This window comes from Meriones unguiculatus, chromosome 3, assembly GCF_030254825.1.
Source record: "Meriones unguiculatus strain TT.TT164.6M chromosome 3, Bangor_MerUng_6.1, whole genome shotgun sequence".
Taxonomy (NCBI): domain Eukaryota; kingdom Metazoa; phylum Chordata; class Mammalia; order Rodentia; family Muridae; genus Meriones; species Meriones unguiculatus.
The window spans coordinates 34,552,565-34,696,743 of record NC_083351.1 but is presented as its reverse complement, the minus strand read 5'-3'; the positions used below and the strand labels follow the sequence as shown (position 1 = coordinate 34,696,743).

The 144,179-nt window shown below is 41.6% G+C and overlaps 1 protein-coding gene across 15 annotated transcripts; it reads left to right on the top strand.

Moving 5' to 3' along the window:
- Positions 1 to 31,513: 31,513 nt before the first annotated feature.
- Rnf38 (ring finger protein 38) lies at positions 31,514 to 136,507 on the top strand. Of its 15 annotated transcripts, none has more exons than XM_060379844.1 (13): positions 31,514 to 31,835; positions 77,448 to 77,518; positions 103,379 to 103,441; positions 110,987 to 111,180; positions 113,983 to 114,196; positions 118,968 to 119,135; positions 120,193 to 120,363; positions 121,626 to 121,787; positions 122,546 to 122,652; positions 124,727 to 124,811; positions 127,001 to 127,122; positions 130,982 to 131,081; positions 133,099 to 136,507. In XM_060379844.1, exons 1-13 carry the CDS (start codon positions 31,589 to 31,591, stop codon positions 133,159 to 133,161), a joined length of 1,767 nt encoding a protein of 588 aa, XP_060235827.1. In that variant the 5' UTR covers positions 31,514 to 31,588; the 3' UTR covers positions 133,162 to 136,507. The 15 variants fall into 15 exon arrangements, with proteins under 15 accessions (XP_060235827.1, XP_021501649.2, XP_060235828.1 ...); XM_021645974.2 differs by having other exon boundaries at positions 103,379 to 103,528; XM_060379845.1 differs by having other exon boundaries at positions 31,515 to 31,835; positions 103,379 to 103,426.
- Positions 136,508 to 144,179: the final 7,672 nt, after the last annotated feature.

Below are 144,179 nucleotides of genomic sequence, written 5' to 3'. Positions count from 1 at the left end.
CTGAGACCCAAGTCCATCTTAAACCACTGAGCAATCACTCCAAATCCAAAGGAAATTATCGATCATTCTTTGTTATCCTCCTTTCAGTTTAGGCTGGTGGGAATGGTTCGGTGGGTAGGGGTAGGAGGGCCACTTGCCACCAAGCCTGGTGACTTGAGTTTGATTCTCAGGACACATGCTAGAAGGATAGAAAGTTAGATGGAAAGTTGCCCTCTGGCCTTCACATACGTGCACATATACCCACATACACATTCACATACAAAATAAATTAAAATGTAAAAGAAAATTTTCAAAAATCAAAGCTCAATGTGCTTTTTACATATTTTTAAATTTTTATTTGCATCGGTGTTTTGCCTGTATATATATGGCTGTGTACTATGTGTGTGCCTGGTACCCGAGGAAGTCAGAAGAAGGCATTGGATCTCCTAGAACTGGAGTTACAGAGGTTGTGAGCCACCATGTAGGTACTGGGAATAGAATATGGGTCCTCTAGAAGAATAATGAGTGCTCTTAACTGCTCAGCCATTTCTCCAGCCCATATATATATATACACACACACATATATAAATATATACATATATATTTTATGTATATATAAAAATACACATATACATATATATATATTTTATATTAACATTTATTTAGGGGCTGGAGAGATGGCTCAATGGTTAAGAGCACTGCCTGCTCTTCCAGAGGTCCTGAGTTCTTTTATTTTTTAATTAATTTTTTAATTTTTTATATTAGTTAGAGTTTATTTACTTTGTATCCCAGCTGTAGCCCCCTCCCTCATTCCCTTCTGATCCCATCCTCCCTCCCTCATCTCCTTCCTGCCCCTCTCCAAGTCCATTGATAAGGGAGGTCCTCCTCCCCTTCCATCTGACCCTAGCTTATCAGGTCTCTTCACGACTGGCTGCAATGTCCTCCTCTGTGGCCTAGCAAGGCTGCTCCTCCATGGGAGGGTGGGGGAGGTCAAAGAGCCAGCCACTAAGTTCATGTCAGAAACAGTCCCTGAGGTCCTGAGTTCAATTCCCAGCAACCGCATGTTGGCTCACAACTATCTATACTGGCATCTGATGCCCTCTTCTGGTGTACAGGTGTACATGCAGATAGAGCACTCAAATAAATCTTTAAAAAATAGTATTTATTTATTTATCTATTTATTTATTCTTTATACAGCATTCTGCTGGCACACCAGAAGAGGGCACCAGATCTCATTATAGATGGTTATGAACCACCATGGGGCCCGGGTTTCACCCCTAACACCTCATAAACAAGGTATTGTGAGATGCACTTGTAATTCCAGCACTTTGGAGCACTTAGGAGGCAGAGACAGAAGGATTTGGAATTTAAGGTCATACACGGTAATTTGAGGCAGCCTGGTCTACCTGAGACCCTACCTTAAAATTTCCAAGGTGGAGGGCCGGAGGCACAAGCACCATAGTGAACAGCTCTCCCCGTCCCACAACTACAGCTCTAGGAGACTCAACACCCTCTTCTGGCCTCTGTGCACACTTGCATGCCAAAAAGTATGTGTCTTGAGTGCCTGCACACACACATGCACACACCTTCCCACATGTATACAGACATGTAAAAAAAATTTTTTTAATTAAAAAAAAAATCCTGTATCTTAAAAGCTTATTCTAGCCCTGCATGCCCATAATTCTATCATTTAGGAAGCTGAAGCAAGGAGGATGGCCATGAGAGTCTAGACCAGCCTGGGCTACAAGGCAAAACTGTTTGAGACTCGTGATCGTAGCACATGCCTTTAATCCCAGAGGCAGAGGCAGGCAAATTTTTGAGTTTGAGGCCAGCCTGGCCTATAGAGGACATTCCAGGATATCTAGGACTACAGAAAAACCTGGTCTCAAAACAACAACAAACAAACAACTTCATCTGAAATAAACAAAACAAATGTCTAGAGTAAGCTAACAAGCTCAGGAGTGCAGGCTTTTGTTCCCCCAGGACCATGCTGTAGTCACTGCTCAGGTCCTAGTCTGAGCAGTCTTTCTTCATTCCATCGGCAGGAATGAAGAAAGTGGGAAGCACATAGGGGAGGTCAGAAGCCTGTGCTACAGAGCTGGCACTGGTCAGCTGAGCTGCACTGCGTCCTCGGGCATACCATCTGTCTATCTTTCTGGATTCTGGTGTCCACAGACAGCAGATTAGGCAGCTGAACTAGACGGAGGCTCTAAAGAGCCTTCCCGGTTGCTAGAGTCCTTTTTCCGAGTTGCTTTAATTGTAGTGAACATGATTTTGAGGCTCCCCCCCCTTTTTTTGTGCTCAGAGGACGACAGCCTTATTACTTATTGTAGTTTGCCAGCTACTGCAGGTGCTTACAGTCGGAGGAGGAGGGGATGTTAGTATTTTGGAACACAACCTGCTCCTGGGTTACCCTGCAATTTATGATGTCATCATGTGTCGCCATCGAGATGGCCACACCTGAAAGGCGTGGTTACCTTGCCCCTTAAAGGGCTAACCCCAACACGTGGTCTCTCTCTTACACTCTCTCTCACTCTTACACTCTCTCTCTCTCTCTATCTCTCGGTGCCCCATCCCCCTTTCCCTTTCTCTCTCCCCACCATGTCCTGTTTCCCACTCCCTCCATACCCTCCTAATAAACTTCTTGCAGAGAATATCTGTTGACCAGCCTCATGCTTTTTAACAGGGGGAGCTGGAGGAGGGAGAGGAGGAGGAAGAAGGAGGAGGTTTGTTTTGTTTGTTTGTTTTTGCTTCTGTAATTAGAAAACAAGATCAGGCAAGTCTTCCAAGATGAGGTGCTCCATGGCGAGAAGGCAGCTCCGAATAAAGTTGTGGGCTTGAAATCATTGTAGAAAGTTATACATTGTTGAGGTGGTTCTATGGTCATGACCCTTCTCTTCCGACTAGAGCAAGTGAAGAAAACTGCCAGAAAAGCCACACTTAAATACAGAACTTACAGCAAAGCTGAATGTGGGGATGTCGGAATGTTGCAGGTCCAGAGGCCACTAACAATCTATCTGAGGCTGTCCCTAACCTCATTTCCATTTTGAGAATGGGTCTCTGTGCAGCTCTGGCTGTTCTGGAACTTGCTATTTAAGCCAGGCTGGTCTCAGACGTACAGAAACCTGCCTATCTCTACCTCCCAGAGCTGAAATTGAAGGTATGTGCCACCACACCCAACTCCAGCCCAGTTAATAGCCATTCCTTGGCCACCTCTGGCTGATCTAACATCCTTGTGACTAGCAGGTGACACTTTTTGGAATGTATTAACTCAACAGACCAGGAGCTCCCAACAACCAAAATGCTAAGAATGTTCTCAGAGAGCAGAGGACCTGCTGGCTTCACTATAAGCCCTTCCAGATGTCTCTGTCAATGTCCTGAGAAGTGCCTTCATTTGACTTTCTTTGTTCTGGTGCTGTTAAACTTCACAGGCCTGTTAGCATGCTGGAACACAAAATTTGGGGTAGCCTGAATCTGTGTTCTCAGGCCCTGGTTGCTCATGTTGGCTCTAAAATAAACTATTTTGCATCCTCTTTGAGGTGAGACTTGTGTTTTTGCTTCAGCAAAAGTAAATTGTTTGAAAGCCATCTGAAACCTTCAGTGCATCAACATGGAGGATCTCCACAGATGGGAAGAGGGAAAAGAAGAGACAGGAAGAAGACAGACTGGAGAACCCCCCCACACACACACACACACACTTTATCCCTCAACAAAAAAGTTTGGTTTATGGAAGGGGGGTTATCTCACTGTTTTTGTTCCCTGTCTTAATTTAAAGTTAAAATACATTTTGTAGGGATGGGCAGAGTAGCACATACCTGTAATCCCAGTACTCAGGTCAGGAGGATAGCCACAAGTTGGCGGCCAGCCTGGTTTTGTGTAGGGAGCATTTTTTCATCTAGCAGACAATGGGTGAAGGCCTTTTTCTAACCTTTTCAATATAGTTAAAACTATTTTACAGTTTTCCTTAGGTAGCTTTGCTTTGTTATGAATAAATGTAGCTATTTAAATTATTCAAATACAATGCTAATTATTGTACTTTTTTTTTTTTTTGAGACAGGATTTCTCTGTGTAACCTTGGCTGTCCTGGACTCCGTTTGTAGACCAGGCTGACCTGGAACTCACAGTGATCCACTTGCCTCTGCCTCCCAAGTGCTGGGCTTAAATGTACCGCCCCACCATACTCGGTGGCTGCACATTTCTGTTAATTGATTTATTTATTCAAAAACACTTCTGTGCCCCTGCTATGTGTTAGGAACCATATTAGGTAATGTTGAGAATTTACTGATGAACAAGACATGTCTTACAACTTCCAAATATTCAAAGGCTATTTTAGGAGACAGACAGGTGAATATGAATAGACAGACCCTTGACACTTTTAAATCACTATTCATTGTCTCAGCTGTTCACAAACAGCCTCAAAGATCCATGACATGAACTTAATTGTAATGAGAACAATTACAATGATATGGTGGGCTGTTTGGAGGATTAACTGAGATAATGCATTTTTAAGCACCTAGCATGCATTTGAAACAAGATCTATGTAAGAATCTTTTGTAGAAGGGAATCACTGGCTTGGAGAGGCCAACATAGGGGAATTATGAGAAAAACACATTCCGCCCTCCAAATTTCAGAGAGGAAGAGAACTTCTTGTACCCAGTATAGATGTGAAAGTGATTTTAAATACCTGAAGTTACTGGGTACGAACTATAAAACAGAAATCACTGTACAAATCCTTTGGTGGAACAATTTTTAAACTGTGTGTGTGTGTGTGTGTGTGAGAGAGAGAGAGAGAGAGAGAGAACTAGTAGTAAATGAACCCAGAGCAAGAGGGGTGAAATCTTTAACATGCTTTGTGCATGTTAGGCAAATCCCACACCACTGAACTACACCCCTGGCTCCTGAAGCACTTTTTCATTAATTATTAATTAATTTAGTCACTTCTTGGCCTTTCGGCTAAAATCAACAGTCTGTATTTCTTAATTATTGAGCTTGTGTATTCCTGGCTGATCTCCAGTATGCTAACGTAGCCAACGAGAACCTTGAACTTCTGCTCATCTTGCCTCAGTTTCCAGAGTGCTGGGAACACAGGCACACACCACATACAGTTGACCTAGTGCTACAGATGAAATGCAGGGTCTATGCTTGCTGGGTAAGTATGTCCCAAACTGCCTCAGGGGCTTTGGAGTTATTAGACCTCTCAGTGTGAGTGAAAGCATGTCTCCCTCCATCTCCATCCACAGGACACACTGCTTTCCCTTCTGCACAAACACAGTTGCTCATACAAACACTTGCACAGCTTTGAATCAGTTAGAACACAGACTTATGACACATCTTTAAGTATCCATTGGCATAAAACACAGCTCTCACCTTAAAAGGAAGAAAGAGATAGCTTATTCTGGAGCCTAATATGAGTTAGCATGACCTGGGGAACATAGATTCAGGTTGCTTCAAATAACATGTTCCAACATGGAAAGAATTATATGTGTTTATAGTTAGAGAACAAAAGACATACATCAAGGCATTTTAAAACCACACTAGTGGAGGGCTGATGAGATGGCTCAGTGGGCAGAGTCCCTTGCTGCCAAGCTTGACAACCCGAGTTTGATCCCCAGGTCCTCTGACCTCCACATACATGTCCACCTACATAAACACATATGCAGAAAATAAATATAAATACAATATAGTAGAAGCATATTGGTGAAAACGTCAGGGAGTCAGGTAACAGCAAGGCAGGGGAATCTCTACAGGAGGTTTCAGACATATCCGATGACGTTCTTTGTTCTTCAGTTTGGTGGAAGCTAGTGGTCTGTCACCATTTGGACATGTGTCTCTTGGCCTCTTGGTCTCCTGGCTCACCCCTGACCTCTGAGCCCTCCTCTTTCTTCTTTTATTCCTTCACTCCTCCTCATGGTGTGGTTCAGCTGGCTGCCCGTGTTTGGTCTGGACCCTTCTGGATGCCTCTGACTGAATTCTCCCTCACATCTGCAGTAAACCTTCTCCTCAACCACACCTGAGATCATGTGCTCATTTTTTCCTTCATCCACAACCACAAAGTTCTAATCAGTCAGCATAGTGAAATCTTTAACCTAGTTGTTGCTTTTTTTTTCTGAGAACTTGACTTCACATATGTACTATTATTGTTATTAAGTTTTTATTATCATATACTAATCATATATTTGCTTCATTATAAAAATGTCATGTTTTTCCTTTTTTCCAAATAGTCCCCTGCCTTTTTGATGCTGAGTGTGTGTGTTTGTGTGTGTCTGTGTGTGTATGTGTGTTCTAATGAGTTTAATGAGGATTACTTGTGGGAGCATGGACACCTTGTCAGTGGCCACACCACTGAAGAAAACGTTTCTCCTTCCCCCAAAAGCACCATCTGCCTATAGAATCTCAAGGTGTGGGGTCTTGTGAACCAAATCCTCCTCTTCCCCTTTTCTCTTCTTTCCCTTTTCCCTCTTCCCTTCCTCTTCTTTCTTTTCTCCCTTCCTTTTTCCTCCTCCTGTCTCCTTCTCTTTTTTCCCTTTTCCTCCTCCTCCCCATCCTTTATAGCGCTTCTCTCCCTCTTCTACCTTTTAAGGCAGTTCCATACAAGTGTGTCTAGCTGAAATTTTATTACGAAGCCAAAGGTGACTTTGAACCCAAAACCTCCTGCCTCCACCTCCCAAATGTTGGAATTACAAACATGCACCACCGCACCTGGCTAGTTGTCCACTCTAATGACATTTTTAGGAAATTATTTTTCGTTTGTTGTTTTTCTTCCCTGGCCTCCTCTCAATGGTTGTTGTCTGGCAGCCTCTGACTTTCTCTCTGATCCCTCGTTCTTTTATCACATGTTTACCTGCTCAGAATGCCTTAAAGAGGTGAGTGTAACCAGTGTCTCTGTGACAAGAAAACATCTACATCACAAAAGGCTTTAAAAGTTCAGGACCGTGGACAGCACCCCCTTTCGGTGCTCTCCTGGTGTTAGCCACGCCCATACCACAAACAGTGCACCGGAACTATAAATGTGGGTGAGAGACCCGGCACAAATTCAGTATGATGAGTGTTATCCTGGCAGAATAAACAAATCTCTGTGGGAGAACTGAAGACCTTCAGAGAGACTGAGTCCTAACATGTCTGGGGGAAGCTGCATGCAGAAGATGACATTACCCAGGAAGTAACTGCAACTCTCCAGGCATTTGCAACAAGAATCCCAAGTTTCATTTTACATCATTCATCTTTTTTTTTAAATAACAAGCAATATTTTTCTTGAAGTATGACAAGAAAAATATTTGGATTGTTTGCAGAAAACTTAAACAAATAACGAAAATAAAGTTGAATATTGTTTCTTTAATGCAAAAAAAAAAAATGTTTAGATGTGGCTGAACGTGTGGTTCAGGGATAGAGCACCAGCTTAGCACATGCAAAACTTTGGTTAGATCCCAGAACCACACACTAAAAAGGGGAGAGTGGCCAGGCGGTAGTGGGGCATGGCTTTAATCTCAGCACTCACCATACAGGTGGATCTGTGTGAGTTCGAGGTCAGGCTAGTCAACAGAGTGAGATCTAGGACAGACAGCCAGGGATCCACACAGAGACCTTGCCTTGAAAAACAAAACAAAAAGAAGGGGGGGGTGTTAGATATGGCTAACCAAAAGCTGATATAATGATGTGGGGACACCAAAGTTACTAGAAACCCAAGGCCCTTGGGTCATGAGTGGCCTTCACTTTGACAGGCATTTCCTACACAAACTGACAACTAAAACTTCAGCCATTGTGTCTGGGAGATGGCTCCGAAGGTCATGGAGCTATGAGAACCTGAGCTCTAATCCCCTGCACCTGCGCTTAGAAATCCAGGCATGGAGCTGGAGGAATGGTTCAGTGGCTAAGTGTGCACTTCTTTCTCAGAGGATGCAGGTTCAGTTCCCAGAACCCACATTCGATGGCTTACGACTGCCTACAACTCCAGATCCAGGGGATCTGATGCCCTCTTCTAGCTTCTCAGAGCACCTACACACACGTGAACATAGTCAGTCAGTCTCACACATACAGAGAGAGTCACAAATAAAAATAAAATCTTTTTCAAAGACAGGCATAGCAATATGTACCTGTGACCCCAGCATTACAGGTGGAAACAGATTGATTTCTAGAAACTTGGTCGCCAACTAGCCTAGCAAAAAGGATCAAGCTTCAGTTAGATAAATGAGAAACACTCTTATTCTCAAGGGTGAGAGCACACACACGCACTGTTTAAAATTTCAGCCATCACTTTTCTGAGTAGGTGGTCTTACCACCGCTCTGTGAAACCTAAGGCTCATCTCTCTTTGTGTATCCCAGAGTCTATCATAGGGAACAAGTAATAACTGGACACACAGGTCATGATGTGTTAGGAAAGATGTAAGGTCTCTGATGCTTTGTTGAAGATTCTCTTCATACTCTAGTTCCCCAAATTTCCTCTAAGGAGCCATTGTTCCTTCCAGAATCATCTCGAGTAATTTAGGGTTTTTTTCAGTACATGCCAGGCATGTCCCTTACTACTGATCTACTACCCAGGCCTGAATCTGCCTTTACCTGGAAACCTCAGCTGTGCAGAGAGACTCCTTTTAAGCTCTGTCATTGGTCAAAGATGTTTGCCTTTTAAAGAAAATGACCTTCGTCGTTTCAGCCATTCCTTGTAAGAGATGACTCATGACTTTCTTCGTTTATTGATTTGATTATTTATTTATTAAGCAGGGTCTGGCTATTGTAACCCAGGTTGGCCACAGCAATCCCCTTGCCTTGGCATCCAAAGTGATGGGAAGGCCAAGCCTCTTACCCCTACCCAAACAGCACTACCAACTAGGGACCAAGTATGTAGACGCATGAGAATGTGGGGGCATCTCCTTCAGTCAACCATGCTGGCTGTGCAGACTACCAGGAACAGGCTTACATTCTCTACTCCACAGGCCAGTCTGAGCCTTCCATAAAAGTGTGCTCTGGAATTCAAGATCTCAAATCTCAACTAGGCGCGTCACCCATTTTCGTTGTCTGTCTTGTGCCTTTGTTTGTTTGTTTGTTTGTTTGTTTGTTTTTTGACAGGGTTTCTCCATGTGGCGTTGGCTGTCCTGGACTATCTTTGTAGACCAGACTGGCTTCGAACTCACAGACACTCACCTGCCTCTGACTCCCAGAGTGCTCGGCTTACAGGCATGTACCACCATGCCCTGCTTTGCCTTTAGATATCATGGGTAGATAGATATCTTTCTATGTAACCACAGGTCTAAGACATATACTTTATGTTTGTTTGTTTGAGACAGGGTTCCTCTATGTAGACTTGTCTGTCCTGGACTCACTTTGTAGACCAGGCTGGCCTCCAACTCTGCCTCTGCCTCCCAAAGTGATGGGATTATAGGCATGCGCGACTGTGCCTGGTGACATACATGTTTTCGTTTGTTTGTTTTTTGTTTGCTTTTGGACAAGGTCACTAGCTTAGGCTGGCCTTAAACTTACTACATAACCAAGGAGGAGGACTTGAACTTGAATTATTATTTTTTCTTTTGTTTGTTTTTTGAAATACAGTATCTCTACAAAGCTCTACCTGCCTCTGCCTCCCAAGGGCTGGGATGAAAAGTATGCACCACCATGCCAGGACAAACTTGTGATCCTTGGGTGTCGCTTCCAGCGTGCTAGGCTTATAACCTCATGCCACCAGGCTCATTTTATGGGTGCAGGGGATCCTTAAACCCAGATCTTCATGCATGCTTGTGGAGTACTCTACCAACCAAGCTGTATCCCCAACCTAACACCCAGGACACTTATTCCTTCCTAGAGGGATCTTTTCTGTCTCTAACCAGGAGCCTTCAGGAGAGCCACTATCTGGGCTCATTTTGCCTATGCTTGAACCTTAGGTAAGCGGAGTTGTCCAGTTTGTATTCTTTGGTGTCTGGCTTCTCCCCTCACTAACGCCTAAGAGACTCATCTGTGTTGTATGTAGTCACTGTTCTTTTTCATTGTTGTGCTTCCTGTCAGAGATTTAATATCATTTCAATGCCAGACCAGTACAGGGCCAATGCTGAGGCCCATGGCTCTAGAGTTAGACACCAAAAGGCTGGAATTCCATCTTCGAAACCACCTGACCGGGATTGCAACTCAAATGTCCACTATCAAGTTGTCTTTAAATTCAACTAGACATTTAACCCCACTCAAACATCATCAGCCTCAGTTGGCAATTGTATTAATTCAGAAGAGTCCAAGGTGAGGAGTGGCGTCTCAGATAATGGGGCCTTCCTGTGGTGACCCAGTAACTAGGCTTCTTGAAGCCCCTAATCAACCGTGAATGGGCAAGGAGGTAGAAGCAGCAGGTATGACAGTAATGTTAACTGGAGATGGCTTGTCCCATATAGGAATTAAAATCTTCTGCCTCTGCCTCGTGGTCACACCTTTCAGGAGGCTCTCAGGAGATCAACCCTGTTCTGTGAATCACTTCAGAGCTAGGGAATGAGGCTCAGCGGTAGAACACTATCTGTGTGAGTCAGGGTTCTCTAAAGGAGCAGAGCTGATAGAACAAATATATACTAACAGGATTGACTAGAGTGGCTCACAGGCTGTCTAGTTCCAGCTAGGTCTAAAATGGCTGCCATCTTTAATGGCTGCCATCTTTCAAAGGAAAGGCCAAGAATATGGTAGTTGTTCAGTCCTCAAGGCCAAATGTCTCAGCTGGTCTTCAATCTATGTTGGAATCCCAAAGAAGTTAAGTTCTAATACCGGCTGCAGGATATATGAACATGCCAGCAAAACTAAGGGCAAGCCCCCCCCCCAAAAAAAAAGAAAGAAAGAAAGAGAGAGAAAGCATCCTTGTTTCGTGTCCTTTTATAGGCTGCCACCAAAAGGTGCAACCCAGGTACAGTGTGGGTCTTCCCACCTCCATCCTGGGAGGCAGAGGCAAGCGGATCACTGTGAGTTGAGGCCAGCCTGTTCTACAAAGTGAGTCCAGGACCGCCAAGACTGCACAGAGAAACTCTGTCTGGAACCCCGCCTAAAAAAAAGAAAGAAAGAAAGAAAGAAAGAAAGAAAGAAAGAAAGAAAGAAAGAAAGAAAGAAAAGAAAAGAAAAAAGAAAATTCCTCAATTCCTCATGCACAGGCCTGCCCAATTGTTAGTTTTAGTTGACCTAAGATGTAGTCAGCTTAACAGCCAAAATTAGCCTTCGCACTGGCTTAGCAACTTCAAAGCCCTGGGTTCAATATTCAGCACCATCAATCAAAGAACAAACAAATAAGAGTGATTACATTTAGGGAAGCTAAAGCCACAGCTTCCTTTAGGTGCCTGTACACCCCATGCATCCTGGGGCCCCTGAGCAGTCAGGAGTTATTTTTAGCCTGTGTTTTGAATACTTATTCCTCAGCTGGTGGCACTGTTTTAGGAGGTTGTGGGAACTTTCAGAGGTGGGACCTCACTGACAAAAGTAGGTCATTATGGGAAAGCTTTTGAAAATGATGGCCCAAGCCAAGGTTCAAACCTCAGGATCTACTTCCTGGACCTCTGTGACGTGAACAGCATAAGCCACAGACTCCTGCCACCATGACCTGAGCCGTTCCACCATGCTTTCCCCGTCACAAGGCCCTCAGAGCATGGGGGCCAAAAGAAGTCAGGCATCATGGTTTCAGTGACACAAATAGTAATTGGCCTTCTGCCTGATTCTGTAGCTGACATCACTAGGCTTCTAGGAGAGAAGTAGGATGTTAACCCACGTTTGTCATAAGACAAGGAGAAAGGGCAGGACTGGCAAGATGGCTCAGCAGAGGAAGGTAACTGTTGCTGTGCCTGATGGCTTAGGTTTCATCATGGTGGAAAGACAGAACCAACTCCCCAAAGTTGCCCTCTAACTTTGTTAGGGTCCGTGACTCTCGGAAGAAAGACCCCAGACTCGGATGCTTTGCAAAAGCAAAGAGCATTTATTCTGCAGAGAATTCCAGCATGCTGAGGTCACCACCTTCACAAAATGGCAGCAACCCAGAAGTGGCTCGCAGGCCCTATTTATGCAGTCGGGGAATTCCAGGAATGATTAGTGACCTTTACTTTGATTGGTGGGCAGCTAGCCAAGGGGCACGGCCAATGAGGATTGGTCAGGAGCTTAAGGACTTTCCAAAGCAATTGTGAAGTGACTATAGTTGACCCAAGCCTGGTATTGGGGCCCATGCCGATTGACTGCCCATCACACGTTCCTAGAAACTGAAACTGAAACCCGAGCCTAGTCAGGTAAGGTAAAAACTGAAGCCTGTCATCAAGTCAGACTGCAATTAAGCCCTCTCAACTTCCACATGCATGTCTTAATACTCAAGTGCCCACCCCCTGCCCTTGAAAGCAAATGTTATTAAAAACAGGAAAAAATGAGACTGGGGAAACTCTTGACCTGTGCCCTCTTCAGTGGATACACTAACCTTTATAGACTAGTTAAACGAGGAGATTACTTTCTTCTTGAGCCAAAAGTAGTATTTAGTACCTAAAGACAAAGACATTAAGATGCAAAATCAGTATCAATATGCAAATCAGTGACAAATAACAACGTTGAAGGATTATATTAAAATTAAAACCAAACTATACAAACAAAATATGTGGTTGTGTGTTACCTTTGGTAAATGCTTTTTAAAAAAAATTTTTTTTTCTGTTTTTTTGAGACAAAGAGTTTTATTATGTAGCACTGGCTGCTCTGATCTGCAACCTCCTGTGTAGACCAGCCTGGCCTTGAACTTAGAGCGATCCACCTGCTTCTGCCTCAGGAGTACTGGAACTAAAGACAGGTACCATCATGCCTGGCACATTTGACGAAATGTAATCTCTCTCTCTAAATCCCTGCTAGCTGTTCTGTAAATTTGGAATAATGAAAGTTCCTATCTCACTGGGATCATTACAAAGATTAAATAAGACACTGTCTATAAAAGATCTTACCACTGAGTATACTATATTGCCTTCACTGCAGACCTGGTCTAGAGACAGAAGGGGGCTTGCAGAAGCCACAGCTGGTGGCAAAACCGTGCTGGCTTCCTGAAGCTAATCTCAGTGTCGTTTCCATGACCGTGTGGCCTCATCCGGCAAGGTGATTCACCCAGTTAATGTTCAGGAATTTGGAATTCTCAGTCTCACACTAACCAAGACTTTTGTTCCAGAGTGGGGGAAAAATCGGGGAAGGCCTATTTGTCCCTGAGGCTTCCTCAGCCAGCCTTCAGAAGGCAGTGTCACCCTGCCCAGTGTTAAAAGAGGAAACCATGTTTTTTCTCAAGGACATTCAAGAAAGTGAAAACTGCATTCCCAGGTCCTCCTAGAAGGCTCTGAATCCCACTTCCCACCCCCACAGCCACTGTAGGGGGGTAGTGGTGGTGGTGGTGTAAACAGCAATAGGATCAGAACTTAATGAAGGAACAAATCTCACCAGGAGTTGAATACACCATTGTTAAAAAACGGAAAATTAAGACACCATGGACAAAGGCCCTAAATCAGAGGCTTCCCCCAGTGTTCTCTGAATCCATTTCTCAAGCTGTTAGAAACACCCTCAAAATAAACCTACCATCTTGTGAGGACAGGAGGAAGGTTACTCTGCTTCTCCCACCATCTGCAGGACCAGCTTAGCTCCATCTTCCTTGAGACGCACACCCCCACTGCCACCCCCAGCCTGTTCTTCATTACATATCAGAGTGGGGTTGATTGTAGTTTGTTTCTCTGACTTAGGGAGATTCAGTCACCATGAGCATCTTAAGTGTAGCAAGGAGATCCTTTTGAGATGGTAGTTTGCTTTTAGGCATTTTATTCTTTCAGTTGTACATTTCCTAATAAATTTGGACAGTGTGCTTCATTGGCCCTTTTCCGTGTTCCAGTACAGAGTTCAGATTAGGTTAATTTAAATCACCATCTAAGAGGGGCAGGGGTGGGGGCGGGGGACTCCGTTTGTTGGAGTCCATGGGGGTGGGCTCACCCTGTAGCTGTGTGTGTAGGACTCAGTGCGTAGTGGCCTAAGAGGGCAGTTTGTGGTTCAGGTTAGGGCTTAGTCTCTGCGGGAAACAGATCTCAGCCTGAGGCAGAGACTGGATTTGTTTGTGATGCATGCTAGGATTTAATCAGGAATTGGGGTCAAGGAAGGATAGGGTTCTATCCCAGCAAGGAAAGCACAGAAAGAGTGGCTAGGCATTCAGAGAGTGCTCTTGGTAGGGGGTCTTTCCGAATACAGAATTGAGCAGATGGGGACCATGGAACCAAGAAGGGGTCGAAGCAGAGTTGGCAAGCCCTACTACAATGGCTAAAATGAAAAAAACTGATGGTGCCAAGGGTCTGAGGCTGCAAACAGTGGACCTTTCTTACAAGTGGACAGCTGCCTGACCAGATACAGATAATTAAATATCTGCATACCCTCTGACTCAGCACTTCCTGCCTGGTAAGGATCAAACAACTGCTACACACCACTACTTGGGTAGGTTACGTGGAAACAAGACAGTGAAGAGGAGACACTTTTATGACACCCCAAACAGGTGAACATTAGTCTCTGGTGATAGGAATCAGAATAGAAGAGTAGTAAGGGCTGGAGAGGGTAGAAAAGAACCATCCAGAGAGATGGCACAGCTATATTTTGAGCTGGGTGTTGGTTACATGGGTAAGACATTTAAAAATCCACTGGAGTGAGAGCTGGCAGCGGTGGCTCACACCTGTAATCTCAACAGGAGGACCGTTTTAAGTTTGAGGCCAGCCTGAGAAACATATGAACCCAGGCCAGTCTGGGCTCCGCAGTGACGCCTTGCCTCATAACAACAGGAATGCGGAGACGGTTTGATGCCGAGCCTGATGACCTGAGTGCAATCCCCGGGACCCACCTGTTAGAGGAGATAATCAACCCCTGAAAGTTGTCCCCTGACTTCCACACAAATGTGGTGGCACATGCTTGTACACACACACACACACACACACACACACACAGCAAATAAATGTAATAATGAAAACAATAACATTCATTGAGCCAAATTTATTATTGTGTGCTTTTTATTTTTTGAGACAGGGTTTTTTTTTTTTTTACAAGAAAGTTATATTTTAATGGAAAAAAAACAGCGGAGGGTAAACAATATAGAACGTGTGCTAAATAGATACAGTTATAAAATGTTATCATAAAAAGTACATTTTCGACCTTTATTTTGGTTCAGTTAAAGATAGTTTGGTAAGTTAATTCCATAGCCATGACTTCCTGCCATGGATTGTTGATCCTGAAGCTGGGTCTAGGGGACAGTGGGTTTGTGAAGACATGCCCCTTGAAGTAACACACAGGTGACACAATGTAAAAAGCCACAGACTCAGAGAAGCCCTGAGCTTGATTGTAAGCACTTGGCATTAGCATCCAACTCAGTAGGAATAACTGGTGTGTAATATCAGTCAGAAGGTGGGTTCCAAATTATTCACTGGTAATTATAAACCACTGAAGCTTTTAATAATACTCTTTCAACTTATTTGAATTTATAATGCATGCACTTGGTTGAAAACAAATTAAATCTTATAAAAGAGGATACAGCGAGAAGTCCATTTTCTTCCCATCCTTGCCTGCAAACAACAATCCCCCAGACTTCCTCTCTAGAGGCAAGCACTGCCATCAGCCTCTTAAATATCTTTCCAGAGGTAGTCTATACATATTCATGAATGATTTCCTTGAAGAAAATCAGAGCAGACTCAAGGTCTGCCTATAATGTTGCTTGAATACCAAATGCTTTCATGGTAAAAATAATACATACTCTTTGGAAAAAAAAAAGGTATAAAAGCCCTCATCGGCCACCATCCACCTCTCAGTTTCAGTGTTTACCACTGTTAACGGTTTCACAGGCAGCCTTCCTGACAACCTCGTGTACATGCAAACATGCATGTGCTAAATAAACATGGTAATACAGTTCTACTATGAATAGTAAGTTTGCCATCAGATTTTTTTCCATCCGCAATATAACAGAGCTATTTTCCCATCAATTATATATAACTCTTCTTACCCTTTCACAGCTACATAGCAATAACCGCTTTTCAGTGGGAGGGAGGAAACGGATAAAGACATGGCAGGACTGCACTTGGGAGTGCTCCACGGAAAGCATCATCTGTCGCGAGTCCCAGAAGAAAAGTTGAGAGCCACTGATGAAATCCACCTGGGTCTCAGTTTCTCGTCTGCAAAATGGAGACAGTGACAGCCCTCCCTGTCTGGTGAGACTGTCATGAAGATGACAGAGAGGTGGGGGAATGGATGAGCAAGTACTTGGAAACCTGGCAAGTACTATTGCCAGTGTGAGCAATCGCTGCCTGGTGGGGAGGGGCAGAAATTCCAGGGTTTGCAGTGTGACAAGCAGCACTGGGGAGGGCTTCTCCTGCCCTCCTTTGCCAAATGAGCCATTTGCTTTTGCATAATAATTGTGACCCTTTGCTGACTTGTCAGGCATTCCTTTTTCATTTCTGTTTTGTTTGCTTGTGTTGAACTACCGGTTTTACTATTTAGACAGCCCAGGTTGGCCTGGAGCTCCTCATTCTTCCGTCTCTGCTTTCTGAAACTTGGACTTCAGTTTCTTTGTTCAATCTCTCTCTCTCTTTCTCCCCACTCCCCCTACTTTAAGCACACACACACACACACACACACACACACACACACACACAAAACCCTCTGACTTGACAACTCTACAAAATTAAGATACCTTCATGGTTATCTTATTCGCTGGTGGGGTTGACCCAGCTGATAATGGACAGTCTCATTTCTGAACCACCTTCAAACCCGTGCTAGCTTTGTTTGTTTGCCGTGATTCATTGTGTGGCTGTGCTGTGACTTGGGGCAGGGGAAGAGTACACGCTGGAGAGAGAGTGCCCACTCCACCAGCACGAAGCCGCACAAAGCATCTGCTGACAAACTGAGTCTTTGAGCCTGACATACTGCTGTCCGTTCCAGGACCCTTCAAGGCTTTCCAGCACCAAATAAGGGCAAAGGTAGGTATGATGGCATATGCCTGTAATCCCAGCAATCAGGCGATAGAGGCAGAAAAATCAGAAGTTCACGGCCATCAGCTGCAGAGTGAGTTTGAAGTCACCCTGCCTCGAAAATATCCACCTCCCAAAAGAAAATAAATAAATAGTTCCATCCAACAGGAGTAGGGAAGGCCTGCAGCTGAATAGTGTCCTTAGCAGAAGGCCTCTGGGAATCAAAGGGAGAAAGCCACGGCATCCCAAAGTAACTAGAGTTAAGTACCCATAAGCAAAGGAACGCCGGAGGTCGCACCACCAGAACTTGTAAGAAGCACAGAAGACTCTCACTCCAGGTTTCAGAGAGTTTGGATTTCTGGACCTTGGGCCTTAGTTTTAAGCACCCAGTTTGTGGTATTTTGTTTTGACGGCCCTAGAAACTAACACTAAGGCTCAGCGGTTAAACCGGGCCGAAAGATCTTAGCCCAAGATGCGTAAGAGGCCTTCTTTCTTTGTCTCATTTCTATTTCTTTAATAGGTTGCTGGTATTGGCCATTTGCTTGTTCAACGCACAGGCAATCACACCCATGACATTCTCCCCACCCCCTCGTGGCAGGTGGAGCACCAACAGTCTTTTTATTTCCCTACATGCTCTGCTCAGGGCCAGCCAGGTCCCCTGCCCCCTGCCTCTTTCTGGCTCTGGGCCAGCCCAGCTCCTCTGGGGAGACAGTAGATTGAAGCCCCCTTCTGGGTTGCCAAGGCGACAGTGCCGACTGAGTGCCCTCGAGCCAAGCAGCTGTGGCTGTAGGGAAGGAAGGGGCCAGGGGAAGCTAAGTTCAGGGAGGAGGATGGGGGAGGATCCTAGAAGAACCCTAAAACGTGGCGCTGATAAGAAGTCCAAAAGGAGACAGGCCCCAGTCTCACCACATCCAGTGCTAGAAGACGAAGTACCTGCTCGGGAGATGCTTTAAGGAGCACAGCTCTCTCGGGCTGTTCATATCCAAACCCTGGCGGAACCTATGCTCTGACGCACAAAAGATCAAGGGATGACGAGATTCAAGCCAGTGAAGACTGATGTCCTGCTCCGTGAAAGTCCCATAAAATGCAGTGAGCTGCACAGCGGACGGAGAGGAAAAAAAGTGCATATTTCTCATTTATACTAAGCTTAAGCAATGCCTGCTTTCCCCCTACCCCACCCCTGCCATCCAGTGTGTGTGTGTGTGTGTGTGTGTGTGTGTGTGTGTGTGTGTGTGTGTGTGATGGGACTGGGTTACAGAGAAAAGGGAGAGAGAAGACTCTCCTGCTAGAATTGCCCCTCAGGCAGCAGATGGTTCTGCTTGCCTACCAATCATTACCTCAGGAATGGACTTTTACAATCTGAGGCTGCAACGCTCTAAGGCAATTCTTTTCAGTCCACTGGGTTAGATAGGGCCTCAGGGAGGGAAGGGACTCATTCCTAAGTCAATCAGTTTGTCCCAGTTGCCCGGGCCACAGGTCAGCACAAGGGTGGTATATACACAATCTTAGTCACAAGAGAGTAGTGCTAGACTTTGCTCAGACCTCTGAGAGGGATTCATGGTTTCTTCTGGAGGCCAGCAGCAGCTGTCACAATCTTGCTATCACACAGAGTCTAACATGGTAGAAGAAGAGGACGACATTCACCCCTTGACTAGCCAATTGTACTAGACAATAAACTTCCCACTAAAAAGACACATCGGAGAGCTGGCAAGGTGGCTCAGATGGTAAAGGGCCCTGCTGCCATGGCTTACCATTGAAGTCAGAGCCTTAGAACTTATGTGGTGGAGAGAACCGATACCTACGAGTTGACCTCTGATGTAGCATGCATGCGTGTGCACACACACAAGCACACACACGAATCATTTTGAAGATATTTTTAAGGGGCTGGAGAGATGGCTCAGCGACCCATGGCTCCTGTTAGAAGATACAACCATATTGTGCACCTTCTGTCTTAACTCTAACTCAAGATATTTGACACTCTCTTCTGGCCTCCTCTCATCCAGTCACATAGACACTCACACACATAGGCAGAAACAATACTTTTAAGGTCACTAAGACACATAAAAAATTAGAAAAAGAAAAAAAAAAGCTGGGCGTGCTGGCACATGCCTGTAATCCCAGCACTCAGGGAGGAAGGAAGCAGCTGGATCTCCATGAGTTTGAGGCCAGCCTGGTCTACAAAGCTAGTCCAGGACAGCCAAGGCTACACAGAGAAACCTTGTCTCAATAATAATAATAATAATAATAATAATAAAATAAATTAGAAGAAGATATATAGGAAAAGTTTAGCTGGGTATGGAGGCACACACCTGCAACCCAGTGCTTGGAAAGCTAAGTTGGGAGAATTTCAAATTCAAGGCCAGCTTGGGCTACATAAGGCAATCCTGTCTCAAAATATCAAAAAGAAAGACATAAAGCCTTCTAAATCTTTAACTCTCTAGCAAGATTAACCAGTTCTCTTGAGGCTTATTTAAAATGTGCATTCACATTCATTTAAAATGAACATTCACAGATAGCAGGCTTACTAGTACTTACTGATCCTTTAAGTTGAGAGAAAATTTTATCCCCAAACTTGTTTATAATGGTTGTAATTATTACTGAAATTCTGTTATTTAAATAAATATTAATTAAACTTCAAAAATACAAACACAAGAGGAACCAGTTTCTGGGTCTATGAAAACTATATTGCTTTTTTGAAGGCCTTGGTGAAAATTTTTCAAATTTTGCTTTGAGTTAGATTAAGTTAACTACATCATTCAAAATTAAACAGTAATCATAGAAAACAGCAAAACTGGAACAAAAAGCTGGTCCTAGTGACACAAGTGTGTTATCCAACTTCTTGGGAGGCTGAAATGGGAACATCAAAAATTCAAGGGCAGGGGCCAGAGAGATGGCTCACAGATGGGAGCCCTGTCTCCTCTTCCAAAGGACCAGGGTTCAATTCCCAGTACCCACATGGCATCTCACAACTGTCTGTGACTCCAGTTCAAAGGGATCTGAAGACTTCACACTAATGCACAAAAAATAAGTTCAAGGGCAGTCTGGGCTACAGTGTGAGTTTAAAGCCAGTCTGGGAAATTTAGTGGAACCCACTTTCAAGTCAGCTGCTGGAGAATCAGCTGGGAGGTAAAGTTCTTGTATGTGTGAGGCCCTGGATTCAATCCCCAGGGCAAAGAAGGAAAGAAAGGAAGGAAGGAAGGAAGGAAGGAAGGAAGAAAGAAAGAAAAAAAAGAAAGAAAGAAAGAAGGGAGGAAAGGAAAGGGGATGAAGGAAAGAAGGGAGGAGAAAGGAAGAAAAGAAGAGAGAAAGAGAGAAAGAGAAAAAAACCAAGTAAAAGGCCTGTGGTCCCAGGTACTCTCCACACCGAGGCGAGAGGAACACCTGATACCAGGTGTTGAAGACCAGCCTGCTTAACACAATGAGATCCTGTCTCAACACATGGGTGATTTTATATTTAGTGTTGGGTTTCTAGAGTCCTCATCTTCCCTAAAGGAACCAGGGTTGGCCAGGAACAGTGGTGTTTGACTGTTGTACCAGCATTGGGGAAGTGGAGCTAGGAAGGTCAAGGGCAACCTTGTTACTTGGTGAGTTTCAGATCAGCATGGAATATAAGAGAACCTGCCTCAAACAAACAAACAAACCAAAAACCAAAATAACAACAACAACCAAAAACCAAACAAACAAAGCACAACAATGGAAAAAGAAACAATGTGCAGGGCTGTGGTGATGGTGCACTTCTTTAATCCCAGCACTCCCAACAAGGCAAGCAGATCTCTGGACTGATGGCCAGCCTGGTCTTCAGAGTTGAGTTACAGCACAGCCAGGGCTATACAAGGAAACCCTGTCTTGAAAAACTAAAAACAACACAGCACAAAAAGAAAAAAAAAAAAGAATAAAAGGGCTGGAGAGATGGCTCAGAGGTTAAGAGCACTGGCTGCTCTTCCAAAGGTCTTGAGTTCAATTCCCAGCAACCACATGGTGGCTCACAACCATCTACAACGAGATCTGGTGCGCAGACAGAATGATGTATAAAGAATAAATAAAATCTAAGAAAGAAAGAAAGAAAGAAAGAAAGAAAGAAAGAAAGAAAGAAAGAAAGAGAGAAAGAAACGATGCTGAAAGTAATTAGTGGAAGATGCACTAAGTGGAAAACAAAATACCACAAATTCTCTAGTAAGAAGCCTTGCTGCAGCAGGGCATGGTGACACATTGTAATCCCAGCCCTCAGGAAGGCAGAGGCAGGTGGATCTCTGAGTTGGAGGTCAGCCTGGTCTACAAAATGAGTCCAAGATAGCCCAGGCTACACAGAGAAACCTTGTCTCAAAAAAACCAAAACCAACCAACCAAACAAACAAAGAAAAAAACAATTTTGCAGCGTCTGCCTGGGACATTTGCTCTTGGGGGAAGTCAGGTATACAGGAAGTCTACCTAGTTCCTACAGAGTTGGCTCAGTGGTTAAGAGCATTTGTTGCTCTTTCAGAGGACCTGAGTTCAATCCCAGCACCCACATAGCAGCTCACAAACATCTGTAATGCCAGTCCTGAGGGATCTGGTGCCCTCTTCTGACCTGTGTAGTAACTAGGTATGCATGCGTTCCATACATAGAAGAAGGCAAATACTTACACAGATAAAATAAGAAGGCTACCTACCCTGGTACATTACATTGCTGTAAGACAGCTAAAGCCATTGGGCTACACTGCTAACTAATACCTGGCTGTTTCAGCCAGCCTGGGGAAAGTTCTGAAATTTTATTTTTTATGTCATGTTATGTTATGCCATGTTATGTTATGTTATGTTATGTTATGTTATGTTATGTTATGCCATGTTATGTTATGTTATGTTATGTTATGTTATGTTATGTTATGTTATGTTATTTATTCATTTATTTGAGACACGGTCTCACTATGTAACCAGGCTGGCCTGGGACTCACAGAGCCAGCCTGTGCCTGCCTCTGCCTCTTGAGTGCTGGGGCTGATTAGAGGAGTGCACCACCATGCACACACTGAAAGGCTGTCTTGAGCCCAGAGAAGCGTTCAGATGAATCCAGCCCCAGCTCTTCTCCAGAGCTAGGTCTACAGCAAGAGTCATGAGAAACAAGAATTTGTTTAAGCCTCTAAATGTTAGAGGGGTTTGCGGTGTGACCCATAACCCATCTTTTGTGGATGGAAGGGGATAGTTACAAGAAAAGGAAGTGTCCTCTCTTGTCAAAGCCTAGGAAGAGTTCATGGAAGAAGAGACCTGAGAAAAAAGCCATTGTGCTTAGCAATTGAGAAGTCACCATCGCCTTTCACTAGGGCAGAAAGGAAATTGGAAATGTTTGTAGAGAAAGTGAATGGTCGGAAATTCACACAAGAGTAGATTGGTCATTTTTTCTTTCTTTTGAAATAGTTTAACATTTCCAGCTGATCCTTCCCTTATTCAATTATCTCCCTGGAGATTGTGAAATGGTGATTTATTATCAATTCTATTACATGTATTAGCTGACCCTCTTTTGTGTAGAAGGGTTTCCCCTCATCAAGCAGGAAGAATCTAATTTCTTCCTCAATGGTAGGTTAAATGCTTCATCCTGTCTCTCTAATGACCCAGTTACTGGCAAAGAAGTTGGTATCACAGTATTTCATTTAAAAAATTTTGAGACAGTCTCATTATGTACCTTTGGCTATCCTAGAACTTGCTATGAAGACCAGGCTAGCTTCATACTCATAACCAGTCACCTGCCTCTGCTTCCTGAGTACTGGGATTAAAGATTAGAATACCTGGAGAGATGGCTCAGAGGTTAAGAGCACTGGCTGTTCTTCCAAAGGTCCTGAGTTCAGTTTCCAGCAACCACATGGTGGCTCATAACCATCTACAATAAGATATGATGTTCCCTTCTGGCATGCAGGTGTATATGCAATCAGAACACTACACATAATAAATAAATCTTAAACAAACAAACAAAAGATTAAGATACCACACTCAGTGTTATCATAGTATTTTTGATGCTGGCAAATGAGGGTTCCCCCCCTTTTTAAGTCTCTGTCTCCTTTTTTCTGTCTGTCTGTCTGTCTCTCTCTCTCTGAGTCTCATTATGACTCATATAGCTCATTTATTCAATGTATTACAATCAATTATAGATCAAATTTGTCTGTAAAAGAAGCAATGAATATGGAATTAAGGATGTGACAAAAGGTAGAAGCAGGAAGGAGAGGTTAAGGTTATCTTTGCCTGCATATTGAAAGTTTGAGTTCAGCCTGAGCTGCCTGAGACCTTTCTCAAAACAAACAAACAAATAACTAAATAAAAACACAAAACCACACCTACCAGTAAATATCATGAAGATATTCCTGAAAGTGTTTTGGGTATTTCTCTCTCTTGACAGGGTTTTGCCTTATACCCCTGGCCTACATGGAATTCACTATGTAGAGCAAGCCAGCCTTGAATTCGGGGTGTTCTTCCTGCTTCTGCATCCTGAGGACTGGAATTACAGGCCGGTGTTATCAAATCTGTTTTGCAGCACTGGCTTGGGTTGTAGAGAGTTGGAGACAGTTTGGGTGTCCACTATGAAACCAGTCCTTGAGCTGAGTAGAGTACAATGCAGTAAGTCCTAGCAGCAGAACAGAGCTTACTTATTTGTTTATTATTGAGATAAAGTCTCACAGAACTCTCACTGACCTTGAAGTGTCTCTTGTAGGCAAGGCTGGCCTTGAACTCCAGATCTTCCTGCCTCTACCTCTCCAGTATTGAGGTTATAAATACGTGCCACCATGACTGGCTAACAGAGCAGATTTTGCTGTTACTGTGCTACAGTAACTCTTCCTCCCTTAAGAAAACATGTGGGGTGGGGGCTGGAGAGGTGGCTCAGTGGTTAAGAGCACTGTCTGCTCTTCCAAATGGACCGGGGTTCAATTCCCAGCACCCACATGGCAGCTCACAACTGTCTGTAATGGCAATGCCAAGGGATCTGACACCTTCACACTAAAGCACATAAAAGAAAAAAGAAAAAAAAAGAAAACATGTGGGGAGCTGGAAAAATAGCTCAGTGGTTAAGAGAGCCGCCCTCTCTCCCAGAAGTCCTGAGTTCAATTCCCAGCACCCACATGGAGACTCACAACTGTTTATAACTGTTGTCCTGCAGGTTCCAATACCCTCCTCTGGTGTGCAGATGTACATATGGAGAAAACACTTATATATAAAATAAAAAGAAAGAAAGAGTCAAGGAAGAGTCGGGGCGGGGGGGTTGCTGCACTCCTCAGTAGAGGTAGGTGGATCTCTGAGTTCGAGACCTACAGAGTGAGTTCCAGGACAGTCAGAGTTACCCAGAGAAATCCTGTCTTGAAAAGCAAAGCAAAGCAAATGAAACAAAACAAAACAAAACAAAATAGAAAGAGAGAGAAGAGAATGCAAGCATGTGAGGCTATCCAAATGTCTCATTGTATAAAGGTGCTTGACATCATGCTGGATGACCTGTGTTCAACTTCTGGGACTGATATGAGCCTACTCCCACAAAGTGTCCACTCATATACTATGGCACATACAGGCATGCACACACTACACTAAATAAGTAAATAACAAACATGCTTTAGTGAGGAAGAGAAAATAAGGGGGAAAACTATACAACTCTATTTACCTAAGTAAAAAATACAGGTACTTAAAACAATCATATATGTGTTAAATGAACAACTAAAAACCGGAAGTGTACTGGAAGGGAAGAAAAGAAAAGAGACTGGAGTAGGCTTGTGTGTGGTGGTGGTGGTGAGGTTGGAGAAGCCAAGTGCTGGGTAGGACAGTAAGAGCAGCACTTGGGAAGTGGAGGCAGGAAGACCGTGGTCATCGTTAGCTACATAGTGAGTTTGAGTTCCAGGCCAGCCTGGACTAGAGGAGACCCTGCCAAAAGGGATGGGGTGGAAGTATGATGAGTAAAAGAGAAATAATGGCAAATAAAACAAGAGCTGACTTTGAAGTAAGAAATATGATAAGCCAACTTCCTATATTTAAGTAAAAATAAGTAAATGACTAGATAAATAAATGGACACAGTCTATCTGGGAAGTAAAACCATTAAAAAAATTTTTTGAGGCAAGCCGGGTGTGAGAGTGCTCATCGTTAATCTCACCACTTGGGATGTGGAGGCAGGGGGATCAGAAGTTTGACAGCCAAACTGAACTACACAAGACCTTGTTATTAAAAAAAAAAAAATTGGGGAGCAATCATACTTAAGGAGGGAGTCTAAACTGGGTGCGTTGCTCATGCCTGTAACCCCAGCATTCAGGGAGGCAGAAGCAGGAGGACCTCTGTGAGTTCCAGGCCAGCCAAGGATACACAGAGAAACCCCGTCTCAAACAAAACAAACAAAAAGAAAACAGCAATAACAAAGGACGGAGTCTAGTCTAAAGAAACCAGACTCAGGATATGGCTCAGTTGTAAAACACTTGTTTAGCACATAAGAGGGCAGGATTTAATCTCCAATACCATTCAAAAAGAAAAAGAAAACAAATAAAACAAACAAACAAACAAAAAAATCCAAGAGGCTCACAAACATCAGTTTCAGGACAGTAAGAAAAATGGTCACAGTTCTCAAGTAAATCAGAGAAACCTCAAGAGAGAGGGAGAGAGGGAGAGGGAGAAAGAGAGAAAGAGAGAGAGAGAGTGAGAGAGAGAGAGAAGGCTCCGCATGGTGGCTCACGCCTTTAATTCCTGTGCTAGGGAGGTAGAGGCAGGCAGATCTCTGTGAGTTGGAGACCAGCCTGGTCTACATTGATTCCAGGACAGCCAAGGCTACACAAAACTCAGTCTGGAAGAAAAAAAATAGAAACACCATAAGAAACTTCTGTGCACACACAAGTGTGCAATGTGCTGATGAACAAGTGTCACTTGGTATTGGTAGTCAAACTTGTCATTTCCTTGCCAGGTGTGGTGGCATTCTGTATCTGTAATTCTCAAACATAGAGGTAGAGGCAGAAGGATCAACAGTTCAAGGCCAGCTTGGTATATAAGACCCCTGCTTTAAAAAAAAAATCAACTAGGAAAAATCCTAAGCCTCTAAACAAAAACAGTGATGACAGCAACAGTAACAGCAAATCTCATCTCCTGCTTCAGCCTTTTCTTTCTGTTCTTCATTAGTCTTTGCTGTTCTTGCGATGTTGCCATGTGCAGTAGTAATTTCCATTGACCTCAGTTTACTCTGAGTTCTTCGGTTAGTAAACTAAAAAAAAGCACTATTCTGCAATACTTTTGTGATTATCTTGCTCTTTTTTTTCTTAACTTTACATTTTCTTAACTTTACATATGATTATAGGTCTGTTATTGTTGTATAGTTTCGCAATGAAATAGGTCCTTCAGGGTTTGGGGCAAGCACATAGCGGAACCATCCCTTGGCATAATCGGCTCTCCCTCTGGAACTGTTAGCCAAAAATAAACTCTTTCTCTTACAAACTACCTTTGGTAATGGCTTAACACAGTAACAAAAAAGAAACTAATACACTCTGACCCAAAAAAGAAAAAAAAAGGTAAAAAGATAACCAGAAATTCTATATTTCCAAGTGATGCAATTCTATTCTCTGCAGCATACTCAAAATAACTGGAAAGAGGGACTCTAACAAACAAATAATTCAACATTTGCAGAGGGGTTATTCACAATACTCAAAGGTGTATGCAGCCTAAGTGTCCATAGACAGATGACTGGATGACCAAAATGTGGTGAGTACATATAAGAGAATATTTTATTATATATAGTGTTCTACATGCATGTCTGCCTCCACACCAGAAGAGGGCACCATAGATGGTTGTGAGTCACCATGTGGGTGCTAGGAATTGAACTCAGGACCTCTGGAAGAGCAGCCAGTGCTCTTAACCTCTGAGCCTTTTTTTTTTTTTTTTTTAGACAGGGTTTTCTGTGTAGCCCTGGATGTTTTGGAACTCTGCAGAACATGCTGGCCCGTATAAGAGAATATTACTCAGTTTTTAAAAAGAAGGAGACTGATTTGGGCTACCTCCAGGATGAATCTTGAAAACACGGAATTAAATAAAATGATTTAGACAGACAAGACAAACATTTGAGATTCAGCTTGCATCGGGATCCTAGAATACCTAAATTCAGAGTATTGCCTCGCACAAGCCAGATCCTAGGTTCTATTTCAAAGATCACACTAAAAGAAAAAGAAAAGCATTATGATCTCACAGAGACAGAGACAGAAAAGTGAAGGCTGGGAGAAGTAGTTAACTGGGTTCTTATTCAGTGAGTGGACAGTTTTTATGTAGATAAAGGAAATGAGGCTGGGTCAAGGTATAGGTTGCATGCCATTGCCCAGCTACTAATGCCACTTGAAACCACAACTGCATACTTGAGGAGGGCGAAAGTGTTAAATTTTAGGCTACATATATTTTATCACAATGAAAAAAATATGAAGAAGAAAATGTGAAATGGGTAGTTGTGTTACTTTCTCTCCTTTATAAACTGTTAGTTTCCAATCCAAGAACACTAGCGATTTTAGAGTGGTGGTTCTAGCTCAACTACCCCAGTTCTTTTGCCTTAAGAGGGTAAAGTGACTTAAAGCACAGTCACTGTTCGCTGCTCCTTCTGGTCTCTGCACTATATTCCCATCTGTCAGGATGCTGTACCCATCACTTTGTTGCTCAAGTCAAAAAATATTATTTTTAGCCAGGAAGTGGCTGTGCACGCCTTTAGTCCCAGCATTTGGGAGGCAGAGTCAGGTAGATCTCTGTGAGTTTGAGGGCAGCGTGGTCTACACACTGAGTTCCTGGCCAGCCAGGGCTACACAGAGAAACCCTATCTCAAAAGTGAACAAACAAACAAACAAACAAACAAACAAATAATTGTTAAGCCAGGCATGGTGGCACATGCCTGTAATCACAGCACTCTGGGAGGCAGAGGTAGGGATATTAATATGAGTTTAAGGCCAGCCTGTTCTACAAAGTAAATCCAGGACAGCCAAGGCTACACAGAGAGACCCTGTCTCAAAACAAAACAAAACAAAACAAAACCAAAAACGTTATTCTTGACTCTCTTCTACCTCAATATTTATGCCCTGTTTTTTTTTTTTTCAGTTATTTTTATTTTACTTTATTCAGTGGGTTTTTGCTTACATGTATGTTTGTGTACCACAAATGTACTGGTGCCTGTGGAGGTGACAGGACGGTGTCAGGTCCCCTGGGATTGAAGTTGCAGATGACTGTGAGCTGCCATGTCGGTGCTATAAATTGAACCCAGGTCCTCTGAGAGAGCAGAAAGTGCCACGTGAGATGGCACAGCAGATAAAGACACCTGCCACCAACTGTAATAACACGAGTTAGATCCTTGAGATTCCATGTGTAGGAGAGAACTGACCCTAGCAAGTCATCCTATACCCACCACACACACACAAATAAAAGAAAGAACAGTGTTCATACCCACTGAGCTCCAGCTGCCCCATTGATCCCCCACTTCATGGCTCTCTATTCTTACCATCTGTGCCTCCATTTAGATTTTTCTTGCCCTTTGACTAAGAACATTGTAGCTTGTTTTCTTGTCTGTCTTGTTTCTTTCTGAGCCACCTTCTATACAGCAGGCAGAGTGTTTCCAAAGCATGTCCTAATAATGGTGTTTCCTCAGTGACTCCAACAAGCCCCTTCACTTATTTCATAAGTAAGCTCTTTACTTTTTTGTTTTTGTTTTGTTTTTGAGACAGGGTTTTCCTATGTAGCCCTGGCTGTCCTGGAATTCACTCTGTAGACCAGGCTGGCCTCAAACTCAGAGATGCACCTTTCTCTGCCTCCTGAGTGCTGGGATTAAAAGTGTGCACTACCAATCCTGGCCATAATTAAGCTCAAATGTTTCCTCAATATGGCATTCAAGACTTCATAATCTGGTATTATCTTTTAAACACATTAATTATACATATTAATGGGGTTCAGCATGATATTGTCATGTATGCATACAAATTAGCACCAATTAAATTCAATCACCTTTCCAATGTCCAGTAATCACTATTCTGTTTGCTTGTTGATTTCAGATCTCTCTCTCTCTCTCTCTCTCTCTCTCTCCATATATGTGCATGAAGTACAAGTTCTCTTTATGTAGCTCAGGCTGGCTTCAAATCTTCACTCCTGCCTCTGCCTTACCAGTGCTAGAATTTTAGGCATGTGTAACCATGTTTATCTCATTTTTTATTAAAAAATTATTATTCATGTATTTGTGTGTGTGAGTGTGTGTGCTGGTACTTGCATGCCACAGAGACTTTGTGGAAGTCAGAAGACAACTTTCAAGAGTCACTTCTTTCCTTCCTCCATGTGGGATGGGACTTTGGTTGTCTGGCTGGGCCACAAGCATCTTTACATGCTGAGCCATCTCGACAGCCTATCAGGTCTGCTTTGTAAAACTTTTCATATGTGGGGGGAACATGTAGCACTTGCCTGAACATCATGTCTTCTAGCTCCACTTATTTAGCTGTAAATGACGAGCTTTCATTGTTCTTTACAGCTGAATAACACTCTGCTCTGTATACATCCATCACATTTCAACTCCCCAGTTTGGTCTCTTTACGATCTCCTCTGATCTATGTCAGTTATGTTACACCCCATCACACCCACATCTCTCTCAATAATCCAGTGGAGGACGGAAGATGTAAGTGGCTGGTGCTTTTGTTTACGTCTTAGGGTTTCAGGGTCCATGGTGATATGGGGCTTTGCTGGTCCTTTCCCTTATTTCTTCTTGGTCTCAAGGCAGTCTTTGATGGGCTGGTTGGGCTGAATAGATTAAACTGTTAGTGGGCTCCTTTTCTTACAGGGCTGTCACTTAGGGCATTTGTTCTAACTTGGAGTTCTAAAAGCTGAAACTCGGGTGTGAATCCTGGGGAAACTGGCTGGCACATGTTTGTAATCACAGCAGAGGCAGAGGCAGGTGAATCTCTGTGAGTTCGAGGCCAGCCTGGTCTACAGAGTGAGCTCCAGGACAGACAAAGATACATGGAGAGACCTTGTCCTGAAAAACAAAACAACAAAACAACAAAAGAGCCTAAACTATGGTCAAGACTGCTGAGACTCATGAAAGAGGCCTCTGAACAGTGGTTTGCACATGTTCTTCAGTGGGCATTAGGGTGGAGGCCCCAGCCTGAACATACAGTACCTGACTCCTGTGGCAAGAAATTCATGGGTGAAATTCAGGAAAATTCAGGTCCTTAGGTCAAAGATAATCTCATTGTGTACAGCTTTCCCCAGCCTCTCCTTCTTGGTGAAAGATCCCTAAGGGTCTTTTTTTTTTTTTTTTTTTTTTTTTTTTTTGAGACTGGTTCTTTGTAGCTCAGAAATTTGTCCACAAATTTCTCATGTGACCAAGAGTGACCTCCTCTGATCCTGTTTTCATCCTTAACTTCTAAGACTCTCTTACCTCTAAGGAGATAGCAAGCTCTTTGAAGATCTGAACAATATCTTCATTATCATCGTATCTCCATTTCTGAGCATTGCTAATGACCTGACAGATGAAAGACAATGCATCATCTAGCATCAACATGGAGTTGGAAATGTCTGTCGCCAAAGACGGCCCTGTTTGCCCTCCCCTCCTTGCTTTGCAGGGAAAGGCTGAGGATAATTTTTACTAAAACATCGTAGCCAGCAGTTTAGCTGCACCCTTACCCACATGCCTGTGCTTAGAGGCACTCAGCACATGGCTGAGTTTGTTTTGCTATTCCACCGATAACGAGAGCCAGAAAAAAGATGGGAAGGAACTGGGTTCAGCCGCTAACACCACGTTTGAGAAAAAGAGGGCGGGGTGGGGCCGGAGAGGAAGTCCTGAATCCGCACAAATCGTCCCCAAATAATAGGAAAGCCTTCAGCACAGCCCCAACTGTTTCCTCACTTCACAGCCTCTCCCTCTTCTGAGATTAGGCCCAGCTGCCCGAACAGCTTCCTGTCAGTGCTTTACCAACAGGGTGTTTAAAGTGCGAAAGAGGAAGAGAAAGTAGGGGGTAGGGGCGAGGGCCGGGGCCGAGCCCGACCGGCTTCTGCTGAAAATTCAAGATGGGTCTCCAGGACTCAGGGAAGGGAGCTAGCTAGTCGCCGACTCTTCGGTCTGCGCTTCCGCGGTGCTCTGGCGCTCCGCGGAGACCGAGCCGCCAGCAGCCAGCCTCCGACGCGAAGGGAGAGTTTCTTGCCTAAGTGTCTCGAAGGCACAAACTTTGAGGAAACGTGCCGGGAGGGAGGACCGACGTGCCGCGGGGCTGCAGCGGGAGGCGGGCCGGCGCGGCGCAGGCCGTGGAACGCCGGGCGGGCCGAGGCTACCCCGGGCACCCGCGGCGGCGCTAAGAGCGCCCGAGGCGGCGGAGCGGCGAGCCCTGCGCGGCGGGCGGCCCGGCCCCTGGGGCCTGCGGCCGCGCCCCGGGGCGGGCCGGGGGCGGAGCGGCGCGGGGTGGGGGGCGCGGGCGCCGAGGGCTTCGGGCCTCCCCGCGTGGGAGGCCGCGGCTGCGAGGTTCCCCCGGACGCCGCCCGGGAGCCGCGGCCCCGAGCCCGGCGCTTATTGGCGGCGCGGCGTCCCCGCCCCCCGGCGCCCCGCCCCCTCCGCCGCCGCCGCGGCCCGGCTCCGCCTCCTGGCCCGCCGGGAGCCGCCTCCGTCGCCGCCACAGCTTCGGTCGCCGCGGGCCCGGGCCCAGCTAGCGCCCGCCGCGCCGGAGTCGAGTCGCGGCCCGAGCCGCTGCCCGCGGCCCCGCCATGAGCGGAAGCGCCGCCGCCGCGGTCGCCGCCGCCTCGGCCGCCGCCGCGCACTTCCAGCCTCGGCCGTCGTCTCCCAGGCCCGGCCCCGCCGAGCTCGGGCCCCCGCGCCGCCCGCGCCCCCCGCCGCCCCCGCCGCCGCCCCGGCCCGAGCCCGCCGCGGCCGGCCGCCTCAGCCCTCCTGGCCACGGGCCTCTTCGGACGGGGGCGCAGGGTGGCGGCGCCTGCGGCAGAGCGCCCGGAGCAGGTACGGGGTCCCCGGCGGCGCGGGGCGGGGCGGGCTGTGCGGGGAGGCGGGGGGAAGGGTCAGCCCGGGGCCAGGGGTCCCGCGGAGAGGGAGGAGCCTTGTCCGCCACAGCTTTGTCCAGCCCGGGAGCCCCCGGGAGCCCCGCACTCCGCCGGGCAGAGCGCCTCACAAAGCGTTTTCGCACCCGCCGGGCTGCCCCTTCCTGCGGGGTGGGCAGGGCAGGACCTCGTGAGGAATCCGCTCTGCCGGGGAGGAAACTGAGGCTTACCGGGGGAAGTGACTTGCCCAAGGTCACAAAGCCAGCTAGAGTCGTGCCTTGGCCGGGAACCAGGGCCACCCTGGAGCTGGCGCGGGCCGCCGGCCGAGGGGGCTGGGAGGAAGCGGAGTCCCCAGCCCCCGAGAACTAGAGTGGTCGGGAGAAGGGGGCCGGGGCCTGCGCCCTGGCACACCCACCAGGGTAGCCAGCCCATTCTGGGCTCTCACGAGGGGTGGGAAGGAGAAACAGGAGCTGTGTTGGGAGCTTAGTGCCCTGGGGAGCCGATTTGGGGAGCCGGAGGGAGAAAGACTCCTGCCGGGGGTGGGGAGAGGGAGTATGTGCTCCGAGAGGATTTTTATTGAGGTGGTGGAGCTTTGGAAACTTGTCTCAGGGACCGTTTGGTCTTCTCCAGGTCATCTTTCTTACCACTGCATAGGCTAAGCCAGCCCAGCGGGAATGAAAGGGAAGGAGGTCTGTTCCTACAGGATCTTTTCCAGGAAATTGCCCGAGTTTTGTTCATGTCCCAAACAGAGAACAGAAATACACACCCGGCCCTGGTAAAAGCATGCATGCCTCAGAAGGCCGTAAGAGGTTTTGGTAGATGATCTGTACGCACAACACTGGAGGATTCCCAGAGGAAGAGTAGCGAGCTGTCCCAGGCCTGAAGGGGGAAGGAAGTTGGGAGGGTTGGGACAAGTCATTCTCTTGCTAGCTGTACAATGCAGGAAAAATCTGTTCTTACTTGGAGTGATTAGGTGAGTTGCTTTTACTTTGGGTGCGTCTTAGAAAAGGAGAGGGATGTCAGTTGAAGAGAAGAGTGAGAAAGCAATGGATGGGTAACAGGCAGTGAAGAAAGACGAGTAGAAGCTGTGGAATGGGGAAAAAGGAGAGTGTGGATAGTCATTGTGCGGGAAGGGAGATAAAGGGATTGCTGAAGGGGGAGGGAGAAGGGCAGCTAGTTTAGAGAGAAAAGACTGGGATGCTTCAAAAAGGAAACTAAACATGATCCGTTCTCTTCAAGCTGAACGCTGCCTGCACTGTAGAGTTTACCTATTGGTCTGACATAATTTCATGTTCTTTGAGTAAGGACAGTTGTAATATTTTATAGACACACGGTGGCCTTAGCATCCTCCTTCATTCTCACTCCTAAGGATACAGGCCCCAACGTGCCTACATTATTGTCTTGGCAGTAAGGCTTGGCAAAAGAGAGAAGACAAAAACTAATTAGCAAATGAATTAATTAAGGCCTTTTGTCCAGATTGACTGTCCTGCCCTGTTACCTGAGTTTTCCATCTTGGATGCTGTTGGAAGGGTGCTTTGTGGTTGTGATCCCAGCACTAGGGAGACAGGTAGAGGAAATCAAGAGTTTCAGGCCAGCTCCTCATAGCAAGTTGGAAGCCTAATCAACTTAGGAACATCCTAAGATTTTGTTTTTGCTCTGTGTGTGTGTGTGTGTGTTTGTTTGTGTGTTTAAAGGTTTATTTTATGTGTATGAGTGTTATGTCTGCAGGTATGTATGTATATCACGTGTACAGTGCCCATAGAGGCCAGAACAGAGTGTCAGGGATTTTGGAACAGGCTGTTGTGAGCTTTCATGTGGGTGCTGGTATCTGAGCCTGGGCCCTCTGCAAGAGCAGCCAGTTATCTAAATTGCTGAGCCATTTTTCCTGCCTCGAAGTCCTATTTTGAAATGTAATAAGAAGGTAGAGTGCTTGTTTAGCATACTTCAGGCCTTGGGCTCAACTTCTAATAGAGCAAATAAACCTTGACTGTCAGAAACACATTTAGCAGCTATATCCACATATATACATACATGTATAAGAAAATTTATTTATCAAAGACTTGTAATCAGACAAATGCAGATTTAACAGCAGTACATGCCACTTCAGACCTATCAGCCAGGTACAACATGAATGCTCTGGTGAGCATTAGTAAGATTGTAGGGAAATAAACTTTTGTTGCTTTGTTGTGCTGGGGTAGAACCCAGGGCCTCCTCCCTGATTGAGTACTCTGTCATAGAACTATATCTCTAGCCCTTGGGGAGGCATATTTTTTAAAAGACTGGGTCTCACTGTGTAGTCCTGGCTGGTCTGGAGCTTGCTGTGTAGACTTAGTTGGCTTTGAACTCAGGGAGATGCCCCTTCCCTGCTTTTTGACTGCTGGGATTAATGAACTGTACTTTTATGTACTGTTAGTGAGACTGATTAGTGGGTGCCAGCCACCCTGGAGAGCAGTAGCATAACAAGTAATCTAGTTGAAAATGGGTTGACATACTCATCTACCTAAAATGTGTAGAGACAATAACCAATACGGGAGAGGTACAAGAATCCTGTTCCAGCTCATGTGTTGTACTAGAAGGGCTGTGCATAAATTTTTAGGAAGACCCTTGCAAAGTCTGAGGAGATGGCTCACTAGGTAAAGTGTTTGCTATGAAAGCACAGAGACTCAACTTTGGATTGTAAAAGTTAACTGTGGCAGTGTTTGCGCGCAGCCCTGGTGTTGTGGAGTTTGAGTGTGTATGTATTATGTGGAGAGAGATGCACCCTGTTTAATGGCTAGCCAGTCTAGCTGTGGAGTCAATGAGAGACACTGTCTCAAAAAATAAGGTGGGCAGTAGTAGAGGAAGATGCTTGAACTGTCTCCAGCTTTCACATGAACATGCATAGGCAGCAGTACCTGCAAACACATGTGCATTTATTCAACATTGACCACACACACACACACCCAGGGCCCCACACAATTGAATATTACAGTACTGTTAGAAAATAAAAGCAGTAATGGTGTCACGTACCTGTAATTCTAGTAATTTGGAGGCAGAACGAGTTCAAGGCTGGCATGGTTACTTAAGAACTTGTCTCAACTCTCCACACATAAACTATAGCTAATTCATTAAAAAATGTATGCATGTCAGAAACCTGACATGGATTGGGGGGAGCAAATCCCAGAAGAATGTTTACAGAAAATTTCCACTTATATATTTTAAAAACTCAGAACTATTTGTGGTTATATACATACATAGTAATGTAAATACATACATGGGAACCATAAAAATTCACAAGTAGAGCTTATCTTTGGGTCGAAAAGAGGAAGCATGGGATAAGACTGGTATGCAAAGAGCTTTAATTGTTACTTAATGTCACTTAAGTTTAAATCAGGTAATTGCAAAATAAGATTTGTTAATGTTGGATATGGGGTATAGAGGTTAAGTATATTATTCTAAATATATTTCAGATGTCTGAAGTATTTCTCATATGTGTCTCATTTTCTTGTTAATAGAGCGCAAAGTTTTGCCCCATAATACTTGCTCTATAACTATAGCATCTAGTTATAGATGTGCATTGGCTATTCCGTACTCAGGCTGGTGCTTTTTTACCCTTTCTGAACTGTAACCTAGTTTGTTCTGAGTAGCTTAAAGAAAAATACGTTGTTACTATTTTTAAGGTAAAAAAAATTATCAATATGGATATTTGCCTGCATGTGTGACTGTGTACCACAGCATGTCTGGTGCCTGAGGTTGGAAGAGGGTGTTAGGGTCCCTTGAAATTGCAGTTACGGGTATAAGCAGCTGTGTGAGCGGTGGGAGGGGTGGCCAGTGCTCAACTGCTGACCTGTTTCTCTAGCCATGGATCATTTTCATTTTGGAATTGCTGATGGATGTGGAGAATTTTCTAGGTTTTCTAAATTTTCAATATCAGTTTGAGCTTTGTCAAAAGTGATATGAAAATGCTTCTGCACATTCTGATTTGCTAGGGAGAGGATGGGCCCACACACCTGGTTCTGATGCTCACTGGCAATTGAGGACTTGTTTGAGATTTGCCAAAGCCCAGCCTCCAGGCTGTTCCTCAGGCTGTGCTTTTCTCCTGTTCCTTGACTGGTATGATGTGAACCACATGATGCTTATCACTTTGAGACCAGGTTGTTTCAGCAGGCCAGCCTTCCTCTCCAGCTTTGTGCCTCAAGCTTCTCGGTGCAGGCGTAGGCCACCAAAATACTTACTCGTTTGTGGAGCGTAAAGGAGTGACAGGGGAGTAGCTGGGGAAATGGTTTATGCATGAAGTACTTGCTGAGCATGGGTGAAGACCAGAGTTCAGATCCTTTGCTGCAGGTAAATGACGCCAGCCACCTATAATCCCAGTGCTTGGGAGCTAGAGACAGAATTTCCCCAGTTAAGCTGGCTGGCTATATTAGTTAAATTGGCAAGCTTTAGGTTCAAGTGAGAGACCCAAGGTGGAGAATCACATAAGAAGACACGGTGCCAGCCTCTGCCTGGTATATGACATTCACACCTGGACACACCTGCATTCCCAACATGTGAACATGGGTATGTGGAAATAAAAATATACATACACAAATACTCACTAAAAAAAAATGCTAAGGGTAGGATTGTATGCCTTTATCCATGGCCTTTCCCCCCCCCCCACAGGGTTTCTCTGTGCAATAGCCCTGGCTGTCCTGGACTCACTGTAGATTTGGCTGGCCTTGAACTCACAGAGATCTGCTTGCCCCTGCCTTCTTCGTGCTGAGATTAAAGGTGACCTTGAATTTCTAATCCCTTTGCTTAGACCTGAGTGGTGAGAATGCTGGAATTATAGGCCAGCACCACCAAATGCATTTTTTTGCAGTTAGAGTTCGGTGCATGTTAGCAAGTACTTTACTGAGTAAGTTATGTCTCCATTACTCTTTCTAGTTTTCTGTGACAGGGTCTAACGTAGCTCAGGATGGCGTGCAGTTTTCTGTTGCTGAGAGTGGTCCTGGGCTCCAGGTTTTTCCTGCTTCAAATCCCCAGTGCTGGGATTTTAGGCGTGCATACCTGGTTGCCCATGCCACTTAAATCCTGGATGCCAGCCCCTCTTCTAGGCAGGTGGCTAAGGGGCTCACTCAACAGGACTTTTTAGCAGAATTTACAGACTTCTTTCTATCTCATTGTCAACTGTGTCATTTTGTAGTTGGGAGAAGAACAAAATGGGGTCTAACAGGAAGGAAGCCCTAAAAGGTAAATGTGTAGGAGTGTGGGAGGACCTGGGGTTCATCTCAGACCTGCCCTCGCTGATAAGCATGCGCTCTACCACTGGGCTACACTCCGAGCTCTCATGCCCCCATTTCCTTTTCACATTTATATACCTTGTGTGGTGGGTAGATGCAGGTGCAGTGGTCGGAGGACAGCATCCAGGAGTCCCATTTTCTCCCTCATGACGGAGGTTCCAGGGACTGAACTGAGGTCAGCAGGCTTGACCACAAGTACCTTTACCTGGTGAGCCGGCTCTCAGGTCTCCTCATGCCTTTCTAAGAGAAAAGTGGTTTATCCCTCTGCAGATAATGGAAATTGGTGTGTAGTGTTTTGGCTTATTATCTGTATTTGAGCCTCAGCTATTTGAATCTGTGACAGAAGTTCAATGTGTTAGGAAATGACTGCTTATCTCTTGAGTTGGGAGAGTTTTTTTCTCCCAGATTTACTAGTTTTCATTAGATGTTAGACTTTTAGGTTTGATTCACTTTAGAATTTTATATTGAAGGTTATTTTCTGATGACAAAATTTGTGAAATGCCTGTTTTTGTTGAAGTGCTTTTTGATAACCTATTTTAGAATTACATTTAGCCATTATAGCATAGCTCCAGGGCATTTAAGTTTTTTTCTTTTTTTAAGTTTTTTCTAATAAATAACAAATTTATTTATTTTAAGCAGGACTGTTATATATATATATATATGACCTCCAGAACAGACCACCTATTTTAGGTAGCAAGGGATGTGAAAACCCTTTGACAGGATGAGCACCTAGGGGCTAGCAAAATGGTTCAGTGGATAAAGATGAAGTTATTTGCCACCAAGATGAACTGACTTTGATCCCTTAGACCCACATGGTGGAAGGAGAAAAACTGAGGCCTCCAAGTTCTCTTCTGGCTTCTACATGTAAAAACAAACAAACAAATACATATATTTTCTTTTTTTTTTATAGTTATGAGTGTTGAGGCTGTCATCTAAATATAAATAAATGGTAAGTGTGCATTCCACCACTGACAGTCCCAGCTCTTCACCTGAACTTACCATTAGAAGGATTTTAGTTGTGGCTTTTTAACACTACATTAATCTGAATCAAAGAATTGTGATATGCTTTATTATGAGACAGGAGAAACACAGAATAAGCAAGAAAATAGCTTTTGGAAAACAAATCTGTAAGAAAGGCAGAGGTATTGGTAAATGGAGGTGAGAAACTGGCTGTGTACCGTATTTGTTCTTATGTTCTTACAGTGGTCACTTTGGGGAGGTATATTATTTTTCTATCTTGTTTTCTACTTACTAGCCTGGCATTCATGAATATCTGAGACCTGAGGCTTTTTAGCCAATTTATTTTAAAATTTATTTACCCATTTGTATTTTCCATTAAGTAGTTGTTTATACTTCCTGCTGTTTCATTCTTTTTCTTGGAGAGGGGAGGAGGAGCATGTACCAAAGATACACTGGACTTCATGGTGCTTTTGCAGAGGATGACTACAGTTCCCAGAACAGTTGTTATGGTCAAGTGAAGTGCGTTCTTTTGTCCTTTTTATTATTTTAAAGTGTGATTGAGTTCCACTGTGTGTTGATGTCTGCAAGGGATTTTTGAAGAAATTATATGTAAATAGAAATGTTTAACAAAAATAAAATGGCCTCATGTCCACACAAGGATAGACACCTCCTAGCTAACTGTAGACTCCATCCAGAGTGATTTCACTGTTTTCTTTCTGGTTTTTCTTACCTGAAGATCAGGGCTGTGTCTTGGGTAGGATGGAGACTGAGGTGATGCTGGGCAGGTGGAGGACAATGGAGCTTCCCTGTGTTCTGTGCATGTCAAGTCAAAAGAAGCTATTTCTGCAATTTTGCTTCTGTGGTAAAATATGTGTAGAAATAAAGGAGTGAGAATGTGTGTCTCTCCCTGAATGTAACAGTTTGATTTTGTTGAGGCAAATGGAGAAAAGTAGTAAGAGGCAGAAAGGCATCCAGGAGAGAAAGAGTAGCCAGGTGGTAGGGTATATTCCTGGAGTTGAAGAGAAGGGGCCTGTCTCATTCTGCATTAGCACCTTTTAGTGCTGCTTGCTAAAACTAAGGTTGGGAAAGTGAAAGTGAAGCAAGTTTCATTTTATACTTGCCTTCACAAATATTGAGGAGTTGAATGCTTGTGATTAAATAATAAGTATTTTGTTCCTTTGGCTTTGGGGTTATCTTGCTTAAAATAATAACTAGGAGCTGGGCAAGGTGGCACATGCCTTTAATCCCAGCAGTTGGAGAGGCATTGGCAGGGGGATCTGCTGTAAGTTCAAGGCCAGCCTGGTCCACAGAGTCCAGGGCACCCTAGGCTACACAGAGAAACTCTGTCTCATAACCCTCCCCACAAAAAAAAAAGCCCAACCAACCAAACAAAAACACTAGGTTTGTGTCTCTCCTAAGTTTTCATTACTGCATGAGTGCGTATGTGAGCGTCTCCCTGTAGTGAGAGTACAGCCCTGCTGATCACTGATTCTCTGAAGTGATAGCCTTCATTGTCAGTCCCTGCTGAGTTCTGAGATGAGCCAGAAGGGTGCACTTCAGGGCAGTGTTGCTTGCTTTTCCCCCTTGCTTCTTTCTGCTCACGGCCTTCTGGGCTGAATGATTGTGCTTGTCAGGATGGGATCTGCCTCTCTCCATATTCCCATACAGGGAGTACAGAGGCCGAGCAGGATTCTTGATGGTCACCCACAAGAAAACCCCCAAAGGCTGAGTGAGTATGGCTGAGACAGGATTGCTGGCAGTTTGAGGCCAGCCTGGTTTACATAGTATTACCAGGTGAGCTGGAACTACCTAGTAAGACTTTGTCTTAAAAAGAAATAGAGAAAGGGGGCTGGAGAAAGGAAAATCCCTCCAAAACCAAGACCACCATCGTAGATCCTGCTCCTCTTCTTTGCTGCTGCTCATCCTTTTTCCCTGTGAGCCTGAAAAGCACACCCTTCCCGAAATCATACAAAGAGGCTTTGTGCTTTGCGGATGTTCTAAGAGGCGGGATCACTGTAATTATGATTCCCTAAGCACAAGCAAGTAATGGGGGCAGGCAGGGTAAAATCCAAGTTCTTGTTGGTAGGGAAAATTCAGGGGGGGATTAAAAATTATCTGGAGACAGCATCCAAAAGTGGATAATGGAGCATTGTAATGCTGACAAGAGTGTGTTTAAGTGAATATATTTCAGAGTTTTAAATCTGCTTTCTGCTAGGTAGTTGAAGCTTTAAAAATCCCAAGACTAGACCAGGAACATTTTTTCTAATCCGAAATTATAATTGAAAAGTACTTCAGAAGAAGGTGTGTAGCTATCTGCTTGTTTACCTTTATGTTTGCATTGCTAGAATTACTGATTTTGTTCTAGAAAGCCAAATGCATATTTTGCTTATTATTTTTATTTATATGTGTATATGAATGTATTTATACTTTTGAATATGCCCATGGAAGCTAGAAGAGAATGTCAGATCCCTTGGAGTTGGAGTTAATGGGTGATTGTGGGCTACTGGGGAGCAGAACTTGGGTTCTCTGCAAGAGCAGCAAGTTCCCTTAACCACGGAGCCATCTCTGGAGCCCCTGTCATGGAGTTTGTTTGCTTTGTTGGAAACAGGCTCTCACTGTGTTACCCAGACACAGTCATCCTGACGCAGCCCCTTATGTTTTAGGATTACAGCTTTCTGTTAACCAGCCTGGCTTTCAGGTTTTCCTTCCTTCCTTCCTTCCTTCCTTCCTTCCTTCCTTCCTTCCTTCCTTCCTTCCTCTTTCTTCCTTTTTTTTCCTTTCTAGCAGAGAAGTTGATCTTATATTGCTACTACTAGGAAAAAAATACTCTGGGATATATGTTAAGTTGTTTTAAATTAATTAATCAAGTATTTACTTTTTTTTTTTTTAATAGAGACTTATGTTGCCCAGGCTTGCTTCAAACTTGCTATGTAGCTAAGAATGACTTTGAACTTAGGATCTTTCTGCCTCCACATCTTTAATGCTGAGATCATATAAGTATGTTAGTGTGCTTAGGGCTTCATATATGCTAGTTAAGCACTTTACTAACAGGCTTAGCTATGTTCCTTTGCCCATTTATTTGTTTTTAAGCGGTTATTTATGTTGTGTATTTGTGTGCACACAAATCTGGACATCAGATGACAATTTGCAGGAGTTGGTCCTTTCCATCATATGGGTCCAGGGATTAACTCAGGTCATCCGGATTGGGGGCAAATGCTTTTTACCCATAGAGCTGTCTCACCTGCCCCCAGGTATAAACTCTTAATAGCCACCACTCAATTTCATGATATGCTTCTAAGCTTTGCTGTTAGTTTTTTAGTGAAAATTGTTTTTCTCTTTCTTTCTTTCTTTCTTTCTTTCTTTCTTTCTTTCTTTCTTTCTTTCTTTCTTCTTCTCTCCCTCTCTCTCTCTCTCTTTCCTACCTATGTACATTTCCTTTATTTATTTATTTACTTAGTCTCTGAAACAGGTTTCTTTGTATAGCTCTGACTGTCCTCATGATATAGACCAGCCTGGCCTTGAACTCACAGAGATTTGCTTGCTTCTGTCTCCTGAGTGCTGGGATTAATGGTGTGTACCACTACTGCCAGGCTAAAAAAAATTTAAAAATTTCTTTATGTGTGTGGTTGCTTTTTCTGCATCTATGTCTGTGCTATACATGTGTGCAGGATTCTAGAAGAAGGCACTGGATCCCCTTGGAACTTGAGTTGCTGTTGGCAATGGAACTCTGCTTCTCTGACAGTACAGTTAATGCTGCTACTGCTGAGCCGTCTCTCCACCAGACTCAGCCCTGCCAATATTATTTGTTTTTTTGAGACAGGATTTCACTATGTAGCCCTGGCTGTTTTGGACTCACAATGTAGGCCAGGCTGGCCTTGAACTCACAGAGCCTCCCTTAGCCTCCTGAGTGCTGGGATTAAAGCCTGGCCAGATATTTTTGTGTGTATCTGCCTACCTGTGTGCCTGTGTGCACTTGAGCACACACATGTAAAAGAAGTAGAAACTAGAAGAGTGTTTTGGATCCCTGGAGCTGGAATTAGAGGTGGCCATGAGCTGCCACCTGGGAATCTGGAACAGTACGTGCCCTCAACTACCAAGCTACCAAGCCATTTCTCCAGCCTCATTCATTCTTCTCTTTCTTTCTTTCTTTCTTTCTTTCTTTCTTTCTTTCTTTCTTTCTTTCTTTCTTTCTTTTTTGAGGGGGCGAGGTTCTTTTCTTTTCTTTTTTGGTAGGGTCTCACTCTGTAGCCCAGGCTAACCTAACTCTGAATCCTTTTAGGCCTCCTAAGTAAGGCTTATAGGCAAGTACTATCATATCCAGCCTGGTTTTTCTCAGTATGTAAGTGGTCACTGTATTACTTCTCACTAGTATTTCAAATAGATTGCTCTTAAGAAGAGAAAGAAATGCACTAAATAACTGTTTATAGACATGAACTCAGTTGGTGGAATGCCTGCCTAGCATGTGTGAAGCCTGGGTTTTGTTCTCACCACCCTATAAACTAGGTATGGTGACACACCCTATAAACCCAGCACTTAGGAAAGGGAGGCAGGAGAAGTTCAAGGTCGTCCTTGACTGTGGAGTTAAGGCTAGCTTGGGCTACATGGGACTCTGCTACCTAAAACAAAACAAAACAAACAACCTCAAAACAAGCAGTAAAAGCCGCATGGTAGACCATAGTATTTTTAGGGTAAGGATAAAGGGTTCTGTCCATAATTTATATTGACATATGTTCTATGTAGGTTGATAACATGTCCCTAATGGAAATGCACAGCTGTGAGCTGTCCCATCTTCTGGGAGTCAGGTTCACAGTTGGACTTTGACTCTTGTTTTTAGCATGATTTTATCCTTGTTTAAAAAAGTCAGACTTAAACTTATCTCCACACAAATACTGCTGGAAACTCCCATCATAAAGAGCCTGTCCAGCCTGGGTGTTGATAGTACACACCTTTAATCCCAGCATTCAGGAGGCAGAGGCATTTGGATCTCTGAGTTCAAGGCTAGCCTGGTCTGCAGATCTAGGTCTAGCCAGGGCTACAAATAGAAACCCTGTCTTGGAAAAGCCAAACCAAACAAACAAAAACCATAATCACCCCAGCAGCAACAACAAAAAACAGATTCTGTTCAGGTTCTATATTTGCAGCTCAGTTGGTAGAGTACTTCCTCAGCGTGCGTGAGGCTATAGGTTCAATCCTCAGTAAAACCCTGTCCAAATAATCCTTTGAAAAGTTGGCATTGGCATACTCATAGTTTCTCTTTCTCATGAGGTGATGCCCTGTGCTACCATGGCACTCTCGACAGTAAGGGGGCCATCATCAACCTTTAACTTCTAGAGCTATCAACTAAAATAGCACGAAAAATTTTAAAAAGGCAGTATTACTCTTTTCACAGACATGAAGTTCTTGTTGTATAAGTCTTTGACTTCCTTTGTTAGAGTTACCCTTAGATACTTTATGTTATTTGTGGCTATTGTGAAGGGTGAGGTTTCCCTAATTTCTGTTTTAGTCTGTTTGTCATATGTATGCATGAGGGCTACTGATTTTTTAAAATTATTAATCTTGTATTCAGCCACTTTGCTGAAGGTGTTTATCAGCTGCAGGAGTTCTCTGGTGGCATTTTGGAACTCACTTATATATTCTATCATATCTGCGAATATCAATCTTTTAACTTCTTCCTTTCCGATTTGTGTCCCTTTGATCTCCTTTAGTTGTCTTACTGTTCTAGCTAAAACTTTTAGTACCATATTGAAGAGATGGAGAGAGTGGGCAGCCTTGTCTTGTCCATGATTTTAGTGGTATTGCTTTAAGTTTCTCTCCATTTAGTTTGATGGTAGGTATCGGCGAACCTCAAGTCTTTGAAGAAAGAAATTGAAAAAGATACCAGAAGATGGAAAGATCTCCCATGCTCATGGATTGGTAGATTAACATAGTAAAAGTGGCCATCTTACTAAAGGCAATCTATAGATTCAATGCTATCCCCATCGAAATACCAACACAGTTTTTCACAGACCTTGAAAGAACAATTTTAAACTTCATATGGAAAATAAAAAACCCAGAATAGCAAAAACAATCCTATACAATAATAGAACTTCCGGAGTTATCTCCATACCTGACCTCAAACTACACTACAGAGCAATAGTAATAAAAATTTCATGGTACTGGCATAGAAATAGGTTGGTCAATGGAATCCAATTGAAGACCCAGAAATAAACCCACATGCCTATGTGCACCTGATTTTTGACAAAGAAGCAAAAACCATGCAGTGGAAAAAAGCATCTTCAGTAAATGGTGCTGGTCAAACTGGATGTCTAAATGTAAAAAAAAAAAAAAAATGCAAAATAGATCCATATTTATCATCTTGCACAAAACTAAAGTCCAAGTGGATCAAAGACCTCAACATAAAACCAGATAGAGTAAATTTGCTAGAGGAGAAAGTGGGTAAGAGCCTTGAACTCATTGGTACAGGAGACAACTTCTTGAACAGAATAGCAACAGCTCAGGCTCTAAGATCTGATCTGTTGGTGGCCCTCTTGAAACTGAAAATCTGTACAGCAAAAGACACTGTCATCAGAACAAAATGACAACCTACAGACTGGGAAAAGATCTTCACCAACCCCTGACATCCAACAGATATCCAAAATATATGAATAACTCAAGAAAAATATAGAGCTAAACAGAATTCTCAACAGAGGACTCTGGAATGGTGCAGAAGCACTTAAAGAAATATTCAGCATCCTTAGTCTTAAGGGAAATACAAACCAAAACAACTCGGGGTGGGGGGTTATAGCTGGAGAGATAGCTCAGAGGTTAAGAGCACTGGCTGCTCTTCATCAGTTCAATTCCCAGCAATCACATGATGGCTTACAGCCATCTATAATGAAATCTGGTACTCTCTTCTGGCATGCAGGTGTACATGCAAATACAACATTGTATACATAATAAGTAAATAAATCTTTTAAAACAACAACAAAAAAGAACTCTGATATTCCATCTTACACCTGTCAGAATGGCCAAGATCAAAAACTCAAGTGACACCTTTTTGCCAAGATGGTGCTGAAAGCTTCTGCCCCTCCCAAAGCTGAAGCCAAAGTGAAGGCCTTGAAAGCTAAGAAGGCAGTATTGAAAGGTGTCCACAGCCATAAAAAGAAGATCTGCATGTCACCCACCTTCCAGCAACCTAAGACCCTCCAGGTCTGGAGGCAGCCCAAATACCCTCAAAGGAGTGCACCCAGAAGAGAAACAAGCTTGACCACTATGCCATCATCAAATTTCCCCTGACCACCTAGTCAGCCATGAAGAAAATAGAGGACATCACACTTGTTCATTGTGGATGTCAAGGCTAACAAGCACCAGATCAAACAGGCTGTGAAGAAACTCTGTGACATTGATGAGGCCAAAGTTAATATCATGATACAGTCTGAGAGAGAGAGGAAGACGTATATTCCGTTGGCCCCTGATTATCATGCTCTGGATGTTGCCAACAAGACTAGGATCATCTAAACTGAGTCCAGTTGGTTAATTCTAAATATATACTTTTTCCACCATAAAAAACAAAAAAACCAAAAACCTCAAGTGACAACACATGCTGGAGAGAATATGGAGAAAGGGAACACCCTTCATTGCTGGTGGGAGTACAAACTTGTACGACTTACTTTGGAAATCAATCTGGCACTTTCTCAGAAAACTGGGAATAGTTCTACCTCAAGACCCAGCTACACCTCTCCTGGGCATATACCTGATTGAAGCTCCACCATACAAAAAGGACATTTGCTGAACCATGTTCATAGCAGCTTTCTTCGTAATAGCCAGAGCTAGAAACAACCTAGATGTCCCTCAACCAAAGGATAAAGGAACTGTGATACAGTTACATAATGGAATTAGCCATTAAAAACAAGGAAATCATGAAATTTATAGGCCAATGGATGGAACTAGAAAAGATCATCCTGAGTGAGGTATCCCAGAAGCAGAAAGACACACGTGGTATACCCTCACTTACAGCCAGATTATAGCACAGGATAGACATACTGCAATGCACAGACCCCAAGGAGTTAAGTCCAGTGGGCATCTTTGGCTTCATGTTGGCCCACTACTAGTTAGGGGAATAGGGAATATCTCTGACATGAACTATGTTGCCTGCTTTTTGATCACTTCCTCCTGAAGGGACTTCTCTGCCAGGCCACAGAGGAGGAAGAGAAGCACAATCCTCATGTGAATAGATGAGCTGGGGTGTCTGGGTTGGGGGGCTCCTCTATTCTGAAGATAGGGGAGAAAGGATGTGAGAGGGAGGGTGGGTCTGGGAGGAGAGGAGGGAGGAGACTATGACTAAGGTATAAAGTGAATTTAAAAAATGAAGATTAAAGAAAAGCCTACATTAATTTGATTGCTAAATTTTGTGAGACTGAAAATTACATTAGTGGGCTGGAGAGATGGCTCAGAGGTTAAGAACACTGGCTTCTTTCCCAAAAGTCCTGAGTTCAATTCCCAGCAACCATATGGTGCCTTACAACCATCTATAATGAGATCTGGTGCCCTCTAATGGCATACAGGTGTACATGCAGGCAGAACACTATATACATAAAAAATATTTTAAAAAAAGAAAATTACTTTAGGAGGTGCTAGAGAGATGGCACAGTAGTTAAGCACTTACTGCTCTTGCAGAGGACCAGGCTTCATTTCCAGAGGATCTAGTGTTTTCTGACCTCCACAGGCAACAGGCACAATCATGGTGCAAATATGTGCAGGTAAAACATTCACACAGAAAATTTAAAGAATGCATAGGTAACTAACTATACTTATTAGTTTTCTTTACAGGAACTGTGTAGTGTGTGTGTGTCTGTTGTATCTATGAATCTGTGTATATACCTATGCTGCAGCATGTAGTGGAGGTCAGAGGAAAACTTACAGCAGTTGAGTCTCTTTCTACCACGGGAATTTTGGGGTTCAAACTAAGATTGCCAGGCCTGGTTGCAGGTTCCTTTATCAGTAATCCATTTTACTGTCTCTACTTTTTTTAATCAGTTTTTTTTTTTAAATCTTGCTGTTTTATTTTTTGAGACAGGGTTTTTCTGTGTAGCTTGGCTGTCCTGAACTCTCTTTGTTGACCAGCATGGCCTCAGACTCACAGAGATCCTCCTGCCTCTGCCTCCCTGGTGTTGGTATTAAAGGCGTGTGCCACCCCACCTGTTGGCTGTAAGGTTTTCTAGAGTGGTAGTTCATGCTTATAATTCTAACATGTGGGTGGTTGAGGCAGGAGTAGTTCAAGGCCAGACTGGGCTATGTTTAGCATTTCATAAAACCAAAATAATAGTTCCTCTTTTAGTCAAGTATGTTGATCAGAGTGATTTTTATTTTAACTTAAATCGTCTACTGGATAAGTATTATCAGGACTGTTTCATTTGTAAATATATTGTTTTTGAAAAATTAACTCTTGACTATTTCACTATTGTTTGGTAGCCACTAAAAGTAATGATTTGATAAACATGTCTACAGTACACTAGGCAGAGTTAGGGTTTCAGAGATGATGCAGGCACACGATGGCGCTTTATTGATGGAGTCTGACAAGGGGCTAGCATAAGAACAAACATATTTTAGAGATTCTTAGCCCTTAACAGAGGACAGAGAATAAAAATTAACCAGTAGTGTGATATGACTGGCTATGGTGGTGCACCCTGGTGGTTCTAGACTCGGGTGGAAGGCAGGACGAGTAGTCGGCCATCTTGTATTCTAGGGACCCTTGTTTAGAAAAGAAACAGAAATAGGTACGGTATGATGACCCTGATTAATCTTCTTAAAACACACCCTCCAGTCACCAGAGATGGCTCAGTGGGTGAAGCCCTTGCCATACAAGCGTAGCACCAGAGTTTGGATTCACCTGCACTCTTGCCAGTTAGTGTGGCAACCCCCCTGTAATTCATGTGCTCAGAAAGAAGATGTGGGATTCTCAGAGCAAGATCCTTAGCTAGAGTAGGCTAGCCTTAACAGTGAGTTCTGGATTCAGCTGAGAGACCCTGGCTCAGTGAGTATTAAGGTTGAAAGAATTGAGGAAGCTGCTCTGATGTCAGCCTTGGGCCTCCACGCTTATGTGCAAGCAGCACATGCTCCTGGACACATGTACCATGCACATGTGAATGCACATACATGCAGACATGCACAGCACATTGCTTATGCAAGAGGGAAGTGTGTGTGTGTGTGTGTGTGTGTGTGTACTTTTTTTTTAAGCTTGGGGCTGTAGAGATGGCCCAGTGGTTAAGAACACGGGCTGTCCTTCCAGAAGAGCCAGGCTTTATTCCTAGCACTCACATGGCAGCTCACACCTGTAACTCCAGTTCCAGGAGCTCTGATGCCCTCTTGTGGCCTCCTCAGGTATCAGGTGTGAACGTAGAGCTCAGGCATACATGCAAACAAAACACCCATACATATAAAATAAAATAAAATAAATAAAAGTTTGGGCCAGTGAGGGGTCTTATCAGGTGGAGGCACCTGCCTCCAAGCCTGACAGCCTGAGTTCAGCCCTTGGGAACCACATGGTAGAAGGAGAGAACCAACTTCTGCAAGTTGTTCTGGCCTCAACACAAGCAGTTTGCTACCTGTTCCCCCCAGTAAGTAAAACTAGGATTTTTTTGGAAAAACAAAAATGGCTTTTTTTGGTCTAGTATTTAATGTCAGATCTTCTTCTAATCTATTCTTGCTTCAGTTTGACGTGCATATTCTCTTTCAACTGATTTCCCCAATCTTTTTATACTTCACACATATAGGCCAGAGGTGAACCTTAGGCATCTTGTCTTAGGCACCATCCACGTTGATTTTTGAAACAAGATTTCACATTGGCCTGGGGCTTGCTGTTTGGCCAGGCTGGCTGCATCAGCCTTGCCAGCTCTTGGATTATAAAGCAGCTCTTCTGGCTCCTGCTTGTTAGAATCACAGACATGAGCTGCTATGCCCTTCTTATTTTTTTGAATTTCTGGATGACATTGGCCAGTTGAAGTGTGCTTATTTTGTGAGGCTCTATTGTAAGTAATGCACGTGGATTAATTAATCCTCAGCGTAGTCCTCTAAGGTATATGCTACTGCCATACTTACTGTGCAGATAAGTCAACTAGGGCGGAGAGGGCAGATAACTTAGTGGTAGATACACACAGCTCTTTGTGATGTTATCTGTGGAGCTGGGGTGGAGCTGGGTGGTAGAGTATTTGCTTGGTATGCACAAGGCCTTGGGTTAAATCCTCAGCAGTGTCCCTTACAAAGGTGTCTTCTGGGATAGAACTGAGGCGGCTCTAGACTCTGTTCTTCACTGCATTTCACTAAGAGTTGGAGAGCCTTCCTTCCTTCCTCCCTCCCTCCCTTCCTCCCTCCCTCCCTTCCTCCCTCCCTCCCTTTCTTCTTTCTTTCTTCTTCAAGACAAGATTTCTCTGTTTAGACTCTGTTTGGCTGTCCTGGAGTCACTTGTAGACTGACTGGTCTGGAACTTGGAACTCGGAGATCTGCTTGCCTCTGCCTCCCTGAGTTCTGGGACTACAGGCATGCGCCACTGTTCCCAGCTTTAGAGACCCTTTCTCAACTCAGCAGTGAGTTTTGGTAACAAAACACTGAACATGAATATAAGTAAGGTATTTTATGTTTTGAGTCAGGGATCCTTTAGTTTCTGACTCCCCAGTGGATTACAGGTGTGCACCACCAAACCCAGCAAGAATAGGAAGTCTTTGTTCTGTCCTGAAAAATACATATATTTTTAAAGTTCTAGCTGGGCAGTGGTTCATGCCTATAATCCCAGCACTCTGGGAGGTAGATGCAGGTGGATTTCTGTGAGTTTGAGGTCATCCTAGTCTACAAATTAAGTCCAAAACAGCCAAGGCCACACAGAGATACCCTGTCTTGGGGAAAAAAAAATAGTTCTAAATTACACATGTTAGATGATTTTTCATTTCTTCTTCCCCTCCCCCTTCTCCTCTTCCTCTATTCATTCTTTTAGTTATGGTCTGCTGCCAGGAATTCTTGATCTTTGTAATGTACAAGTGTGAGCCCAACTTCATTATTTAGCATTTCATTTTAGAAGTGGGAATTATGTTTGTGTCCTGGAGTAAAGTCAAATTGAGTTAAACATATTAAGATTGTTTTGTTTGTTTTTTCAAGATAGGGTTTCTCTGTGTAGCCTTGGCTGTTCTAGAACTCACTATGTAGACCAGGCTGGCCTCAGAATTCACAGAAATCTGCTTCTTGAGTGCTGGGATTAAAGATGTGTGACACCAGGCCCGGCCTTGATTCTAGAATCTTAACCAAGTGCTTTTTTGGCTGCTTAAGCAAAATGTGACTGTTTGTAGGACCTTCCAAATCTTTTTATGTGATTACAGTACTCCAGTGTCTTCTCTCCAAATCAGGGTAAGAACAGATATTTGGGTTTGGGGATTTTAGCCTTAATTTCCAGACTGGTGAAATGGCTCAGTGGGTAAAAGTGCTTGGCATGCAAGATTCCTGGAACTCATAGAAATACCTGGACCTGGTAGTGTATACCTATGACCCCATCACTTCTTTGGCGAGATAAGAGGTGGAGGTAGAATCATCTGAGGCCTGCAGGTCACCTAGCCGAGAGTGTACTGCAGGGCAACAGGAAGGAGAGGCCTTGCCTCAGAACAGGGTGGCGGGTGAGACTTTGGCTTCTCTACCACCTTAATTTCTGACTAATTCTGATTGCTATAGTAGAATCATATTCCTTTATTCAGCAGCATAAGACTATGAACATCCAAGCATTAGTTAGAGAGCTGGAAATTGTGTTGATGTTTGAGACTGGATTGTTTGAGGAAGATACCCAGCATAGTGATTTCCAAATGAACTGTCTCAAAATTGCTTGCAATGTTCGTTGATTCTCTGTCAGTAGTTAGGTCATGAGTGGGAATCTCACATAATAAGTCTCCTTTTAACTAGTTAATGTGTGTCCGAATAAGCTCCTGGACAGTGGTAGGTCATTCTAGGAAACTGTTTAGAAAATGGTCTATGGAAAAGTAGAATTTAAAGGTCCAATTTAGGTGTAATACTTACTGACTTTTAGAAAAATGGCCTGCTTTTGAGTTATGAATTACCAACTCAAATTTTTTTTACCCTAGTTTGCTTGTGGATACGTAGGAAAAATGAATTCTGTCTTTCAAAATTGCTGAATAACATTGAATTAATTCATAGAAGCAAGGCCTTTCTCTATAGTTATAGGTTGAGTGAGGACTGATTAATGCAGACAGTTGCAGAGAATCATCTGAGAATACAGACTTACACTGGTTTGAGTTTCTTAATAATTCTAGTCTCAGAATATATCTAAAGCAGTGGTTCTCAACCTGTGGGATGCAATACCCTTTGGGTGTGGGTGTGGGTGTGGGTGTGGGTGTGGGTGGGTCACCGACCCTTTCACAGAGGTTTCCAATAGACTATCAGAAAACATAGATATTTATGTTAGGATTCACAACAGTAGCAAAATTACAGTTACGAAGTAGGACTGGAATAATTTTATGATTAAGAGCCCCCACAACCTGAGAAACTGTATTAAAGGGTCACAGCTGTAGGAATGTTGAAAGCCACTGAATTAGTGTGTGCTGTTTGCAGGAAGAGGGTGTTAATTTTGTTGATAACGTGAGCTAAGAGATTGTGTGACCTTTATTACCCGTGGTTTCTTTAAAACTGCATGCATTGTTGGGAGCAGTTAGGAGTTATTATGGTCATGTAACAATATCTTTAAGATTTAGATAAAAGATGCTGTTAACAAACATAGGCACACTCCAAACCCAAGGCCAGCATGACAACAAGTCAAACATCATATTTAAAAGCATGTAGCTGGGCAGACTCATCCTGAGTCTTCTGGCCTGGGACTGGTCACAGGCCAGCACCTTTGCTTCATTTAAAAGAAAAAGTGAACACCGGGCATGGTTTCAGATGCCTATTGGAGGTTAGTGTGGGCTATTTGAGCTGTTATCTCAAACCAGCAAATAAAAAACGAGGTGGAGACTGATACTCCAACCAAGGACCTTTCACGGAGATAACCTAGAACCCTTGCAAAGATGTCACCCTGCAGCTCAGTTTCCAAGTAGGTTCCCTAGTAATGGAAACAAGGACTGCCTTTTCTTTTTTCCTATTTTTAAAGATTTATTTATTATATATAAGTATGTTGCCTGCATGCAGGCCTACACAGCAGAAGACGGCACCAGAGCTCATAGATGGTTATGAACTAGTATGTGGTTGCTAGGAATTGAACTCAGGACCTTTGGAAGAACAGCCAGTGCTCTTAACCTCTGAGCCTTCTCTCCAGCCCTTAACAGGAATTTGTCATCATATCTTTTGAATTACGCTGTTAGAGAAAGATTTTTTTTTTCCCTTTTGAGACAGGGTTTCTTTGTGTAGCCTTGGCTGTACTAGACTTACTTTGTAGACCTGGCTAGCTTTGAACTCACAGAGACTGCCTGCCTCCACCTCCCAGATTGCTGGGATTACAGACATGTGCCATTGCACTCCACTGGTTTTTTTATAAATGAACTAATTTTAAAACTGAATCTATTTAGCCAGGCTGGCCTAAGACTTGAGATCCTCCTGCACTCCCAGCATCTGGTGGGGCTAGGATTTTAGGTGTGGACTCTACTCCTGGCTCTAAATTGACCTAACCTGAATTTTTTGTGAGGTTTTATTAATTTTTTTTTTCATAGAGTTTTCTTAGGTTGTCTAGTTAGGCAACTTTCTTTTTTCTTTTTAAAGATTTATTTATTTTATTATGTATACGATGTTCTTTCTGCATGTACACCTGCATATCAGAAGATGGCATCAGATCTCATTATAGATGGTTGTGAGCCACCATGTGGTTGCTGGGAATTGAGCTCAGGACCTTTGGAAAAGAAGCCAGTGCTCTTAACCTCTGAGCCATCTCTCCAGCCCCCAGGCAATTTTCTTATTGACACTGTGAATTTATACTCCTTTTCAGTATTTTCCTTTGCAAGAGTATCTCTCCAGTCCAGCCTTGACAGTTCTCAGACAGGCGTGGTGATGCATGCCTTTAGTCCCAGCAAAGGGAGAGGCAGGTGGGTGTCTGAGTTCAAGGCCTCCATAGTGAGTTGTTCTGTTACATTTTTTTTTCTTTCCTATTGCTATTAATATATAACTGTAGTGTCTTGAGGGTGTTAATTGCTGGATTGACTGTGGCTGAAGCCTGATGAGTTAAAAGACAATTTTTTATTTATAGAGCCTTTTTTCTCAGGTTTGTGTCACATGGTTTCAATTCACTCACTTCATTGTTCTGTCTGTTGAGCTATTTACATGCTGAAGTTTGATAGTGGGGTGCGGTGGTGCACAGTTGTAATCCTAGCACTCTGGGAGACAGAGGCAGGCTCAGGCGGATCTCTATGAGTTCCAGGATAGCCTGGTCTACAAAGTGAGTCCAGGACAGCCACGGCTACACAGAGAAACCCTGTCTTGGGGGAAAAAAACAAAAACGAAAAGGACCAACCAGCCAAGGTTACATAGTTAAGTCCTTTTGCAAATAAGTAGAAAGAAAGAAGTTAAAAAGGAGTCTGTTTTTGTGGTGGGCATGTGGCTCAGTGGTAGAGTGCTTGCCTGGGGTGCATGAGGCGCTATATCAATATCAGCACCCAAGACCAAATAAGAGATCCTCAAATAAAACTAACCAAACAGCAAAAAAAATCTGCTCCCGAATTTCTATATTTCTGTTTATTTTATCAACTTTATTTTTAAATATTTATTTATTTAATTTATGCATGTGAATGCTTTGTCTTCATGCACACCAGAAGGGGGAATTGGATTCCATTACAGGTAGTTGTGAGCTATCACGTAGTTGCTGGGAATTGAACTCAGGACCTGTAGAAGAGCAGTCAGTGAGTGCTTTTAGCTGCTGAGCCATCTCTCCAACCCCCACTTCATCAACTTCTATTCTCATCTTTATTGAATTCTTTCACTATGCCTTCTTAAAAGTTTATTAAGAGATCAGGCTCGACAACACACACTGTTAATTTTGGCGCGAGGGAGGCAGAAGCAGTAGAACTCTATGAGTTCAAGGCCAGCCTCGTCTACATAATTTCAGGCCAGCCAAGGCTACAAGTGAGACCCTGTCTTTAAAAAGAAAAAAAGTTTATCGAGGCTGGAAAGATAGTAGGTGTGTCAGGTACTTTTCTATTGCTATGATAAAACACCAGGGCAGGTGGCTTAGAGACAAAGTTTATTGGGGCTTAGAGTTCCAGAGGGGTGAAAGGCCATGATGGCGGAGTACAGGCATGGCTGCTCGAACTGGAAGCTGAAAGCTTATATTCTGAACCACAGGCCGGAGCGGGCTCAGTATTTAGTAGGTACGAAGTGTGTGTCTTTGTTTTCTGTGGTTCTCCTGTCTGGGGGCCTGTCTCCCACCAACCCTGGGAACCATTTCAGGGAGCTAGTTCAACTTTCAATTTCAGAAAACAGACTGTGTACCCTGTGGGGAGTGTGTAAGGGGCTCCAAGGATAGGTGTACGTAACTGGTTGGAACTAGACACTACAAGGTGCTTGATTAGCTGTCCCAGAACTCAGCCTATGGAGCAGGCTGGCCAGCTGGGCGGCAGTGGTCTTAACAATGACTTTAAAGCCAGCCAAGGTTACACTCCTAGCATATGAATGGAAACACAGTACCCAGTTATATAGACCAGGGAGGGAAGAGCTAGCAGGGACTGTGTCAAAGGACATATATCAAATGTGGCTAAGAAACACTCTCCAGATGAAGTCAGGCAGAGAGCAGGAGGCCCTGCTGGGGAGAGGGAGTCCTGCACTTTTGCCAAGCCCAGAATAGCAATCTGGACTGGGAGAACTGCAACCTCAAACAGCAGGGTCCTTCCAACATCTCCCTCTGTTTTATTTTATAATGGAGAGGTGTCATCATGAGCTTTAATCTGTTATCTGTTTTAGAGGGATCTAGAGTTTGGTAATGTACCATGGCCTGACTGGTGATGATTCTAGCAATGGTGGTAATCTCTTGCTGGAGAAACTGTATGAGGCCAGGAGCAAGCATCAAAATAAAACATAATGTAATTAGAAGGCTAAGAATGGATAGGAGCTAGAGAAACAAGGATATTGAACCAACTTAACTGTTCAGTGGGTTGAAATGGAAATAGTATGTAAAGAATTTTTGAGGGTATTAGCATTGGTTTCAAGAGCATTTGATACATTTACATAAAAGTAACATTCTTTCCCAATACCATGCAAATCCCCGTGAAGAGCAGTTTTAAGTCTATTGTTCTTTTGTTTTGGAGCATAATCCCATCAAGAGAGTTCATCTCTCTGTCTCTGGAGAAATTCAGGGCTGTGTTCTGCAGATTCAATCGCCTGGTTGGGTTTGTTTCAGAAGTCTCTGGTCAGGTGTGTCAGGATGATGGCTGCTGTCGTGGTTCAGTTATCTTTGTAGTAGTTTTCTGTTCCTGGTAGAGGTAGATCTGTGAAATAATAACAAGAGGGAGGGACACCCTGGCAGGGGGTGTTTCTGAAGTAGGTTGTTTTCCCTTTACACTATAGGGAGAAAGGAGGTGGTGTACAAGTTAAGCTGTTCACAGTTTGATTGACAAGATATCAGTGATCCCTTCATTTGGGCCTAGGAGAGACAGAGAGAGAGAAAGAGAAAGAGGTGTTGGAATGGGTAACGAAGGAGAAGGAAGTCAGCATTGTGTTGAGTGTCATCATTCTTCTTTGGCATCGGCATCCCAGGGTGGCACTGCAGTGAACAGGAGGCAAGTGTTACAGAAATCTCAATCCTGGTCCAGCATCCTTTATTATTTATTCTACCTGCTTAAAGTGTCTGAGGAATGAAACACCATGTTAGTTATGTGACCTCTGTAAGAAGAATCTGTGTGTCTTGGTAACCTTTTTGACCTTGACAGCATAAGACAGGGATGCGCTAGAATCAAGTCCTTTATGTTAATCCTGCTTTCATGAAGGAAGTTTATAGATTGTTAACTAGTAGGGTGTTTTTGACCTTATTTGTTTTTCCTGTAAAGCAATATTATGATGAGTTAGCATGGGCTTAGCTTCTGGTACAAGCTGTGGAGAGATATTGAGGCATTGTTACGGGCAGTCATAGAATGGCAAAGGAAAAGGCTTGGCATGTGACTTAGAAAAATTAGGAGGTTTGAAGGCAACTGAGTCATTTTGGGGGCAATTTTCTTTGCAGTGTCTAGTTTTTCCACACTTAAAACATTTTGAATTATGCTGTGTTGTAGTTGTAAAGGCTTAGGCCAGGGGAGAGGCCTGATAAGAAGCAGTCCCAATATCATGGGTACAATCTATTTATCATAATGTTTATGTTTTAGTCTCTGGCATGCTTGCCTGTGTCCTGGGCAATCTTATCTTTCCCAGATAAGATTGTTTAGGAGTGTTGCTTTTGCAGCAGGGTCTGTTATCTTTCTCTCTAAATTGGTTTGTATCCTTAGTATAAACCCTCAAATAGCAGGATCCTTCCAACATTTTTTTTTAATTTAACGACTATAATGATGTTGAGGCTCTTGCATGCATTATTGGTTCACTTAGATGAAGGCTTTCTAAGTTTTTGTTATTGTCAGGAGCAGACTTAAAAGTGTAGTATTCTTTATTCCACATAATTTCAAGACAGTATTTTAGTGCCTCTGTATTTCTCTCCTGTCTTTTTTCTTTGTAAATACCATTTGGAGTTTTTATTTATTTTGTTTTTTTCATGTTACATATGTTATTTTGAAGGTGATTTAAAAAAAAAAAAGCCTCATGCCATTATGTAGCCAGATTTACAAGTATTTGGACTCAAATGTATTAACTTTTTCATTCCCTCCCTCCCCCAGTATATTCCTGGCTGTCTTGGAACTGGTTCTTTATTCAGATCAGGCTGGCCTGGGGATTCTGATATCTACCTGCTTCTGCCTCCCAAATGCTGGGATTAAAGATGTACTCCACTTCCTTCCTTCCTTCCTTCCTTCCTTCCTTCCTTCCTTCTTTTTTCTTTCTTTTTTTTTTTTTCAAGACAGGGTTTCACTGTGTAACTTTGGTTGTCCTGGACTTGCTTTGTAGACAGGCTGGCCTCAAATTCACAGAGATCCCTCTGCCTCTGCCTCCCATGTGCTGGGATTACAGGCCTGTGCTGCCGATCCCGATTTTCCACTTCCTTTTCTTAAGATATGCTCATTGCAAATTAGTCAGTTTGGTAAGTACTGCACTTCCCTGGAGCTGGTTTCCACAGAGTTTGAATTATAGGTTACTCGGAGAGATGATCTGTATGACACATTATCCAATACAAACACGATCCCTAAAATGTGACTAAAATGACTAAGATTTGTATTTCAGCCAGGTGTGATGGAGCCTGACTTGAATCCCAGCCCCGAGGAGCCAGAGGCAGGTGGATCTCTGAGTTTGAGACCAGCCTGCTCTCTCCTTGAGTTCAAGGACAGCCAGGAGTACACAGCAAGACCCTATCTCAAACAAACAAAAATGATTTATGTTTCAGTGATATAATCGAAGGCTTCATTTTCCCATAACTTGTCTGGTATTACAAGATAACATTTTGTGTATGGTTACCCTTCGAAGAACAGACCAAAAAAGGCTGTTTGCAGAGCATGACTTTATGTGTTTCTTGGTGACAGGGGGTGGGGGTGGGGGTGGGGCATGGTTGTGTAATTTGGAAGAACCACCCAATCCCAGAGCACTAGTACATCTGGCTTTGCTCTGACAGAAGGTAAATAAACCAGGGCTGGGCTGGGGTGCAGCTGGGGAAAGTGCTTTTGCCTAGCCCAACTAGGGCTGGAGCATAGGGTTTGAAGCTTGGTAGAGCCGGATTGAAATTGTTCACCTCCATCGTGGCTAAAGATGGGGGAAAAGTTGGCTAAGTCAGAAACAAGCTTCCCTGAAGCCGCTCTTTCATCAGTGACTTACCATCTGAGGGACACCAGGCCACTTCTCACTGAGTCTTTAACAGCTTTTATTTTCTCCTGTATTCCAGTCTCTTAGCTTCTGCAACCTGACAATCATTTTTTTTCCCTTTGTTCTTTGAGGCAGTATATTGCTCTGTAATCTAGGTTGGCATCAAACTCAAGATACTTTTTCATATTTATTTGTGAGTTTATATTAGTGTATTTATTTATGTATCTAATTGTATCTATCTATTGTTTTTTTGGTTTTGTTTTGTTTTTAGAGACAGGGTTTCTCTGTATACCCTTGTCTGGCTAGGTGGCACTCTGTAGATCAAGCTAACCTCAAACTCAAAGAGATCTGCCGTCCTCTGCCTCCAGAGTGCTAGGATTAAAGGTGTACACCACCTTTAATCGGTTGAAATCCATTTTATTTGTGGTCTTTTCTAATATTGGCCCTAGCTCTCAAGTAATGACACAGAGATTTATTAGATTTATTCAACAAGCTTTAAGCTCTATAATAGGGCAGATATTCATGTATTCCAACCCAATTTTGCTAGTCTGGCCACCTCCCAGCCATATGCCCTTCTATTTGCCATCTTAATCTTGCCTTGGCCTTTTTCAACTCTCTGTCCTCATGGTGAACTTCTCCTCCTGGCCACTTCCTCTCTCCCCTCTTCCTTCTCTCTTGTCTATTCTCTCTGTTCATGAGATACCCCTCTAATCCCAGACTGGAACGGACGTCCCGCCTGCTCTCTCTTCTGCCTAGTTATTGGCTAATTCCTTTTCTTTATTAACCAGTCAGATAATTGGGAACATTGTTTACACAACATTGAGATGGAGGTTCTTTACAGAAAAGACAGTGCCCACGCCCATCCCCGCAACTGCAGGCAGATCTCAGGGAATAGAAATCAGCATATGAATATACAGTGTACAAGACCATCCCCCAGCACTGCCTAGCTTAGGTAAACTTTTTGATGGTCTCTTTCCCCCATCACTTCCTCATTCTTAGGACTTGGGCCAGTGCCTTAATGTCTTTTCCATGTTCTTTTTCTAGATAATAGCATTTGTTTTCTGGGATATAAATACCAGCAATATGCTGAGAATTCTTAAATTTTATTTTACAAGAAGTTTATACTTTATATGTCCCAAACTATTATTATCCAGGCAGACTACCTATTTCCTAGTGCTTTTCACAGAAAATGGCACTCAGTTGCTTAAGCTGGGAATCATTTTGGCAACTGCAGTTTTCTTTTTCTTTTTTTCTTTTGAGGCAAAGTTTCTCTTATTATCCTGAACTTTGTAGATGAGGCTGGCCATGAACTCACAGAGATCCGCCTGCCTCTGCCTCCGCCTCCTTGAGTGCTGGGATTAAAGGCGTGAGCCACCATGCCCTGATTATAGGTTTCTTCTATACCTCTCCCCACCACACCATTCTTTTTTTCCTTCGGTTTTTCAAGGCAGAGAATCTTTGTGTGGCCCTGGCTGTTCTAGAACTAGCTCTGTAGACCAGGTTGTCTTCAGATTTATGGAGAGCCTTCTGCCTCTGCTGGGATTTAAGTCCTGTGCCACCACCACCTGACCTCCAGATCCTGTTCTTTCCACTTCATATGCATTTCAGAAGCCAGCAAGTGAATAAAGGTGCTTGCCCTGATGACTTATGCTGATACCTAAAACCCACGTGGTAAAAGGAGAAAACTGTCAACAAGTTGTCCTCAGACCTCTACATGTGGCACACAAAAAAATATAAAAACTGCCGCTTTGGTGCTGTAAGTCCTGAAATTCCAATGCAAGGAATGCCAAGGCAGGAACATGCTAGAATCCAGGTTAACCAGGACCCTTAGAGACACAAAGGTGTCTTGTATCCTTTCGAGTCTTCCCAGTTTTCATTTCTTCCCAGTGAAGGCTTCCCCAACCCCCAACTACTATAGTAGCCTTTTAACTGGTCCTTACATCGCTCTCTGGCCTCTATCCTTTCTCTCTGTAGATAGGCAGAAAGAGCTTTTAAAAGAATGGATCACATGCCTACTTAAATGTCAGGGACTCCCCATTGCTCTTGAACTTACCCAGTGTTTTTCTGTTCTTACTTTCTTGATTTGAGACTTTAGCTCTTGCTCATACTTGAGCTCTTTCTTACCAGTCCTTCAAAGAGTCCATCTCTTCCTGCCCCTTCCCTTAATTCATTTCCCCTCCCTCTTGTGCTTCCTAGTCCTCATCATTTTTCTCTTTTTGGAGGAGCAGGACCTGGGAAAGAAAAGCATACTCTTAAACAAAGAGCCATTTCCCCAGGCCCTGATTTTATTAACATTTGCACCTGTTGGGTGATACTATGGTTTTGGTTTATCAGCATAAATACAAATCCTGGTTTTCCTTTCCTGTTTTCCTGATAAAATACCTTGATGAAGCAACTTAAGGGAGAAAAGTTTATTAGGCTTACAATTCCAGGTTACAGCCCATCACCATGAGGAACTCAAGGCAGCAGAAACTTAAGAAACTGGTCCCTTCACACCTGTAGCCAAAAGCAGCTCAGAATGGATTAATGCACACATGCTTGCTTTCAGCTCATTTTCCTCACAACCTGCAAGATTCTCTGCCTTAGGGCACGGTCAGTGAACACATTTAAGGTAATCCCCCATACATACTTCCACAGATCAATCTGTTTACCCAGCCCTGCTGGTGTCAAGTTGAAAAAACAACATATAGTATGCAAAAAAACATATTCTAGTATGCAATCTTGAAAATCTGATATGTAGTGGGGAGATTGTAGTGCACACCTTTAGTGCTAGCATTTGGGAGGCAGAGGTAGGTGGATCTCTGTGAGTTTGAGGCCAGCCCCATCTACAACGAGAGTACAGGACAGCCAGGGCTCTGTAACAGAGAAACCCTGTCACATAAAACAAAACCAAACAAACAAGCAAAGAAAAAGAAAAAGAAATGTTTAATAGCTGGTGCGATGGCTCCATAAAGGCTGATGATGCAAACCTCAGTTTCACACCCAGAGCCATGTAAAGGTGGAAGGAGAGAAGTAATTCTGCAAAGTTATCCTCAGAGCCCTGGCTATCTTAGACTTGATTTGATTTATAGACACCAGGCTGGCCTGGAACTCAGGGATCTGTCTACCTCTGGCTCCTGAGTGCTGGGATCAAAGGCATGTGCCACCACCACCTGGCTGTCCTCTGACTTCTACATGTGCACTGTGACATGAGTGTCCACACATACATATCACACACACACAATAATAATGAATGAAATAAAGCAAAACAGAAAAAAGCATTGAAGTATCTGAAGTAATATATTTTTGTATTACTGATATATAAAATACGTAGATTTCAAGAGTTTTAAATTCATGAAAAATTATCCTTTTTTTTTTTCAAGACAGGGTTTTGTCTGGGTAGCCTTGGCTTTCTTGGACCATCTTTGTAGAGCAGGCTGACCTTGAACTCGCAGAGATCCACCTGCCTCTGCCTCTCCAAGTGCTGGGATTAGACAGAGCCACCATGCCCGGCTTAATTTATAATATTGTTAAATCATGATACTTGTTATGGAGATTTGCATATATGGTGAGCACATCTGTCACCTAGGGCTGAACATTTTATCTGCATCTCCACCCACTCCTTTAACCGTACTCAGTTATTTGGATCAAATCCAGATATCATGTAACTCATCTAGAAGTATCTCAGTTTGGGTCTCCAAGAGCATATACATGGCGATTATACCACCACCCTGAAAACATTCATATTTCAAATACATGCCCACTAGCATGGCTGCAAAAAAACAGACTAGTGCCAGTGGACGGGAGGGAAATCTAAACATTTAGGCTTCCTGTGGTGAGTGAAGTGATGCAGCTAGTTTGCAGTGGAGTTGAGCAATTCCTCAAGAGGTTAAGCAGTTATAGTATGACCCATTAATTACACTCCTAGGTTCATATACAAGAAGATTTGAAAGTGCAGTTTTATGTAAAAACAAATGTTGCAGGATCATTCATTTTTCATAATAGCCCAGATGTGGGGACAACCAAAATGCCTATTAGTGACTGGACACACAAGATGTAGTATGTGTACCTCATGGATTATTATTTATAAAACAAAACAAGGTTTTTGATAATGCCACAGCATGGATGAATTTTGGAACTTGTGAAATGGAGGAAACTAGACACAAAACCCCATCTTTCTTGTGTGCTTTCCTTATATAAAATGTCCTCAAATGGCAAATCCACTGTGTCAGAACAGCTGCCTCTTCACCCAGAGCTGCTGGAGAGGGTGAAGGGGTTGGGTGACCGCTAATGGTGTGCAGTGTTTCTTATTGGCGTGATGAAAATACTCTGAAATTAGCTGTGAGCAGTGTGTAGCTATGAATGTACTGGAACTCACTTTGCAGAGCAGGCTGACCTCGAACTCACAGAGATCTGCCTTCCTCTGACTCCCGAGTGCTGGAATTAAAGACCCTGAGCCACCATTGTCCGGCTAAGGACTATTTGTGTTTCATTTGGGAAGTTTATGTTTATTAATTGCTGATATTATTTGTTACTTTGAACCAAAGTTTTTGAATTTTTTGTGTATTAATTCCCCATTGGAATCGGGATAAAATTTTTCTCAGTCTATAGTTTATTCTTGATTATTTTCTTTGCTGTGTAGAAGCTGTTTAATTTACTGCAATTTTCATTTGTCAATTCCTGCTATTATTTCCTGAGTTGTATTGGAGTTGTTTTCCGAAAATCATTGCCATGCCTCTGTCGTGAAAAGTTTTCCTGTCTTTGATCATTTTGAATTGATTTTTATGCAGAGTAAGAGATAGGAGTCTAATTTTAGTTTTCTTCGTACCTAGTTTTCCCAGCACTGTTTGTTGAAGAGACTTTTTTTTTTCCAGTGTATGTTTTTATCCCCTTTGTTGAGAATTCAGGTAGCTACAGTTGTGTGGATTTGTTTCTACTCCATTAGACTGTGTGTCACTTTCTGTACCTGTACCATGCTGTGCTTGTTACTGTAGTTTTGGGATAGAATTCTAAATAAGATATTATGTTTCTTCCAGCATTGTTCTGCTTAGGATTGTTTGGCCCTTTGAAGTCATGTGTGTTAACATATGAATTTAAAGCTAAAAATCTTTGTCATGAAACAGACCTAGATAAACAATTTTCTTGCTAAAGAAATACTTTGGAGTTGGACATACCTGTTATTTCATCTTTTGGGAGGCTAATGCAGGGGATCTTGAATTTGAGAACGGTGTGCGCTGTGTCGCAATAACCTGTCTCAACCAAAACAAAACACAGGGATGATTGTGTACACCTGTAATCTCAGCATTTGGGGAAGAAGGAGGATCAAGTTTAAAGCCAACCACCCAGCACCCCTACACAAAACAAACAAGCAACAGCAAAAGGGCAAACGCAGTCCCCAGTTAACTGTCCCCCATACCTCCTAAGTTGGGGATTATTTGGTACCAGACTAAAACTTTTTCATTTTGAAACTTGGAAAAGCAAAGTGATAGTTATTAAGTCAGTGGCATTGTCACTAGTTTATAATCCGTTTGTTTTGTTTTTTGTTGTTGTTGTTTTGTTTTGTGACAGGGTTTCTCTGTGTAGCCCTGGCTGTTTTGGAACTTGCTTTGTAGACCCAGCTGACCTCAGAGATCTGCCTGCCTCTGCCTCCTGAGTCCTGGGATTAAAGGCAAGTACCACTACCATCAGGCTTCCTTTTCTTGACTTTAAACATTTTTCCTAACTTTATGTGTTTAAAGATTGTGTGAGTTTAGCCTGTTGAATGTCTCACTTGGGACGGAACCACATACTATTATTCACTCTTCTACTGACTTCAGCTTGTCACTGTCACTACTATGGGATTTTTGAGGGAAATTAAAAATTTCATTATTGGCGCTGGAGAGATGGTGAAGAACACTGGCTACTCTTCCAGAGAACCTGTGTTCAATTCCCATGCATCCACTGGTAGCTCACAACTATCTGTAGCTCCATTTCCAGGGGCTCTGGCATCCTCATACAAATATACATGCAGGCAAAACACTAATGCACATAAAAATAAATATTCTAATTTTTGGTGAAGCTACAAATGAAAGTTAGTTTTGTGCCTGCCCTCCATACTGGTTTTGGGCAGCCATAACCTGTAGCAACATACTGTAACTTAAAGTCTTTTGACTGTGTGTTTTTGTTTGTTTGTTGTTTTGTAAACAGGACACAGTAAAGAGAAGTTATTGACTGATACAGATTTTCATTTGGGAAAATTAAAATGCTCTGAAAATAGCAACTGTTCACATACATTATGAATACAATTAGTAACCCTGTATTATGCATTTTCCGTGATTAAAATGGTAAAGTTGAACCAGAACCAAGCTTATAATCCCAGCAAAGGGAGGCAGAGGCAGGTGGATCGCTGTGAGTTTGAGGCCATCCTGACCTACAAAGCGAGTCTAGGACAGCCAGGGCTACACAGAGGTAAAATTAATGTTATATGGTGTCACAATTTAAAAACAGGGACGTGACAGGAGGATCTCTATGAGTCAACCTGGTCTATATAGAGAGCTTCAGGAGCCAGCGAGCCATCACAAAAAAATAAAAAATAAAAAAATAAAAATTATTACCTGATCGCTTTGGGTTTATTTTTTTATTTGGATTTCTGTTTTTTGTTTTTTTAATGATATCTACTTTCAAAATCAAGCTTAATGATTTTCTGAATTTGTTATGTTATAGTGGATTTCCTTTTATCTTTAATTTTATTGATCTGAGTCTCTAATTTTATTAATCTTTGTCTTTTGATATGTCTAAGGGTTTGTCAATCATACTTTTCAAAGAACTTTTTGTTTCATTGATTCTTTGTGTTATCTTTGTTCCCATTTAATTAATTTCTGCTCTGATCTATTTCTTTTCATCTACTGATTTGGGGTTTGGCTTCATCTTTTTTGAGGGCTCTAAGATGAATCATTATTTATTTGTGCTCTCTCTGGCATTTTTGTTTATGTTTTGTTTTGTTTTGTGAGGCAGGGTTTCTCTGTGTAGTCCTGGCTGTCCTGGAACTCACTTTATAGACCAGACTGGCCTTGAACTCACAGAAATCTGACTCTCTTTGCTGGGATTAAAGACATGTGCTACCTCTCTGGCTTCTTAAGGTAGGCATTTAGAACTAACAGGACTACTTTCATTATATCCCATAGGTTTTGGTCTTCTGAGTTTCTATTTTCATTTGTTTCTGGGAGATTTTAAAATTTCCTTCTTGATTTCTTCAAGGACCTATTTATTATTCAGGAATGTGTTGTTTAATCTCCATGAGTTTGTGTATTTTCTAGGGTTTCTATTGTTGATTTGTAGTCCATTGTGGTGAGATAGACTACTAGGTATTGTTTACTGTATTTGTTGAGTCTTGCTTTGTTTCAGAATATGTGACCTGTCTTGGAGAAAGTTCCATGGGCTGCTGAGAATAATGTGTATTCTGCATAGTTTGGATGGAATGGTCTATAGATGTCTGTTATGCCCACCTGATCTATAGTGTCATTTAATTTGCATGTTTCTGTTTATTTTTTGTTAGGGAGGTCCGTCAGTTGGTTGAGCATTAAAGTCACACTACTGTTGGTCAAGACTTAATCTGGGGGAACTGGAGAGATGGCTTAGAGCTTAAGAACACTCACTGTTCTTCCAAACGTCCTGAGTTTAATTCCCAGCAAACACATGGTGGCTCATAACCATCTATAGTAAGATCTGGTGTGCCAGCAGAATGTTGTATAAATAATAAATAAATCTTTTTTAAAAAGACAGTTAAAAAAGACTTAATTAGGCTTTACATCTAATATTATTTGTTATGAGCTTGAATGCACCTGTGCAGGGGGAGCAACTGTTAGAGTCATAATGTCCTCTGTGTTCCCTTAATTAGTGGGACCTGACCATCCTTTTCTCCCTAGTTGTGATGTAAAGTCTGTTTTCCCTTACTGGAACAGTTAAATACCTAGTTGTTTCCTAGGTCCATTTACTTGGAACTTTTCCCATTCTTATAACCTAAGGTGACAGCTGGCTTTTCCAGTAACATCTGTTTCTTGGAGGCATCAAATAAATGGTTCCTATTTTTTTGATCCAATGTGCTAGTGTTTGCCCCACCCCCCTTTTTCAAAGATTTATTTTTACTTTTAATTGTGTGTAGGTTTGTGTGCATGCTTGCAGGTGCTTGAGGAGACCAGTGGTGTAGGATCCCCTGTCTTTAGGTTGGGAAAGTGAGACCATTAATGCTCAGTCCTTGTTGAAAAGTGTGCATTAATTTCTGCCATTTGTTGATTTGGTAATGTTTGTTAGTTTTTTCTTTTTTTCTCTCTTGCTTAACTATTATCCTGTTGTGGTTTATTTTTTTTTTCTGTGGACTTGTGGATAGTTTTTTGTTGTTGTTGTTCAGTTCAAAAGATTGTTGTTAAGTATTTTCTGATTATGCATTCCTTTAGTATATTTTTATCATGGAAAGTTTTTATTTTTCGTTCAGTTACAACAGACAGCTTTGCTGGGTATAATGGTCTGGGTGGGCAGTTGAGTCACTGCCCAGGCCCTCCTTCTTTTAAAGTTTCAGTTGAATACTCTGCTGTTATCCTGTTAGTTCTTTGTATACTGCACATGGTGTCTCTTGCTCTGTCAGGATGCCGTCTTTGTGTATTTAGTGTTCTAATTGTAACAAGGGACAATTCCTTTCTGCTCTGTCTCTTGGTGTCCTAAACAAATCATATCTGATTGGCATCTCTTTTTCCAAGTTTGAGAAATTTTCTGTTGATTTTTTTGTTTGTTTGTTTGTTTGTTTTTGTTTTTCAGACAGGGTTTCTCTGTGTAGCCTTGGCTGTCCTGGAACTCACTCTGTAGACTAGGGATGGCCCGGAGCTAAGAGATCCGCCTGCCTCTGCCTCTTGAGTGCTGGGATTAGAGGTGTGGTTACCACTGCCTGGCCAGTCCTTACTTTGACATTTATTTTCATTTTGCATGTATTATTTTGGTGGGGACACCACAGTGCTTGTCTGGAGGTGAGAGGACAACTTGTGGTCTGTTCTTTCCTACGGTGGGGCTGGGGCTGGAACTTGGGTCGTCAGGCTTGGAGGCACATAACCCACCCTATGAGCCATAGTTTGAGATGATGCTAACATTTCAGGTTAGTGAAAAGGACCAATAGCATTTTGGGGGGAAGGGTGGAATTTTTTTGGGATTCAGATTTTACTTATGCTTTTGCTTTTAAACTCCCCTCCCCCCCAATCTAAAAAGTAGCTGTAGTATTTCTAAAGCCAGGGTGAACTTGATGTTTTAATCTGGGATATATAGATAACAGTGGCTTGAGCAAGAATCTCTAAACTAGAGGTTCTGTAAGTTCCCAGTGGCTGTTTGCTGAAGGGTTGTATTACAAAGTAGCCTGCTTACGGTCTCTTGTCAGCCCTTTCTTGCTCACTGAAGAGCTAGTGAGTCAGCAGTCTCCTCAGCCTTCTGTTAGCACTAGTCCCTAGGCGTTCCTCTCTCTCACCTTCTTTGGTGGGCTGGCTCATCTTGACCATGGCTGTTGTCTTCTGCAGCATCCCTTCTCTCTGCTGTTTTATTGTGTCTTCTTATTTGTATGTCAAGCCTGCAGTGACACATTGACAGTCTCGTTTGCAGATGTTTTATTTGGCCATTAAGTATTTTGAAAATGTTCATGGTAGTTGCTAATAATAAAATACAATTTCTATTAAAATTTTCATGTATCTTGGGAAAATGACCTGACTGTAATGGTGTCAGTGGCCAGGGAGACAGGGACACATGCTTGCTTGGCTTCATCAGTGTGTTTCACTTATTTGATGACGAGAGTATGTTTGTCTGTGTACATTTTGGTGCATACCTGTGTCCTCTGGGTCATAGCCAATAGGTTCTGATCTACGATCCTTTCTCTCCACTTACTCTTCTTGAACACCTGTCTCATTAGTCACAGAAACCAGGTGAGGAGTCTGTTGCTTTTAATAGAGACAGACTGGTGCCAGAGTATGACCCTGAATGCTGGATTCTCCTGCCTTAGTCTCCTTAGTGTTGGGATTACAAGTGCGTGGCACTGTGGGGCTAGTTGCTTTTATAGGATTTTTTTCTTTCAGTTTAGTGAAAGAATTTTAGTCTGACTTTCAGTGTTGAGTTCCTTCTGTCATTCTTTTTGTTGTTTTCTGGTTTATCTGTCTTGAAATAGTTTTGTAGCAGTATATGCTGATTAAGACAATTTGCATGTAGTGATCCCTAATTGTTTTTTGAGTCTTAATATGTCTTCAGAACTAAGTCGTTGTTGTATTTTGTGTGTAAATGATAGAGACAGAATTGCTTTGTTTTCCTTTTCTTTGTGAACATTTACGTCATTGGTGTTTCCTCACACTTGGGGCTCTTTTACCATTGCTCTCACATCTTCCAGGAGGTTTGTGCTGTGTCACCCATCACCCCTTGTTGTTATCATTCACTAAAGCACGGATATTTTTCTTGTCCTGTGCCTTCCTGGTCATCAGGGGTTATACCACCAGGCTCATCTTTGTCCTCCAAACACCCACCCAACTGTACTGCTGTTCACTCTTTTGCCTGTGGATAGTCCATTAATAGTCTACTCTCTCGCAGCTTGAAATCTGCTTGGATTTAACAAACATATTAAGTAAAAACAGCCAAAACTTAAATTACAGCATTAGCAGGCCTCCTTAGAAGGCCATATTTGAAATGGCTAATCGGGGGTTAGGCTGTTCTGGGTGTAGACACTCCTTTCTTCTAGCCGTACTCCCTTAGCCTTCTTTGATTAGGGTGAAGTGACTAATGGGGAATTCGGGTTAGGCACTAACCAGGGCCTCTCAGTCGCTGTCCTTGGGAGTCAGCTGCTTGTAGCCTATCCTCTAAGTGCCAGGTTTTTCTAGGAACTTGTGTGTGAGTGTTGTTTCCAAACGTGACTGACATTAGATGGTGAATTGGCTCACTTCTGCAGTGAGATGTTAGGACATCATTCTTACAGTGCATTTAACTTTCATTTCAAATATGGTATTTAATAAAGTTGGCAGTTTGTTCACTATCTATATGATGGGTTTTTAGGGTCATAGTCTGTCCACTTGCCTGCCTGCCTGCCTTTCTTCCTTCCTTCTTGATTTCTTGATTTCTCTCTTTTTTCCTTTCTTTCATTTCTTTTTAGATAGGCTCTTGCTATGTAGCCCTGGCTGGTTCAAACTTGATGTATAAACCAGGCCAGTCTCAAACTCCTACCTCTGGACAGGTCTCTGTGAGTTCTTGTCTATATATATAGCAAGTTCCAGCCCAACCAGGGCTACTTAGTGATGCCTTGTCCCACAACATTTTCAGTAGTTAAGAAAGCCACCGTGCCACCACACCTGGCCTTTTGGCCAAGTTTCTAGTTCTAGATATAGGTAGTTGTTATGGATGAAGAAGTATGTGGTGAAATAACATGAGATGAGACATAGTTTGGAAATTAATCTGAGGTGAGGTAATTGGTACTGAAAAAAATTGATAGAGTAATTTAGTAACCTTGAACAGGCAAAATGCCTTAAATGAAATGATTTATTGTACATTTTACATATCAGCTGATTTTCATGGAAATCTTGGCTGTGTTAGTTGATAGATAGTTGAGGTCACAATAGATGTCTTCCAGGCTGGGCAAAGATTTTATAACCTCAGCAGTGCCTGACAGATGCTTTTTCTACCGAGCCTTCCCATGTCCCTCTGCAGTCAGGTCCTTGGGGTAATAGATGGGTGTCCATCACAGAACTATATCTCTAGCTGTCAGGTCCTTGGGGTAATAGATGGGTGTCCATCACAGAACTATATCTCTAGCTCTCTTTGTTCTTTTCTTCTACTACTTTTTCCCTCCTCTAGCCACTATGGCATTGGCTGACAGAAACAAAACTCTCTGCTATGGGGTTTTCAAGGCAGTCAGACCATGAGGTACTGAAGGGGGGAAAATCCTCAATAGGAAGGTTAAATTGCTATCTTAGGTTGCATATGTGTAATTATATAATTAGTATTTAAGGTTGTATAATTTCACCTTCACTATATAAGTAATAATCTTTGTCATCTCTCTTTGTCTCTGTTTTTCTGGCTGTGGCTGTGGCTGTGGCTGCACCATGGCTTGGGTGTGGAGGACAACCTTGAGAATCCTCACCTTCCCTCTTGTTTGAGGCAGGGTCTTTCTGTTGCTTTAGCACTTGCTGCACACACCAGGCCAGCTGGCATCAAGCTTCCATGATAGTCTCCTGTCATCAGGCCGGGATCTCCTCCATCCTTCTTTGGTAATTACACAAGTCTAGCATATACTTACAGAAAATGAAAATAATTCAAAAGCTTGTTGATGTTCCATATTATTTTCAAGGGATACTTACTTCGAATAGTTTGTATTTTTCCCCCCGAGACAGGGTTTGTCTCTGTAGCCCTGGGTGTCCACTCTGTATACCAGGCTGGCCTCAAACTCAGAGATCCACTTGTTTCTGCTGGGGTTAAAGGCATCTGCCCCCACCACCTAGCTTGTATTTTTAATTTTAAGTTTTGTTTTGTTTTGTTTTTTCCTGAGACAGGGTCTCTCTGTGTAGTCTTGGCTGTCTGGAACTTGCTGTCTAGACTGGGCTGGCCTCAAACTTACAGAGATCCTCCTGTCTCCGTATCCCAGGTGCTAGGATTAAAAGGACACCCAGCTTGATTGTTTTTATAAATAAGAAGTTAGTATATTTATTGTTTTGAAGTTTGCTTTTTATTTTTTTAACTTGTATATTTTGATGGCTCTTCCACATCAGTAGCTTTCAGGAGAGCTGTAAATAGTACATAGGAAGGAGCAGAATTATACTCAACCTCTCCTCCTCCTCTTCTTCCCCTCAACCCCCCCCCCCCCCCCATTTAATTTCAGCTCCTCAGGGGGAAAAAAATCCCCAGTAAAAAACCTGTGTCTGTTTGTTACCGGAGGGGCTTGTCTCAAGGGGAAAGGCCAAGTGTGACAAACAAGCCACATATGTGGCTTTGCATGTGTACATGGTGTGAGCACTGGCACCCCCCCCCCCAGTAACAGTTCTACCGTTTCTGTGCTAGACATTGCTAAATTCTTAACTCATGCAAACTCTGCGACAGTCTGTGCTACAGGAACATACCTTTTGTAGGTGTGTCATACTGCTTGTGTTGCCATGCCTGTGTTACTAAACTCTCAGAGGGGCTCTGTGACTTCCATAGAAGCTGATCATGTTACTCTCATTTTCCAGTGATAGGCAAAAGATTTGTAGAGTGACTTTCCTGTGATTACACAGTCTGCAAACTGCTAACCCGCATTTTGATAGGGTTGTACTCCAGGAAAAACTGAAAATACCCTTCTGTATTTTACTGGGATTATAAAATGATTCTGTCACTTTGGGAAACTGTTAGTTCCTTATAAGATTCCATAGAGGTGCCATATGACCTTGTTTTACTGTGGCAACATGTTTTGAGGACAGCTGTGTTCCTCTCATTTGTAAACTCTATTTTATTTGGGGTGTTTAGACCTCTACCTCCCTTCCACCAGCCCTTTAACCCTAAGACAGACAGAAGAGAAGGTTATCAGGGAGAGGGGTCACAGATCTCTTTACTTTTCCCAGCTGTTTAAGGGGCAATACCAATCTCCATCCAGCAAACAGTCTCCTCTGTCTATCCCATCCAAGCCATTGGCCACGAAGCATCTCTCCCATATCTCTCCAAACTGCTGCCCTTCCTCTTTCTGGCTCCTATATTTATGTCCCTCAGAGTTGTAGACTTCGCCCCTCTCCCTGCTGCACAAGGCAGGCCATTACCAGCAGGCAAAGACCACACCCCACTGGAGGCAATTATCAGTGGTGGACAAACTAGCCCAAAGTAAAATCCCATACGTGGGATTAAAACAAAAACATATTTACATAACATAACTGAGCTTTTAAAGAAACCAAAACTTCCACTACAGAACTGTATCAACTGGGTACTACCAGTAGGTCAAGAAAGATGAGTGTTCAGAATTGACCACCGAGTTTTGCATTCACAGTCTTTTTGAACATGACAGATAATGTCCACTCTGTGTTTCTTTTTCCTTTTTTTTTTTTTTTTTAAAGAGACAAAGTTTCTCTGTGTAACAGCTCTGGCTGTCCTAGAACTAGCTTTGTAGGCCAGGTTGGCCTCAAACTCACACACCCTAACCCTGCCTCTTCCTCCTGAGGGCTGGGATTACAGGCCACTGTGCCCAGCTTGTTTTTGTGTTCCTACTGTGGTCCTATGGATAGAAAGTCCCAGCTGACATTGACACTGGCTCTGTGACTTCTCTGTTTTACTCTCATTGTTTCAGCTTTGACCTCTTTGTGTTATCTAAGTTTTGCAAAATTATGTACCATACCTTGATTTTTGTTCTTCTGCTCTCTCTTCCCTGGGTTTTATACACTTTTTTAAAGTCCTGGGGTGGGGGGGTTGTCAAACCAGCCTTCATGACTGGTGGGCAAGTACTTTAGTATTGAGCTGCAGCCCCAGTCTCCTTCACACACCTGCTTACTCTTTACAAAATACTACCTGCCTTTTCCCTTGCTAAACTTCTGATCCAGATTGTTCCTGTGGTCCCAGCATCTCCTGTTTGCTAAAATGGGATTTTCTGTATTTGTACCTTTGGCTCCTTTGGTAATTATGTGAAACATATAGGCTCCTCTCTAAGAAAATATTCTTTTTAAAATCATTTAGGACCTGGGAAGATTGCCCAGAGGGTTATGAATGTTTTCTCTGTAGGCATGAGGACCTGTGTTTGAATCCCTAGCACCTGCATAAAGAGTCAAGCATGGAGGCCCAACACTTGGTGGGGGTGGGGGGTAAGAGACAAATGGCTCCTGAGATTTTTGTGGCCAGCCAGAGTAGCAGAAAATGAGAGTTTTGGTTCAGCAGGAGACCCACACTTACGGCAGTCATGTGAGCAGTGATAGAGTAAGATGCCTGGTATCCTGCTGTGGCCTCTACATGGGCACATGCGCCTGTATATTTGTGTGTATTCACCAAATACAAACAAAGTAAAGAAATCAGTGTGTGTGTGTGTGGTGTTTGGAGGTCAGAGAGGTTTATTGTTCTCTACCAACCTTATTTTTGAGACAGAATCTTTCATTGATCTGGGGCTCAGCATTTCTGCTACAATAGCCAGGCAGCCTCCCAGGGTCCATCTGTTTTTGTTTCCCCAGTGCTAGGGTTACAGATAATAGCTTTTTGTGGATGATGGGGATCTGAACTTGGATTTTCATGTTTGTACAGCAAGCACTTTACCCACTGAGCCTTCTCCCAGCCTTCATAGAATTTTCACTTGTTCACAGTGAATTAGGGTTTTTTTGTTTTGTTTTGTTTTTTGTAGTGTGTAAGGTTTGTCCGGGTTTGCATGTAACTGTCTGCTTGCTTGTTTCATTGCTGTGGATCCAACCCACAGCTTCACACATGCTAAGCAAATGCTTTAGCACTTAGCTGTAGCCTCAGCCCTGATTTCATTTCATTTTTAGGAGATAGGGTCCTACTAACTTGCCCAAGGTGGCCACATACTCCTGGGCACAAATGACCGTCTCACACCAGTGTCTGAAGTAGCTAGGCCTAAAGGAATGCATTTGGCTTGTTTGTTTATTCGTGTTTGATTGAGCTGTGTAGCCCAGGCTGGCCTTTACCTTTCTATCAGTGTGTGTTTGCTATTGCAGGCATGGCTACATATGTAGTTAGGAGGGCAATCTTAGGGGTCAGCCCTGAGATTGGGCCTGTTGTTCCTCTGTATAAACCACCAGGCTGGCTGGCTCATGAGCTTCTGGGATTCTCCTGTCTCTGCATCCCATCACCCTATAGGACTGCTGAGAATAAGATGCTGGTGTTTCATATCTGCTGTATGTGGGTACTGGGGATTTTAACTCAGCTCCTATGCTTGCCTACTAAACCGCTTCCCCAGCTCTGACCTTTACGTTTCGAGATACTTCTGTCTTAACCTCATAACTACTGAATTATTTCAGATGTTGCCTCCAGTCTAGTGTCATTTATTTTAATCCTCTCTTTTAGAAGAGCTTTTCTGAGTCAGTTGTTTGGAGTGTTCATTCTCACCAGGGCTGGGGAAGCTGGGGCATTACGGCCTCAGCCACAGTCATGAGACTGGGCTTTTCCACAAGGAGCTCCAGCTATGTTTGATCTTCCTGTCAGAGGACTGCTCATAACGTGTCAGTTCTTACAGTTCTTTTTGCCAGTCCAACAGTCTCTAGTAAGCACCGAGTTATAGCAATATGACTTAATAGTATACTTTTATTTACATTTATTGGTGTGGGTGCATGAGAGTGTTGGTATGTGTGGGGTCGGAGGACAGCTTGCAGGGTTTTCTTTTCTTTTCCATTTTGTGGTTGCCTGACTTAAGATTGTCAAGCAGCAAGTAGTTTTACTCTGCACCATCTCATCAGCCCAATTTTACTTATTTTTATTCTTAGTCTTAAAAGTGGGATAGTTTTCTTATTTTTATTTTTGAGACAGGGTATCATTTTGGTTAGCCTGGAGCTCAATGTATAGGTCAGGCTGGTCTTGAACTCACAGAGGTCCACCTGCTTCTGCCTCACAAGTGCTGGGAATAAAGGTGTGTGTCATCATACACAATTGTCTTTTTATTCCAGTGCTATCTTTTAAATGTATAATAAATGCCATAAAAATGAATTGGGAGATTATTATACTATGTAGATTAGGAAGCTCTTGTGCATTTGAGAAGTTAACAGGTCAATCTGTTAAGGTATCTTTTTTTCTTTTTTTTTTTTTCCGAAACAGGAATTTTTTGTGTAGCCTTGGCTATCCTGGACTCACTTTGTCCTCGAATTCACAGTGATCCGCCTGCCTCTGCCTCCCTGAGTGCTAGAACTAAAAGTATCTGCCACCACGTCCAGCTTAAGGTATTTTTCTTTATCCTTTATAGTTTAAAAGTATTTTTAAAAATAATTTTGTCTTGTGTTATTTTGCATGTGTGGGGGTTTGGGTGTGTATATGGAAGTGAGAAGACAAGCTCTTGTTTTTGAGACAGAGTCCCTTCACCTGTAAGCCAGGCTTGCTGACCTACAAGCTTCTGGAGATTCTTTTCTCTCTGCCTCCCATCTCCCCAAAGGGCACAGTGGGATTGCAGACGCCTTTGCTACTGTGTCAGGCTTCTGGTTTGTGTGTATGCCCCGGGGAGTCAAACGTGTACAGCACACACTTCACCACCAAATGCCCTAGCCTGCTGTCTTCATTTGACTTCCCTCTCACAGTTTGAATTTGTAGAAACATTACCTTTATTTTTAATAAAGGAACAAAAAGACTATGTGATGGGTCTAGGGCTAGTCTAGCTAGGAAAATGTAGTTCAATGGTAGAATGCTTGCCTGCATGCATTAGGCCCTTGGTTCAGTCCCCAGCACTGGGAAAATTATCAAACCAGGATCTTCCACAGGGAGGATTAGGAGAGACAAGCCTAATTACAAGGTGGCTCAGAGTTGTGGCTCCCTAGAAAGTAGTTACTGTATTTCTCATCCTGATACAGTTTTTACCTGGGTAAATTTCTTTCAAAAACATAGTTACCAAGTATAGTTGGCATGCTTTCTTGATCGCTAAGCTTTTCTGAAAGTCGTATTCTCAAATGTTAGGAGAAAGGCTTTTAAAGGCTTTTATTATTCTCTAGTCCAGAGTCATGTGTGTTAACTTTTACTTTTTCTTTTGAGACAGGGCCCACAAGTAGCTCAGGCTGGCCTTGAACTCCTGATCTTGCCCCCACCTCCCAAGTGCTAGGATTACAGGCATGCACCACCATGTCCAGTTTATATGTGCCAACTTTTCATTTATGGCTTTATGTTTATATCAACTTTTCAGAAGACTGGGACAGGGTGTGTGCTACAGATATGGCTCAGTGCTGGAGCACTTGGCCTAGAATGCATGAGGCCCCAGCAATAAAAGCACACTCTCCCTAACACCCCACATTCACACACACAGGTTTTGTTTTTGTTTTGTTTAGTTTTTTCCTGCTGATTTAGAATTCTGTGTTTAGACTAGATTGGCCTCCTCATACTTGTAATCTTCTTGTCACTACTATTTTTTTTTCTTGGAGATTACATATTAAAAACAACAACAGAAATGATAATTTTCCCCTAAAATTTGCTTGCTTGCTTCCTTCCTTCCTTCCTTTTCCTTTTCCTTTTTTTCTTCCTTTCTTTGACAGAGTCTCACTATGTAGCCTTTGCTATCCAGGAACTATTTATGCTGGCCTCAAATTCATAGGGATCCGTTTGCCTCTGCCTCCCAAATGTTGGGATTAAAGGCATTGCCACCACATCTGGCTTCATTTTTTAAATATTATAAAGAGCTTTTAATTACTGTTTTGTGTATGATGTGAAGTAGTAACCAAAAACTTTAGGAAAAAACCCAGGTAATTAGGACTTGCACAGTGGTATATTCCTATAGCCAACGCACTCTGGGGCAGAGAGGATGAGTGCAAGTTAAAGGTGAGCCTTGGTACCATAGAGAGACAGTCACAGATAAGCCCACAGTAATCTGTGCTAGTTATGTTCATGTTTAAATTAACAAAAATATTTGATAGTTTTGTTTGGTTTTCTTTTTTTGTTTTGTTTTGAGACAGGGTCTCATCATATAACTTCTTTGGTCTAGAACTCTGTAGACCAGACTGGCCTCAAATGCACAGAGATCCGTCTGCCTCCGCCTGCCATTTGCTAGGATTAAAGGTGTGTGACACCATGCTTAACAATACTTGATATTTTATTTGACGTAGATTTTTGTTTTGTTTTGTTTTGTTGAGACAGGGTTTCTCTGTGTAACCTTGGCTGTCCTGGGCTTGCTTTGTAGACCAGGCTAGCCTCGAACTCACAGAGATTCACCTGCTTCTGCCTCTGAATGCTGGGATTGCAGGTGTGTGCCACCACATCTGGCTTTGACATAGATTTTAAAAAGAAACTTTTACTGTCCTTTGTCCATTGTCTTTAAACTCTTGATCTTTCTTCTTTGCCTCCATAGTGCATATGCCATCAGTGCCTGGGTAAATTGTATTTATGTGTTGTAGGGTCAGCCTGACAGTATATGTACACTGAACAGAAATGTAAGACTTGGCCTTCCTGGAGGATGCTTTTAGGGCTTACTTGGAAAGTAGCCCACTTGCTGTGCTTCAGTGTGATGAGTCAGATTTGAATAACCAGGCTTCAGTTTCAGATATGCGTTTCCACTATTTGCAAATCAGTGTCTGTGCTTTTCTTCTCTGAAGAAACTCCAGATTGGGCCTACAGATTGTCTGACAGCCTGAGCTTGGTCCCTAGATAGAAGGATAGATAGGAGAAAGCAGAGCCAATTCCTTCAAGTTGTTGTCTGACCTCCATGCACTCATGTGCATGCACATGGAACTTTTGAAAATCCACAAATAATGTTGTTGTGCTACTTTACAAGCTTGTTTGAGGATTAGATGGGATAATGGACCTAAGTCTCTTTAATTGCTAAAGCAGTTTAATGTAAGGGATTACTGCTGCTTAACTCTCCTTCCTTTTTCTCGTAGGTAGTGTTGGTGCTTCTTTTCAGTGCCAGTCCATCCATCACGACCACATTTGTCATGATGACAGTGACAAGGTGAGGTCCTTGTTGATGTCTGCCACCGTGAAAATGCATGCCACCCTTACTGTACTGCTGGATTTACCTCTAACTCTGGACCTAGAGCCCCTGGGGGAGACTTGAGGGTCTAATGCTGAGTCGCAGAGTACGGAGGGTCTCACTGGTGTGTATCAGGTTATTGGACTGCTCTAGAGAACCTAAAGCTTAATGCTCAGAAGTGACCTGGTCTCCTACCCAGTCCTCCAGGTCCCCATTATATCTCTGTCCTGCTTCTTTCTCTGCACAGTCTGGACACGAGGCTTATTTAATACGTGAACATGTGCTCCCTGAACAGTTAGCAGTCTATGTGCTTCTAGTTGGAAATATCCCAGACAGTCCATACTTGTTTCTCTTATAGTTGATATTGTGTTGTCATCATTTCCCTCTTTTTATATGTGATGGTGTTTGATGGTGTGTGTGTGTGTGTGTACGTACACAGGCATCTGTGTGCCGCCGTGAATGTTGTGTGAAGGTCGGAGGAAACCTGGGTGTTGGTCTTCACTGTGCACCTTATTTGAAGCAGGATTTCTTGTTGGCCACTGTGTGTGCCCCATGGTCATCTCAGCTTCCCATCTTGCTGTAAGAAAGCTTAGGTTGGAGACACATGTCTCAGTCCCAGCTTTTTGAACTCTGGCTCTCACACTTCAGCACAAGTGCTTTAGCCACGGAGGTATCTCCTCGACCCTCACATTGTTTTCTTGATCAGGGTCTAATGCCTGGAACTTGCAGGAGTCTCCTCATCCTCTCAAGCACATGAACCATGTGTGCCCTCTGCATCTGCTTTCATTTTGTGATTTATCTTTGTTTTATTATTATTATTTATTATTATTTACTTTGTTTCCAAAGCCTAAACTAAACCTTGGTCATTTTTTGTGTTTCTGTGAAGTGCGTAGATTGTTTCTCAGAGTGGAATGAGCAGATTTTCTTTACTATGCACTTATAACTTATTCTGTTGATTTGAGCCAGAAAATAGTATTTATTTGGTAGCTATGTTTCTAGGCATTTAGGGAATATATCAGGATACAAGAAGGATAGAAATCCCTGTTTTTCATGAATTTACTGTATAACTGGGGAAAACAGACAATAAAAAATAAATGTCAATTACATACTAGATAAAAGAAAATATAGGGCTAAATGTGATAGCACAGCTTTTAATCCCAGTACTTGATATGTAGAGGCAGGCCGGTGCATCTCTGTGAATTTGAGACTAGCCTGTTTTACATAGCAAGTTTCAGGCCAGCCAGGGCTACATAGTGGGATCTTGTCTCAATTAAAAAAGGAGTTGATCATGGTAAATAGGATGATGTCCACCAATAGGTGGATGATACAAGTGGCAGCTTTATGATTTTATTTTAGTATTTTAATTTATTGTTATGGGGGGGGTCCTCATTTGCCAAACCATGTGTGTGAAGGTCAGAATGCAATTTTATGGAGTTGTTCTATCCTTCTACCTTTACATGAGTTCCAGGGATCAGGCCTATGTGGCAAGTGCCATTATCTGCTCTGCTATCGTACTTACTCTTCTCTGCCTTCATCTTATCTCATTCCATCTCATTTCTCTGGTCTCATCTTCCATGTTTGAGACAAGGACTCAATTACCCCAGTGCTGTGTGACAAAACTTTTTCTGATATGAAACACACACGTTTACTCATTCCAGTTGGGAACCCATGGCAGACAAAAGTACAGATACCAACAAGATTCAACTTGGCATACCAGTGAGTATTTTGGGGTAACTTACAGGACTGTGGCTGAGGGGTTACGTATAAGAGCAGAAATGACACAAAGACAGCTGCATCACCAAAGACCAGTCTAGCATGGATGACACTTAGAAAGCTGGGAATCTGGAACAGGCCACAGCAGGCAGTTCATAAGGATGGATGGAGTCCTTCTAGGTCCCTCAGGTTGCAGCTGGTCTGGTGTCTGCTTCTCCCAGGCAGCTAGTCTAGTCTCAGAGTCCTCTGCAGCTCAGCTTCCTTCCACCTATGGGGCACTCTGACAGGGATGTGTTAGCAGACCCCACATTCTCCTTCAGCCAGATTAGGCACAAACCACACTCAAACAGAGATCCTTTCTTAAGCTGGGAAGAAAAGTTAACTTGGCAGAAAAACAGCAGCAAATAACCTTGTAGGTATAACTTTTTTTAAGAATTTTTATTTATTATATATATAATGTTTTGCCTGCATGCTAGAAGAAGGCACCAGATCTCATTTTAGATGGTTTAAGCCACCATGTGATTGCTGGGAATTGAACTCAGGACCTTTGGAGAGTACCCATTGTTCTTAACCTCTGAGCTATCTCTCCAGCCCCCTGCAGGTATAACTTTTAAGAAGAGAAAAAGGGGAGGTCTGTGTTAGAATGGGCTAGGATGCAGTGGTGAGCATGTGGCGTCTGAGCATGTTAATTAGGAGAACCAAAGGGGGCTTTTGGGGGTGGAGTGCAGTTTCTAAGACAAGGTTTCTCTGTGTGTAGCCCTGGCTGTCCTTGAACTCACAGATATCCACCTGGCCTGCATATTTATACACAGACTTGTATCTATTACAGTTTTTAAGGGAAGATTGTTAATGGTATGATTCTTTGACTTTTTCAAACATCCTCACCGTTATTTTATCCTCTTCTCTTTCTTTTGTATTTATCTCCCTCTCCCTTCCCTCATTAGGCCTCTCTCCGTTTTTCCCATCTCTGACCAGATAGATCACTTATATCTTGCTGTTCCCCTCTCTGTTGCTCCCATATTCTTCTCAGGCAGTTGTCCCTTTTTTACTTTTCTAGTTTCTGCATTTACTCCAGGATGTGTACCCAAATCTGATGATTTGGAGCTAGGCGCTCCAGATGAAACAGAACATTCAGTTTGTCTTTCTGCCTTTGAATTGCCTCATCTATATGAGCTTTTCTAGTTCATCCATTTACCTGCAGAGTTCATGATTTCCCTTTTCTTTACAGCAGAGTAGTAGCCCATAGTGTTTATGTACACATTTTTATCACCTATTCGTCGGTAGAAGGACTTCAGGTTGTTTCCATTTCCTAGTTATTGTGAACAGATCAGCAGTGAACATGGCTGAGCAAGTATCTGTGGAGCCAAATGGCAAGTCCTGTGGGCATGTGCCAAGGAGTGGTGTAGCTGGTATAGTCATGTAGCAAATTTATTTTTAATTTTATGAGAATTCTCTATCCTGATTCCAGTTTATGTGAGTGAGGGTTCCCTTTTTCACGCATACCCTTTAGTATTTGTTGTCAGTTGTTGATCTTTGCCATTCAGACTCTAGAATGATGAAATCTCTTATTTTCATTTGCATTTTACTAATTGCTGATGATGGTGAAATTTTTTTTTGAGATATTTCTTAGTTTTTTTTTCTTTTGAGAACCAATGTTCTCAAAGGTACTTAATATAATACGTAAATGTAGCTATTCTTTTGTTTATTCAAAACAGTACAATGTGTGAACTCATTAAATAAACTGGTTCATATAGTCAATCTTAGCTACTAATACCTTTAATATTTTTATTTCCTCTTTCCTTCCTCTTGTTCTCCTTCCTCTCCCTACCTCTAAAAAAAAAAAAAAAGAAAAGAAAAGAAATCAGGTTAAATGAACTCATTATGTGTTTGGGAATGGCAGTGAACCCATCTGTCTCCCAAGCACCTTGATCCCCCCCCCCGTTGTATGTTTAGGTTTTTTACTATGATTTATGACTGTTGGTTGCCAAATATAACAGGACTTTCTTGGTCTCAAATTATGATACTGATACCTTTTATTAATTACTAAAGCTTGGCCTTAGCTTAGCTTGTTCCCCAAATAGCTCTTAACCCCTTTATATTAATCTATGTTATGCCACATGGCTTGTTACCTTTCCTCAGTCTTTCAGTCTTAGCACCCTGTTTCTTCCTTCCTGTCTGGCCGGTGAATCTTAGCATTGCTTTCTTTTCTGGAATTCCTATCTGTGCCTCCCTTACTTGCCTTTGCTATAGGCAGTTCAGGTCTTTATTAAACTAATAAGGAGGTGTTGAAGGAAGTGTTTACAAAATATGATGCAGCAAAAGAATAACAATACCAAAGATTGACCTATATTCAGCTCTCTCCTGGCATAAAAATCAGCATTTGAATATACGGTCTTTACACAGTGTACAAAAAGATCACCGCAGCAGTGCCTTTTCTGGTTCTGCCCCTTCTATTTTTAAAAACCCTGCTACTTGTCTAACACGCCAGGAAAACAGGATCTGTGTAACCGAGTGTGGTTTGGCAGAAACCAGAGGTGGGATTGGTCAGGATTTAGTGCATGTATTCGTGTTTATAGTAAGTTCTTGAGTTAGAACAGTAATAGTAGATTTGTTGGCTGCAGGGTTTAGCATTTACTTACTGTCCCTTCTCCTGGGAACCAAGGACATGTCTCCAGAACACGGTCTAAGAATTATGGCCCTGCCTTGCTCTCATCCCTCATTCACAAGACCGTACAAATCTCTCCACAAAGCACTAACATAGAACTGTTATCTAGATTCTGCTTGCCTCATGCTTTACACTTAAAGCTTAGAGTTGCACCGTACTTTTCTTCACTCTTCTCTGTCTTGTTTACCTGCCTCTCTGGGAGCATCCCCTCGTCTCACCAGTACAAATTCTACATAGTTTGAGCACCACTTGCTGAGTCCAGCACAGCTTGCTTTACAAACCTGACTGGGGGTGACCAGAGAACGAAGAACAGACAGACACAAAGACACTGGTGGGCAGTGTGTGAGCAGGAGAGATACCAACTATCCAACAACCAGACACTTTAGTGCTTTTGTTAAATACAACACAGAGGAAGGGTCTGGTTATTCTCAGTAGGAGGTCACTGCAGGGAGCAGTCTTAGGTTGCAGTCATGTAGACTCAGAGGAAGCTGCAGCTGATGGTTTTTAACATGCTGGTGGATTATTCCTAAATACAGGCATTTGGACCACAGGAAAGCTTTGCCAGCCCTTGAGTCTCACCTGGGGAAGGCTTTGCCATTCCCATGGTTCTGAGTCCTTGATGTGGCTGTCAGCCATACACATTCATGCAGTTTTATCTGCATTCACTTAGAGCTTCGACCCCTCCTTGCACAGTCACTCAGGGTTCCCTCTGCTTTCTACATCATCTTGGCAGATAACATTTTTTGTTGCTAATTAGCACAGCCTCAGAAATGTCTTTAATGTGGCTTGGCTTTTAAGGTACACATGGCCAAAACAGCCTAATAGTGAGAAAACTTATTTGGGTTAGATGGTATCTAAAGTTCATACTAAATGTAAAGTTCTAAAAGGAAGCAACTGATGGTACCTAGACTGTGAGGCTACTAATAGACTGAAGAATACTAGTTAAGGAACACCAATTATAACACTTAAAGAAAACTGTTTTAGGGGCAGCTTCTTAGGGATGTGTGTTGGTCATGTATCTTGAAGTCACTTGATTATACCTTAACAAAGAACTTTTCATTAGCTTAAAATAAAAAAATCAATTTGAAAACTTCAAGCAGTGTTTATCCATTTAAAAAAGCAGTTAGATGTAGGGTAGATCCTTTGTCTGAAATGATTAGGAATGGAAATGTTTCAGATTTTAGAGTGTTTTCACAGATTTCCTCCTTGAGCATAGTTAATCTGAAATTAGAAACACTTTAAACTTTGTTTACCTTTTATTTTCTTTAGAGTGTGTATGCTCCAGGCATCTTTGCTAAGTAAGCAAATTTTCTGCCAGCTCTTAAACTTTTTGAGTACATCAAAAAGTTTCTGGTTAGGCGTGGGGAGATGGTTCAGTGGGTGAAAGTATTTTCTACAGAAGCCTGAGAACCTGATTTGGGATTCCCAGACCCCTGTAAAATGGCTGGTGTAGTAGTACGTGTCTGTGATCCTTCCACAGGAGAATCCCAGCATGTTCATGGGGAAATTGCCCAAGACCGCCTGAAATAAAGCGGCAGGAAAGAGAGACCCTGCCGCAAAACAAACTGGAATATGAGAACTGAGTCCCAGAAGTTTTTCTCAGGCCTGCACATCGGTGCATGAATGATTTGGAGTATGAATGATTGTTGGTGTGAGTGTTCACACCCCAACCCCAATCACTCACACCAGCACTCAATCATTCATACTCCAAATCATTCATTTACCCTATCATTCACACATACCCAATCTCATACACACAAACACACACAATCATACACTGAATCACTCATCCATATATTCTAATTACTCACACAATACACAATCACTCACACCAACCCAATCACACACCGGAGTCATTCTAAATATAACTCTCCCCAAATTTTCTGATTTTATAGTGCTTTAGATTTTTAGTTTAGAACAGCTAAATAGAAATTGTAGAAATAAAATGTATATTTTTAAGTCAAAAGAGGAAAGCAGAAAAGGCCAGAAAGCCTCACTTGTTATGAAACTTTCAGTAAGGTTTAAGAAATACAGGACATGAGTGAAGGTGTTCGAGTAAAATAATATAGAGAGCTGCTTCTGTCACAGGTGTTTGTTACGTGATAAATGTGGTTAAAGAACAAAATTTCAACCGTGTTTAATACGAGAAACAGATATACAACAGAATGGCACACAACTGAAAGTTAAAGATGAGCAAGGAGTCAGATGTGTGTGATCTCAGTACTCAGGAGGCTGAGGTATGAAGATGGGAACTGAGGAGGAGCCTGTGCTGCAGGAGACTGTGGCTCAGAAAAATAACACAAGGAGAGCAGAAGTGCTTTCTTGTTTTGTTTGTTTGTTTTTGGACAGAGTCTCGTGTAACCTAGATTGGTGGTCATGTGATCAGTTTCTGAGCCTTCTGCCTAAACCTGATCTCAAATGCAAGAATTAAAGGTGTGTCTCATCCTACCCACATAGAGGTAACCTTTTTAGTAGAATTCATATAATAAATTATTAATCTGTACAAAAAAGTCAAGGCATAATGTGTAGTTAATATAGGATCATGAACCAAAATGTATTTTATACCATGGTACATACTTTTTTGTTCATGGTTAGTGGTTCATAACTAACTCCCCAAGGCATGTCATAGAAAATTCTAATTTTGTTTCTGCCTTGGAGATGGCCGTAAAGGAATTCTTTGACCTACTTTATATGATATAAGTGGCAAGGGCCTTCATTCTCCAAGTCCGTGAGGAAGAGGGTACTAAAGAATTTGGAGAAAGTTTTCAATTAGCAGTAGTCTTTCTTTAGATAAACCTCACTGGTATGGTATTGCCAAGGAAGGAATACTGGGGATTCTGGCACCCAGGTCTAGACCCAATAATATTAATATATGGTTTTTTGTAGAATTCACCCAGAGAGGGCAGGGAAGCTCTGTGCTCCCTCTGTCAGCCTCATCCTGTCATCTGCTATTCTTTGTAATTCGAATCAAAACAAAGCACATGTTTCTCTGAGTTCTGTAGTCTAGTCAGGTAAATTTATCAAACCTGGGAGAGGATTGTGGGCAACTAGTGTATAGCTGGTTGTTCAGAAGCACAGGTCACAGATTGAGGCTTGTGCTAGCATCTAAAGTGCGAGGGGAGCCGAGCATGGTGGTGTAATTAATTCCTGTGCGCAGGAGGCAGATGCAGGTGGATCTCTGAGTTGGAGGCCAGTCTGAGTTCCAAGCTAGCCAGGGCTGCATAATCAACTGTTTCAAAACAAAACAACCCCTCAAATGCCAGACAACAAGATATGTAGGAAGGGTTCCAGGTTGGGGATTGAGCTCTAAGCCTGTGGGATCTGACACTGTCTCCAGGTATACAGACAGAACTGAGGTGAAGGACTCCAGCTGTTGGCTGCTGCTGCAGCATTGCTTATTTGTTGGTAGGAAAAAAAAATCCTTACCTTTTCTGTGTTGATTTTTGTGTTATTGAGATGAGAGAACAAACGTTTTTCCCCTCTTACTCAATCCCCAATATTTAAGATAAAGGCGATAAAAGCGTAAGAAGATAATGACAACACCGCAGTATGCAGGTGTGCTGATGCTGTAGAAGGGCTGTGACTCCAGGCTAGTGTGCTGGCAGGCAGCTATGTAGTCTTTGTGAGATACATCGTCTAAAAGGCTTTTAATAATTTCTTTTTAATCTCTTAACGTTTTATGGCTAGGAATCCAGAATGGCTAAATGGTCTTCTCAGGGTCTCACAAGGTCAAACTCAGTGCTGTATTCTCATTAAGAATCCTAATGAAGGAAGATCTGCTTCCTCCAGGTTTGTTGAAGTTGTTTGTAAAATTCATTTCCCTGTAGCTGTGTGCCTGAGGATCTGAGCTCTTACATGTCTCCAGCCACCAGTAAGTTCCAGGGGCTTCCTATATGCTGCCATGTGATCCTTCCATTGGTAGTTCACAAGATGGCTCCCTGCTTTAAGACCAGAAGGAGACACTCTCTAGTCAGCGCAACTGGAGTATTATGTAATAAAACATAATTGCAGAAGTGACATTACTCCATCTTTGCCATGTTCTAGCTTGGGTATATCTGTAGTAGAAGGGGGGAAATAGAAGGGAGGTAAAGAGAATTTGAATAATATAATTAGCAAGCTGATTTATTAGTACCCATAATGTTTAACATACATATATATGGTGTTTAGTATCTTTTTAAATTACATTTTTCCCTTCTGTGTGTGTATGTGTTTGTGTATGTGTATGTACATACACAGGTCAGAGGACAACTTGGAGGTTCCCTCCTTCACTTTGTGCCCAAGAATCAACCTCAGGTTGTCAGACTTGGTGGCCATCCTTTACCCACTGAGTCATCTTGCTGGACTGCTTTTTAGGACTTTCAGAAAACTGTACAACCGTCTTCACCTTTCTAATTTTAGAACATCCTGAAACTCTACCCCAGACCCCTCCCCAACCAAAAAAAAGTCAAACAAATCCCACCCATACTTAGTAGCAATCACTTGTCACTTATTTCCTCAGTTCCTAACAACCATTTATCTTTCTGTGTACAACCCACAAGACTTGAGCATCAGTGCCTTGGTGACCCTTTGTAGGGAAATGTTTTATTTTCTGGGGTCCTATGGATAGAACCCAGGATTTTGTGCATACTAGGCAAGCACTCTACCTGAGCTATACCCCCATTCCCTTTCAGTATTACAGGGATTTTATATAGTATGTAACCTTTGTGTCTGGCCTCTGACTTGTGTGATCACTTCAGAGTTTATACTGTAGCATAAATGAGTACTTTATATACTGTTTAATGGATGACTAGTGTTTGATTGCATGGATATAACGCATTTTATCTGTTCATCAGTTGGTAGACATTAGGATTGTTTCAGTTTTGTAGTTATTATTAATAATGATGTGGTGAACATTTGCATGTATTTGTTTTTTGGTCACGTGATAGATTTTGTTTAACATTTTCAGGAACTAACAGTTCTCTAAAGGGCCATACCCTTTATATTCCCATCAGCAGTGTATGTTGGCTCACATCTTCCACTTCCTTACATTGTGCTCTTCTTTGTTTGTTTGTTCTTGAGTCAGGAGCTCTCTGTGTAGCCCTGACTGTCTTTGAGCTCGTAGATAGAGGTCCACCTGCTTCTGCCTCCCACGTGCTGGCATTAAAAGCATGCACCACTACTGCCCCACTTAGATTGTGCTTTAGGCTCTAGCCATACTAGCGATTGTGAGAGTAGCATCTGAGTATAATTTTATTGTATTGCCAATGACAAATTATACTGAATGCTTTTCTGCTTTTTCTGTCACTGGGATAGAATATTTTGCTCAAAACAAGGGAGCATTCTCTTTTATTATTAAAAAAGGGAGCACTTGTGGCTGGAGAAATGGCTCAGTGATTAAGAGCACTGATGGCTCTTCCAGAGGATCTGGGTTCAAGTCCCAGCACCCACATGGCAGCTTACAACTGTCTGTAACTCCAAGCTCTGACACCCACAGACATACATGCAGGCAAAACACCAGTGCACATAAAAATAATTAATTTTTTAAAAGGAGCATTTATTTTGTTTCACAGTTGGAGGTATAGTATATATCTTGGTACAGAGGTCACAGCTGCAGGAGCATAAAATAGCTGGTCATATTGCACCCACAGTCAAGAAACAAAGAGGGATGAATATACCTGTTCAACTAATTTTTCGCTCTTCTACAGTCTAGGACCTCAGCTCAGGGAATGGTGCCACTCACAGTGGACTGGTCTTTCCCCTTCCATTAATCTAATCAAAATGAGTCCCCATGAGTAGGCCCAGGAGTTCATCTCTCCCAAGTGATTCTAAATCTTACCCAGCTGGTCATTTCCGATAGAGATGTGTTACACATGTGAAGATCAGAAATCAGTTTTCAGCAGTCAGTTCTCTCCTTTCTTCATGTGAGTCCCTAGAATCAAACCCAGCTTGTCAGATTTGGCTGCTTAATGTTCTCTTAATTTTGTATCATCTTTCCTGGTCCACCTGGAATTTACATGGAATTTATTTGATATTTGGCACTATGCAACTGGGCGGTTTTTGTTTTTAACGGGGATTCTTTCCTCATTTTATTATAAAATAGCTGAAGTAATTGGAAGTATAATATATTGATAAATATCTTAAGATTATTGTTGACATTTATTGGCCTTCAAACTATCATTTGTTACATGATAAGCTATTATTTTATTTATAAGACACTGTTGGGACAAGAAAGCAAGGGGAAATGTCTTTTTAGGGTTTCTATGACTATAATAAAACACTATAAACAAAAACAATTTGTGGAGGAAAGGATTTTTTAAGAGTTAATTCAGTGTTTATTTGTGTATCTAACAAGCTCCAGGGATTAAGAATTGTTTCTGATATCTTCTACGAATTTCTCATTTTTTTTTTTTTTAATCAATTCTTGCATACATACATCCTGACTGCAGCCTCCCCTGAGAGGATTTACCCGTACAGTCTGCAGTCCACCATTCAAGTCGGGGCAGGAACTCAAGACTGGAGACAGGAACTGAGGCAGAAGCAGAGTGTAATTGCTTTCTGGCTTGCTCCTTATAGCTGGTTCAGCCTGCTTTCCTATAGCACCCGAGATCAGCATAGGGGTGGTGGTGCCTATAGACCAGCATAGGGGTGGTGGTGGCACCCGCAGGGAGCTGGGCCTCCCACATTATTCCTAAAGCAAGGGCAGTGCACAACAGGCTCACCTAGAGGTCAGTCTGCTGCTGCATTTTCTCAATTGAGGTTGCTTCTTCAAAATGATTCTGTCCATAAAACTATCCAGAACACTTGAATTTTTTATCAAAATAAACTCAATTGTTAAAAAACAAAAAACACTAGCTAGAACAGGGGAGTAAATTTTTGTAGCAGTTTTTTTTTTTTTTTAATTTATTCCATTAAAAAGTTGTGCTATTTTAAGCATTTTTATTTAAGGTTTTTATTTGTGATTAGAATTGTGCTTAGGCAGCAAATTTCCCAAGATGAAGCTTGGAAAGGTCTGTAGAATGTGGCATAGACAGGGAGCAGCAGGCTTCAGAAATGCATGCACAAATGTCCATGCAGAAGCTACTGTCAGTTCATTGAGTAGGTCACATTTCGTGTGTATGATGCTAGCATTCTCCCTAGCAGTGTGTGTCGGTTGGGATCATTCAGATGCACAAGGTAGGACTCCCTAGAGAGACTTGTTTTTCACACAGTGCAGAGTGACAAGGTGTTGGTGTGGCCCGGTCAGCCGAGAGCATGGGGTATGCACAAATTTGTTAAGGGTCTTCTCGGACTCCTTTTCAGTAATCACCTCTTTTGCACGGTTGTCCCTGAAATGAAAGAGCTATGTGTCCTTTCTTCTCTGTTCCTTAAGTTTTTCCTTAGACCACCTTTTTATTTTTCTTTTGAAGCATGTTTATAGGTAAAGTTATTTCACATCTTGTTTTACTTTGATTACATTTTTCCTTAATGTCTTGTTGCTGCTGGCTAGTTTTATCAGTCTCTCTCCTTGGGTATTTCTCAAACTCTGTTCGTGTCCTGAGGATTGTCTTCCCAGCAGGTCCTTTAATTTAACCTGGGGTATTTTGGTTGCCAGCTTTTACACAAGTTGCTATTCACATTGGTCCCATAAATCCTTTTAGCCTAAGTATGGGTCTAGTTCCTAGGTTACTGCAGTTCACATAAGCTATAGTAAAGCTTCCAGGACTTAACAGATGGGCATTATTATATATATATAAAAAAAACCTTATAATTTGCATATAAAGTGTGGCTGTTCTCAAGGTAGATAGGCCTAAGTTCAGCTTCTTCATGCTCTATCTAGTGCTGGCCTTGCTGCTCAGGCCCTGCAGTTACACCTCCCCCCCACACACACAAAGGAGCACCCTTAAATAAACACTGCTGTTTTTCTACTGCAGGTTGGACTCTAAACTATTTGTATTTATTCTTAGGTGCAGTAAAAAAGTTGGCACAATCTTTCTCATCTTCACTGCGATAAGGTTTTTTGTTTGTTTGTTTGTTTGTTTATTATTATGCCAATGTCTGTGGTCCTGTCTCTGTAGTCTCTCCCTTACACAATGGGAACAGCTACCTGACCGCTGGGGAAAAGCCCAGTAGTTGGACTTGGATGGGCCTTTGCTGCCTCCTTCTGGTTTTTAGCTTTTGTAATTGAAAGTTGCTGCTAATAAGTTTTCCTGTGGACAGGTGTTAAAACATTTCTGGGCAAAACTGCCTGTTTTGCAATGGATCCAGTCATGGCCTGTTTGTGGATGCACTAGACTGTTCTGTTCAGCCATTTCCAGCTTTCATCTTAGCAGGTTCTTTCACCTGATTTTCGTGGAAAAATACTTTTAGATAGAAGAGTGAGCAAAACAAGCTTTATAAAAAAGTTTTGAATTATTTTGGTGGTGGTGGGTCCTATCTGCAACCTCTCCCCCATCCCCCTCTTCTCTTTTTTCCCCTTTCCTTAATTTTTATGCTCTATTTCTCCTTAGGAGCTTGCCTATTGAGAAAAAGGAATTAAACTTCAGTGAGATATTTACTTATCAATTAAACTATTAACTACATGTGGCATATAGTTCTTTGATCTCTTGACAGAGTCCATTAAGACTCAGCATAGGCGTTAGGACGTTTACTGTGTGGGTGGAAGAATCCTGCAAATACATACCTTCCAGGTAGAGTGGTTACTATGATGTTAGAATCCAAAGGAAAGGGTACCAGCTCAGGAATCAAGGCTTTTTGACAGTGTTAAACATTAGAATTCAGAGACGCCCAGTAAGAATGCCTTATCTTGGATATCTACTTGGGTATTTTTCCCCATATGAATGTTTCTTCAGTATTAGAACAAATGTTTGTTTGTTTGTTTGTTTGTTTTGTTGTTGTTATTGATTTCATAGAGATCTACCTCTCTTTGCCTCCTAAATGCTGTGATTAAAAATGAGTGACACCAAGCCTGGGTAGACAAGTGATTCTTCAAGTGTATTTCCTAATCATGTTTTTAATGTCTTAAAATAGGAAATAACCTTTTCTATCTTTGAACCTTTTTGCATCCAGCATACCTCCAACATGGGCTGTGATGAACATGTAGAAATAGGATCAGCCTTGAAGGAGCTTCCAGTTCAATGAAGGGAAAACATTTAATAAATATTGCATTATTTTATGGTAGTAGTCAAAAAGATAAAAAATACAGTCTGTAGCCACAGTCTTCTTTTTTTATATAACAGTCCTTTAGATAACCATTAGCTTGATAACCTGTAGTATGTAGTAAAGCAAATTAATCTGAAAAACAAGATTTTACATTTAGCATTTGACAGCATTAAGTAGCACTTCTCTGGGTTGTAATTGTTGTTTATGTACTGGGTTTGAATATATACTTCTACTAATGCTTTCCAGATCCACATGGTCTGGATATAGTTTTTCAAAAGCAGATCGTGAGATGTGTGTGTGTGTGTCCTAATATTACAGTTATTTTCTTCTTAGTTAGAAATAAAGGTTAAGAATCTAAAAAAAAAAAAAATTCCACATACAAGTTGGCAGTAGGTGAGTTTTTGCAGATGTTTAAAGAAGTTATAACATTGGCACTACAGTCCTTTATTCATTTCTAGAGTGGGGGAGACAGCATAATATGGACAGACAGACGATGTGACATGGGAAGGGCTGTTTGAGGGTGGGGGGACAGGACAACAATGGGACAGACAGACACTGAGACACAGAGAGACTGATAATTTCTAAGGCTAACAAAATATTTGTAATCAAACCTGATGTGGGCATTAAAAAATAGAAAATTATAGCTGTGCATAAGGACCAAAGTAAAAGACCTAAAGAATATAAGCAGACCAAAACCTTCAGTATTTTAAAAGGACAATAATAAGACCAGAATGGATTATTAGCAATATAGGGTTGGTTTAAGATCGAGCCAATGTAATTTATACATTAACCAAAAAAAAAAAAAAAAAAATCATATGATAGGCAAAGAAAATTCTGACAAAATTTAAATTACAATTTAAATGTACTTTCAGCAACTTAGAAATAGAAGTGACTCCTTTAGTTATTAAACCCTGGAAACATTACACTTGATGTCCACAGCTGTCTAATGGAGATTTGATAGAAAAACAAGGCCTTCCCTCTGACTGGGGTGTACTTACCAGCTGTTACAGAAAGATGCTAAGGTGGATATATGTTGGCAAGAAAAAAAATGAGCAGTTTTTATTATTTTCAGCTGAGTGTACAGAATTTAACCAAGATTGTATTTTTTAAAAAGCCTCAATGGTTGATATTAACTATTACAATTAATAACTGATTTAGAGAAAACAACTGGAATAAATCCAAGAACTGAACTGGAAGATAATTACAGAATATTGACACGATTGAAAACACTTCTGAGCAGAGAGATGGCCTCACCTTGCTCAGGTGTTGGATATTTGGCATTATCAAGCTATCACTGCTTCATCTCTAGATTCAGTGAAATCCTAATTAAAATTCGACTTTTTCTTTTTATTTCCCTGTTTTGTTTTTTGTTTTTTCTTTAGAATTACTAAAATCATTGAAATTCAAAGGGCAAAGTGCTTTTGGGTGGAAAAGATGACATTCTTTAATAGATAAACAGTCAGAACAGACTTCTGAGCCCAGAAATACAATCCACAAGGGTGATAAAGAATGCTTTTCTTTTTGAGACTGTCTTGTTACATAACCCAGGCTGGATTAGAATTCCTAATCTCTTAGCCTCTCTTAGCTGGGATCAGAGGCATATAATACTACACCTGGCTGAAGAAAGCGGTCATCATCCTACCAAATCACATTCTAGGTCATGAGTATATCTGAACAAGGTAAGAAAATACTGATCTCTTAGAAAGTTGCTTGATGATAAAGGTGCAAAGGAAGAGGTAGTTAGGTGTGTGTGTGTGTGTGTGTGTGTGCGCGTGTGTGTGTGTGTGTGTTGTTGATCCAACTCAAGGCTCTGAGCATGATACATGCTGTATCACTGAGCTGCATCTCCAGCCAGGAAGTTTTAAAATAGTAAAACAGATGAATACCAAACCATTAGCTATAGTTGAAACTTAAAGGTGGAGAAAATGAATGGTGTGTTAGTAATGTCCCAATAAAGATAGACAAACATGGTGGCAGAAGAGAAATTGTTAATCAAATCCTTGAGAAAATGAGACTAGATTCAGAATTGGAGTGTTACGATTTATCTTACTTTGGAATCAAATCTAAAATCCTTCATGATTCCGACCTAGATAAGGTTTTTGGTTCCTGGTGTTACTCCTTTGTATTAGAATGGTAGGGCACCTGATACATTGAAGTCACTTCAGTGTCCCTTATTTTATGGGCAGTGATTTGATACTTTTTTTTTTCTTTTTGTTTTTAGAGACAGGGTTTCTCTGTGTAGCCTTAGCTGTCCTGGACTCACTTTGTAGACCAGGCTGGCCTCAAACTCACAGAGATTCACCTGCCTCCCTTAGTGCTGGGACTGCAGGCCATGAGCCACCATGGCCTGACCCGATTTGATACATTTTTAGAAAGAAATTTTAGTGTCTTATATACTTGAAAAAAGTTCTATATTCATTCACAATTTCCACATGGCAAGAAAACCAGTTGTAAAGAACAGCCATGGAGTCAGTTCTCTAAAAGCTCTTGCCACAACGGCTTTTCCTTAGATCTTGCACATGCAGATTTAAAATGTTGTTAGTTCACTCGAGTGAACTTAACTATGTATGTTCCAAATGCCATGGAGCTAGCTCATACCTTCTGGGCTGTGCAGATGAAGAAGGCAGAAAGCAGAGTTGAATAACTACTCAGATATAACGTCAGCCGCACCATATTGGGTTGTTTGGGTTCCCTCGAGTTTAAAAGCATGCCCTCTTACTGTGTTTTATCATTATCAGAGTTGGGGTCAAAAACCTTTAGAAGCCAGGTGTAGTGGTGCCTGCCATCAATTGCCTTTAATCTGAGCACTCAGGAGGCAGAGGCAGCTGTATCTCCGAGTTTGAGGCCAGCCTGGAAGTGTGAGTTAGACAGCCAGGGCTACACAGAGAAACCCCGCCTCAAAAAAAATTTTTTTTCTCTTACAGCTTACAATGTTGTCTCCAAAATGGTTGCTCTAGCAAAATGTCAGAGGACTTGGGAGAATAATTGGCTGCATAATGGGCTTGTAGAGCTGGAGTGAGGGAATACTTCACAGGGGCTTTCTATCCCGTTCCCGTTTCCCTTTGTGCTAGAATTTTCATTTAGCAGTTGCTAAGCAGCTGAACTGTGGGCCTTTGCAGTTAGTGTCATAATAAGAGCACTGGTGCTCAGTCTGTTTGACAAATGTACATAATTACCATATGGTGTTACTCATAAACAGAATGCATGTGGTTCAAAAAGATCCTGAAACATTTTAGTGTTGCTTATCTTACAAGACCAAGGCCACTTAAAGGTGGGGCTTGATTGCTTTCCCTTCTCTGCACCCTCTCCTACTCTCCCCTGCTCTGGGTTTGTAGACCGGGCGGACCGGACCTCAAGCTCCCAGAAGCCCTCTTTCTCAGCCTTCGCTGTGTGTGAGCCCACCATACCCTGCTCATTAATCCTTTTTGTAGTTTCGCTTTACTACTTTTTAAGTATAAACTAAATGTATTTTTATTTGCTTAAGAAGCCCACCGTTCTCTAGTTTTCAATGGCATTTAACAATCTTTTTCCTTGTATTTATTGACCCAATATAGGGTTTGTCCTCTCTGTTGGATCTTGAACGCAATCGTGAGCCAAGAGGTTTCAGCATTCCAACTTCTTTCTTATCTGAGCAAGGTCAGATAATCTGAGACTGGTCTGGAGGGTCGGACAAGTTAGATACAAGCCAGCTTGTTCCGTTGTGAGACCCAGTGTTTACATCAATAAAAGTTCCTACTTCTTCGGTCATGTAAATACACATTATATTGTGAGGTTTGCTGCTCTCCTGCTGAGTTGGGGAGTTATAGCAAGAGCGGACGGTGCCGCAGCATTAGGCACTGCCTGCGCTGGAAGGCGCGGCAAACTCCGCACTGTCTTGGGCCAAGCTGAGCTGGGCGGGGCTGCGCAGAGGTGCTGCGCACTGGCTCTGTTGCCGGAACCGGCCCGAGCGGCCTGCACGCGTGCAGCCCCGCCTCCGCGGGCGGAAACAAAGGGGGCTCTGCGCGGGGGAAGAGGCGGAGCTCCCCAGGTCCTGCGCTTGGCTGGCTAGGTGTGTGCGGACGAGGGGAGGGCCCGGCGTCCGGAACCCGGAGGCGGGAGGCCCAGCTCCAGGGGTGTCGCCTGTGCGCGCAGCGCCGGCCACTGCGTCGGCGCGGCCCGTGCGGGTCGGCGAGCGCCGAGGCGGGTTGTGGCGGGCGGGTGCCCTCTCGTGCGGTTGGCGGGCGGGCCTCCGGAGGTCCGGGCGGTTGGGACGCCGGGCGGAAGGGATGAGGCCTCCGAGGTGCTAGCCGGCTCCTTCTGCGCTGGGCGTGCAGCTGTGTTTCCTGGAGAGGTCCCTGTGATGGTGCCAGGAGGAAGGAAGCGCCGTGACAGCGCCTCAGTCGGAACCCGGGTTCCGGGGGCGAGGAGGCCCGGGAACAGCGGCCCTGGCGAGCTGGCCGCCGGCGGGGCGAGCGGTCACTCCAGGAGGCGGCGGGAGCAGCCCCGCAGGGCGGAGCCTCCCCTCGCAGGTACTGGCTGCCGCGGGAGGGCGGTACTGGCCGCGGGAGGCTGGGAGCGGGCGGCAGCGCTTGTTTCCCTGCACCCGGCGCTCTTTGTTCCCGCGGCGGCGGTGCCTGGTCCGCCCTTGCCTGGCTGAGACGCAGGTGGAATGATGTCACCTGGGAGAACTCCGAACCCGGTCAGAGGGGCCTCTCGCGCTCTTCTGCCTCCGCGGGTTTCAGGACGGGCTCCGTTTTGTTCTCAGTGGATGGAAGTTCTTCCTTTCAGGGCTGAAGAATGAGAGAGGTTGGTTTTTGAAACGGGAGTTTTTCTAGTTACCAGAGGCCAAAAGAGAAACTAAGTTTGTTTGTATTTTTGTTTGTTTGTTTTTTCCTGTGTGTGATCTGGCGTGGACAGAGCCCGGTCTTTGTGTTGCAGACATGGTGTGTGGTATTCAGTAAGAGTTGAACATACTAATTCTTCTACCATAGTGTTCTGAATACTTAAGTATAGCCTTTGCCAGCATCATATGAATTGCGCTTTCTTTCTTCATAAGCTGTGGACATTGAAATGTATTCGGCGCTCATACACGGTATTTTGTTAGAAATCTTAGGTCTGCCGAATACTGCCTGCATGCAGATAGTATTGTAACATTCACTTACCGCACTTTCTTTAAATAGCAAAAAGTTTTGTAACTAGACCTTTTAAGAATTCCGATTACATTTGAATCACAGTCTAACAAAGTAATATTTTGTTCATTTTGGGGAACACTTTAACGGAGAAATCCACCTCATCAGAAAAATAACAAGATCAAACTGTGTCAGATCTGGCACGGAAATGTGGAACGCTTAGACCAGGATTACAATTTTGAGTGGGAACTGTATCACTGAATTGTGGATTGCGGTAGTACCTTCTGGTTTTTAAATGTACTAGTATAATAATACATCTTTCCTTTTGAGAACCTGCTCATCCTAAGCCTGCTCATTATAAGGCTCTACTTTAAAATCGATTCCGATATTTTTTCTCTTATCTTGAAAGAACTGGAGGACTTGGAGGCTGCTGTTAGGTTCTGCACCCAGCAGGTCTTGTTGCCCTCACTTCCTCTAGGTTATTAAACAATTGTATTTAAATACTCTTGATTTTTCCACCAGTGGAGTCTTATTACATTATTCCAAAATGTAGTTGTTTGTGTTTCTACACTTGAAGTTTATGCCCATCTTATCTTGATTTAGAAAACATTAATTTTTTAAATTATAAATATGTATGGACAGCTTGCCCTAGTTGGTTCTGTGCCTTGCCTGGTGGGCTGTGGAGGTGGGTAAGGTCCCAGAGTTTATGGCCAGTGCCTTCACCCGCCGAGCCGTTCACCAGACCTTTCCTATGCTAAAATGGCAAATGTTGACCTGGGTAGGTGTAAAGACTTTTCTTTATTAGAGCAGTCAAATCTTTGACAAAGATAGGAATGGCACTTGAAGGGATCTATCTGCAAGCCTCATAATGGAGAGCATAGATCTTCTGTCTCCCTTTACATATTTGGATAAGGCTTTTAGTTAACTTGTGTTAACATTGCCAGGTTGGCTGTGCTTATATTTTTACTTGGGTTAATGTGGGTAAGAAATGTTCAAAATAAAAAAATCTCCGGAATGGTTAAGTACTTGCACAAGACCGTTGTTCAGGTTGTTATCTTAGTTTGTTCCATCTGTTTTGTATTTTGTGCTGCCTTTGGTTTGGTTTGGAATACTGTTTGTAATCTCTTATGGGAAGGTAATATTGGTCTTGATTGTTGCATGGTGTCTGGGGCTGCTTACACGTGTTCTGATTGTTTTTCAATTAAGTGCATATATGATTATAGTTTTAACTTTGGTTCTACTTTGCTTCATTAATAGTTTGCTTTTGTTTTTATCTCCAGGGAACACAAGCATTGCATGTGTTCATTTCTACTATATAGTTCTGGTTCTGTTCCATCTATCAGTAGATATTAAATACCTGTTATAACATTGTCTAAAGAAAATAAATGATTGAATTCTTTGTAGTAACGTCAAGAGAAATTTAAACAGATGAAATACAGGGGTGATAAATACAGTCTCATTTCCTCCCAGCTTAGTTGTATGTATCTCACTTCTCTCTTCCTTACCATTGTGTTATGGCACTGTGGGTTGGGGAAAGGAAAGGGAGCAGCTTAGGGTTATTTTTACCAACCTTGGTTTCGAAAAGACATAGATCCACTTAGTTTGTCTTAACTCAAGAATGGGAGTAAGTTTTACTTAACACATGAGTTGCAGTGCTGAACAATAGTGATCACCCTCCCTAACATAGATTATACCAGGTTTTTTGTTTATTTTTTTACCCAATTAGTGCCTAGTGACTTTTCAAAAATGGTACACATAAACACATCCAGAGCTCAGAGGACAACCTTAGGCATTCAGCACTGCTTGTCTTGCTTAGTCAGCTTTCTAATGCAGTCCAGGACCACTTGCCCAGGAATGGTCTCTTGCACACTGCGGCATACACCAGGCTCACTGGCTGATGGGTCATGGATTCTCCTCCCCATGCTGCTCACTTCACCACAGCAGCACTGGGATCGCAGATGCACACTTTTCTGCCTGTTGTGTGGTTCTAAGGATCAGACCGCAAGTTCTCGTGCTTGTGAGAGAAGCAAATTACCACCTGGAGCCACCTGTCCAGCACCTCGAGTTTTTATTAGCCTGTTTCATTCTTAGCAAATTCATAATAAATTTGTGACATAATCTGGAAAAGCTGACTGTCCTATCATTTGATTAGCTTGGGAGAATATTCTCTCAATGAGTAGAGTATATACTGTGACGAGCACGTCTAGATAATAGTGACAGAGTGCTAAACACAGTATATGTGTTTTGTAAACTAAACTTTATCTCAAATTTATGATGTTCCACATACTTAAACCATAATTTTGTTTTGTTTTAAACCTGTTTGTTTAGACAAGGTCTACAGACCAGACTGCTTTCATTTACTATGTAGCTGAGGCTGACTTTGAACTGCTGGTTCTCCAAAGTTCTGGAATTATAGTTATGTGCTAACATACTACAATTGTGATGTAACATTTATAGATTTACATGCTTTTGACCCCTTTGTTTCAGAGCACATATTTTAGTTTCAAAAGTTTTTGGTTTTACTTTTTATTCCACAATTCATTACATTTATTTCCAGGAAAGCTGGTGGAACGGAGGGCAGCATTGTGTTAAGCAAATTAAGTCAGAGGGACAAATGTGGCATGTTTCTCTGAAGCGAGACCATTAGGGAAGAGAGCAGAGTGGGAACATGGAAGACAGAGTAGAAGAGAAGGCAGGAAGACATAATGCATAATCAGTCCATGTATAGAAATATCACAGACCCACTGTGTATAGTTTATATATCAATGATTAGGGTAAAAAGATTCTTGAAAGGACTTCAGTAGATAAAATTCACCAAGGACGAAAATGATTAAGGAAAGAAATTAGTGATAAAAGTAGTACATTAAGTAAAAAAAAACTACATTACCTTATTTTATGTGTGTGCCTCAGCTGTACCAGGGTGCACATGTGGTCTCAGGTGCATTGAAGTCAGGTTTTAAGCAACCTAACTTGTAAAAAGTACATTATTTAGTACTATCGTGGAAGTTTTGGTGTACCTCCTTAATCCCAGTACTTATGAGTCTGAGGTAGGATGACTGTGCGTTTAATGCCATCACCTGTCTTAAAAACAAATGAACACAACAAAAACAAAACAAAAAAAAACCCAAAAAGCATACATAGAAGACTGCTAAATCTCTGCTTTGTTTATTTTTATGGGGAAAAAAATCAACTGAAAAAAATTAACTGAAAGCTACCATTAGAAACAATTTCGGAAGGAACAGTGTCTCCTTTAATCCTATTATAACTGCTAATCTCTAAGATAAGGGTTAAATTGATTATTGATGTTATTAGCTATCCAGAGAAGGGCCAAATTAAAGTATCATAAAGTACTAATGCACAGATGCTTAAAAGATATATGTAAACATTAGCCTTACTTCCCAGTTATGCTGGGAGAGTTAGTCATATAGTTACATGTAAACAAACAATTCAAAACAAGAAGTTGAGGTTACAGATGTACCCCCCCTCTCCGGTGTGGTTCTGTGCCAGATAGAAGCTGCACCCTGAGCTGCAAATATCTCTGATTCTCAACATTTGCAGGCTAGAGACTGACAGAATTTTATCAGTTTAGGAGTGTGGTAAAAATCTTAGAGTTAACCAAAGAAGAATCCGTGAAACTATGCCTAAAACAGTTTTTACAAGGTAACACGTTTATTTTTAATTAACTGAAGGTAGCCTTAAAATTTGGCTTACTGGACTAATGGTAGTCAAGCTAGATGATATAAGAACAATGTCACTTTTAAAGTTATTTAAACTGCAAGATGGGTCAGTGAATTAGTAGATTCTAAGGTTGAAGGGCCTGCTTGGTCTTTCTGAGGCTTGAATCAGTTCAGTTGAACCTGTACAGTGTGTAAAGATCAGAGAGCCTGTCTTATTTGCTTCTCACTACTGTGATAAACACTGTTACCAAAAGCAACTTTGGTTGCTTTTTTTTTTTTTACTCCTATTTATATATATAGCTTATAGACCATCATGAAGGGAAGCTAGCGAAGGAATCTAGAAGCAGGAACTGAAGTAGAGGCCATGGAAAAACACTACTTACTGTCTTGTGTAGTCAGCTTTTTAATGCTCGGGGATGGTAGTGTTTGCTCATAGAGGCCCTGACCCTTCCACATCAATCATTAATTTAAGAAAATGTCCTGCAGGCCTTTAAAAAAAAAAACTATTTGTATCATTTATTTGAGATAGGGTCTCACCGTGGAGCTCTGACTAGCCTGGAACTCACTATGCAGAGCATGTGGTCTTGAACACAAAGAGATCTTCCTGCTGGGATTAAAGGTGTATGCCCCCATGCCCTGCCTATAGGCCAGTTTGATGGTACTTTTTTTTTTTTTTTAGTTGGGGTTCCCTCTCCTAAACAAAACTTGTCTAGTTGACAAAAACTAATCAGCACAGGACCCAGTTCATCTCCTGTCGGGCAGTTAGCTGTTAATCAGGTTGTGGTTTTGTTTAATTACTATATTGTTTAAATAAAAATATCCATGAAGTGGGGAGGGGTCTCTGTGAAATTAAATGCAAGGGCTTGTATATGCTAGGTGAGTGCTCTACGGTTGAGTAATACCAGGCCCTATAAAAATGTCTTAGTTTGTAGTGTGTATACTTAGATGTATTATGTTATGTTAGCTTTTTGTTGTGTATATCAGATTGCCTAGAATTTAAATTACAAAACCTGTTACCTTGTATGAGCTAGTGGTGCAAGTCCTTTGAGAGGCAGAGGCAAGCAGATCTCTGAGTTCCAGACCAGTATGAGCAACATAGTGAGACCCTGTCTCAAGAAAAACAGACAGACAAAAAAGTTGTATGAGAAGTCCTGGAATGAGTTAGCTATTGGGTCTTCTGCTCATTATCTTACCTGGCTGCAGTTGAACTTGGTTGTCCTTTTTTGAAATCCTTGGTTGGTAGAATATGATACTCCCCATTTGCTCATTGTTAGCTGGTAACTTCTCTAGTGTCTGTGGCTCCTTTCATCTCTCAGTACTGCAGCTTGGTTTGAAAGGCTGACAGAGAGCTCAGGAATGGCTCAGTTCTGCCTTTTAGGAACTTTCTCTGATTAAGTCAGGCCCTCTTAGGCTGATCTCCCTCTTTAACTTAAAATCAGTTGTTGGAATCTGGAAAACACTGAGAAGCATTCTTATTTTGTGTGTGGGGTGGTTATACATGAGTGGTATGCTAACATCTTTCTAAGAAGTCTGCTTTACCACATGCTACACACAAATAAAATGTCTGTAGACATACTGTGAGGGTATGTGCTGGTTTTGATCAAGTCCAGCAGTGGTTTTATCATATATACTGTAGGCCTTGAATATAATTCTTCCACCACATTGTCTTGCTTAGAGTAAATGGAGTTTGACGGAAGAAAACTGCTGTGCATAGGAAAAGATGACCGTGAGAGCTGTTAACATGACAACAGGAGCCAGGGTGCCAAGGTTTTTGTTTTTACTTACTTGATAGCAATCTTAAATTTTCCAAAGAATAAAGCTGACTCTGGTTTCTGTTTTACCAGCCAGGTACTTGTACTTGTAAATCTGAGCATGATTGTTGATGACCTAATTAAAACACACTACAGGGCTAGACAGATGGCTTAGCAGTTAAGAGCACTGGCTGCTCTTTCAGAGGACTTGAGTTCTATTCTCAGTGTCCACATGGCAGCTCACATGTGGATACAATTCTAGTTCAGGTGAGCCAACAATGCCCTCTCTTGGTCTGGTATGCACAGATACACACAAAACATCTATTTTTTTTTTAAGGGGGGGAACATACTACAAATTTACTTACTGTGACTATAAAAAGCCTAAGAGGATTGCAGGTAGGGTACTAAACTTACAGCTCATTTGGAGTGAGTTTGTGACATTCCTTATTGAATGAGGATCAAGAATAGCAAATATACCTTTCATCTATTTTGGATTTGTTTTGAGAAAGGGACATACTGTGTAAGGCTGGCCTGGAGTTTGTAACAGCCCTCTCTCAGCCTCTGAAATGCTCTGAGTAGTGGCGTAAGCTATTTCAAGACTGTTTGAACTTTTTTCCTTTTGCTCTGCTGGGAATCAAACCCACCTTTTATTTTTCATATCCTTACTATGTTTCCTTACTACACTGCTCTCTGCCAGGTATCAGAGCACAGCACTGAGTGTCTACTGTTATCAAAATACTTGCTATACAATGGTTTACTATTTTCTTTTTCTTTCTTTCCCCGTTTCCTTCCTTCCTTTTAAAACCTATACTTCAAAAAGGTAGGAAACCATGTGTTTCTTTTTGTTTTGTGCCTGTTACCAAGGAGACTCTTAAATCTAAGACTGAGGGAAGGAGTGAGGCAGAAACTGGAAAAAGCACATGCTTTTTAGTGTGAGGACAAGCAAGTCTTTAAACTTAGAGCCCCCAAAGAGAATTTCACTGTCACAACATAGTGAAGAATGTTGATGGTTTTAAAATGCTACAGATTAAGTATATTAACACAAATTTAAGGAGATTTAACCCATGGTGTAGTATTTTTAAACTGCAGTTGTTTACTTTCAGGCTTATCAGTTTGCCTTTGGTTCCTTAGCAGAGCCTCCAGTTTTCTGTTGTTTGGCCTTTTGTTACTGTTTGAGGATTTTCACTTACTTTTTTATCTTAAGTCAGCCCAGGCTGACTTAGAACTTGGGATGTTCTTGCGTTAGCCTCCGCAGTACTGAATGAATATAGCTAAAGCTTATTGAATGCTTTCCCCAGTTAAACATCATTCTATATGTTATATGTTGTACAGTCTTACAGCTGATAGTATAGAAATTTTACCATGAATATTTACCATGAATATCTTGTCTTTTTCATCATGCTCACTTGTAAACTCAAAGTACATTGAGAAAAAAATACAGTATAGGCAGACATTTATCACTCTGTAGTTAGGTGATTTTACCTCAAGTCTTAACATGAAGTCTGACCTTTAGGGTTTTAGTTAACACCAACAAAAGACTATTAGTAGGTATTTGGGGAACTAGAAGGATTAAATTCCTGAGCTGTGATGTTTTTATCTGAAGCCTTTTTGTGTGGGAAAGCTCCATTGCTAGAGGAGTCTCTGCCTCCTGTATGTTTAGATGTTTAAAGTTACATTTTTTTTTTCCTAGTCTCTCTGCTGACAGAATTATCAAATAATAGAAAACCCAAACTGTCCTTCACAGGCTTGATTCTCCATATGGTATGGCTAGCCATGAACTATCCTTTTCTTCTCCCTCTTTTTCCCAGATATCTCCCGGGGCCAATTCAGCACCTCTACCTGGCCATCCTAACAAGGTGATTTGTGAAAGGGTGAGACTTCAGAGCCTGTTTCCTCTTCTCCCAAGTGATCAGAACACTACCGGTCAAGAGGATGCTCACTTCAAAGCTTTCTTCCAGGTTCTTATATGTTTACCCTTTCCCTACACAGGCCTGACAGTCACAGATACATCCAGCTTGTTTGTAGGCAGACTTAACCACTTCTCAGTATCCTCTTATTTTCTGTTGTATGTATGTGGAAATACTCTTTTAGAGGTATCTTCTTCAATATAGCTTTCAGCTCTTCTGAAAAATGTCCTCTTGAGCAACTATTCATTGTTTGACCACTTAATACTCTGTTTAAAAAATAATAATCTTTTTGTCCTAATCGTTTAAGTCATTCAGTTCCTGTGGGAAAATAGAAGATAAAATATGTAAGATATGTAGGAAAGGAAAAGTGAAAGTATGTGTTTTTTAACCCATCACTGTTTGCTTAGTACTATATTTTCTTTCTGTACCGCTTAGAACCTGTAGATAAAAATTTGATTTAAAAAATTTAATACAAGATGAAAATGAGTACAGATACTAAAATTGTCACTGAATTTAACAAGATTACTAGAATATCTCATACAAATCACTGGCTACTGAATTTTGATTCCAGATACCTAGAGAAGCATGCTTTAATAGTGAAGTCATTGTCCCTGTTCCTCCAGAATAAACTACGTCTGCGGACTCACTTTTGAGTGGCAGGCATGTGGGCTAAGGCATGTGTGTGCCTGTATAAAATCTGCCTCAAGTGCTGATAGTTGATGACCAAGACTGACTGTTTTCCATAGAAGCCACTCAGTGTTTGTATTGAAGTGACAGGTTGTCACCTGGGACTGGTTAAAGAGAAGTATTTAGGGTATATTAAGTTCGGCATTTGGATCACCTGCAGGTGATCCAGGGTTCATTAGTCTGGTATTCCTTTAAGAATTCAAGCTAGATTCTCTGTTATGTGTGTAATGCATCTGAGTGCCTTTAAATCTGAGAATAAACTAGGCATCTTGTTGTAGGTAAGGAAATAGGCTTTTAAAAAGATGAAGGTGCACAGTTCCACCTGATTATTTGTACAGCAAAGGACTGGTCTGATTTTAGTTATGATTACTGTATTATACTACTTTTAGATATCTATGTCATTTCTGTAAGTACATTTTGTAAGTATTTAACACAACTGTTTTAGGGGCATGGCTGTCTGAATTGAATGACATATTGACTACCATTTTGATTACAGCAGTATCTGTACACAGAAGCTCAATATAAGTAGTAGGTGACTGGTACTGAAGAAATTTAAAGCCAGTCTTGGTAGCAAGTGTCTTTAATCCCAGCACTCCTGAGGCTGAACAAGGCAGATTTCTGCAAGTTCAAGATCTAGCCAGGACAGTCCAGGCTACAGAGAGAGACCTTATTTCAAAAACCAAACAGAAAGGGAAACAAGAAAACAGAAGGAAAGAAACTGACTTAAAGCTGGACATGTTGTAACAAGCCTTTAATCCCAGTTTGGGAGAGACAGGCAGATGTTTTGAGGTCTAGGCCAGCCTGGTCCACATAGTGAGTTTCAGGCTAGCCAGGGCTATCACGTTTTTGCCCCCCACTCCAAATCATCACTGAACCTAAGGCCACTAATAGATATTTTTCATTTTCTGTGTCCTCCATATTCTGTTGGAGGTTTCAGGAATCAATATTAACTTTAAACTTAGTAATTACAAATGCAGTAGATTAAAACCCATGTGTTAAAAATAAAACAGTTAAAAGTTAGAGCCAGCTGTACTTGGTGGGTTTTTTTTGTTTTGTTTTGTTTTTAAGCTTTTGGCAACCGAACTGAGGGCTTTGCCCATGTTAGTTACATGTTATACCCCCTAAATAACTACTTCTACTCTACACCCTCTAAGTATGTTTCTCATTCTAACTAGTCATAGGGTACACTAATCCCTGTGGCTTATTCAAAAGAAGTATTACAGTTTTGTTTATACTGCTAATTTAGTTTTTGTCCTACCTTTAGAATAAGACAAGACCTTCTCTTTATTCTTTAAGGGAAGACCAGAGATTTTTCTCTACTCTGATTTTCTGCCCTGGATGAGAAATTAGATCGCTCTTAGGAAGTCCTAAGAGATACTGATACACAGCTGATTCTCACGTGTAAATGAGTGTCATTTGTTAATCCCAGCTGGACTTCTTCTCTTAAAAACCTGTCTTTCTGCAGACATTACTTGACCTTGCTCGATGATTAAGAGCACTTCCTGTTCTTACCGTGAATTGTGGAGAGGGTCCCAATGCCACTTCAGACAGCTCACAAAACACTTGTAATTCCAGATGTAAGGGATTGAAATACTGTTCTGGCTTCCTTGGGCTACCAACACACACTCAGACAGACACATAGAATGAATAAAAATAAAGCCCGGTTAACACAGGAGAAGGGGGATCCTCAGAAAGTCATTCCCTTACTTTGTTCTCAGTTTTTGTCTCTGTCTTTCCCCAGATACCTTCTTTGTAACCTTTACTTTGCCTTCTTTCTTAAAAATTTTTTGAAGATTTTATTTGTGTGTGTATGTACATGTGCACATACATGGGCCCTGGAGCTATGGCAGGGTTGTGAGCCACCTACATAACTAATGGAGCCAAGAGACGTTATGTACTGTTAAATGTCAAGCCATCTCTTCAGGGCTTGTTTTTTTTGTTGTTGTTATTATTTGTTTTGTTTTGTTTCTTTCAATATTTTGTTAAAATTTTCAGCCAAGGACTTGCTGTATTCAGGCTGGCCTTGAACTTGTGATCCTCCTGCCTCCGTTGGTATTACAGTCTCTGCTGCCCCGTTCAACCTTTTTGTTTTTTCTCTTTTCTCTCGCACAACACCCTTTCTGTTTCCTAGGTGAAATTCCCATTTTCTAAGAACTCAACTCCTCTGTAGATTTCTTCAAGCATTAAAATAATTATTTTTACTGTAAGCACGGAATTGGACATGTGGCTCATTATTCGGACAGTCATAGCAGAGAAACTATTACTCTTTATCCTTACTCTTGTTTCTGACAGTTTTCACTACCTTAGGAACAAGGAGCTAGGTTGGCAGGGACCCCTAAAGATCTACCTGTCTCTGCCTTCTTAGCACTGATACCTGCATTCATGTACTACCAGACCTCCCTCTAAGTAACTCTGGGCTTCTGACCCAGGTCCTAATGTTTGCAAGGCAAACACTTTACTGGCAGAGCTGTTTTCCTAGCCCAACCTTCCTAACCATGTGACCCCTTAAGGCAGTACTCATGATGTGCTGACCCCCAACCATAACATTTTATTGCTACTTTGTAACTGTAATTTTGCTACTGTTAGGAATTATAATGTAAATATCTGATATGTGACCCTTGTGAAAGGCTTCTTCAACCCCCAGCCTGGACTCTGAGGTTGAGAATCACTGCCCTACCTACCACCAGTGTTAGTGGACAAAAAGAAAAAGCTTGTCATTTATGACCATTGTTTACTCTGTGTTAACATTTCTGTACCTTGATCGTGTGTGTGTGTGTGTGTGTGTGTGTGTGTGTATGTGTGTATGCAGAGGTCAATCTTCATGTACTTTGTCTTTTTTGGGGGGGGGGGGATTTTATTTATTTATTTATTTATTTTTCTTTTTTTTATTTATTTTATTTTATTTTTTATCAGTTACATTTTATTAACTCTGTATCCCAGCCGTGTCCCGATGCCTCATTCCCTCCCAGTCCCTCCCTCCCTCCTTCCCTCATCTCCACCATGCCCCTTTCCAAGTCCACTGATGGGGGGGACCTCCTCCCCATTCATCTGATCCTGTTTTATCAGGTATCTTCGTACTTTGTCTTTTGAGATAGGGTCTCACAGGCATGGAACCTACATAGAGGGTTACAGGGTTACACTGGCTAGCCAGTGACCCCCAGGGACCCTCCAGTCTCTGTCTGATCCCAGCGCTGGGATTTTTGTGTGGGTTTTGTGGATAGAGTTCAGGTCCTTAGGCTTGCATTGCAGATTCTTAATCCCCAGCCTGATTCTCTCCTTTGTTTTGTACAACTTTCATTTTCATAAACAAACATAAATAAACCAACAAAACATGCTTCAGAATTTTTGTGCATTGTTGATTTTTTTGTTTACTATTTTATGTATTATCTGGTTGAGAAATAGGGCTCTATAATGAAATATTGTTTCATTCAAGAGTATCATAACTGTACATTAAAATACAAACTGTCATGTCAAAGAGAATAATGCACCATGTGTAAATGAGGGATAGTTGTCTTTCAGTTATCTTCACTAAGAGACACATTTTAAGTACATCTGAACATAACTTGACTTCAGCTTATAGAGCATTAACTGAGGTAACTCATAGCGGTCGTTTGGTAAACTGTATTGTGATCTGAATATGAAATTTCCCACTTTCCCATGCTCGTGTTTTCATCCATCTCAAAATGTAAAACAAAACTCAAGTTATGCTTTACTGTCAAATTACTTATATAACGTGTGTTACTTTTCTGCATACCTTCACATTTATGTAAGATGCATAAAATTCATTGAATTTGATGTTTTGTGGTGGTATGTGTTCAGCTGACTGTTTTTTTAAGTTGTAAAATGTTTTCTTAAAGATAAGACTTAACAAAGAAAGTCTGGGATTTTCTAAGAGAATTGGAGCCTTAAATTGTGCTGTGCTTGACCTAAGATGAAGTTCTGAATAAGACTGGAAGAAAGCTATGTTTCTTTTCTTTTTCTTTCTTTCTTTTTTTTTTTTCCCCCTTCGGTTTTTCAAGACAGGGTTTTTCTGTGTAGCCTTGGCTGTCCTGGAATTGCTTTGTGGACCTGGCTGTCCTCAAACTCAAAAAGATTTACTTGCCTCTGCCTCCTTGAGTGCTGGGATTAAATCCTTGTACCACCAAGCCTGGTCCTATGTTTCTTTTCTTGTTGCTGCAACAAAATAACTAAGTTAGGTAGAGAAACTGATTTTAGCGGACAATTTGAGGTTATGGTCCATTCTGGCTATGGGGATGTGAATCAGTGGGGTCTCAGCTATGCTAGGTATTCAAGAAGCACAGTGAGTGGCTCAGCCTCCTTTCTTGGTTCATTCTAAGACCCCAGTCATCGTATTTAGAATGGATGTTCTCTCCTCACTTAATCTTATCTAGAGACTTCACTTCTCAGACATGCTCATGGGCTTGATTCCATGGTGATTATCCTGTCACCTTGTCACTCAAGATGAACTTTTACATCTTATGATCCAATTCCTCCTTTGTGAATAAAATTGTCAGAAAGTACAACGGTTGCTAAAGTCATCAGGGAGAACCTGAAACCTGCTTCTGCTTCTTTATGTTCATCGTAAAACTTCATATAGACCCTCCGGCCTTCATTCCTCCATGGATTCCTAATCTGTACCAGTGTTCTATACAGTAGAGATAGTAACTATGATTTAACAGCTTTACATTTAAATTGTCAACATCTGGTACATTGAAAAGTCAGCCCACTGTTACAGAAAAGAATTCTTCCCCCTAAAAATTCAAAACCAAATTTTCCTCAAAAAGACAGTCCCTTCTATCTTAATTCAGTGGTTATGGGTCTTGCAGCAGCAATCCTATATCAGAAGTAGCAATTCTTGCTGGGTAGGTGGGGATCACCTTTTTTGTTTGTTTGTTTTTTAAAGATTTATTTATTTATGTGTACAGTTTCCCTGCGTGTATACCTGCACCCCAGAAGAGGGCACCAGATCTCATTATAGATGGTTAGGAGCCACCATGTGGGTGCTGGGAATTGAACTCAGGACCTTTGGAAGAGCAGTTAGTGCTCTTAACCTCTGAGCCATGTCTCCAGCCCCAGGAAACACCTTTTTAATCCTGGCATCCAGGAGGTAGAAGCAGGTGGATCTCTGAGTTGAAGGACAGCCTGGACTACATAGACACTGTCTTCAAAAACAAACAAACAAGCAAACAAACAAAAAGTATGTGATGGAGTACCACTTAAACTGGGCCTAGTTGGAGACTGGGCTACTTGTCTGTAATTTGCAAGTTTTCTCAGAATGTAAAAACTGGGCTTTCTTATAAAAGAAATTAAAAAGTATATTTAGTGCCATCAAAAGAATATAGGATAAGGTGCTGTTTTGGTGATACGCCTAAATAATTTTGAAGAATCACATGTAACCTTTTAGCTTTTTGTTTGTTTGTTTGCTTGCTTGCTTGCTTGCTTTAATTTAAGAGACAGGCTCTCGTAGCATAAGCTGGCTTTGAACTCATTATGTAACCAAGAATGACCTCAGATTACCAATCTTCTGGCCCTCGTCTCTCAAGTGCTCTAAATACACTGTAGGCCCAGCCCCATTAATTTGTTTTGTTCCTAAAATCAGTTGTTTTCTTTGCTTATTGCTTTAAAAATACAACATTAGGGGATCTAGAATGGTAGCTTACCAGTTGAAAGCACTTGCTGCTCTTGCATCAGACTGGGTTTAGGTTCTATATCTCCTCCTAACCCCCATAGCTGCTAACAATTTATAACTCTAGTTCCAGGGGATCTGATGCCCTCTTAGGGTCTTCACAGGCATTGGATGCATTTTGTGTACAGACACTCAGGCATAATAACCATATGCATAAAATAAAAGTAATCTTTTTTTAATTTTAAAATTACAGTATATATATCCCTGTATATTTTGCTAATGTTTTGATGTATTTGTGTTCACAAATATCAACTATTTTGTAAACCAACAAAGTATTCTAATGCCTAATAGTTAGAACTTGGGGCTGTAGATTAGAAATAGGAACAGTCTTTTCAAAGAAATTTAGCTGGTCAGATTTTCAGCTAATTTGGAATTTTGGCAGTTTTGGTGAGACTTAATGGACAAATTGAATTGGCTGGGGAATCCTGGAATTAATAGAGGTTACATGATCATATAAATTTTATACCTACAAATCTTATACTGTGACCTTAGAGCATTAGATGATAATCCCCAAGTGCTATGACATTCTAAAAAAAGAATTGTTGATCTTAATCAGTTGTTTCTTGACACTTCCAAAGTGCTATGGCAGTCTAAAAAGACTTGTTGGTCTTAATCAGTTGACTCTGCTTCATAAAAATTTAATCTTACCCATGTGACTATCGCTGGAGAAATAACTGTATTAGCCCAAATAACAAGAATGGCAAGGGTACGTAATTTAGCATCTGAGTTTGGGGCCTATTCAGGAAAAGGGGAGGGCTTCTACCTAACCAAATGACATCACTACCTAAAGGATGAACTGCTTGCTTATAGCGTAATGATATTTCTCAGGTGGGTTAGGATTTCTACAAGGTTGAGTACTATATAATATTTAGCTAGGCTGTTGTAAACTTTCTATGTTATCTGACATGGTAGTTTTTGAAATGGTTTGTTTTTTACATATATATTTACCGTGCAACTGTTTTCTTGTTATCCCTGCCCCTACATGTCTTAATGTAGGATTTTTAATTTGGATTGATAGTATAATGTATATCCCTTGTGTTTTTTTATGGAAAATATATTTTAAATACCTATTGCAAATACAGTAATGTGAAATCCTTATGGTTTTATTCAGCTACTCATTTTTGTTGCATTGGCAGAGTGAAGATAGTCCAAGTCCTAAGAGACAGCGCCTCTCTCATTCAGTCTTTGATTATACATCAGCATCACCAGCTCCCTCACCACCAATGCGACCATGGGAGATGACATCAAATAGGCAGCCTCCTTCAGTTCGACCAAACCAGCATCACTTCTCAGGGGAACGATGCAACACACCTGCACGCAACAGAAGAAGGTTAGTTCATAACTGTTTGTTTCTTACTTTCTTGCACTGGTGGATTTGTGAATAGTTTTTAGTGTCAGAAAGCATATTTTTATAGCTATTTCATAAACATGTCAGTACATGTACATACATATATCCATGCATAAAATTATTAAAAGGTGTTCAGGTTTCTATCTTAGGCTATAAAGAGTTCATTAAGCTCTTCATTAGTAAGTAAAGAAACTGAAGGAGACTAAAGTGGTTTACCTAAATGTCAGTCTAGGCCGTTATATATAAATTTAACTACCTTCCGCTTTATTTAGGACTGATTATGAATCTAGGCTACTAAAGGTTCATTATTTGTCTAGTATCCACAAAGTCCTGTACTCAATACCCCCAATACACACCCCTTCTATAGCCTACAATCCTGGTAACTAAAAAGTGTTCTATACCTCATAACTATCAGAATATATTAGAGCTTAGAGATGACATCTCTAAGCTTACATCTGCCCTTCCACAATCCTCATATCTTTAAGAGCTTTATTTCTTAGAAAACTGGTATAAAGTCAAGATGAAATTTAGTTCATCTTTTCAGTAGAGGTTGAATCTTGCCTTTCCTTCTCAGGGGGGTTAATTTCTTCCTCAGCAACTTGTCCTTCAGTTGCCGGAGATTACTTTCTTATTCCAAGGAAATCAGTATCTCTTTGGGACCTAATAAACAGTAGTCAGGAATTAAGTTAGGAAACTGTTATGAAACAGTTCAGGAAACTGACCCATTTAGGAAACTAAATGCTTTTGTGCCTCTACATAAAGAACTCATGTATTGAAGCGTTAACCTTCATGATTGTTGGAGATAGACTTCTAAGGAAGTTGTTGAGGTTCGATAAGTTTGCAAGGGTGGGGCCCTCGTCTAATAGGGATCAGAGAGCTCACTCTCCTGTGCCAGACGTGATGCAAGCCAGGAACAGAGCTCTCATCAGAACTCCAGGTCATCTGGCACGGTGGCACATGCCTGTAATCCCAGCACTCTGGGAGTCAGAGGCTGGTGGATCTCTGTGAGTTAGAGGCCAGCCAAGACTACACGGAGAAACCCTATCTTGGAAACAAAACAAAAAAAGAAGAAGAAGGGGAAACACCTCCAGGTCAGATAGTTACACCTTGGTTAGAGACTGGTAACCCTAGAACTTGGAGAGAATAAGCACATATTGAAGACATTTTTCAGGTTTTGTTACAGCATTCTTAGAAGATTAAATAGATACAATCTTAACAGCTACCATTGATATCACAAACCAGCCAAAATAAATCTATGTCAGAGTGTCTCAACAGACATTTAACACTTTTTAAATACCCAGTACTATATTAGGCAATTATATGGAAATATTTGAGTAATTTATGGCTACTAGGCAAATTATTTCTATAAAAGTTATAGCTTAAATACCTAGCTGTATATAGTCTTTTTCCAATTTATGGTGAACTGTTTGCTGTGCATTCAGAACATGTGAAACAAATATACAATCGGAAGGATAACATGCATTAACTCCTAGATTAAAACTGGCCTCTGATAAACTGCCTCCTAACACAGACATGGATGCACAGATGGACACACACCACAAGCACGTGCACCCGTGCCATGTCTTCTTTCTTCCAAGGGAGTAAGCTTGTACTTTCTAGATCCCTGTTTGTTGTTGTTTTGAATACCTGTATATATATTTTTAAACAGTACAGTTTGGGATTCTGTTTTCATTTAAATGTATTCTTTGATTTTATTAAGCATCTGTGTTTAATGTTGATAGAAAATTTATTTTTAAATTTTATGTACATTGGTGTTTTGCCAATATGTATGTCTGTGTGAGGGTGTTGGGTCCCCTACAACTGGAGTTGCAGTTGTGAGCCACCACGTTGGTGCTGGAATTGAACCTAGCCCTCTGGAAGAATGGTCAGTGCTTTTAACTGCTGAGCCATCTCTCCAGCCCAGCATTTATTTTTTTACTGTGGTGTACTCTTACATTAAAGTAGGACAGTTTATCTGCCTACTATTGGTTAGTAGTTGTGTCCTGGATATTATTACTATAAAGAGTACTATTAGGAACTTTTGAACACATACCTCATTTAAATGTACTGATGTTGTATTAGAAATAAGCCAAAAATATTAAATGGATGGCAGTGTATGTTTACAGATGAGATAGTAACTAGCTTTTGTTTATAAATCTGCAAAAAAGAATCATGCTCTTCTCTCATGGAAATACAAAAGAGGAGCAGGCAATACAAAATACTTAGCAACCATAAAACAGGAATATGAATTGCAACCCAGCAAATAAATACCCATGATTCTATCTCAATAATAAACAGCTAAGTCCTGGCAAGGTAGCTCAGAGCGTAAGAGTGCTTGTTGCCAAGTCAGACAACATGAATTTGATCCCTAGGATTCACATAGTAAGAGGAAAGAATGAAGTTCTGCAGGTTTTCCTCTGACTTACACAGAATACGCCATGGCATGTGTGCACACCCCTCCCCCCAAAAAATGTTAAAGAGGGAGTAGTAACTTTTCCTTATGAAACAATTCCCTTAATAAATGTGGAAATGTGAGTAATAGAAAAATCCCTATCAGAGCAACAGAGTAGCAGTCCTTGCAGATCCATGCTTGTTAAAAATTACTGGTGAGTCTTATGTTCAAATTAGTTGGTTTTAAAAATTGATTTGGAACCATTCAGTTCTTTATTACTTCAGCTTACTTTAGCATATATTATTTACAAGAAACATAATAAAGAATCCTGATGGATCATGCTAGTAAGCATTACAGTAATGACCTTCTTTTTGACATTTACCCTATTATAGTCCTCCTGTTAGGCGTCAGCGAGGAAGAAGGGATCGTCTGTCTCGACATAATTCCATTAGTCAAGATGAAAACTATCACCATCTCCCTTATGCACAGCAGCAAGCAATAGAGGAACCTCGAGCCTTCCACCCTCCGAATGTATCTCCCCGTCTGTTACATCCAGCTGCTCATCCACCCCAGCAGAATGCAGTCATGGTGGACATGCATGATCAGGTACAGTAGCAAAATGTCTTGGGAATAAAAATGGTAAAACTTAGTGGCTATTTATTAGGATTCATTGATTTTGTTGTTATACATTTCTATAATTCCTGAAATGTAGCTATTTAAATTCTCCATTCCATTTAGTAATGGAAATTTAACCAAGCATTATGGCACACACCGTGGATTCTAGCAAATCTCCGAGGCCAAAGGAGGGCTATAGTAAGACCTTATTCCAATAAATGAATGAATGAAAATTAACAATTTTAAATTTAAATTCTACAGAGGATAAAAACTCAAAGGGAAAAAAATTAAAATAACATGAAAGAAGAATCAGTTTTACAAGTGCTTCAAAGGATTGTATACAGAAAATTATAAAACATTGTTGAGGAAATTGAAAGAAAACCTGTGTAAAAGATGAGCTGTTGGCTTGAAAGGCCCAGTTGTGTAAAACCTACCAGTTCTCAAAATGTAGACTAGAGGAATTAGTGGAGTTCCAAATAAGATTGCAGTAGATTTTTAGTATAACTTAAAAAGTTGATCATGATTTTTGACTCTCCCCCACCCACCCACCCGAGACAGGGTTTTTCTGTATAGCCCTGGCTGTTCTAGACTTTCTTTATAGACTAGGCTGGCCTTGAACTCACAGAGATCTGCTTGCCTCTGCTTCTCTGAGTTCTGGGATTATAGGCATGCGCCACTGTGCTGGCTCTGATAATTTTTTAAAAAATCTATAATTGATAGAAAAAAGCAAGCTGTTGTTGTTTTGGTGAAGTTTTATCCTTCCTTAGCTCTACATGCCTGTTTATCATCTACAGCAACTATATTTAGACTACAGACCTAAAGTACTGCTTTCTGCTTTGCCTTTTAAGGAAAAAAAAAAAAACAACACACAGCTATACCTCTTGGCATAGACTCAAGCAAATGTCTTTCTCATACAATTTTTTTTTTAAGTGTATGAGTGTTTTGTATGTCTGTATACTTCGTGTATGTCTCATGCCCATGGAGGCCAGAAAAGGTGTCATATCCCATGGAACTAAAGTTACAGATGGAAGTAAGCCACCATGTGGGTCCTGTGCAGTAGTTCATAACCACTGAGTCATTTCCCCATCTCCTGAAAATAATTTTTAATTGGATGAATGGAAACAGCAACACTTAGACATTCATTTTAAAAAACACCACTTCAAAGCTGCTAAGATGAATCAGCAGGTTTAAAAAAAACAAAAAACAACTGCTTGCTGCCACGCCTAGAACTGAGCTCGGTCCCTAGGACCTACATCGTGGAATCAGCTCCCATAGGCTGTCTTTTTATCGACACACACAAACACATAAGCTGGTTTGTTTCTTTGTGGTTTTTGGAGACAGGGTTTCCCTGTGTAGCCTTGGCTGCCCTGGACTTGCTTTGTAGATCAGGCTGGCCTCAAACTCACAAAGATGTGCTTACCTCTGCCTTCCTGAATTCTGGGAAAGTTGTTTATTTTAAAATGCCAATTCACAAATTGTACAATAGACTTAATTATTTAGACCCAGCAATATAGGTTAATAGGCTTTCTAGGTAGTTCAAGTCTTTACTTCACTTAGCTACTGTTGCATAATCCTGAAGAAAAAAAAAGCATAAACAGACATAGCAATTCAGCTTTTCCCCCCAGGACTGGGGTGTAAACTCCATGTCTTGAATAAAAAAAAAAAAACAAGGGTTTTTTTGCATCTATACCAGGCATCTATACTGAGCTCATATCCTAAGCAGCATTTTCAGTTTTACTTCCAGTTTTTAGGACTTAATAAAGGCATCTGTGCCATGGTCAGTAATCTAATGAAACAGATTATAAAGCCTAGAAATAAGGCGACACATCTGTGGATACTTTGATTTGATATATGGTGATAGTTGAATTGTAAGACGGCAGGGTCTTTAGTAAATGATGTTAAAACAATTAGGTATCCAGAAAGGTAGCTTATGAATAGCTTCATTTCCTTCAGGAGAAAGGGCTTTCTTGAATAAGAACAGAAAAAAGTAAACAAAATTACTGGTACATTGAATATAATTAAAATTTCTCAATTTCGGTGTTTGTTGTTAGACATAAATATATATTGGTTATTTATTTTTTTGGTCGATTACCAAAATAATTCAAAAAAGAGGAAGGAAGATTTTTAGCACTGGTGCAGTAATAACACAGAATTTATTTGTAAGAGTTTGAACTTTAGCTTCTACTTTATATCATATGCAGAAGTTAGTTCCAGTAGGGATGGGAATGTGCCTCAGATGATTAGTGTTGCCCTGCATACACAAGGCCATAGGTGTGCTCTTCCAGTGTCAACCAAGATATGGTGGTGCAACTGTAATTCCATTACCCAGGAAGTAGAAGCTAGTGTATACGGAAGTAGCAACCCTTGACAAAGCCCAGGGAGGCAGAGGCAGGCGGATCTTTGTGATTTCGAGGCCAGCTGAGTCTAGGACAGCCAAGGCTACATAGAGAAACCCTGTCTCAAAAAATAAAAAACAAGTTGCACTGTCTGTCTTTCAAGATGGCTTAGTAGGTAAGGCCCATGATGCCAAGCTTGACCACCTGAGTTCAGTCCCCAGAACCCACGTGGTGCAAGGAGAGCACCAATTCCTCCAAGTTGTCCTGTTGATTTCTGAGTGCACCTAAGCATGTGTGCTTCCAAATATAGATACACATGATAGTAATAATGGGGATAAGGAGATGGCTCGGTAGATATTGGTCCTGCCCCATAATTTTGAAGAATGGAATTAAGATGCACATAAAACTCAGTTGAGCCGAGTGGACTGCCTTTAATCCCAGAGGTGGAGATAGCAGATGGCTGGGGCAAGCTGCCCAGCTAGACCAAGCTGAATCAGAGAGCTCCAGGTCAGCAAACTTGGTTTTGACAACAGTGGAGGCTTCATGAAAAAGAAAGTCTTAAATGGTTAATAACCTATGCCAAAAAAAAAAAAAAAAAGTTTAACATCTATAGTTAGATAAATGCAAATTTAAATCAAATGTGCTGTACCATTTCTCACTCTGATTTGCAAAGCATGTTAGTGAGCCACATCTTTGAGAAGAGAGGAAACGGGTCATTTTATGTCATTGTTGGCATTTGGCTTACTTACTATAGCCTTTTCAGGTGATTAGATGTTAGCTTTACATTTTTTAATATGAGTCTGGAGACATGACAGAGGAGTTAAGAGTCCTTTCTGCCCTTACAGAGGAATAGAGTTAGGTTCTTAAGCACCTGCTTTGGAAGGCTCAGAACCCACAGTTTCAGGGGTTTTGATAACCTCTGGCCTTTACAGGCACCTGTGTAATAAACTCACACAGGCACATGCTTACACACATGCATTCAAATGATAAATAAGTCTCTCTCTTTAAAATCTGAAATGGATCCCCATTTCCTTACCTTATGCTTTGAGATAAGTAATACTAATACGAATGAAAACAGCATGGTGAGTTTTGTTTTGTTTTGTTATAGTTGTGTTTATAGTTACAAAAGAGTAATGACAGGTTGAGTACCTATATCCTAATTAGCAAACAAGTATTTTTGAAATATCTGGTTAGCCTCAGAGAAATGAGGGAAAGGCATAGCTACAATATTACGTGGGAAAAGGTTAGGCATTACTTACATATTTATGAAGGGTGCTGGGAATGGAACCCAGGGCTTTGAGCAAGCACACTGACACTAAGCTTTGTATCCCTAACTCAGATTTAATTTTTAATACCTCTTTCATTCCTTCACCTGTTGAAACTAGATAAAAATATTTTTATTTTGGATATGAACAAAACATACATGCTCTGTGTGGGAGAGGGCTCAGCAAGTAAGAGCACTGGCTGTTATTGGAGAGGACTCAGGTTCAATTCCCAGTATCCAAGTTGACAGCTAGCAACCACCTGTAGCTAGTTCCACGGGATCCATTGCCCTTTTCTGGCTTGAGTGGGCACTGCACTTAAATGGTCCACAGACCATGCAGGCAAAAACACCAGTATACCTAAAAAGTCAGAATAATTATTTTTAAAAATTCACAAGCTTTCATATTTATAAAAGATTGTTTTTAGGAGGCAGGCTGAAAGAGTTAACATTCTAAATAGTTTTTTTCTTATTGATTCATTGTGAATTTCACATCATGTACCCCAGTTCCACGCATTTACCAGTCCCTTCATATCTGCCCTCTCCTCTTGTAACCTAACCTCCCCCCTATCTCCAGCCATCTCTGGGGCCATCTCCAGCCCTCTTTTTCAGTCTTTTAGTTCTAGATCTGTGAGGATAATGTATAATCTTCATAGAGTTATCTTTCCTATATAAAGACAACAAGTATTCCAGTTGAAACTACTAGAGGAATCAAGGAATAGTGTCACAGACCTCTAATTCTAGCACTTGGGAGGTGAAAGCAAGGGGATCGGGAATTCATGGCCAACTTTGGCTACATAGTGAGTTAGAGGCTTACTGAACTAGTTAAGACTCGTTCAAAAAAGAAAAAAAAATGGAGGGAAGTACATTATGAAAATCTGTATAGCAGATTGCTTGGGCAGGGTCTCATTTAGCCCAGACTGTCTTTTAATACACTGTAAGTTACAACAGCAACAACAAAGACCTTGAATTTCTGATCCTCTTGGCAACACCTCCCAGAGCCAAGATTACATGATTGAGCCACTGTGCCTAGTTTATGTGGTGCTAGGGTCAAACCTAGGACCTCATGTATGTAAACAAGTACCTTACCAACTGAGCTACCTCCCCAAGCTATCAAATGTTAATTTTTAAAATAGTTAACATTTTTACTTTTCTTCCCTAAAAGCTCCATCAAGGAACAGTTCCTGTCTCCTACACGGTCACCACGGTGGCGCCCCATGGGATTCCACTATGCACAGGCCAGCACATCCCTGCTTGTAGTACACAGCAGGTCCCAGGGTGCTCTGTGGTCTTTAGTGGACAACACCTCCCTGTCTGTAGTGTGCCTCCTCCAGTAAGTCCGTCTTTATTCTCATTTGATCTTAACTACTTAAAATAGCGTGCCATACCTAGTTGTTCATGACATAAAGTTCAGCAGTCCCCACTTAGGATAGCTAACAAAGTTTAAGAACCATCTTTGTAGCTTCATTTCCAAGTAAAAAGATTAATTTTACTATAATAAAAATTTCAGGATTAATTACAGTGACCATTAAAGTTAGCTTTAAAGTATGATGCATTTTATTTACAGAGGTTAAAATATGTACATTTAAGTCCTAAACCATATCTTTTTCTATAAAAAAGTTTATAATTAAACCTTAATAAAGTTTGCTTTAGGCTCAGTAATGTAATATTTAGCATCTAGCCACCTTAGCCCTTTCTGTGGCCTCACTGGGGACTCTGAGTGCCAGCCTCATTTTTCATGATGAGAAACTTGTTAATAAAAATGCAATCATCCACAGTATCTATAAACTTGATCTGAAAGGTGAAAGTATTTTCTTATGCCATAGAGACCTTGAGATTCAGACTTATTTTTCCCTCTAAAGCTTATATTTTATCTTGTAATATCCTGACTCATGGTTCAACTTTCTTACTTAACAATGAAGGTGGCTGAAATCCAGAGGGTCTCAGTAACTTATCTTTAGAGGAAAGCACTTGGAAAAACCTGAGTATAAGTTTAACTCCCCTGGTCCACTTATGAGGTTAAGGTAAACATACATGTATCAATGCCAGTTTAACAATTAAATGACCCCAGCTGGTTTCTCAGGAATAGAGTGAAGCATTGTGTTGTATTTACCGACTGGCATAGTGAGACAACTATAAGGAAAAGATTCTTTTCCTGCATAGTGTACTCTCTTTCCTTAATTTCACGATTTGGAAAAATGACAAAGTACAGACTAAACTATTTACCAATTCTTATAGGTACAGAAATATTCTAGTACTTAACATTTATTATTATAAGTTAGACATTTTTGTGTGAGTGGGGGGAGGTGTGGCAATTTGATTCATATCTTATTGAAGAAAATTGTATCATCTGACATTTTTAACTTAAAAGTATTTTTTTTTTTTTACAGATGCTTCAGGCATGTTCAGTTCAGCACTTACCAGTACCATATGCTGCATTCCCACCCCTTATTTCTAGTGATCCATTTCTTCTACATCCTCCTCATCTGTCTCCCCATCATCCTCCTCATTTGCCACCACCAGGCCAGTTTGTTCCTTTCCAAACACAGCAATCACGATCGGTAGGTATTTCTCTTTGTGTTTGCATTTTTTCCAGAATGTTAAGATTAGGCTAATTAGTTCAGTAAATGTAAGTCATTTTTTGCCACTTAAGCACTACAACGTTGGTATTCTTGCAGCTCTTAAAAGAAATGAAGGAACTACTTATTCATAAATTTGTTTAAATATACTTTAGAGTTAGCTTATTTACATTTTTTTCCTGGTTATTTTAGTACTACTTACCTTAAGTGAATTTCTGTTGTTTCTGTATATCTGCAGTCTTCCAGGCAGTTAAAAGCAAAGAAAAATTCTTAACTAGGTTTTATGTACACATTATGTATGTATTTCTGCTTTATGCATTCTAATTATTTTAAGTCTATAATTGTGTGTTTGTTCATTCTGAGGTTGGGGCACCAGGCTCCTAGAAGCCAGAGCACAGTTTTGTGGAGATGGTTTTCTTCCACTTTCAGTGTACATTCAAGAACTTGAGCTCAGGTTGCCAGAATTACTCAGCAAGCCACATCTGAGCCACCTCACTGCCCTCTCGTCTATTTCTAAATTGAGAAATGGAAACCTTATAATTGTCAGCACTGAGAGAGAGTGGAGATAGAACACACACCATGTATTACCATGTGTACAAGGTGCCTGTGACACAATTTAAGAAAGCATACCACATGCTATGAAGTACAATGGGATTTATAATCATTGTTCACTCCGTGCTCACAATACATTGAGTTTTAGTCTCCCTGTGTGTCCTAGGCTGTCTTCAAACAGTTCTCCTGCCTTCACCCCAAGGAATATGCTAACATGCCCAGCCACAGTAAAAGTAAACCAGAAATGTCCGTTTTGTAAGTGAAGAATACTGATACAGAATTTATCTGAAAGTCACATACTGATTGACGCCAAAGCTTATGATTTTTGTACCAGGGTGCAACTTGCACTGTACCATACCTCATTTTCCCTGCTTTGACATACATATGCTAGTTTATTACGGGAGGGTCAGGGTCTGAAAGTTCTGTTGATTAGGGTATTATGACAATTAAAACTAACTTTCTAATTGACTTACTATAACTTTTCCTCTCCCATTTTAAGAGTTTGAGTATTAAAAGACATACTATTCTGGAAATGCTTAATGTGTAATTAAGACCAATTAAAGGTAGGAAATCGTCTGTCTTATTTTAGTTTGCTGTATCAACCATGGCTTTAAAAGTACTATTTATTGTTTTTATTATTGAAAAAAATGTTAAGCATTGGGGACATAGTGATTTCTTTTTTCCCTCCACAGCCTTTGCAGAGGATAGAAAATGAAGTGGAGCTCTTAGGAGAACATCTTCAAGTAGGCAGTTTTACTTATCCCTCTTCAGCCCATCCTCCAACATTACCTCCGTCAGCTCCTTTGCAGTTCCTGACACATGACCCTTTGCATCAGGAGGTGTCCTTTGGAGTAGTAAGTCTACATGCATTGCTATATTATTCATTTATTTATTTGACAACTTATTCTGAGTTGTTTTCACTGTGACTCTGAAAATGTTTGGAATTCATATATTCTTAAAATCACTTGCGTGTGTGTTTTATCCTGGTTGTAGTATCAGTGTTAACATAAAAGAACTAGTTAATGACAAGTGAACTGTAAGTTTTTTTTAAAAAAAAAACCAAGTGGCAGCTGGACATGGTGGCACAAGCCTGTCATCCCAGCACTCAGAAGGAAAAGCAGGAGTATTACTGCAAGTTTAAGGCCAGGTTCGTCTACAGAGCAAGTTCCTGGCCAGTCTGGGCTAGATATCAAGACCCTGACTTAAACAAGTTGGGAAGCCGGAAGTGGTGGTGCACGCCTTTAATCCCAGCACTCAGGAAGCAGAGGCGGGCAGGTCTACATAGCGAGATTCATCCAGTACAGCGAGGGCTATGCAGAGAGACCTTGTTTCAAAAAACCACAAATAAAACAAAAAAACCAAGTTGGAGCCAGCAAGGTAGCTAGCTCAGAGGGTAAGGGTTCTTGCCATGTAAGCCTTTGAGTTCCAGGATGGAACTCACATGGTGGTAGGAGGAAGGAACCAACTGTACAGACTTATCTGACCCTTCACTTTCATGCTGTGACATGTTCTCTTAACATCATTCAGACACTTTTTTTTTATAGTTTTAAATAGATTATTTGACATTGCTTATAAACATAGAATGATCATTTTCAACCTTTCCCTTTTACAGCCTTATCCTCCATTTATGCCTCGGAGACTCACAGGACGTAGTAGATACCGGTCCCAGCAGCCAATACCACCTCCTCCTTATCATCCCAGCTTACTACCATATGTGTTGTAAGTACCTTCTTTTACTGAATTCTCTTGAGAGTATTTGTTTTATGAATGCCTTCCTTGTGGTCTTAGTATGTGTTAAGAGACTATTTTTGCTTGATGTTAAGTGGTTATGGGACTAGAGAGCCATTACTTAAGAAATGAGGAAGGTAGAAACACAAATTATCTAACAGATTAAAAGATGGAAAATTTTAAAGTATTTGCCACTTAAACAGTTAAATCAAATTTTTTGTTTTGTTCTGTTTTAGATTTTATTTTGTGTGTTAGTCTTCCCCTGCCAATGTTTATCTGTGCCATGTGCATGCAGTGCCTGTAGAGGCCAGAAGAGAGCATTAGATTCCTGGAACTAGAGTTACGGGTGGTTGTGAGCCACTATATGGATAGTGGGAACTGAACCTAGGTCATCTGTAAGAACAGCAAGTGCTCTTAACTGTTGAGCCATCTTGTTAGCACCTAGAGTTACAAAACAACCCCTATTCACATGTATTTATCATGCATGGGGTCAGGGAGTATGTGCAAGCCACAGCAGGCATGTGAAGGTCGGAGGACACCTTGAAGAGGCATATTCTCTCTACCTGTGAATTTCAGGGATCATCAGGCTTGCTGGGAACATCTGTACTGAGTCATGTCTTAGGCCTTCATGTAGCTTTTGATTATCCAGCTTTTGATGGTGTTTTTCTTGGAAAAAAACAAGAAGTCATTTCTACATCTTAAAACTTGTCTGTTAGGATTAAGTTTGTCTGTAATGAACATTATGGCTTAACTATGGTAGTTTTTTGTTTCGTACATAATGAAGTATGTAGGTAGGCCAACTCCAGGATGGTTTGTTAACCTTCTGCCTGTGGAGATGGATTCTTCTGCCCTCCAATCCTAGGGTGTGCTCATGGTCCTGAAGCTGCAGCCATCATATCAGTAGCCCAGCATAGACGTATGCGTGGGAAGCTGGGTGTGCTGGTGTACTGTCATCCCGGGGGTCGCGGAGCTGAGAGACTGAGTTCAAGGCCAGCTTGCCTCACAGTAAAAGTACCAGGGCCAGGCTGGGTTACACAGCAAGACACTGTCTCAAAGAAAGGAAGGGTTGGGAAAAAACAGGTTTCTCTTCCTACCTGCTTCTCTTGATGGCTCCCAAATGAAACATCTTATTGTTGTTGATACTTCGTTGACTGGGACTCGAGTCACATGCTTATAATGACCTTTTAAAACAAGAATGAACTGTAATCTTTAAACTACAAGTTACTGTTCTGATTATTTTAGCTCCTTTTCCTCCCTCCCATCTCCCACCTCTCTCCTGTCTTAAAATAGAGTAATATGACTCCCAATTTAGAGCTTAAAAATGTTTCTGTTTAATCTTGTGCATTTTCATGTAAATTTTAAAATTTACATTAATTTTGTACTAAAAGATAAAAGAAGCTTAATTAGTTCTGTGTAAAGTCCATAGATCAATATGGAGAATTAGTACTAACAAGTCATCTTTCTAGTCTGCTTTATATTACTGTTTATCTTAGCAGTCTTGGGTTGGTTGGTTTTGGGTTTTGGAGACAGGGCTGTCCTGGACTAGCCTTGAAGACTAGGCTGGCCTTGAGTTCACATCTGCCTACCTCTGCCTCCTGGGTGCTGGCATTTAAGGCACGCACCACCATGCCCCCTGCCTAGCAGTGTTTATTATATATGTCTTACATAATTTTTACTAAGTCTCTGCCTACATTTTTCTCATTACATTTCTTTTATTAGTGTGAGTGTGTGCACACATGCCTGTGTGCATGTGCACACCATGGCCCACCTGTGGTAGCTGGGTTCTCCTTCCATCATGTGGGTTCTGGGGATCAAGTTGAGATTATCAGGCTTGATAGAGCTCCTTTACCTGTTGAAGCAGTCTCTGGTTTTCACATTTGGCTTGTTATGCTATTGTAAATGGTATGTTTTCACTGTCAACTTTAGTCTGTTCCTAGTAAAGTCAGTGCCTTTAATGAGTTACTAATTACCACTGACCTCCTTCGTCTGTGTGATTTGTCCTTCTGCTGCATATTTGTGTTAATGTACCTACATATTAATGCTTCCTTGGTGGTTTTCTTTGTAGATCAATGCTTCCAGTACCACCTACAGTGGGCCCAACTTTCAGCTTTGAATTGGATGTGGAAGATGGAGAAGTTGAAAATTATGAGGTTTGTAGATGAATTATGAATTAATTTAAGAAGTATTGTGTGTAATTGTCGTATACTTTCACATAAATGTTTATTGGGTTAACTTTACATTTTAAGATACATGTAAGTCATAAGATGATCCAGCATTCCTAGAATACTTGACCATTTGCCACAAAGCTGCTAGAGTAGGTAGTTACTCTGCTCAGCCACAATTCCAGGGAGAATGCAAACGATGAGAACGTGTTGAGTTTGATGAGATGTGTAAGAAAGATTTGTGGAAACAAAGACGTTTGCGCTGAATCCTGAAGAAAGGGATTTTACTTGCTTTCTTACTTACTGCATGAGCAGGTGTTACACATTGTGGAATAAAACATATGGTCCGTGACTGAAGTGGAAGGGACAAAGTGGACCTGGTGTGGTCACACATGCCTGTGGTGCTTGCACTTCAGAGGTGGAAGCAGAAGTACAGTAAATTTGAGGCCATCCTAGTCGACATAGTAAGACCATGTCTTAAAAAAAAGAGAGAAATGGAGATTTGAGGCATGATATTGGGTACTTAAGAGTCTGAGTCCGGCTGGAGAGATGGCTCAGTTTAAGAGCACTGGATGCTCTTCCAAAGGTCCTGAGTTTAATTCCCAGCAACGAAACGGTGGCTCACAACCATCTATAGTGAGAATTCCATGCCCTTTTCCTGCCTACAGGCACACATGCCGACAAAATAATGTATAAAAAATAAATCTTTTTTTTTTAATCTGAGTCAGAAGGATCTTGAATTCAAGATCAGCTTGAGCTATATAGCAAAACACTTGTCTTTGTTAAAAAAAAAAGGCAACCTAATTATATGTTAAAGTAGGTAAATAATGATCCATTAAAAGTTCAGGAAGAACGAGGTACTAGCGTAAAATCAGTAAATATAATAATTGTAACATACTAAAGATTCAGGTATTTTTAAGTATGAGTTCATAGTAAATACTTTTAAAAACCAATTCTTTGGTCTTTTTATTCCATCTTTTCTTTGTATACTACTGGATGCAATTTAGTGTGTAGGAGTTACTCATTATAAGAATATTTCTCTTAATAATGGTGAAATTAGTATTTTGCCAGCCTTGATAAATTTATAGCACATAACAGGCTCATTAGTACCTGGTATCTGTGGGCTTGACAAGAGTCATATTTCTCATAAGAATGTGCTGAACCAAATATGTCAGAAGTAGAAAGTCATTAGAGTCATATTGGGAATGTCTGTAGGTTTTTGGTTTATTTTGAGACAGGTTCTCCAAGCTGGCCTTGAACTTGTGATTATTCCTACCTCCATCTTTTAAGTACTGTTATTAATAGTTCCGCCATATCTGGTTTGATGTTGTCCTGAGGCTGTAAGCCAGTATTTTGAGCATGCTAAGCCATCACTCCACCAGTTGAGCTACATTCGTAGCCACCCACTGGGAATTTCTACAGGTCTTTGACTTGCTTTCTTCAACAAATATAAGGATAAAAAGAGACTTGACAGGCTTTATCAAAGGACCAGAGTTAATAGCCCTGAATCACTCTCATGGTGGATGTCTTAGTTGCTGTCCTAATGCATCTCTCTGCAAGTCTGTGCCCTTGCTCCTGAAAAATACCGCTTATAGCAGATACAGGCGAGATTGCCTTCCAAGACTGGACGTGACTAGAAAGACTTACTGAAAGCAAATGTAAAAAATCTTTTAAAAAGTTAGGGTGCAGCCTCAACAGAAACATGCAAAGGAGTCAAGTAAAGGTTGTTATCCTAGGAACTCCATTTAATTCTAGAGTAAGTACATAAAGTTTTCTATGTAAAATAAAAAGCTTGTAAGTTCACTCACACCAGTAATCCTACTAACACTTGAAAGACTGCAGCTGGAAGATTACCATGAACTTGAAGCTAGCCTGGGCTACAACCTGAGTTCCAAGACAGCCTAGTCTGCAATGTGATACTTGTCTCAAAAAAGTTAGAAGTTACTCCAGTGGATGGCTGAAGTCTCTTGCCCCCAAGCCTTGATGACCCGTTTTCAATCCCTGGGACTCACTTGGTGTAAAGAGAATTATTAACCCCTACTACTCGTATCCCCGTCATTGTCCTCTGACCTCTGCATGTGCTTTATGGTACTATGTGTGTACATACAGGTGCACATTCACAAACATTAATAGAAAATGTAACAAAAGATGAAACTCTGTCTCCTTCCCCTCTGTAGGCCCTGTTAAACCTGGCAGAGCGACTGGGAGAGGCGAAGCCTCGGGGACTGACTAAAGCGGACATTGAACAGCTTCCTTCTTACAGGTTCAACCCTAGCAACCATCAATCAGAGCAGACTTTGTAAGTGTGTTTCTGTGACACTCCTGCTACCTTTATGAAGTAAAAGTTTGAGTGCCAGAGATAATGTGATAAAGGAAAGTAGTCAGCATAGACCTTTTCTAAGCCCATGCTGACCAGTAAGGGGATTTCTATCATATGGACTATTTAAATTTCTTAGTCACAGTAGCAAGTGACTGCTGTTAGGATGTTTAAATACAGGTTTGAAAACAGAATGAGCTGAGATTCCTATCCCATGAACTTCACCCCCATGTGTGTGTTTTTAGGGTGTTTATAACATTGTGTGACAATCACCACAGGTTTAGACAACTTCATCCTTTAAAAAAAAAAAAAAGGATTTCCTTTTAACTATTAGCAACCACTTCTCATGTATTCTCAGTACCCTGCTCCTGCCTCCACCCCTTTCTTTCTTTTCTGAGACAGGAAAGACAGTCCTGGCTGTCTGGAAACTTGTTCTGTAGTCCAGGCTGTCCTCAAACTCCCAGAGATCCACTTGCGTGCCTGCCTCCCAGATGCTGGGATCAAGGGCCTGCACTGCCACCACCTGCTTGCCTCTCATCCTCTTCATGCCCATTGCCTCTGTCTCTAGGTAGCACATATCTGGAAGCCTTCAACAGTACTTCTCCAGACTTCCTAAGGCTGTGGCCCTTTAATACAGTTTCTCATGTTGTGGTGATTCCCGACCATAAAATTATTTCGTTGCTACTTCATAAGTGTGATTTTGCTGTTAATGAATCGTAACGTAAATATCTGATATGAAGGATATCTGATATGTGACCCCTTGTGAAAGTCATTTGACCCCCAAAGGGGTTGTAGCCCATAGGTTGAGAACCACCACTATAATACCTAGTCTTTCAAGTTTGTCCAGAAATTCAATGTAGCATAACTTTTTTCAGCTCTATATATAGCAGCTTGTATCACTAAGGCATTCATTCATTCAAATATTGATTTTTCAAGATGCCTGCCTCTGCCTCCCGAGCGCTGGGAGTAAAGGCCACCACTGCTCAGCAGGTATTCATTTTTATACCCAGATAATACTCTGGTATGGATGTACTGTGCTTGTCCTTTCTTTAGTTGATGGACATTTAGGCTGTTCACACTGTCTGGCTATTAGTGCATAATGCTACTTGAAGCATTTGTGTAAACACTTTTTTGTGGGCTTATGTTTTCATTTCTCTTGAGTGAAAGTGAAGTGCCTGAAAGTGAGTTGCTAAGTTAAATTCATAATCCTATGTCACAATTTTTCCGTTTTGTATTCCTGAGAGCTGTGCAGAGATTTCAGTTTCCATGTTTCCAGCACGTTATATTGTCTCTCTGTCTCTGTTGAAGCCATCCTGCTGGGTTTAAAATGTTAGGCTACTGTGGTTTTACTTTCCTTTTCCTGGTGGCTGCTAATGTTAAACATTTTTTCTTGTGTTCATTGGGCTTTGTGTGTATGTAATTTTTTTTTTTTTTTGAGAAATCTATTCAAATCATTGTTTTTAAGTTGGGTTATCTTTTATTACCAAACTGAAGAATTTTCTTCTATGTTAAAGAAAAAATTGTTAGGTAAAAGGTGTTCAGTAATGTCTCCCACTCTGTGGGCTTAGGAGACAGTTTGCTTATGAAGTGTTTGGTGAACAGCGTGAGGACCTATGTTCAGTTCCCAGCACCCATGTGCGGTTGGCCAAGTGTGATGATGATGTATACTTAGAATCCCAGTACTGGGAAGTCAGAAGTAGGCAGATCCTTGGGGCTTGCCAGCCTAGCCTATTTGGCAAGTAAGAGACTTCATCTTTGGTTATTCGATACCAAATGGTATCCCTGAAAATATGCATACAGGAGATATTATACAGATTGACTAGTTTGTATTTATAAGTATATACATATATGCATGCAATAACAATTAGTGAAAAAAAAAGGCCATTCATTTGGAAAAGCAAGGGCCTATATGCAAGGGTTTAGAGAGAAAAAAGGGAAGGGAGAAACGTAATGATAATCTTAAAAAACAAAAATACAAGGTTTGGCTCAGGGGGTAAAGTGCTTGGGTGAGGACCTTAGTTCAGGCTTCCAGAACCCACTTTTAATTGGGGGCCATGGCTATGCAGTCCTCTAATTCCAGTACCCTAGATCCATCACAGGAACCCATGTAAAGGTGCCTGAAGAGCCGAAGTAAGTAGATGAAAGGTGGAGAGCAATTGAGGGAGACTTTGCCATGGGTCTCTAGCCTCCACGAAAGCATTTCCTTGTCCCTAGATTTTTCCCATTCTGTAGGTTGTCATAGTTGGTTTTGGTTTTAAAACCATATTTTTGCATATACTAGTGAAGGTCTCTGAACTATAATCTCCTTTGCAATTATTTTATTTTTTATTATGTATACAGCGTTCTACCTGAATGTACACCTGCACGTCAGAAGAGGGCACCAAATCTCATTATAGATGGTTATGAGCCACTTTGTGATTGCTGGGAATTGAACTCGGGACCTCTGGAAGAGCAGCCAGTGCTCTTTACTTCTGAGTCATCTCTTCAGCCTCCCCTTTGCAATTTCTTGATGGCATCCTTTAAAAAACAAATTTCTTAAATTTTTGATGGAATTTATTTTGTGATGTTGAGGATCCGAAGTGGGTCTTAACATATGCCAGTCAAACACTACCCTGGAGCTGTATCCCCACCCAGTTTTGATTAATTTTGTTTTAGTTCATTTTTATTGTTTGTTTTTCTATTGATTGCTGATATTTTCCTCATGGCAGAAAATTACTTATTACTCACAAAAATTGACTGTTTTTCCCCTTAATCTAGAGGTTTGTTCCATTTTTTGAGGTAAATTATTTTTGCGTACATGTTTGTCATGTGTTTGCAGGTGCATACGCACGTGTGTGCACATAGAGATGAGAAGTTGATATCCGGTTTCTTTTTTCAAGTCCTTCTGCAGTTCTCTAAGTCGGGGTCTCTCACTGAACCTTGCTAATCCACTAGCATAGCCCAGGGATCCCAGCTGTTTATGCTAGTCCTTTGATCTGAACTCTGAGCCTTATGCTTATACAGCAAACTCCACCAACCCCAGATTTGGAGGTCTGCCTTTGCTCTTTTTCATGTGACTGTCCTACTATTCCAGGACCTTTTTTTTTTTTTTTTGGAGTTTGGGCACAGGGTCTCACCATGTAGCTCTGGATGTCCTAGAATTCATTAGACCAGGCTGGCCTCAAACTGACAGAGCTCTTCCTGCCTCTGTACTAAGATTAAAGGTGTGCACCACTGTGTTCAACCTTATTCCAGTACTTATTAAAATAATACAATATCAGTAGTATAGTACCTTTAGTTTTCAGACTAAGTTGGATGTTAATTAGAAATACCCTTTTGCCGCTTGTTTTTTGTTATTTCTGGTGGATGTGTGTGTTATGAGTGTAGTTTGTGTGTGGTGCTCATTTGAATGTTGCATGAGCCTGTGCATGCACAGGACAGTGAGTGTCTTTCTCTGTTGCTCTCCACTTTATTGTCTTGAGATAGGGTCTCACTAAGCTAGTTTGTTTTTGCCTCTAGACAGGCCAGCTAGGAAGTCTTCGACGTCCCTGTCTCTGTCTCCCAGTGTTGGAGTTAGAACACACACAGCCATGTCCAGCTTTGCACATGGATAGTGGACCTTCAGTCTTGGGTCTTCAAGTGCTATTAACCTCTGAGCCATCTCTCCAGCTCCTTAACCAGAAAATTTTGATAATCTGTCAGTAAATCAAAGAACCCTTGGGAAATCCATTAGCATCATCATTTTTAGGATAGTGGTAATTTTAAAAAGTGATTTTTGATAACTGAGAATGACTTTGCAAACATAATAGTCATAACTAAATAGAAAATCAAAAATGATTTTTTTGTTGTTGTTCTTTTCCAGGTGTGTAGTATGCATGTGTGATTTTGAGTCAAGGCAGCTTCTTAGAGTTTTACCCTGTAACCACGAGTTCCATGCCAAGTGTGTTGATAAATGGCTTAAGGTAAAGTGATCACAAGTGTAAAGAAAATAACCATATTCTGTGTTTTTATTGATTATAGGTTCATCTGAATAAGTCCATTGCGGGGGTAGGTAGGTTTTGCAGATGAGATAGAAGCTTAGCTTTTAGCAGATGCACTCTGTGAAATGTCCAATAAAGAGTAGCTGCAGAGATTGGAATAGAGTAGACTTCTGGGTTGTTTCCAGCCTTGTTTAAAAAAAGAACTGTAGCCATCAACAAGATGGCAGTTCTGCAAGAGCAGGGAGCAGTCAGGCTGTTTGTTGCTGTTATCTGTGTGCTCTCATTTCATCCTTGGGCCCAAGACCTGGCCTCCTTAGGATTTACATCTTTTTTTTTTTTTTTTTTTTTTTTTTTTTATCAGAGTTTAGATGGGACCTCACTGGAGTTTTTTTGTTTTGTTTTGTTTTGTTTTTGCCAGAGATTTTTTTGTGGAGAATAGGCTTTTTACTTCTGACCAGTCCTTATCTTGTACATGTAGAAAAGCCCAGAGACTAAGGACAGCAGTGATCTGTCAGAGTGAGTGCTGAGGCTTCTTGTCTTTCTTCTTAAGCATTTCTTTGCGTATTCTTAATTATGCGACTAGATTATAACTAAGATGATACAATAGTCAACTTTGAGTTTTTAGTAGAATGTGGCAATGGGGCAGCTTGATAGCCTAATAAGCAGTTAAGGTAGAGCTGCTGTGCTGTTGTGCAGCTGCCATTGGAGCACAGAGGAGAGAGTAAGCCAGGAACATCTGCCCTCAGGGTTATTCCCACCTACATCGTGAGACCTGTCTACTAAGAAAGAGAAGGAATGAGCAAACTAAATCCTGAAAATGAAGAGTCTGAACTTTTTAGAAAAATACGGCTTGTGCAAACTCCTAACATGTGAACGAGGAATGGTCAGGGAACTACAAGTTCATGCAGCTAATAGCCAAAGTGAGAGAGTGTGGGAGAGGGTGGGACACAAAAGACTCAAAGATGTCGTTCTGAAGCATGTAGGAGTTTATACTTGATTCTGAAAGCAAGAGGAAGGGTGCAGCTACAGTTGTGTTTTAAAAACCTCATTGGCCACTATTTAGAGGATGAGAAAGGAAAAATGGCTACTCAGGAAGGAAGATGAATAGGGTAAGGTGAGCCAGTCATAATGTGTCATGACAGTGAAAATACTGATTTCCCTGAGAGCCGTCAGTCATAATATGGGAATTAGTGTTTGGTAAGTAGTGGGTTGTAGCAGGTAAGATGATACGTGATGGGTTTGTGTTTCCGCATCTGTGGAAATAAAGAAAAAACGACTTTAGGAGTCAAGGAAGGAGTAAATAGAGCTGTTTTGGTTTTGGGAGGTGCTGTGTTAACCTTACTCTGTTAATTCCAGGGTAGCTTAATCCCAGCGTTCAGAAAGCAGAGGCAGGTATATCTCCTTGAGTTAGCCTGATCTACATAATAAAGAAATCTAGCTTGCCTCAAAAAAAAAAGTAGTGAAGGCTGGAGCCAGGCTCTTGGGACACACCTGAAGAGGTAGGGGACAGGAAAATGAGAAATTCAGTTCCTCACATCCTAAAAAACTAGTTTAGTGTATATGACACCCTGAATTTAATCTCCAGTTCCACCCCTGTTGTCCCCCCTCCCCCCAAAAAAAAAAACAAAACCAACAACAAAGTAGCAGATAAAGTTTTAAGTTAGTTTTTTCCAAACTGGTGATAGCAAGTCATGTTTATGAGATTAAACAAAGTCATTAAAAAGTCACTTGTGACCTTATTATATCTTGGAGATTTGTGTAGGTTGTCTTGTTTTTTGTTGTTGTTGTTTGTTTTGCTTTAAAACAGGCTGTCACATAGATGTGGCTGGCTTGAATGTCTTGATTTTCCTGCCTCCGCAAGTTGGGATTACAGGTTTACACTATCATCCTGCTTTAGGATTTGTTTGTTCTTAAATCAATATAGACCATATGGGAATAATAGAACCAGGTACTTCGCTGTATGAGACATAACTCCACTGAGCTTCCTCTTGTTTTTCAGGGAAATCGTACTTGCCCAATTTGCCGAGCTGATGCTTCTGAAGTGCATCGGGATTCAGAGTGACCAGCCTAAGAGCACAAATTGAGTTTGGGTGTTCCTCATCACGTGTATATATGGACTATCCATTGAACTTAACCTGTGTGGCTTCCAGCCCTCCCTTTACCAAAAGGGTCAATGGACCTTTCTTTGCACTGTGTGACTTAATCAACTATAAAAGCTTACAATTAGTCTTCACAATTATGGGATTGTTATACTAACTGTGTGATTGGAACTCCAAAGACCTTTTCTTTAGCTTAATTCTGTGTGTGCACTAACATTCCCTGGTTTTGTGTGATCGTTCCGAGTGTTGCTGCAAGATTACAGTGGACGTCATCTTTTAGCATGTGCTTTTATAAAAAGTGGTAGCTCCAGATGATATAGCAGTCTACCTTATATAGAGCCTTCAGAAACTGTGAGTGGGGATGAGTGCAGCGTGTGACTGTTGGTGATAAGTGAGTCTGTGTGAGAGACTGTGTGCAGCTACACGTGTGTATGAGATCCTGTATACCAGCATGTACCAAGAATGTGTGTAGTTTTAATTATGCTGCAATGTATAATCTGGTGTGTTATTTAAACAGCACTAGTACTGTACACTGGTTTTACCCTTGTGTTTGCTGTTGCACACTGATTGCTAAGGGTGCATCAATTCTAAGCATTGAATACTCCATCCCCTTCCCTCCCAATGAATGGAATGAGAAAAGCCTTCTTCCTTTGCTTCAGGCAGCTGTCCCCTTCTTTCTCTTTCTTGGTGATCCTGAGTGGGTTACTTAAGAAAAAAAGTGTCAGATTCTCACTCCATGACCTGATTTTCTTTTCAATTCTATTGTAAAAGAAACTTAAGTCTCCAACTTGCTGTTTCCAATAAGAAGGTGCAATATCATACATCCTCATTAGCAATATTAGCATTTCAATCAGTGATCTGAGTGTTGATACTGCCTTGTTTTCCCTTACATTTCCAGTCGCTTCTTATAGAAAGGACCTGTGTTTTTGTTAATGTGTAGTTTTGTAGTCTGTTCTGAAGATGTTGGAGTAATATATTTTTAAGAAGACCACTGGTCCCATAAGACTCACCTCTTTGACCTCCACAAGAGCAAAATCTAACTCAGCCTGGTTACCTAACTCAGCCTGGTTTCTGGTTTGTGTTCTTCACTCAGACCTCCATGGGCAATTAAATTGTATTTCTGTTGGTGTTAGCAGAGTCCTGAAGTTGTCTAGTTCTTCCCTCAGTAAACCTTCTCATTGAAACCTTTGTTTCAGGATGGATCAAGTGCTATGACAGCTCATTTCTTAGGCCTGGTTTGCTTCGATGTCTTACTTTTTTTTTCTTTTAATTTATGTTAGAACAAGAAAAGTTTAATACAATAGGTGTCCAGAATACTTGCAGTGTAAATGAAGATTGGATTTTTTTTATAAAAACATAATGCTGTCAAACAGGAATTGGCCTTTATTTAATCTGAAATGATACATAGCTATGTGTGTATTATTTTTTTTAAAAAATAGGTTCATTGAACATAAGTCAGATTGTTTGAAGTCATTTTTCAGCAACATTGGATTCCTTTCTCAGTGTGCTCCGCCTTCTCTGCCTCTGTGAGTTACTGGCATCTGTACAGCCACACCTGCTGTAGCACTCTGGCCGCAGGTGTGGCTACTCGCTGCCAACCTCACTCAACTTAAAATTGGCACTGGGCCTGTTTTTTTTTTACTAGGACAGGGACAGTGTTGAGCTACTAGTTACTGCCATGTTCCTTACCCTCCCTTGAAGTCTCTCTAAGCTCATCTCAGCCTAGAGTTCAGGAAAGTCAATTCACACAGAAGCACAATTTTGTCTTCTTCCAGACACTGTTGCCTCTATCTAGTTAGACAAATAGGATTTGACCTAGGTTCTGTTTGCCTCTAGATTTGTGTTAGTGTGTCAGAAATACTTAAAACAGAGGTAAAATGCACACGTTACTTTTAAATCATTAGGATAACCCCCTCCTGTTCCTAATGAATAAAAGGTGTGTTACAGACCAAAATTATTACCGTATATAATAATCAGCTCCAAATCACATACAGCTTAATCTTTATTTTTTAATTTAAAGAAATCATGTTTAAAATTGTAAAAGTCCATCTTATATATAGACTTTTATATAGCTTCAAAAACTTTATACCTGTACAGCTCTAACATAACACTGTTCCACGCAGTATTCCTCTTATTGATGCACACAAATGAAGCACTTTCCTAATTAATACAGAGACACGGACTACCAAGGCACATTGTGCTAACAACTGGAAAGTAGCATTTCTTCTATCAATGTTTGATGTAAAGTCTGGTAGTTTTTTGTTGTTGTTTTCGAAAGAGGTGGTTGGCAATTTAGGAGGCATTTGTGTCTGTCCTGATGGTAAAATTCTATTGTGCAGATGACTGCTGTCTCCTTGGAATGTCTTGTTTTAGCACAGAGCTCTTAGAGATGGCCCAGACTTTGTCACTGAGTGGTTAGTGTATCGTAGGTGCACACATGTGACCTCTGCCTGTCCACAGTGGACATCTTTGTGGCTAGCAAATGAAGAAAGTGCAGTTGATTCCTGCCCAGCCATCATTGATTAGAAGATGCACCAGGTGGCAGAGGATGTTGGTAGCCATCATCCTCTCCTAGAACGTATTGGCTTTACCATCCTAACCCAGCGGTGGGGGTTTTATAGGTTTTGGATATGGGTTTGTTTGTTTTGTTTTGTTATTTTGGTTTGTATGGGTTTTTGTTTATTTGGTTTTTTTTTTTTAACATGAGTCAACCATGTTTTGTATTTTTTTAAACTCCAATCTCCACAAAACAACTCAAGGCCTCCAAGTATCAAAATGTCATATTGAGATTTTTCTGTCCTGAATTTTTTAGCAGAATCTGAAATTGTAAAAGCATATTAGATTTTATACACTCCCTGAAATGTAATTTGCTAAAATTCTTAAATTTGGGCCTCTTGTGATAATTTCAAATATGATCAGCCTGTCTGCTTCTGAGAATATTTTTCACAGTATCTCCAGGCCTTCTTTAAAAACCTGTCCCCCCATAGTGCATCTGGTACCTCAGGTTGCTGTTTGTTTCAGATTATGGAAGCTCACAGGGGTGTTTGCTGGAATCATTTGCTGAGTCATTTCTTCAAATCATATTCCATTGTATCAGTTAACACATAGTTTTAAATGTATGTATTATAAATATCTGTAACCAAAATCATTTGAAGGCTTGATAAATTTTTAACAAAGTTTGTACATTTTTTATGAAAGTTACTAGTAATGCTTTACTAAGTAGTGCAATGAATTTTTATTTTTAATCCCTGTGCCCAATTTTGGAGTTGAGAGGGTTGTTGGTAATAAATGTATGATGTACACTTAAAACATCTGTTGTGTTTCATGTTAGCTATATTTAGAAATGATTTGCAAAGGGGTGGAGGGTTGGTGGGATATGGTAGGGAAATAGAGCCGGGGTGAGGTGCTAGGCTTAATCTTTGACAGTTGTATTCTTTGGCATTAGTGTAAACAGCCTCGAGTCACAGCAAGCATTATAACAGAGTATTTGCTTGTTTCCTTATAAGATACAGGGAACACCACATAACTAGGAAAGCTGGTATACATTGGGACAGTTTACATCCAAGTTACTGTCAGCATACAAGGGAAAAGGACCCTCTGCCTATTGTCATTCGTGATTGCATAGTAGATCTTCTGTAACTCTGAATGTAAGCAATCTGCCGACCTAGTTACTTGAGCAGGTAATCAAGGCTGGTATCACACCAGCAAAAGCATTCAGAAATCCTGATTATGAACCATTACCTGGAAATGAGCTCTTCTAAAAAGCCATTGCATCCTCAGCAAGTATTTCTTCCAGCAGGAAGTAGCTGATAATGCTGATGCTGTATGGGCTTCACACTTGCCGATTCATTCCCCTTTGACAGGTGTTTACAGTGGTTGCTGAGTGGCCTTTGGTGGTATCACAGACATCACTAGAACAGAAGCCCCTATTTACACTAGCAAATGACATTTCTATGTGGTCTGATAGTTTAGTGGCCACATATCAGAGCAGAATTGGTCAGGTGAGTGCTTCCATAGTCCTGCTAAAGTCCCCACCTGGAAGGAAAAAAAAAAAAAGTTAATTCAATCCATAAGTACTCTCTATGTAAGAATGAGATACCTTGTTTTTTGTTTTGTTTTGTTTTTTTCTCAAATTCTCTATACTATAGCACATCCTAATTTGAACCGGTCACATTTTAAATGGAAGCTACATATGGAAGTGGCTGTCATGATGGATGACTCTGGTCTAGACCACTGCGGCATCTGCTTTCTAAGGTACTGCACTAGCAATGGGTAGTTTATGCCTGTAGTCCTGACACTCTGAAAGTTAAGGTCAGCCTGGGCTATATTTAGGGAGGTACTCTTTAAGTGGACCTTCACTCTACCCCTCAACTTCTTTCTCATAGGCAGAGGTCAACTTTGGATGTTCCTCGGGAGTTCCTCTTGTTCTTTGAGACCAGGCCTCTCACTGTCCTTATAGGGTAGGCTAGCTGGCCACTGAGCCCCAGAGACGCTTTGCTTTGGCCTCTACCTCCCTAGCACTGGCACCATATGTACGGCCATCATTCCCAGGTCTCTGTTTTGTTTTAATGTGGGTTCTGGGAATCAGATTTTGGGTCCTCGTGCTGCAAGGTAGGTACTTAACTGACTGGCTATCTCCGTGACCCAGCTTGCTTTTACTAGAATAATTTATTTTTAGGCAGTTTTATATGTGTAAGCATATATGCATACCAATTTGCCCCTCCCATTTCCCCAGGCACCTCCAACATGTGTTCATGCACACACACTGCCACTTTTGTAACCCGTTGTCAGGGCTGTTCTTTGTTGTCAATTTGACTGCATCTGGAATTAACAAACCCAAGCAGCTGTGTACACTTGTGTAGAGTTTTATTCTTTATTAACTCATTTGAAGTGGTAAGAGCTCCTTTTAATCTGGACCATACTTTTTTATTACATTTTATATAAAGGACATAGAGAAGGAAGCTTGCTTTCACTGTCCATGGCAAGTTCGTTCCTTCACCGGCATTAAAACCTGCTTTGAGATTCCAGCTTAAACTAAAGACCAGCCGAGATATCTAACCTTGTGTACTGAGCAAAGTAGTGGATTCCTTAGCCTCCTCTTGGTATCACCATTGTTGGAAGCTGGACCACAGCCTGTAAGCTGTTCATATATATATGACTATACAGTGAGTTGAGAGAACAGCTGTGTGAGACCCTGTGTCAAAAATCCGAGTTCCTTGTCAGTAAATTCCCAAGTCATATGTTTGCTTAGCACCTTTAGAATTCCCAGCTTTTTAAATAAATATATAAGAGAAATAAATGACCATTGGGCTGGAGAGATGACTCCACTCTTATAAAAGGGGTTGCTGCCTTTGCCAGGAGACCCAAGTTTGCTTCACTCATCCAGTAGCTCACAACTGTCTACAGTTGCAGCATGCTCTTCTGGCCTTGAGGCTTCATTTCTGTCTGCACACCCAAAAATGAAATTGGGTGGTGGTGTTTTTTCATTTGAGCAATCATAGCACTGGGCATCCTGAAGAATCCAAGGGTGGTTAGCTTTCAGCCTACTTTGAGATGACTGGGTGGGTTCCTACTAAGACTGCTGTACAATGTACGTGCTCCTAACCTCTTGTAGGTGGCCCTCTGCAACTCAACGTAGCAGGAAATGCAGGAATAAAAGTCTAAGATAAGGCTGGTGATTGGGCACCAGTCAAATACAAAATCCCATCAAGCCCTGGCTTCTTATCCCACATATGAAAACAAGGTAAAAAGAGATGCAGCGGTTAGACAGTACTCTGTAGCCCCATTTCTAGCACTTTACCAATAGTCACCAGTGTAACAAAACAACATGCTATCTTCTTGGCCTTTCTCCTTAGGAATAAACATTGGCAATGTAGCAATCTCCCTCTTCCCTTTGTCCTAGGCCTCTTGTGTCATCTTTATGGGTGGGAGGCTTAGCTCAGGAGGTGGCTGCTTGTCTCCCATGCGTGAATCCTGGGTTTGATCACAGCACTGCATAAAAGGCTTGGTGGTGCACAGGAATAACACTAGCACTAGGGGCTTGGTGCAGGAGGATCAGAAGTTTAGGTCATCCTTTGCTACATAGGGAATTTGAGATTAGCCTGGGTTATATTAGACCTTGTTTTGGAAGAAAAGAATTATACCATGAAACCTTGTAATAGTTAGTGTATATCTAAGTGTTCAGAGGTGTAGTGATAAGCATTTCTGTAGTGAGTGGAAACAGGACTCAGTGTAGTTGCTGCTGCTGCTTTAAGATGGTAATATCAGATTGCTGCTACATCGGAACAACTGTCTTGCCAAAATTAAGCTAGCTAACCAAGGAGAAAGTACTATTCTCTCTCATGATTCAGCCTTAGAAAGCCCTAATGTGGACACTAGCAGGGAGGGAAGTAGGTTGACTGCTGGCTCCAGAAGCCTGGGGGATTGCCAGGGCCAAGCTACCAAGTTTTAGTTGGGGAGACAAAGAGGAAAGGAAAAGGGTCAGTGGAGGCTAGGCAGTGAAACAAGATACCCACATCTCAGAAGAATGAGGAAGTACTGAAGCAGCTCAGCAGGTGTAAGTGCTTGTGAATCAGCCCTGTGACCTGAGATTAATACCCGAACCCACCTAACGGTAGTACAAGGAAGGAATCGACTCCACAAACTTGTCTTCTGACCACTTAGGCACCTAATGTGCACCCGTGCCCACACATACAACCCCTACATAGATATGATATATGCATAATGCGAGTTTTTAAAAGAATTAAAAATAAATGGTAGGGTGTGCCCATAATTCCAGCACTATTTTCAGTAGGAGCAGCCTGGCTTACCTAGGAAGACCCTGTGTCAAATCAGTAGGTGCCAGCCAGCCCTTAATCCCAGCACTCAGGCCAGCCTGGTCTACCGAGTGAGTTCTAGGCCAATCAGGGCTTCAAAGTGAAACTGGTCTCAAAAAGAAAGAAAATAAAGATAGGTACCACTCACCGACAAGCACTGCTAGACAATGAGCAAGATGAAGGCAAATGTACTTTGTCATCATAAGGCATAACAGGTATACTGCGTAAACCTAGAGCAGTCCCACAGGCTGGAGAGAGCTCAGTGGCTAAGAACATGGACTGCTCTTGAAGCATAAGGGTCTGGTTGACAGCATTCACGTGGGGCTCATGGGCATCAGTCACAGGGTGCACAGACATATATGTAAGGAAAGCACTGTACATATAAGTAAAAATCTTAAAGAAAAAATCCCTCTCATTCTGAGGCATCTGTGCTTCAATTAAAAAATATGAGGACACACTCCAGCCAGGGAGGCAGGTAGACTAACTGCAGATCATCAATTCTCCCTCCTCCCAGTCTCATCCCTAGCTCTATAACAGACTGTAACAGGGCCCCAGACCTTAGCACAACTGACTCCATGATGGAAGTACCATTCAGGCCATAAAATTCAGTATTTGACAACACCACCTGAAAAAATGAAAGAACTAATCCATTAAGTCCATAGTTTCTCAAGTCTGTAAGTGTACTAACCTTGCTTTTGGCTTCTGTAGTTCTGCTTCTGGCTAATTGTTCTTGTTAACTGAAGTATGTCACCCCAAAACACAGTTTTGGTGCTTAAAAGCTCACCCTGAGAAAGGCTTGGTGCTACATTGTGATCCCAAACACCCAGTGTAGTCACTGGTCAGCTAATAAAGTCTATATAGTGACTTAAACCCATGTCCAAGCTGGTCTTCTCTGGTGAATAACCCACAATAGTGAGGTCCCAGAGAACAGACTGTCAGACACTGGGGGTCTCATCCCCTTAGAGCAAGGAAGTGGTCAAGGAGCTCGTGGGGGGTGTGCAACCTGAGATGTTCTAGGTCCCCAGGACTCTGGTCAGCCCTTCCCTAATGCTTCAGAGCAGTCTCATATCTACCTTAACAGGAAACAAGCTAGAAAGTCGCCTGGCCTGTAAGGCGCCTTCTCTTTAGATACTATGAGAGGTCAGACGTAGCCTGGTCTACAGGACAGCCAAGGCTACACAGAGAAACCCTGTATCGAAAAACCAAAACCAAACAACCAAACAAAAAAAACTTGCTAGTTTTTATAGATACCTTTTGTGGGTAGGTAGAAGTGTTCCCCAACCAAACTGAAACTGCTCAAATAGTAGCTAAAAAGCTCCTCCAAAAACTGGTCTCTTGATTTGGCTTCCCCCTAGCAATGGAGTCTGACAATGGCCTGTCTTCCATAGCCCAAACCTCTTAATTAATAGCTAAAGCTTTATACATAGATTGAAAGAAAACTTTATTGTGCATACAGAATCTGGGAATCAGATCTCAGAATTCTGGGCAGGTTAAAAAGAGAGAAGCAGGACATTAAATAAGAAAACTCTCATTAGAGTCCAGCAAAGAGTGGTTAGGTCTCTTTCCTTTGCCTTGCTTTGGGCCCCTGCACCCACATAGGGAAGGATTTATCCGTTGTGAGCTTATGTTTGGAAGACCTCCCCCACTGCTTCCCAGGCTCAGAGATCAGCAGTTGGCAGAAATCTCTAACCGTTCCTTTCTCAAGTCACTCCAGGCCCTCCAGTTCTCCACACAGACTATTTATCAGACTATCTGATGGACCCAGCTAACCTCTTAAGTCCACCATCAGTTTCCCCATGTTTGAGTCCAGCGATACTGTCTAGGTCAAGCAGGTAGCCTAAGGGGAACTGGAACTAACCTGGAAAGGACCCTACAAGGAGCTTCTCTCCACTCCTGTGAAAGTAGCTAGCATTACACCATGGATTGACACACCCACGCCAGAGAGCAAAAGCTCTAGTCTTCAGCCAGATGGACTGTCTCCCTGACTATGGAGCCATTAAAATTAAGGTTTCATGAGGTCCCAGGTCGTTCCCTTCCACCTCCTCTAGGTCTTATGTTTGGTATGAATACAGAGTCATGGGCCAATGCCTACTGCCCTCAGGCCTGGACCTGGGAACCGAGGAAGACAAGTACAGGGAAGGTGAGAGCTAATGTGGCTACAGACCCAAAACCCATATCTGTCTCATTGACCTTCACTTACTGATTAAGTGTCTAGCAGTATTGGAGAAAAGTTTATCTTTTGAGTTACAATCATTCACACTCCCTGTGCTCCTAGTTAAGTTCATCATTCCCAGCTAGGAATTGGCCATAGTTGCTGGTTCTGTGTGCTTAGACCTCCCACCCCTGTACCACAGAGGGAAGGACCTAACCCGACTGCCGGCCCACGGACTGACAAACCTACTGGCCAGGGCCAGCCTGGATTAACATTTAGAAGCACTTAAGGGACTAGAATTCATCCAGTATCAAAAACCTTTAACCTAGGCACATTCCCTTATCCTGATGCCTGCTTCACTGCCCTGTGAGTTAATTCATCTGAACCCCTGAGACTACTTGTTGGGTGTGTACCAATGGTTTGACTTAAACGTGTTTCTTCTGATGCTTTATAGACTGGACTTTAAATTTAAAGAAAAAAGTTGTGATGGGCTGCTGAGATGTGGCTCACCACAGTTGATGGTTTCTGGTGGGTACAGCTTCCCTTGCAGGGCTAGCCACTGGGAGTTTGACCATTCTCCAGTGAGTATAATGAACTCAGGGGAGGTCATGATTGCTGACCTCGAGGATGCTGACCTCGGAGGACTGGGAAGTGAGCACAACTGGGGTGCATGATGTAAGATTCCCAAATAATTAAAATATATGTATATGAAAATGCTTATATTCTGTTTTCAAGCATTCTCTATACTTCACACATATATTAAAATTTCTGAAATACTTAAAAAGTGTTTTTGAGACCTCAAATAAACATTGACAATTTAAAAAAAATTATAAAAGAAAAATTTCGGGCTGGAGAGATGGCTCAGAGGTTAAGAGCACTGGCTGTTCTACCAAAGGTCCTGAGTTCAATTCCCAGCAACCACATGGTGGCTCACAGCCATCTATAATGAGATCCGGTGCCCTCTTCTGGCATGTAGGTGTACATGCAGGCAGAATAATGTATAAATAATAAATAAATCTTAAAAAAAAAAAAAAAAATTTCCTGACCTAAAGAGGGTACAAGAAGCATACAGAACACCAAATGGATTAGCACATAATAAAACACTAAACACACAGAACAAAGAAGGAATATTAAAGGCTGCAAGGGGAAAAGACATATAAAGCAGACTTATTAGAATTATACCTGACTTCTCAATGGAGACTCTAAAAGGCAGAAAGGTATGGCCAGGTGTGCTCCAGACTCCAAGGGACCACAGACACCAGCCCAGATTACTATACCCAGCAAAACTTGAAATCACAATAGATGGAGAAAATAAGGCATTACATGGTAAAAGCCAAATTTAAGCAGAATCTATTTACAAATCCAGTCTAGGGAAGGTGCTAGAAGTAAAACTCCAATCTAAAGAGATAAGCACACACAAGAAAACAGAGGGAATAAATATCAAACCAGAAAACCAAAAGGGGGGAACACCGTAACAAAATAACAACAAACACTGCTCATTGGTAATTATCAACATCGATGGTCTGAAATAAAAGACACTGAAATAAAAAAATGCCTGCGGAAAGAGGACCCATACTCCGCATCCAAGAAACACATTAACTTCAAGGACAGACATAGCCTCATGGTTAGAGGATGAAAAAGATATTCAAAGCGGATAGACCTAATAAACAGCTGGTGTGGCCATTTTAATTTGTGACAAAATAGACTTCAAAACTAATCGGCAGTGATAGGGAAGGACACTACATACTTATCAAAACAAAAATTCACAGGATATTTGAATTCTTAACATCTACCAAACACAAGGGTATCCACGTTGATAAAAGAGACACTGCCACAGCTACACATACTGACCTTCACACAGTGATAGTGGGAGACTTCACTTCTCCACTCTCACCAGTGGACAAGTCATCCAGACAAAAACTCAACAGAGAAATGCTGGAGCTAACTGATGATGTAAACCAAATGGCCCTAACAGAACGTTTCACCCAAATACAAAAGAATAGACCTTCTTATA

Excerpts from the sequence above, each read along its gene's own strand:
- Rnf38 (XM_021645974.2), top strand. The coding sequence starts at position 31,589 with ATGAGCGGAAGCGCCGCCGCCGCGGTCGCCGCCGCCTCGGCCGCCGCC. Across the intron at positions 114,197-118,967 it reads TGGTGGACATGCATGATCAG|CTCCATCAAGGAACAGTTCC; the intron begins GTACAGTAGCAA and ends CTTCCCTAAAAG. Across the intron at positions 122,653-124,726 it reads AGCTTACTACCATATGTGTT|ATCAATGCTTCCAGTACCAC; the intron begins GTAAGTACCTTC and ends TTTTCTTTGTAG.